At 45.2% G+C, this 144,179-nt stretch overlaps 2 protein-coding genes across 4 annotated transcripts; both read right to left on the bottom strand.

The window, feature by feature from the left end:
- Positions 1-14,152: 14,152 nt before the first annotated feature.
- KCNE1 (potassium voltage-gated channel subfamily E regulatory subunit 1) lies at positions 14,153-20,263 on the bottom strand. The gene is made up of 3 exons (XM_053565273.1): positions 20,204-20,263; positions 19,373-19,664; positions 14,153-15,333 (listed from the first exon to the last, which is right to left on the bottom strand). Exon 3 carries the CDS (start codon positions 15,281-15,283, stop codon positions 14,894-14,896), a length of 390 nt encoding a protein of 129 aa, XP_053421248.1. The 5' UTR covers positions 15,284-15,333; positions 19,373-19,664; positions 20,204-20,263; the 3' UTR covers positions 14,153-14,893.
- A 29,185-nt stretch (positions 20,264-49,448) lies between these two features.
- RCAN1 (regulator of calcineurin 1) lies at positions 49,449-137,999 on the bottom strand. Of its 3 annotated transcripts, none has more exons than XM_053565019.1 (4): positions 137,590-137,999; positions 55,960-56,133; positions 54,024-54,183; positions 49,449-51,210 (listed from the first exon to the last, which is right to left on the bottom strand). In XM_053565019.1, exons 1-4 carry the CDS (start codon positions 137,821-137,823, stop codon positions 51,038-51,040), a joined length of 741 nt encoding a protein of 246 aa, XP_053420994.1. In that variant the 5' UTR covers positions 137,824-137,999; the 3' UTR covers positions 49,449-51,037. The 3 variants fall into 3 exon arrangements, with proteins under 3 accessions (XP_053420994.1, XP_053420995.1, XP_053420996.1); XM_053565020.1 differs by lacking the exon at positions 137,590-137,999 and adding an exon at positions 58,960-59,281; XM_053565021.1 differs by lacking the exon at positions 137,590-137,999 and adding an exon at positions 58,684-58,894.
- Between the last annotated feature and the right edge of the window lie 6,180 nt (positions 138,000-144,179).

Genomic DNA, 144,179 nt, shown 5'->3' with positions numbered 1-144,179 from the left:
TATTTTTATAATCCCAGGTTGTAGAAATCTCCCCAAGTGTGATTCAAAGTCAGAATTCATGAAAAGAATGACTGATAAATCCAACTACAAATGAATTAAAAACGTCTTCATGGCAAAAAGCCAAAAACTATCAAAAAAGGTTAAAAGATGAATGATAAAGTGGGGAAAAGACTTTGCGACACATTTGATAAAAGGCTTTAACATTAAGAAATGGAACAGCAACTCAGCAGAAGATACTCAGAAGACATGAACTAGTCATGGAAAAAGAAGAGTTGATCCTCACTCATAATATAAATGCAAATTAAAATAATAAAGAGATTTTGTCTCACTACTAGTAGATAAGTAATGATCCATCTGTAAAATGGGTCTATTCATAGTGTCTTCTCCACAGATTAATTAATACATCCAAAGGAGTCAGAACAGCATTTGACCCAGTGACAGCTCATAGGTGTCACTTACTATTATTATCATTGTAGTGATAATTGCCATTAGTAATATTTATAACGTACATACTTTCTGACTGGTCATAGTCATTTTCTAGGATTTGGGGGGACTTAGGTGTGAGCATGTTCACAAGACATGCACAGATCTAGTTATTGCTCCATTATTTGTAACAGCAAACAATTGAAAATCACCCAAATGTCTGTCTGATTAGAGACAGCATGCAATAGGGTCCTATGCAGGCCTCAGAAGCCCGAGGTGGTCTATGTTGCTGATGAAAAACAGTCTTCACTATATTGCTAGGAAAAGAGTAAGCATGATGTAGACGGATGGGTGTTGTATGCCACTGTTTGTATATCTATGTACAATATTTCTGAAAGAAGATATAAGAATCCTCCTTTGCCCCTGACCAGTAATAAATAAATAAAGGTTTATTTATTACTATGTGTTTACTAACTACTGAAAAGGTAATTTTTTTTTAAGAGTCAAGAGTTTGCAAGGGGAGCAAGTTGAGATGGTTCATGCCTATAATCCCAGCACTTTGGGAGCAAGGCTGGGAGGATTGGTTGAGGCCAGGAGTTTGAGACCAGCCTGGGCAATATAGCTAGATCCCTGTCTCTGCAAAACATTAAAAAGAAAAATAGCAGGTGTGGTGCTGTGCACCTGTGTAGTCTCAGTGACTCAGGAGGCTGAGGCAGGAGGATCTCTTGAGCTCAGGAGTTGGAGATTGCAGTGAACTATAACCATACCACGGCTTTTCAGCCTGAGTGACAGGGGGAGACTCTGTTCTCCCCACCTCCCTGCCAAAAAAAAAAAGGACTTAGCAATGGACATATTAATTATGTCTACAGGAAATCAGAAGTTTCTGTGAAATCATGTTGAAATTCTTGCTTTCAAACATTGAAATCTGATCAATGTGATCGCCTAGACTTCCATCAATGCACCTGACGGGCATCTTCTTACAGGAACGCTCCCATGTAAGAGAGAAATATATAAAAGAATCCAGAAAGCAAAGGGAACTCCAAGTGCAGATTGCCCTGGCTTGAACCCAAAGGCCCCTTTGAAATTCAGTAATTCAATCTGTCTCTGCTGATGCAGACTGCCTTGCTGCTAACACCACTAGACCCCTCTGGAAGCACGCTGGCCAAGTTCTCTGAGGTCAGACACTGGGAGTGGGGATCAATGGGTTTCTTGCGCCGCAGGGCTTCGTGGATGCTCTGCCTCCCAGTGGCAAGAGGCTGCTATAACAACCAGGCCACCGCCGTGGAGCAGCCTAGACGGACTCCCTGGGTGTCCAACCCAAGAGTTTCCAATAGAGGGCGACAAAGAGGCAGCCTTGTTTATGGATGTGCTTTCCAGCATAGCAACGGTCATATACGTGGATTTTACCCAGGAGCATAGGAAAGCAATTGCATACAAAGCAATTTAAAAAAACAGTGCATAATTCTGAGCCAACTGATATTCTGATATTTATTAATTAGTTTTTTGTTTTTAAAAAAGAAATTCTAAATTCCGATATTTTATACATAACGAAATTCCTGCAAAGAACTGTAAGGTATGCTCAGCCAGGGCCTGCCTAAGAGAGTGAGCTAGTTTAAAAGATTTAAACTTAAGACATGAAACTATAAAAATACATGAAGAAAGTGCAGGGAAAACTCTTGAAGGAATCGGCCTGGGTGAATATTTTTGAGGAGGACTCCCCAGACAATTGAAGCAGTATCAAACATACACTACTGGGACCTGATCAAAATAAAAACCTTCTGCACAGCCAAGAACATAGTAAGTAAAGCAAGCAGACAGCCCTCAGAATAGAAGAAAATATTTGCAGGTTATACCTCCGATAAAGGTCTAATAACCAAAATCCACAGAGAACTCAAACATATTAGCAGAAAAGAACACTGAATGTTTTTAATTGGCTTGTTAAAGATCAAATAACGGTAAGTAGCTGGATTCACCTCTTGGTTTTCTATTCTGTTCCATACATCTACCTCTCTGTTTTTGTGCCAGTACCATGCTGTTTTGATCACTATTGATTTATAGTATAGTCTGGGCTCCAGTAGCGTGATTCCTCCTGCTTTGTTTTTATTTCTGAGTAATGTCTTGGCTATTGGAGGTTTTTTCTGATTCGATATAAAGCAAAGTATTATTTTTTCAAGATCTTTAAAGTATGACAGTGGAGCTTTAATAGGGATTGCATTAAAATTGTATATTGCTTTGGGTAGTATGGACATTTTAACAATGTTGATTCTTCCTAGCCATGAGCATGGTATGTTTTTCCATTTGTTAACATTTTCAGCTATATCTTTTCTTAGAGTTTCATAGTTCTCTTTATAGAGACCTTCCATGTTCTTTGTTAGATAAACTCCTAGATATTTCATCTTCTTTGGCACTACTGTGAATGGAATAGAGTCCTTAGCTGTTTTTTCAGCTTGACTATTGTTGGTATATATAAAGGCTACGGATTTATGAATGTTGATTTTGTAACCTGAGACACTGCTGTATTCCTTGATCACTTCTAAGAGTTTTGTAGTAGAATCCCGGGTGTTTTCCAGATACATTATCATATTATCTGCAATGAGCGAAAGTTTGATCTCTTCTGACCGTATATGGATATCCTTGATCGCCTTTTCTTCCCTAATTGTGATGGCTACTTCCATTACAATGTTAAAGAGCAGTGGAGACAATGGGCAACCTTGTCTGGTTTCCGATCTGAGTAAAAATGATTTCAATTTAACTACATATGATATTGGCTGTGGGTTTGCTGTAGATGGCCTCTGTCAGTTTAAGAAATGTCCCTTCTATACCAATTTTCTTAAGTGTTCTGATCATGAAGGGATGCTGGATATTATCAAAAGCTTTTACTGCATCAATTGAGAGAATCATATGGTCTTTGTTTTTTAATTTGTTTACGTGGTGAATTACATTTATAGATTTACGTATATTGAACCAGCCTTGAGACCCTGGGATAAAACCAACTTGGTCATGATGTATAATTTGTTTGATGTATTGCTGGATTCTGTTTCTTAGGATCTTGTTGAATATTTTTGCATCTATATTCATTAGTGATATTGGTCTATAATTTTCTTTTCTTGTTGGGTCTTTTCCTGGTTTGGGGATCAGGGTGATGTTTGCTTCATAGAACATGTTGAGTAGTCTTCCTTCTTTTTCTATATTTTGGAAAAGGTGAGTAATATAGGTACTAGTTCCTCTTTAAAGGTTTGGTAGAATTCTGATGTGAAGCCATCTGGTCCTGGGCTTTTCTTTTTAGGGAGATTTTGTATGGTTGATGCTATTTCAGAACTTGATATAGGCCTGTTCAGCATTTCCACTTGATTCTGGCTAAGTCTTGGAAGGTGACGTGCTTCCAAGTATTGGTAATTTCCTTCAGATTTTCATATTTCTGAGAATAAAGTTTCTTGTAATATTCATTAAGGATTTTTTGAATTTCTGAGGAGTCTGTTATTATTTCATCTTTGTCATTTCTGATTGATAAAATTAGAGATTTGACCCTTTTTTTCCTGGTTAGGTTAGCCAAAGATTTATCTATGTTATTGACCTTTTCAAAAAACCAACTTTTGGATTTATTAATCTGTTGTATAATTCTTTTGTTTTCAATTTCATTTAATTCTGCTCTAATTTTGGTTATTTCTTTTCTTCTACTGGGTTTGGGGTTGGAATGTTCTTCCTTTTCCAGTTGCTTGAGATGTCCCATTCAGTTGTTAACTTCCTCTCTTTCCATTCTCTTGAGGAAGGCTTGCAGTGCTATAAATTTCCCTCTTAGGACCATCCCTATGGTATCTCAGAGGTTCTGATAATTCGTGTCTTCATTGTCGTTTTGTTCCAAAAATTTGGCAATTTCCTTCTTAATCTCATCTCTGACCCAGCTATCATTCAACATAATGTTATTTAACTTCCATGTTTTTGTATGAGTATGCAGATTCCTATCATTACCGAGTTCAACTTTTATTCTATGGTGGTCCGAGAAGATGCAAGGAATAATTTCTTTTCCTTGAAATTTACTGAGGTTAGACTTGTGACCTAAGATGTGATTGATTTTGGAATATGTTCTGTGGGCTGATGAGAAGTATGTGTATTCATTTTTGTTGGGATGAAATGTTCTATAGATGTCTGCTAAATCCAAATGTTGGATGGTTAGGTTTAAATCTAAAATTTCTTTGCTCAGTTTCTTTTTAGAGGATCTATCCAACACTACCAAAGGAGTGTTAAAATCTCCGACTATTATGGAGCTGGAGGAAATCAAATTGCTCATCTCTGTTAGAGTTTCTCTTATAAATTGAGGTGCATTCTGGTTGGGTGCGTAAATATTAATACTTGAAATCTCATCATATTGAGTGTTACCCTTAACAAATATGAAGTGACCATTCTTATCCTTCCTTACTTTTGTTGGTTTAAAGCCTATTGTGTCGGCAAATAGAATTGCAACACTTGCTTTTTTCTGATTACCATTTGCCTGAAATATGGACGATCATCCTTTCACCCTGAGTCTATATTTATCTTTTAAGGTAAGATGTGACTCTTCTATGCAGCAAATATCTGGCCTGAGTTTTTGTATCCAGTCAGCCAACCTGTGCCTCTTTAGAGGACAGTTTAAACTGCTCACATTAATGGAGAATATAGATAAGTCTGGTAAAATTTTGGGTATCGAGTTTTTTGAAAGTCCAGTGGACATTTTTAATGCTTTGGCACTGTGGAAGTTGGAGTTTGATCAAAAGTTTCTTAGTGAGTTTACTTTTGTTGCAGAGGATTGGGCTGGTCATTATGGAGGATAGGTCTGAGAGCTGTTTTGGTTATGGAAAATTTCTTCAATATGTGAATGTCATTAAAGTATTTAATTTCTCCATCATAAATGAAACTCAGTTTAGCTTGATACAGGATCAAGAGTTGAAAGTTATTTTGTTTTAGGAGATTTAAAGTCGATGGCCACCCTCTTCTGGCTTGAAAAGTTTCAGCAGAGAGATCTGCAGTCATTCTAATATTCTTCCCTTTGTAGGTAATGGTTTTCTTACGTCTGGCTGCTTTTAGAATTTTCTCCTTCATATTAACTTTAGTGAAGTTAATTATGATGTGCCTTGGGGGTGTCTTATTTGGGTTGAGTAGGGCTGGGGTTCTGAAGCTGTCTACTACTGAATTTCAGAATCTCTTGGCATGTCTAGAAAATTATCCTTCGTAATTTCATGGAGAAGGGCCTCTGTGCCTTGTGGAGATACTTCATCACTTTCAGGGATTCTAATGAGGCAGATATTAGCCTTCTTCGAATTATCCCAGAGCTCTCTGAGAGAATGATCCATTTTTGCTCTCCATTTCTCTTCCTCTTTGAGAGTTTGGGAGTGTTCAGAAGCTTTATCTTCAATGTCAGAAATCCTTTCTTCTGCTTGCTCCACTCTGTTACTGAGGGATTCCATTGTATTTTTCAGATTTTGAGGGCTGGAAATTCTTGTTTCAATGTGTCAAAATCTTTGGTGGTTTTGTCTTTAAATTGGTTGAATTCTTGAGACAACTTTTGAATTTCTCCTCGAATTTCTAATTCCAAATTTTCCTCCATTCTATTAATCTTGTTTGCAATCCAAATTGTGAATTTGATTTCTGACATCTCGGCTATCTGTTTATGAATGAGATCTTCAGTTACATCTTCCATATGTTTCCTTGGGGGGGTTGATCTACTCTGGTTATTCATGTTACAGAGTTTTTCTGCTAATTCCGCCCCATGATTATTTTATACCTGGAGCTTTATTATTTTCTCCTGGAGCTTTGCTGAGGACCCATACGGTGCTATGGCCTGAGAACCTGGGGACCTATTTTGTGTGGTGGGGCTAAGTAGCTCTGTCTTGTTTTCAGCTGGTCTCTGTCTGACCCTAGTGAAATAGTTACTCTGGGTTGAAGTCTCAGCTGTGGAGAAATACTAGCAGTTAAGTCATCCCTCCCCCCACAGGCAACAATTGGAAAAGGAAAATCAAACCTTCCTACAACCACATACCCAGGGCATCACTTGGATAGTCCTCGGGTGATTGGCTCAGTTCAAAAAGTCCAAATCAATTGTTTCAGTCGGCACCTGTCTCAGATGTAAGAGTTTAAAAGGTCTCAGGCAACTAGATCACAGGGATCTGCTGACAACTCAAATATGACTTGCTCTGGTGTTCCATGAGGTCAGCAGGACCCACCCAGCAAACAGATTAGTCCGGGAAGATTGATGCACCTCTATCACACCCAGTCACTGATAACCACACAGGCCTGTGACCCAGTTGCCTCCAATGAGCAGATACTCCAGGGGTTTGCACCTGCCTGAATCACAAGGAAATCTATGTCTCCTCAGCCAGGCCACTGCTCTCTGCCTGTATCTGGCAGGGGGAGGTGAGGCTGGGGGTGTTCACTCAGTTCCAGCCCTGCCCCTAATTGATGTTACTGACTGAACAGAACAACTTTGTGGAATTTGTTTCTGTCTCGGCTAAATTCCCCTGCAGAAGAGAAGTTGTTTTGAGTTCACAGAACCTGCACCTCAGGCCCTGTTTTTGCTGCTGCAGGTTTGTATTCGCAGCACGGTTAGCTGTCAGTTCTAGCCTCCTGCTCTCCTTTGTCTAGGCTGATAATCCCCTGAGGGCCGGGTGCATTTTAGTCTCAGTAAAGTGGTCCTCTGTGTCAGCCCCACCCTGGGAGTCAGCCGGCACTGTGCATGCATTTTCTAGTCCCCGTGCTCCACCCGGGCTGGTACCACCTCAAGCAAACCCTTCACTCATGGGGCCTGCATCTCCATCCCAGATCTGCTCTGCTTGTGGTTGCCACCTGAGAAGATGCCCAGCCTCCTCTGGCTGCCCAGAGAGACAGGGGGCGTGACTCCAGAACATCCAGGGGTCAGCCCTATTGTTGCCAAAAATGGCTGCTGCTCTGCGCCTCGGGGCACCGCCACTCCGTCATGGCTCCCTCTCAGCTGACCGTCCCTCTCCTCACTCCCCTGCCGCAGAATCAGCACTGACCAGCAGTTGTCCAGGCCCTGTCCACACTCCTCGAGAAATCACCCAAGAATCTGGACTCCTGGGGGACAGGCCTCCAGACCTCAGAGTGAGAGTGGAGGAGAGTGCTGGGAGCTCAGAACTGCAGGTAGAGAATATATACAGTTTTACACAGTTTTGTGCCTGGCAGGAGAGCACCATGGCACCCTAGTAGGGGAAGAAGGTCCAGTTTTTAGAGGGTCTCTCCTGTGGAGTATAATGGAAGGACTTTTGAACTCTGCTCATTTGTTTATGGGGTACTCCGATCCATTCTCATGGGGAGGGACTCCTGTCTGCTTGGTGATGGATTTTGTACCTTTTGTTTGTATTCTTGCCTCAGCATGGTTGATGTGCGTTCTTCAACCTTCTCTCTTGGTGCAGCTCTAATCCGCCAGGTTACTTGCTAAATTTCTGTCCTTTAACTCTCCTTCTGGATGGGACCCTCTGTGGAAAGCTGGCTTCAGTCAGCCATCTTGTCTCCTCCCCTGCCAAGGATCTACACACTTATTATTAAGAGGAGTTGAAAACTTGTGCCCACATAAAAACTTGCATGTGGGTGTTACTGCAGTTTTATTATAATTGCAGAACTTGCAGGTAACCAAGATATCCTTCACTGGGTAAATAGATAAATAAACTGTTGTCCATTCAGATAATGGAATATTAGTCAGTACTGAAATGAAATGAGCTTTCAAGCTAGGAAAAGGACATGGAGGAAACTGAAACACATATTATTAAGTGAAGGAAGACAATTTGAAAAGGCTGCATACTGTATGATTTCAACTTTATGACATTCTTGGAAAGGCCTGAATTCTAATATTTCCTCAGTTTCCAGTAATTCCTCAATTATTGCCCAAACTTGCTGAGCCTCTGACGACAAGCAGCTGAGATTTTTAATCTCATCCAAGCCAGAGCTTCATTGCTGCCCTGTTCTCTCTCCCTCTGGAATGTGCGAGGCTAGCAGAGGCCCAGGACTGCTTCATTGGACCACCCATTGTTTCCCTTTCTCCCCGTGCCTGAGGAGGTCCCAGTGGTGGCTGTTTAATGGGACATTCCTGTTTGTGGCTGGGGTGCGGGCATCATCCACGCTCAGAGGCAGGTGTGGAAGGAGCAAAAGAAGGAGGGTCAGAGCCAACTGGAGAGTCCTGCAGCCCACATGTGTTTGGTGCAAACAGGAAGAAGCCACTCCTTCTACTGGGTGACCAGAGTCCTGTTCCAGGGTCCAGGGCTCAGCTACAGGAGGGGGCTGCATTTTGCTCCCTGACCACCCCAAAAGGCCCATGCTGAACTCAGTGCATAACCTACTTAGTTGTACCCACCAGTGTACGGCTTTTAGGGTACAAAGCCTAAAGTTAAGGCCCAATGCTATGTGCTGCCTTGACATCTGGTGAAATGGGAGGGCCTTGCATGGCCTGCCAGCTCCCCTCCCAGCCAGGCAACCTTCCCATAATGGGGATCACACATAGTTCCTGCCTATTCCTGAGCAGTGGGCTTCAGTTTCCTGCCAGCCTGTGCAAGCCAGGGATCACCCTTCCCTCTTGTTACTACAAAGCCTGCTGCCCACAGCCTCTGCCTCTCTGCTCTGTTCCTGCAGGTAGCCCCCTCTCCTGGGCTGTGAGCACAGGTGACTAATAAGCTGTCACCTGTGCTCACAGTGGTTGTCACCTGTCCAGCACCATGGGCCATGTGATTGATCATCCCCGTGACCTTGTAACTGGGCAAATAGAGGGTGATACCAAAGCATCGGAGGCCCTCCAGGTCATTGGAGAGTGGAATCCTTTCTCCCAGCACAGCTTGAGTCATCTGTCACAGGTGTGAAACTGAAGGGGACTTAGTTCTGGGTGAGAGATTATTTTTTAAGGGAAGTAAAGGCTGGAGAGGGTGATAAAGTGCTATTCTTGGGATAGGGGAAGGAGGCGAGCAGGTTCCAGCACAAAGGAAGGGATCAGGGCTACTGGCAACTTCCTGAGAATGCTGAGCTATGTATGTTTCCAGGGTCCCCACTCAGGGCAGATGCCTCATGGTGGGTGTACTTCTAATGCAGAAGAAAACTTCCCTTCTTCTCCGCATTCTTCCTCCCATGTCATAGCAGAGCCCATGGGAGGGTCCCGTCTCCCTGAACTTGACCAATGAGGATAAGTCTAGCCTCCCCAAGGGTATCTACAGTTGTTCAGGGCCTCCCCTAGGCCCTGCAGGCCCCTGATTGGCTGCTGGGGTCTCCAGGGTTCCCTGTGCAGGGAGAAACAAAACATCCCCAGAATGACCACCAGGGGGCAGCCGCACCCAGAATTGCTTCCAAAGCACCAGCAGAAGGACAAATGCCAGTATTCGTATAGAAATATCTGGGATACTATTGCCTTACTGACCTCAGGTACTACTCGAGGGGCTCCAAATCTCCTGATATTTTTCTGTTCAATTTGTTTTATGTACCCAACGACTCTGCTTACTTAAGGAGTTTGCCAATCCTTATCAATCCATTCCTAGCTTTGTGTACATTTCTTTTGTCTGCAAGTCCTGGTAGACTTTCCTTATCCTTCCTGCCTCTTTCAGTATTTGTGTCTCCCTTGTGCTTTCAGGGAAGTCACCTACCAATGTGGACTAAATATGGCTTCTTCTCAGGAGAGCTGTGTGCATTATTCTGCACTCACATGGCCTTGCCTGGAGATGCAGGGATCGTGGCATCAATAACAGTTTTCCTGGCCTGTTAGCTGCCCTCTAACTCTTGTATGATGGCTATTGAGCTCTGACAGTGTCCTGAGGGGAACCAAAGGTCAGAGGTAAGGGCAAAGGCAATACAGTAGAACTTCCATAGTTGACCACCTCCCTACATTGCCCATCTTCTTAAGTTGACCTAGTTTTCAGAGACTGGACATGCACCTCATGCACAGGTGGGTAGAGTGGCCTCATTCCTTCTGTTGACCACCTCTGTATGTTGGCCAGTTTGTTTCAGTCCCTTGGTTGGTCAACTTACCAAGGTTCTACTATATTTCATTTCATAGTCTCTTCACTTTCTTTGTTTCTTTTTTGTTTGTTTGTTTATTTGGCCAGGGCTGGGTTTGAACCCACTACCTCTGGTATATGGGGCTGGCACCTTACCCCATTGAGCCACAGGCGCTGCCCCTATAGTCTCTTCACTTTCAATTTGGCTTCTTTTTGGCTCACTCTGCTTTTTAATTTATTTTGTAATGGCCTAGTTCATAGGCTGGGCTATTTTATGTCTTTCTAAGCAGGTATCTGAACATACAATGTATATGATTTTAGGTTCATTTTTGAGAATAAATTGGTATTATTAAATACTATATATAATAAAAAGTATGGAAAAATAAAATCAACAAAATTGGATTCACCACCTGCCCCTGCAGTGCTAAGTCTTTGCTCTTGCGGCTGATGGCAATGACCTTTCCAAAACAGTCTGTCATTACTTCCTTACCTCCCCAAGCATGAGGAGACGCTGGAGGAGGGCGAGGGCTGCAAATCTTCTTTAAGCAGCCAATGACCTTGGGTGTATCCTTGACTCTCACTGAATCTCAGTTTCCCCTGTTATATCTACTTAACTCTCACAGAACTCTCCAAAGCCACCATGCGGGAAATTGCATATGGCACATGCTGGGGCAGTTGAAAGCCATTTACCCGACAGGCTGGGGACTCCAGGGAATGATATTCTCCATGTTGGCTAATTGATTCCGGTCCACAGCAGCCGTTGGCCCTTGGGAGGCTTGGAGGCCTACTTCGTCTGCATATAGGATAGACCCACCTTTCTAGGGCAGACTCAACAATACTTAACTTGTTTCCTTGTACACAGAGGAAAATCAGAGTTGCAATGTCCTGCCCTACAGTGGCAGAGAGCGAGGGGCCTGGAGTCTGCACGGGAGGGTCAGATGAACAGGATGTTCTCATGCATCGAGCAAGCAAGCCTGATGCAGCTTTCCACATGGAGCAGGGACCTCTGGGTCCCTTGGCCCAGGACCTCACCTGGGGAAGTACCTGTTTTTGTCACTTTGGTGGAACAGGGTCCGCTCTCTGACTCGGTTCCTGCTTCCTCTCGGGTGTGGCCTGGGGCTGGCAGAGAGTTATTCTTTCTCTTTAAAAAAGAGATTATTAGTCTGTGGTCTTTGGGCAGGATCCAGCTCAAGGTCATATTCTCTTTGGGTCATACAGTTTTTAAAAATTAAATTATTTGCCAACAGGTAAACATGAAGAGACATCACAGATTCTCTTATATCATCCAGAGGTCCATCACAACTGTGCCCACACTCCCTGCTGGCTGCCGATGTCAGGAGCTGACAGCTGCCTCTTGTTTGCAAGGGGTGGGGAGGGCTCTACAGTTTGCCCCTGTCTCCGTCTAGGGCTTGGATAGCTTGATTTCTATCTGCAGGCATTGGAGGGGCCCACATCTCCCTGCTGAGACCCCTTGTTGATGGCAGAGCTTAATTATCTACATGCAATCTTATTTTTGTCATTCCTAAGCCCCTGGGGCTGCCTCATCAGAGTCCCCCAAGAACTGATCTCCATCTTCTAGAAGTAACATAGTGATATTAAGAGAACACACACCATAGATCATAATAAACACACCATAGATCATGATAAACAGCTTCAATTTAAAAAAAAATCTTATTAATATTGCAAAAAGCCTGTTGTCCTATCTAATGAATGCCTAAAGCATTGCCTGCAAATAATTGAAATTCTATTTTTAAAGAGCTTAGAACAGTACATGGTACATAGCAAACACTGTGTGCATGTGAAACCAAATTTTAAAATGTGGTCACAAGCATCTGAAGATGTATGGTTCAATTTTTCCCTCCTTGTCCTTCAAAATCAAGAAGAAGGGAAGGGGAGAGATTAGAGGTTTGCGTGTGGAGAAGGGCCCTTCAAGGACAGGGAGGAATAAAGCCCCTGGGATCTCCCTCTGCCTTAAAAGGCACAGGAATCTTAGTGGGGGAAAGTGAAGTGCTGATAAAAGCCAGTCTGTGTGCCTGGAATATCCAAGTCTGCGTGCTGTGGCCAGGATCACATTGTGGGTCACATGTGCCCTGGGTCCCTCTCCAAATGTTCCCTTCCTTCAGTCTGTGGCATGTGCTTCTGTCTGGAGCAGGTGTGTCCCCCAGGGAGGTCAGGGGATGCCAGCAGCCATAACTGGCTTCCAGGGGCCCATGGGCCGCCAAGACAGTAGGCAAAATGTGGTGTCTCTCCATTATTCGGGCTTGGGGAGGATCATAGCTTTCACTGGATTTTTAAAGGACTCCAACCCAAAAACCACTCATCTTGATGACTACGTCGTTCAGAGGCTGGACCCTGCTGGGATCTGCCCCACAGATGCCTCCAAGCGTGCACAGAGAAGTCACTGTTCCTTACATGCAGTGAGGCCTGGAACTGCACTAACATGCCTTTGTCCATTTGAGGATGGCTGACGATGCTCATGGGCTGCTTTTATTTACATTAAATGCAGGTTTTAAAAAATTATATTTAATTTGAACATGCCACAGTCTTCAGGACTGTCTAGGCAGCTGAGCTCTCTGGATGTCACAATGCAGAAAGCCCTGACACTGCAGATCACCTCCGGAGAAGCAAGATGACATTGGAGCTGGCTCTCTGTGACCCTCTCCAGGCCTCCACTAATGGAGCATGCCACCAGCAGCTTCTGCAGGGATCACACCAGGAGGCAGAGCAGCTCACTCAGGGTGGGTGGGCAAGAGGTGCCTCATGAGTTTGCTGGGTTTGCCAGAGCAAAGTGGGCCCATACAAGGGGCCATCACAGCAGCTGCTCATTGTTCCCGAGGCCTGAAGTCAGATCAAGCAGGGATGTGCTTCCTGCACAGCCTTCAGGAGAGAAGCCCTCCTGGCATCTTCTCAGCCTCTGGTGGCCTTCCATCTGTGGGTACAATCTCTGCCTCTCTCACCACATCATGTTCTCCCTGTTCGTCTGGGTCCAGGTTTCCTTTTCTTTTCTTTTTTCTTTTTTTTTTTGCCGGGGCTGGGTTTGAACCCGCCCACCTCTGGGATATGGGCCAGTGCCCTACTCTTTTGAGCCACAGGCACTGCTGGAGGTTTCCTTTTCTTTTCTTTTTTTTTTTTTTGTACTGGACACTATTTTATTTTATTTTTTTTTATTGAATCATAGCTGTGTACATTGATATGATCATGGGCATCATTCACTGGCTTCACAGACCGTTTACCAAGTTTCACATATACCCTTGTAAGATGCACCGCTGGTGTAATCCCACCAATCCCCCTCCCTCTACCCACCTCCCCCCGCCCTCCCCTCCCTTTTCCCCTTCCCCCCATTCTTAGGTTGTAACTGGGTTATAGCTTTCATGTGAAAACCCTAACTTAGTCTCATAGTAGGGCTGAGTACATTGGGTACTTTCCTTTTCTAACAGTCCTCTTAGTTAAGTCCCACCACAAAGGCCTCAGTTTAGCTTGAACATCTACAAAGACCCTATTTCCAAATGGGCCACATTCACAGGTACTGGGAGTTTTGACTTCACCTATTTCTTGAGGGGATATAATTCCACCCAGAAAATAGGCCTACTGCCTCAAAGGCCAGGTGTCCCCACTGCCACCCCCACACCTCCCAGGGTCCGGGGCGTGAGGGCACCTCGCCGTGCTTCTGCAGTGACAGAGCACCTGTCCCCTGGGCATACACGCTGAAGGGGGTCTCCTCCCCTCCATCTCAATGTTCCTTCTAGATTGCGAGGTGTGAGCAGGAGGGGTGTGTGTGTGTATGTTTGGGAGAAATGCATGAGGGTGAGTGTACGGGAGGAGAAAGGCAGAGGAGGACAGAGCCACAGCAGTGAGCACAGATGTGACAAGGGGAAGTGGTGTGGGCTTGTGACAAATATGGGCATGTCGCACCTTTGGCTTACGTCTCCAAGGCAAGTGTATTAATAAGAATGTTGATTCTACTGCTTTAACAGCAAACAAAATAACAGTGCCTTGAGGAAGAGTGGAGGACATTCTTTTTTCCTCTAAGTCTGACCTACTGAATAGTCCAGGAGTATAGAAGACCCTGCTCCCTGATGTCACCCAGGCCCAGACTCTTACTTCCAACACTGGGAGGGAGGAAAGGGAAGTAGAGGGAATGTCCTTTTCCATGTTAGGGATTACTTGGAAATTATAGTCATCATTTTCATGTCTACGGGCTCCATCACATGACCTTGCTAGCTGCAAGGGAGTCTGGCAAACGCAGTTCTTATTATCAGAGGCCACATTCTGGAGGATTCTGCTAAATTAGACAGGGACGGACATAGGGGAATAACTGAAAGGTATTTATTTCTAAATCCCATTCCTTCTAAATCCCAGAAGGAATGGGATTTAGAAAAATAGTGTCATTAATCCACTGTTCTCCCTTTACAAAGGCAGAAGCAAGCCAATGGTAAAGAATACAAGAGGCATGTGATTAGAAAAATCAGATGGTCAGGTGGGATTTGTTCAGTTTCCAGCAGCTGTGGGGTTCATGGTGAAGGCTTCTCCTCAGGAAGGTGGGTGCTGGGTTGTTCTACGGCCAGCTGGTTCTCAAAGACGGAACACGATCTGTAGCTCTCCAGCACCCGCGCCTGGAAGTACGCCTTGTCCTTCTCCTGCCAGGTGTCCGACTCGATGTACATGTTGAATGGGTCATGTGAGTGCTCCAGTTTCTTGGAGCGGATGTAGCTCAGCATGATGCCCAGGGTGAAGAAGCCGAAGAAGCCGAGCACCATGAGGACGTAGAGAGCCTCCAGCTTGCTGTCTCTGTGATAGGAAGACCTGCGGGCCAGGCCAGACACATTACTGCCCTGCTGAACCGTCTCCTGCAACAGCTTGCTCAGAAAGGGTGTCACAGTTGTTGCGTTGGACAAGATCATCCTGGGCTTCAAGGTTCCCCTGCTAGACAGGCAACTTCCTAGGAAAATTTCTTAAAAGGAAAATGCAACCAAAAATCAAACAGTACATCTTGGCCAAAATACACACACACACACACACACACACACGTATGCACATAATTTTCTAAAATCTCAAGTGAGGGGATAAGCTGACATGCTCTTCAGTCTGTGACATGCATCATTTTGGGTCTGCACAATGCCCTTTCTTAAAAGATCAATTGATATGCTGATTCTCTTTATTTCCATTCACCACTCCCATTTCCCATGCCCAAGGGACCATCAGAATGATGGTTCCCTTTAATTCTAGAGTGTAGCCATAGCAACTTGGCCCATTAAACTCCTAAGTCAGGGGTGTCCAGTGGTGGCCCACAGGCCATATGCAGATAATTTGAGGCCTGTTTTGCTTATCTGTGGTGTCAGATATCACAAAAAGTATGCATGAACCTTTTTTTCCCCACTCATCAGCTTTCCTTAGTGTTTTTGTATTTAATGTGTAGCCCAGGACAATTCTTATTCTTCTAATATACAGCAGAGAAAAAAGGTAGAGCACCTGTAACTCAAACGGTGCCCACTTATGTTTTAAAATTCAGCCCAGCTCTCTGAGGTGTGGGGCTGGGTGAGAACCACTCACACCAGGCCTCCTGCCAGCTTCATCTTGGGCACAATCTCTCGTGCCCTCACCTCATCCTCCTGCCCCCAGCCTACCTAGCTGGGGCCTGGCACACAGAGATAGGAGCTGCCCATGCACATTTACTGAGGAGCTGCCTACATTTTTTGTTTTGCTTTTAGATGTGGGTTCTCACTATGTTACCCAGGCTGGTCTCAGACGCTTGGCCTTAAGTGATCTTCCTGCTTCAGCCTCCCAGAGGGTTCGGCCTCAACAATCTTAATTTACAATAAAGTAGGCTTCAGAGAGGTGAGATGACTTACCAATGGTCATCTCTCTCCCATCAAAAATACATCTAAAATTAAACCTTTAGCACTTGGCTTCCAATTGTATTAATAAAGAGAGTTTCTAAGACCTTACAGGGAAAATGGACTCTTTATTCAGGCTTGAAGGAACTGAAGGGCAGGCCACTTTTATAGAGTAAAATTGGATCTATGCAAATGGGGATTGACTTCTCACCTAATACGCCATCAGATGTCATCCCTGGCCTGTCCCACAGTTTTGCTGTAGCTTCCACAGTAGAGGAGGGGCTGGGAGAAGCAGAGAGGAAGAACCAGCTCCAAACCCACCAAATCTGATGCTCAGCTCATGCTGACCATTCTGAAACTCAGGCCTGTTGGGCCCAGGAAGAGGGGCATTTCTAGATGTTCCTGCTTCCTGGATTTGAAACATGGGTGCTCCCCCCAATCAAGGTTAGCATATTTTTTTTCTTTTTTCTTAAAAACTTAGACCAGGCTAGATACAGGGGTTCAAGCCTGTAATTGTAGCACTCTCAGAGGCCAAGGCCAGAGGATTACTGGAGGTCAGGAGTTCAAGACCAGCTAGAGAGAGAGACCAACCCTGTCTCAAAAACAAAACAAAACAAAAAATGCTTACCTTGGACTTAGAGCCTCTGGTCTGAGTGATCAGGACACAAGACTCCAGGCAGCTGAGCTGAGCTAAACACTTGTAAATGGAGACCAACTGGGGCTCTAACCCCTTGGTGTTCTGTAAGGGGGTAGTGGACGGCATCGCTGTTCCCAGCACACACCACCCTGTCTGACTTCCCTGCGTGCTCTGGCTGTGACGCCTATCAGCACTGATGACAGCCTAGAAGCTTTCAAAGTAGAAGTGTTCCCGGCACGGGCAATGCTTAAGCAATTACTGATTTCAAATTTCCTCCTAAGAAGGATAGATTCTCAGGGCAAGTAGGGAAGACAGAAACGGCAGAGCTCAGAAATCTGAGTTCCAGCCCAGCTCAGTCCTAGATAAACTGCATGTTCCCCAGAGCCTTAGCTCACTTATCTAGGAAGACTAAAGCAGTGTTTTCACCACATACCTTAAGCTTTTCCTCAAAAGAACATCCAGTCTGAAAGTCAATCAACATTTAGCCTTATTTTTTTTAAGCAGTAAGATTAGGGTAAAAGCAATTATAAGCCTAATTGTGGTGAATATGATCTTATTGAGTCAGGAATACTAGGAGTCAATTTTCCTTGGAAGCAATTGTCTATTGGTCTTATCTTTATTGCAACGCTGTGTCCAAATGCTGGAAACATATTTACCTCCTGGCAGAAAAGAAGCCACCCTGGGGGCCAGACCCTGCCAGTCAGTTACCGTACTTTGTTTCAGTCTTCTCTGCTGTCCCTCTCTGCAGTGACCCTTCACCCCAATGGGTCACTAGGCATCCGATGAAACTGCACAGAGGCAAAGAATCAGGCTGTCCTCACTGCTCAGGAAAGTGTTTTCTGCCACCTCCCACCTGGTGTGGGGTGTGCCTCTTGAGTCTGGGTCTTTTACCAGAAGCTTCCCAGACCTCTCTGTGGGTGACAGAGAATGGAAATATAAACAGTGGATGCTTAGAGAGTCCAGCCAGTGCGCTGATGAAAGGAACCCAAGAAAAAGGTGAGCACTTGGGGACGGAGAGTGGGTGACAGCTGGAATGGCAGGGAGGAATCGTAGCTTCAGCAAGTGGTCTGCATTTTCCTCATCTGAACACTGGGATAATGGAATCTACCCCGAATACACACTGTGGGGTTTTGCATGGCGTGGAATCAGCCCTCCACCTGCCCGGCTCTTGCTGTGCTTTTGCTGATCTGTCGGAACGCCACTCCACATCTGCTTGTATAATTCCACCAGTCCTTCAAAAGCCAGCTCACAGGCCACACTGAGCATGCGCTCCCAGCCAGAGTCCCCTCTGGCTCCTTCTACCTGATCTATACCTCCTAGTGCCTTGCCTGTCTCTCCACAACCCCGGTCATATTCTAACTTGTAATCGTTTGTAGGCTGGTCTGGGCATTTCCTTCCCGAGCTCCTGAAGGGCAGAGCTATTGTCCTGGCCTTTGTCCGTACTCCGGCACCCAGAATTAAATGGGAATGCAAAGTGTTAGACTCAACACCAGCACGATGGGAATGTGAGTGTGGATAACTGATAGAGCATGCTACACTCTGGACGTTGATTGTTAGATAATCAAAGGAAAACCTCCTGCAATGGAATAGGCTTTTTAAGATTAAAAATGGTATTATATATTTATATTATTTGCACATTTTTATTATTACTTATTTTGAATATTAAGGGCTATATTAGTCTTATAATTATGTACGGTATGTATCTGCAACCCACCTTATTCCTGTGACAGACTTCAGTCAGTGATTGCTAACACAGGATGTCCCAAGAACCACCCATAAAGTTGCCATACGTAGGGAAAGAGGTAAATTGTAGCTGGATGCACCTTTATTTACAAAATACTCATTACAAAATTTCACAAAGAGGTGGCCAACATGTCAACTGTTTTGTAAATATTTACAAAATACTTACAAACTCTTCTCTGCTATGTTGACCACCTCTTTGTAAAATTTTGTAACGAATATTTCCTAAATAAAGGTGCATCCAGCTACAATTTCCCACTTTCCCTACGTATGGTGATGTTAGGGGCGACTTTTGGTATAAATAACCGTATGTATAGCTGCAAGGTCCCATTGTCCCCACATACGCTGACCTTACAGGTGACTTGGGACACTCAGTAGCTGAGCGTGATTTCCATCCCTTTTCCCTGCTCCCAGGAACTCTTAGTCTGTTTCGCTTTACTTTTCCATAGTCCCTATCACCTTCTCATATGACGGATGTCTCCGTTATTATGGTCATTGTGTAATGTTTGTCTTTCTCACTAAACTGTAAGCTTTTGGTGGAGCTTTGCCGCCTTGTGCCTCATTGACTGCTACCGCAGGAGCGATCAACCTTTGGCGTCCAGGACAGGCGGGTTGAACGCAGGAGCCACTACCTGTCCCTTCTACCGCCAGAAAGCCCCGCACCAGGCGGAGCGGTCTCACCAGCAGAGATTAAGGTGACAGCAGCACGCCCCTGAGGTCTTCAAAGGGAACCTCACTTCAAAGCGATTCTCTGATATCCTGTGAAAAGCCAGACCTACCTGAAGGTTCTCAAGACCCAGACTTCCTCTGGGTCCCGGGACGCCTCCTCCGCGGATGCTCAGCTCACCTGACGAGTAGTTAGAAACAGGCCACAGAGAGAGAAGGGCTTTGCCTGGTCGCTGGAAACCCGCACAGATCAGAGCCCCTGCTTCACACCTCTCTCATCCCGCGCCAGTTCCAGCAGCGGCGCGGGAGAAGGTTCCACCCTAGCGGAGCTGGAATCCTCTTCATCTAAGCGTGGACTCAAATGAGGGGTCAGTTCACACGGAGCAGCCTGAAAACTCCGGCGAGCTGCGGTTTATGTAATGGACTTGGTCAACTTCCGTCTAACGTTCCCCACTTTCCCATTTCCACAATCAAGATCAGATATCGATCATGTTCTCCAGGGCCCAGGCCCTCCCCGCGGAGAGGTGCCAAGGCCTAAGAACTGGTCCAAAAAAGGGGGGCGGGGGATGGAAGGCAGGGCTCCCCTCGGGGCGGGGTGAAAAGAGGGACCTGGGGTGGGGGGTGGTTTAAATTTCCTTCTGAAAATTGCCTTTAGGTATTGTCCAAATTTTCTACTAGAATGCCTATAACTTAATAATAACGGGAAATGTTTTGGCTGATCTGTGCTGGTGAGATGTTCCCTATGCGTTTATTCTGTCTGTGAAGACGGGCAGAGGAAGGAGGCGAGAGGCTGAGCCGTCCCACCGCGTCTTCCACGGGGGTCGCGGCGCTCCCGGTCTGGAGCGCGCCACCTGCGCGTCCGGAGACGCCGGGCCCAGGAGTCCCCCCCACCCTCCGGGGTCGCCGCCGGGCGAGGGACTCCGAGACAGGAGCCCCTGACTTACCTGGGCCTGGGGCGCAGAGAGAGCCGCGTATGCTGCGGTGTCCACGCCTGCCAAGCGCTGAGGCCACCAACAGCCGAGCCGGGGGCGGGCGGGGCCTTCCGGAGCCCGAGGGCGTCCCGCCCCCTCCGCTCGTCAACCGGGCGACCCCAGCCGTGCCCCGGCTCACCCGGGTCACTTGCATCTTGCGCCCAGGCCAGTGCTGCGGCGCGCAGGGCAGCGCTTGGATCAGGCAAGGTGAGCTGGGGCCAGCAGAAGCTCCGCCTTAGAATGAGGCGACTGCCGCCAGACAGACAGACAGACAGACAGACTGACTTAACCTTCTGTGAGAGTCTGGGGTTGGCAGCGAAGGAGCTGCTGAGGTCCAGGGGAAGTCAGTCCCCAACACTTGGCCCTGCGCCCCCGCGGACAAACATCTCCAGTCACTAGAAAGACATCTCAACCCCCCACCAGATTTCACTTAGCTTCACCCAACAACCCAGTTGGGGCATCAAGCATTTATTGAGCATCTGTTTTCTGGGTGCCGGGTCTTAAGCTAGGGGTGCAGCTTGAGAGGCAGGGTCCCAGGGCACAGTAACCGGTCTCTGGAGGTGCCCAAGCCTTGGCATGAACATTCCAAAGGGGCCTTTCTGTCCTTCCCTGAGGGGCAAACCTTGCCCTGGCCCGGGTGATTTCCCAGAAGGTTTCACAGAAATTGCCACATAAGCCTGGTAGCCAAGAGCGAGAAGGGGCAGTCCCCAAAAGCTAGTCCTGTGAAAGCGCTGGGCGATGATGTCCAGACTAGACACAGTCCAGCGTCGCGGCCCACCAGGTTTCCGTCGGTAAGTCACTTCTCCCGGGGAATCGACCTTGGGGTTCTCTTGGGGACGAAGTCGCTTGGAGGCTCTCTGAAGGGGACCTGGTGTGGCGTGGCATTCTAGGACTCGGTGGACCACAGCCAGGGAACTGGCCTTTTCCCGTGATCGTGCAGTGCGGAGTCTATTCTGTGGAAAAGATCAGAGCTATAGAACAGCCTGATGCATGTCAAACTTCTTTGTAGTTTTACTTACAATAACTAGAACCTGAATGTCTAAACACAGAAAAATGGTTAATTATAGCACTTATGATACAATATTACTCTACATAGCAGAACATTATATGCAGTCCCTAGGATAATATTTACAAATAATTTGTAGCAATATAGTAACATTATATTACAATGTTAAATGAAATATAACAAACAGGAAGCACAGTCCTAAATTATACCGGATGGTAGGCATTATTTCAAAAGTCTGCAGGGAAACATACCACCACATTAACATTGGTAGTGGTGGGCTTCCTTGGGATGTATTTTCTTATTCTATAAAAATAGAATACTTAACTTTCTTTTCTTCCTTTCCTTTCTTTTTTCTTTTCTTTTTCTTTTTTTTGCAGATTTTGGCCAGGGCTGAGTTTGCACCCACCACCTCCAGCATATGGGGCCAGAACCCTACTCCTTTGAGCCACAGGGGCTGCCCTCCTTTCCTTTCTTTTTCTCCCTCACTTCCTCCATCTCTTTCCTCCTTTTTACAACTCTATATACTTTAATATTTAGGGGAAAAAATGCATAAACTTTATCTGGAAATTCCTTGAATTCTCTCTCCTTGTCGTCATGCTGTAATATGCTCAATGTCCTTCCACTCACCTTTTTACAAAGAACTCCACTAGGATGGAAAATGGATAGTGGATTGAAGCAAAATGTTCGTCCCATCACACATTTACGCCTAACGGTTGAAGTAACAATTCCTAGACCAGATAAACACGCAGGGAGTGCCCCGATCAGCATTGGGGAAGAATACTCACTTTCTTTCATCCCAGGGAGGAACAATGCCACCTGTCCCCTGGTTATTGTGAAGGCCGTGTGCTGGCAAGCACTTTCAAAAGGGAAAGGCCTTATGTAGGTGGTGGTATTCTTACTTTTCCATGCGTGATGGAGGATGCTATACTCGTCATCTCCTGTTTGAGAGATAGGACAAGATTACTGATGAGACTATTTTTCCATCCTTGGTGAACTTGAAATGGTTTCCTCTTTCCCTCCTCTCTCCCTCTTTCTTCTCCCGTCACTCTTTCATTCTTACTCCTTCCTATCTAACAGGTGTGGTCGATCGTAGAATAATCATAATAACAGGAGCACAGCCTACAAAGTCCTTGGGTCACTCTGGCTGTCTGTCTCCTCCTCCTCTCCTGGTGTGTCTTTACGAGAGGGGTGGTGAAGGTGGCCCCTGCTCCTCTCGGTCAGTGTATCGTCACCTTCCCTGAGCTCTCACCACAATGCATGTGACATACAAGGCCAGAGCTCCAGCCGCTTCTCATCTTTTCTTAGGAAAATCTCCAATCTTAACTCGAAACTTGGGTGTCCTGCAGTGCCCCTAACACTGCTCACAGGCTGCTGGAGGAGGAACAGCTCTGCCTCTTACCAGGAAGGACCCATCTGTGCTGTAACCCACCTGGGATGCAGGGTCCTGTGGACTGTTCCTTACTCTTCCCTCTGGCTGCCACTCAGTTGGTGTCCAGTTGGCCCTCCATTGGCCTAGGGACATTCTTGCCCTTTGGTCCCCCACTTGCTGTTTTTTGACCACTTTACCTTATGGTTTCTACTATCCTCAAGGACCTTCTCATTGATTGCCTTGGGGCTCTGGATCTTTAGAATGTGTGCCACCCCAAGGCACACAACCTTTATTTGATATTATAGCCCCTTCCCACCTGAAAACCAAAGAGGAGCAGGGCACTGAGGTTCCCAGCCTGCCCCTGTAGTGACAGGGATGCAGAGTGACAGGAGAAAATCCCACCCAGCCACCTGGGCTGTCATCCCCTAGGGACGTCCACTGTGCTCCCTCCTTCCCACACCTGTGTCTTCTTTGAAGCCATTTGGCACTCTCTGCTGTCCCCGTTCTTGAACCAGTATCTCCCTATCTGATTCACTTGGTGGTTACAGGAGGTCTGCCTTCATTTTCTCCCAGGAGTCCTCCCTGCCCAGAAGTGCTACACACATGAGATGTCCTCCCCACATGCTGAGGTCTTGTGGCCCTGGCAGTTTCTAAAGACCTCCCAGAGTATCATTCTCGTTCCAAAATGAAACCACCCACAACCTGCTCTGTGCCCAGCAGGCTGTTCCGGCTCATTCCCCATGGCTTTGTGCCCCTGGCAGCGTTTCCAGACCAGCAGAAGAGGTACTACCATTCTCTGTTCAGACCTTTCTTGGTGGCCCTACCCTCTGTGTCCAACTTCACACACCCCGAGTTTCTCACACGACTCTCCTCCAAAAGGGGCCCAAGACTTGTCAAGCCCCAGCTGCCCAGCAAAGAGCAAAGAACGGGGGCCACTGGCCAGCTCTGAACCTCTAGGCATAAAGGCCTGTTGATTTACCTTAATTTTGAATTTGTTTTTAAGATTACAAAGTGGAGAGCTTTCCTATTATCCAAATTTCTGGTTTGTTACAAAAGTCAAGGGATGTGAAAATGTCATGCCCGCCTTTGGCAGAGGACAGACTCATAGGATCTGATGCTAAACAAAAATGCACACGAGAGCATTTACCACAGAGCCCCCACCCACATTCTCCTCCAACGAGGACACTGAGCTGATCTTCTGCTGACCATCCTGCCTGGTTCATGAGGTATCCGGCTTGTGGCTCTGTTCTAGCACCCACTTTCTGCAAAGCTCCTTAGCTGGCTGTTCCTTCACTCTGCATACTTGAGAACTCATTTCCTTATTGAATTGCTTTGACCTTGTTGATCTGTTGTGTTACAAGTGCTTTTTGGTTGTGTTTGTGTGTGCATGTTCTGTGTCATTTTAGAGCACTGGTTATTATTTTTTTCTGATTCGTGTTGGGAAAAAAATTATGGCTACCCCCAGCCCCCATTGCACACACACACAACTTTCTACCTCCAATTCAAGAGATCTATAGACCCCCTGCCATGCGAGGAGATTTGGGGCTGCCATGTTAGGAACCATTGATACAGGGCAAGGACCATCTTTTTGATTCCGTGGGTTTCTACTATGTACTGTGCCAACCAAATGCCACTGAATGTTGCCCAATGGGAGGACAGCAAGACTGTCCATCAACGTAGTCATTTAAGCTTCCTCTGCCTGGGTCTTAGGGACATCTTCCCTAATTCACAGCACTTTCAAGTCACTCAGGGAAGACAAGATGCTGCTGGGATTCAGGTACCACTGCCCTCGCATCTGACAATTAACCAAAACCTTCCCCTTGTTATGAAAAGAGCACAGATCCAATTAAGAAAGCTTTCCCAAAAGAAATAACAGTGTTCCCACCCCCTCTGCCTCTCTCCACCCCCTTTTTGTCCCAGCATAATGCTGTGCTGATAGGAACATGGATAAATTAATTACCATCTGGAATGTTATTCTCGGGTAGGAAAGAACACTAAATCTACTTGCACAATGTTTGACATTTAAATATAAACATTGCTTTTATGGTGTCTTTTAAACTCAATCAGTCCAGTTTATGCAGACATAGATATAAGCCTTTTAAACACTGTGGATTTAAGAATCACAAAGGTAACAATAAGCTGGGTGTTTTATCCAAAGAACAAGGAGCTGTGGGAATGAGATTAGCATCTCTACAGTCCTTTGCATGTTTCATATTATTTTGGTGTACCTCCAATTCCTGATAACACAGAAGCACTGTTGTGGCTAATGTCCCTGAAATGGAAGGACGTTGGCAACCTAGCATTCAAAACCAGTGTAGGTGGCCTTTCTGGGAATATCTGTGAAGGTTACATTTTAGGAATAGAGTTGTCCACAGCCATTGCCATGGTTTCTGTATTATTTCAACTAGGTCTTTAGGCCTGGAAATCTAGATTTTGGGGGGTTCATGTGGGGCCTCCATGTGAATAAATCAGAGGAGGTGTCTGGCCTCAGTCAAAGAGGAAACATATTCAAATGACATCTTTAGAAAAGAGAATTTCAAAAAAACTGAAGTGTAAAATCTGTACGGTGAAAAGATTTCAATGACAACCTCAGTCTTCAAACTACACCCTTATTCTGAGTGATGTTCTTTAAAATTTCTCTCCATAAATAAATCTACTCTTTTTATGACTGGTCAGTTCAGCTCTGTATTTACTGAGTTCCTATATTGGTAGGGTACAGGGCACAGAATCAAAGCTCCAGATTTGCCCACCTTGCAAGACAGAGCTGAAATGCCAGCAGCCTCCTCTCACCAATGTAACTGCCTCTCCCCCAACACCCACGAAGACTTTCAGACAGAAGTGCTCTCTCCCTGCTGGGACAGCTGTGTAGGCTACAACAGTGCAGTCCTTGGACCCCTATTGCTCTTAGAACTAGTCTCTTTAGTTTCTCAAGTCCTTACCAAAGGACAGCCTGGACTAGCTTCTGCCAGGAGTTTCCAGGCTGCCCTGGCCCATCTGTCCTTGGGTGGCCCATTGTACCACACTTCATTTTCCACCTCACATGTCAATCATGGATGACCACATTGGCTCTCCTCTCATGCTGGAAGCTTCTGATAGACAAGTTCTACCAACCGGTTTGCCTTTCAGTTCTCTACTGTGACCAGCAAGGAGTCCAGCACATAGAAGGGGCTTCACAGATGTTTATCAGTGGGCAACTGATTACCCATCTACCTATGAGTTGGAGGACAGCCCTTCTTGAACCAATCCTGGGCCAGGGCATAGTAGGTGGAGGTGCCTGAGCACAACAGAGCCTCAGTGACCATTTGTTGAGTTGAGTTGACTTCAGTGGAATGTAACAGCATGGACTTTTGGATTAGAGAAGTAAGGAGGAGGAAAACTATGAGTGACAGGATCTAAATTAAAATCTGTTGCCATGACAGATGATCAGACCCTTCTGCCCTGATACTGTTCTTCAGGAAATCACAAAATGCCCAAGGAATCCTAAGTGATGCCTAACTGGGGAAGGGAAGCATCTTTAACAGATGCCATGATTGGTCAGTGTTCTATTTCTATTGGCAGCAAGAGTGACCCAAAGGCTAAAATGAGATGGGGTCTGGGAAGCCCTGCATGGGGTCCAGCCTCTGAAGCTGCCCACCCACTCTCTAAACCTGAGCTGAGGCATGTGAGCTCTTTATTTCTTGTTTTGGCCATTTGCCACTCAAGAAGATAAGAATACTTGCTATATTTGACTCACAGTGACATTGTGATAAAGTCAAATAGCTTCTTTAAATCCCTGTGCAACAAAGCAGTGACATGAAAACAAGAAAGATGGGAAAGAGTGTTCTGGACGAAACAGCTCAATGACTTCATGCTTTGATCCATCTTTCAGCCTGAATACAAAGCCATGATGGAGAGGAATAAAAATAAAAAACTAAAAGGAGATGCCTCTCTCAACTGAAGCAGAAGAGAAACTGCCAGAAGCTTTTGACCCACTGGGCTCTCTGTCTAAAATCAGCAAGGAGTTTGGCCCCTGCTGGACAAACCCAAGAAGGCTGCTCAAGATGGCAGACAGGAACCAAGAACTTGCTTAAAGTCAGAAACTAAGGTGGGGCCCTGAAAAAAAGAAATAGTGTCTCTCCACTCTCTGGAAACCAAGATTTTAGAAGGACCAGGGCCTAGGAAGGTGGGGTTAGAGACCTAACCCCCAACCAACTGAGTCACATGCTCACCCCGTGATGGGACAAATGTCCCCAAGATCACTACAGGGTAGAAAACTCAAACTGCCCTTATAAAACCCGGTCCAGACTGTGATCCCAGAGTCCAGGGGCCAAGAAAAGGCTGGATGGACAAGGTAGGGGCAGATGGGCAGAAAAATGAACAGAAACAAAAACTAAAAAACCCACTAAAAATGAGTCTAAAAATCAAAAGTTTGAAACACATGAAGAAATCTAATATTAAGGACAACCAACAATACTCATTTCATTTTACAAAATTAGCATACCCTAATACCTAACCATGTGACGACAGGTGCCAGAAGGAAAATTATAACCCAGTATCACCCCTGAAAATAGATACAAAAATGCTAGATAAAATATTAGCAAACTGAATACAGTAATTCTAAAATAAATACTATATCTTAACCAAGGTAGACTTATTCAAAGGAATGCCAGGTTGGTTTAACATGGCATAACATAAGAAAATTGATGGACATAATAGCATATTAGTAGCATTAATATTAATACTATGGTGTGATGGTTAATTTTATTTGTCAACTTGACTGGGCCAAGGGGTACCCAGATATTTGGTCAAACATTATTCTGGGTGTTTTGGGGTGAGATGAACATTTAGATTTATAGACGGAGTAAAGTATATTGCCCTCTCCAATCCAGGTGGGCCTCATTTAATCAGTTAAAGCCCTGAGTAGAATAAAAGAATGATCCTCCCCAAGTATGACAGAATTCAGTGTGACAGTTGTGAACTGACATGTAGTCTCTTCCTCGCCCAAACAGTCTAGAGCAGAACTGGAACCTTGACTGTACGGACTTCACACTTGCCAGCCTCCGTCAGAGAGTGAGTCATTGTGTTGTACGAATTCTCCTGCTGGTTCTGTTTCTCTGGAGAACCCTCACTAATACACACAGCGTTGTTACCAAATTTATACTTAAGTGCATATTCAAGGAGAAAAATCACAGAAGCACGTGTCTGTTTAGTTAACACCCAGGTAGTTAGTACCTGTTACATGTGGTGCCATGTTAGGCTGTGGGAGGCAGGAATCAGCAGAACGAAGTCCCTTCTCTCATGAAGCTTGTGTCCAATTTTGTGGGGTGGAGGGGAGAACAACAATTTTAAACAAAAGAAATGCATAACACCCACGGTATGTTAAAAATTTAGAAATGCTGTGGAAAAAATAAAGCAGAGAAGGTAGAAATTGCTGGCTGGGGTTGTGGGGTGGTTGAACTTTTAAATAGGGTGGCAAGGAAGGCTCGTTGATGAAGTGAGACTTGAGTAAAGACCCTAAGGAAGCGGGTGGGAGCCCTCGGGTACCTGGAGATAGCAGAGGGGCAGTAATAGCAGGGCCCTAAGGTGCAGAGGAGTCTGCTTCCAGGAAAACAGGCCAGTGTGGCTGGAAAGAGAGAAATAGGAGGTGGAGAGAAAGAAAGGGAGGTCCCAGAGGGTGACGGGGGAAGCTCTTGTAGGGACTTTTACAAACCTTTGTACCATGTGGGGAAATTGGGTGGTTTTGGACAGAAATTGCTAGTTGTGTCTTTCAATTTCATTGACATTATCTAATTTGTGGTCATAAAGTTGTTCTCAATGGTTTTAAATGATCTTTTTGATGTTCATGGAATCAGTAGTGCTGACTTCTCTTTCATATCTAATCCTGGCGATTGGTGACTTCTCTTCTTTGTTCTTGGTTAACCTGATTAGAAGTGTGTCAATTTTATTAACTCTTTTCAAAGAACCAGCTTTTGGCTTTGTTGATTTTCTGTATTTATTTCCTGTGTTTCATTTATTGATTTCTGCTCTAATTTTTCTTATTTCTCTCTTCCTATTTGCCTTAGGCTTGCATTGCTCTTCTTTCTCTAGCTTTTAAAGTGGAAGAATTAAGTTTAGATCTTTCTTCTTGTTGAACATATGCATTTAATGCTATAAATTTCTGTCGAAGCACTGCTTTTGCTGCAGCTCACAAATTTTGATGAGATGTATTTTTATTTAGTTAAAAATATGTTAACATTTCTCTTGAGAGTTCTTCTTTGACTCATGTGTTATTTAGCTGGAGTGGGAGTTTATAGATCAGCTGGAGGAGGAAGCTAGAATGATCCGTGTAGTGATGGATTGGAGTTGGTGACATCAGTATGAACTCATGTTTAGCTTAATGTAGGTACCTATGTTTACTGGTATAAGTGTTTATAGATAAGTATATATATACAATTTAGTATCGACATGTATATTTCTTGCTCCAAAAAGGGCCTAAGAGAAATGACACCTCGGTGGTAACAAACATGCATAGCACTCAGATCCTGGTTTATAACACTATTCTCCAATTAAAGGAACCAGGGATCCTTGAAGAAGGGGCTGATTCTAGGATTAGGGTAAGATATATATACATATCAGACTAGAGAATCTGATAGTCCCAGAAAGTAAGGAAGTTCTCAAAATAAAACAAAACATTGTTGGAGGTATCACAAACAAACACAGACACCAACTGAAAGTTTCCACTGGCCAAAGCTGGAAAAATGTGAATAAAACAAAGTAGTATTGGATGGTAAACCACAGTATAAAAGAAATATCCATGAGGCCGCATTGATAGGAATAAATGACTGAATAAATTAATAAATGAGAAAGAAGAGACAAACTCCGGCACAGAAGAATTCCAGATAATTTATGTAGATACTCTGCCTTCAAGGAGAAGAAGCAAAACTCTCTACTTCTTGAGTGTGGGCAGTGCATAATGACATCTTTCCATAATGAACAATCTAGCAAAGGGGAGAAAATGAGTAACTTCACAGTGGAGAAACCTGACAAGCATTACTCAGATGACCAAGGCCACCATCAACACTCATAGATTATGGTGACAGTATGTTGCTTGATACTGTGGGATAAAAATAGCACTTCACCTCTGTGGTCCTCCTCCAATAACCCATGACCCTGGTTTTATCATGAGAAGAACACCAGACAAATTCCAATAGTGGAACATGCTACTAACTACCTGGGTGGTCCTCTCAAACTGTCAAGAGCATCAAAATGATGGAAAGTCTCAGAAACTACTGTTGCAGCAGGAATGGCTTGAAAAAATATGGCAAAAATTATCTTTTGTTCCCCCAACTTTTTGGGAACTGAAGCCTGCATCCCTTGGGAGGGGCAGGGAATGTCTCTTCTTTGTGCCTCAGGAGACAGTTCAACAGAATCGTCTGGGAGGAGGTCACAAGGTCTTAGCTGAAAATGGGCAAAGGTCACAAGCTCCTCTTAGCTGAAGATGGGATTAATATGGATGGAGGTCCCAAGACAGTTGTAGAGGCCCCAAGATTGTCTTAGCCAAAGATGAGATTATGGGATCAGAACCCTTAAAAGCTCTGTGCTTCTGCTTAGAAGTGGGAATTTGGATTTTAAGACCATTGTCTGCCATTTTCCTCCTTTGGAAAAAAAAAATAAATTTCCCTTTCTCCTTAAACTACTTGTCCCTCTTTTTCTGATAGAGCTTTGGGGACAGGTGCCAAACTTTTAGTAACACTACCACAGACTAGAGTAGCCTACGGACATGTAACAACTAAATATAACATGGGATTGGGCGGCGCCTGTGGCTCAGTCGGTAGGGCGCCAGCCCCATATACCGAGGGTGGCGGGTTCAAACCCGGCCCCGGCCAAACTGCAAACCAAAAAATAGCCGGGCGTTGTGGCGGGCGCCTGTAGTCCCAGCTGCTCGGGAGGCTGAGGCAGGAGAATCGCTTAAGCCCAGGAGTTGGAGGTTGCTGTGAGCTGTGTGAGGCCACGGCACTCTACCCGAGGGCCGTAAAGTGAGACTCTGTCTCTACCAAAAAAAAAAAAAAAAAAGGAAAAAAAAAACATGGGATTGTGGAACAGAAGCAAGAACATCAGGGAAGGCTAAGAAAACATAAATAAATGATGAGCTTCTGTTACTAAGGTGTCATTATTGATTTCCTTGTAGCAAATGATATCAATAATAGGGGAAACTGGTTGTGAAATATAAGGAAACTCTCTGAACAATCTTCACATTTTTTCCTGAAAATCTAAAACTGTCATAGAAAATAAAATCTATTGAAACTGTTTAAAAAATGAACAAACTACTTACAGCTACACATCAACAAAAGATGAATCTCTTCAATATAAAGCTGAGTAGATAAAGCCAGACGCAGTCTACAAGCTCTGCTTTCTCTCAGACATAATTTTTAAACTAATCACCATGGTGTGAGAGGTGAGGAAAGTGTTTCCTTTGGGCAAGTGGAACAGATGGGGACAGGATGATGTCAGGGGAGGGGATGCTCTTGATTCACTTGGCGGTTTCATTTATGTTGATTAAACTGACACTCATCATTTGTGCACTTTTCTGTACAATTCAATAAAATTCAGCTATGGAAAGAAAACAAGAGCAAGTCAGAACAGTGAGTATCCACATGGGTAAATGCAAAAAACAAGGTTGAATGTTAAGTAATTTACCAAACGTTAATAATATCTCAAATATACCAATTTTTAAAATTTACCCTTTGTAAAACTAATTACTTATTTGCTTATGGACTTATAAAATTTAGTCTAAAGTTAAAAATATGTTTGGGATAAGTATCGAATTCATGACAACAGTGATCTTTGCAAAGAGAGGAAGGAAAATGGAATTGAGGAGAAGGTTCTAACTTCTACCTTCTACCTATGTTTTGTGTCTATTAAAAAATCTGAAGAACGTTGCAAAATGTTGAGTTGTGACAGAGCGGGTTCAGCTACAGGGTAATCATAATATTACTCTTTATTATTTGTTTCTAATTTTGAGATATACATATACAGAGAGAAAGAAACTTCATGCTCTGTAAAAACATGTCGCTGGTCACGTACAGAACACTAGAAACAGCCTGGGAGAATGAACGAGTATGGCCATCAATATTTGACCTCTGTGTTGCTGAGGATGGCCATAGATCCTTTGCAGAATGGAAACTATTCACTGCTTTTTCAGCAAGAGTAGTTCTTACTTGAAGCCTAATGATGTTTGCATTTCACCAGCCCCTTGTTAACCTTGTATCTTTCATGACATGTAATCTCAAAGTCTCCTGCAAGACAAATTACATTTGCTGACAAGAATCTTTAAAACCACTGGGAACAGTCAGATAGTGGAGGTCAATGAGAAATCAACCAGCAGCTCAGCATTCACTCTGTAGCTGCCCTGAGCACCTGCGTGGTCTAGGTATTGTGGGGCTTGAACTAGTCTGGTTATGGGATGGGAGATGGGGGTGGGGAGACAGAGAGAGAGAAACAGATCTGAGAAGCACTTAGGAGTCCCTGAATGGCTCTAGGTAATATGGCAGAGTCCAATAGGCAAGAAGAGGAATAAAAGAAGGCCAGGGTTGACTTGGGCAGCTGTGTAGAGGCTGGCACCATTAACTGAGATTGGGAGCAGGGTGGGAGCATTATGTAGACCAAGGAAGGATGGAGGCTAAATCAATCAAAGTCTGTCTTGTGAAGGTGTGATTGATGGTTGAGATGCCTTTCAACCCAAGTCTAGATGTGGTCAATTGGATGTTGAGTCTGGGGGCTCAAAGAGAAGTCAGGCTGGAAATACGTACTTGGGTGTCATCAGTATACGTCATGGGACTTGGTAGGACCCTGCACCCTGGAGAAAGGGTAGTTAACTAAAACAGAGGTCTGAGCATCAAGTCCTGAGATACCGTTTCACAGAGGAGGAGGGAAATAAACAAATGAAGGCAACCAAATGAGAGCAACAAAAGGTGTCTACTCAGAGCTTGCTGTAGCAAAGGAGTCAATCACTATCACTCATATTTTGGGAGACACTCAAAGGCAGAGGTGTGGGACTTTATAGTGGAAAAAAGTAAGGCTTCAGATATGCCCTGGTTGGAGGCTGTTGGAATGGAGAAATGCGGGAGTAGGCTAACTTGAACCATGTTATTGTTTAGGGAGGCATATTTGCCTTTCCCTGGTTAGTCCTAATTTGGAAATGGGGACAAAAATAAGGGAAGCTGTCAGTTATTAATCAAGTCCTAGATATTTGGGGCCAATTGTCATAAATGTTATTGTTTTGCTTCCTGAACTGTCACCAGAGATGGCAATCTGGCTTCCTATGAGTCTGACTTACAGCAAGTTGGCTTCCCGGACTGTTCATTGTGGACATGGGTTGGTTCTTTGGGGAGGCTACTACAACTGTGAGTCATAGTTTATTTCTATGAGATATGGCCATTGCCCATTTGTATATTTAGTCTCCCAGGAGAGGAAACTGAGAAGGATCAGATGGAGGGAGAGGAGTTGCAGCGTCCTGCTTATTGTAAAGATATGGCTGTTTTCTTTTTCCTGTGAATGAATGCAGTTAACATGCACGTGGTAGAGTGTATCTCCTGGCCATGTAAGAGGGTGACACTTTTTTTTTTCTCATTGTAATCTAGTCGTGAACTAAAATAAAAATCTTAAGTCTCCCCTGATCAGTAGCTGACTAATGGGACTCTGCCTTTTGGTCAAGGGGATCCCCTAAAACTGAATTTCTAACCCTGAGAAAGGAGATTGGACATACCCGATCATGTCCCCCTTCCTTCTTAGAGATGTCCTTTGTGACTCATTAACAGGCCTATGGCTATGCAAGGCCTACCTGGAGGGCCTCAATATACACAGCAGGCTGTCTCCTGCTGGTGCAGCTGACTTTAGTCTACTTAGTGATAATCACTGTATTTCTCATGGTAAAGGTGTATTTTCCTCCTTGACATTAGTAAATCGTGTCATCTGTTGAGTTATACTTTGATATCCTCCTCCTCAATAACTTTTCACCCAGTGGTTTGGCATCCACTGATGATCCTTGCCGGAATCTGTTTCTCCTTTGGGGTTGCAATAAACCTCCTCCTTTCTTCTACATTTATTACAGGAAGATTTCTCTAAAGAAGAGTTCCCTCTTCTCTCTCTTTTTTTTTGTGTGTCTGTGTTTTTTTTTTTTTTTTTTTAGGTATCACTGTAGACTCATGGATGTCCTTATGTTAATAATTCAATGTCAATTAGCATCATCATTATTTCTGATGCTCAAATTGTCTCAGTTTGGCCCGTGGAGCCCCTCAAGCTGCCTCTGGTGCCCTTTGACACGATCCCATTAGTCTCTGAGCACTTTCCTATTTTCTGGTACAGTAAGGTGTTTTAGGCTTAACTTGCACTTTACTTGCTTTAGGCTTGGAATTAGCCATTTCAATGAGGATCCTCAGTTCTCTTTCCTGGGGAATTGCACTTAGACAGCAAGTTCAGGGCATGAAGTAAGCTCATGGCTATTAGGTGTCACACAGCAACTTCTCTACTCTTTCACCGAAAGAGCTATTAGTCACACACACATGCATGTACCTATGAATTCACACTGATAATTTTAATTTAAATTTAACATTACTGAGTTTTTAGTTTAACCTTATTTTGTTTAATAGCTGTATCTATTTTCCCCTTTGAAGAAAATTATGGTTCTTAAAAACACAGTATTTTCTTTTTCCATCCAACAACACGCATATAGCAGTTTCAAAATGTTAATAAATAACTTTACTAACAACAAACCCAATAAGTGCAAAGTTTATTCATAATACTTTTTATTCAGAGCGTGTATCCTACCAAGGACATACAGCCCAAGTACCACCATGTTTGACAGTTTCTTGAAATAATTCTGTCTGCCATGTTGTTGTTTTAGCAATTTGATGTATAGCTGGGCTCACTTCTTTAGGTATGCAATTTTGGTCTGTTTTTTTTCTCATCTTTTAAATTTCATTTTAGTTTTTCCATATGTAAAGCATTTGCATGGTTCAAAAGTCAAACTATTTTTGAAAGTACAGAGAATGTTTGCTTCCAATCCTAACCCTCTATCCCATTCTTGCGTATATGCCTAATCGTTTTATTGGTATTTGGCTTATCTTTCCAGTGTTTCCTGAAAATAAATAAGCAAGTATGTATATGCACACAGACACATAGACAGTGGAACCTTCATAGCTGGCCACCTCCCTACACTGACCACATCCTTAATTCATAGACTGGACACGCACCCTAATGTACATAGCAGTACACTAGGCCTAGTTGCTTATGTTGACCACCTTTGTACGTTGACCAGTTTGTTATAGTCCCTTGGGTGGTCAACTTACAGAGGTTCTACTGTGTATTCTTATTTATCTTTATTTTTCATACAAACAACACTATATATACCATGTATATATCTTGCTTTTTCTCCTAATGATACATCTTACATATCATTCCATAACAGTTAATGGGAGGAAATTCTTGGTTCTTCTTTTTATGGCTATTCAGCACTTCACTGTGTGACTACACCATCATTCATTCAACCCGTCTCCCATGAATAGACACCTGATAAACTATCTTTTGAATTTAGCCAGGGGCCTCAACTTCCTGCCAACTTCTGCTTGAGGCGGATGAGGAAGGTGAAACTTTAGAGTACCTCACTCAAGACTTGGCACTCTTGGCCCAAAACTATAGGGCTTATTCTGGCTGCCGATGCTGTGTCTGGCTCCAGCAAAAGTGGGATGAAGCATGTGTGTGGTGCCCAGTATGAAGCTGCTCTGCTATGCAAGTTGGACTTACCAACAAGCATAAAAAGCTGACCCCTGGAACCATCTCCAGTCTCACGGAAGGGGCATCAGAGACTCCCTCTTATGTCCATACTACAGCAGAGAGAAGGACCTGGCAAGTCAAGGTCATCCACTGTAACTAGTTACTGCCCAGAGGAAAACTGATAGAAATGTCAGGCCTTCTATATTCTTAAACACAGACACAGTCAGCTCCAGGCAAAAGATGAGAGCAAGTCTCCAATAGGACTTGAGGAATACTAGTCATAGCTCCACTAGGAATGGGAAAGGGGTTTCAAGCATGGAAGTAGGGAAAGGGACCCAGTGATCTGGAAGACACTTCCCTCTCTAGGTCTCAACTCTTCTTATTTTCCTGGAGGTATTAAATTTAATTATCTGAGAAACTGGATGAGGTCACTCCTGTGGGTTTCAGGGCCCACAAACAGAGTTGGAGGAGGTGGATGAGAAGGTTTATAGTGTCTGGGTCCAAGAGACAGTGGTGGGTTAGCTATGGGAGTATGAAGGAACCAGCAGAGCCCAAGGGCCTAAGGGTTGGTAAACAAAAGAGAGCTGTAAGTGTGTAGGCCCCATCCCAGTACCTTAGGAACATTCCCAAACCAGAAAAGACACCCTAAACTATGTTCTCACACTCAGTGGGCACCCATCCTACGGCTCGAATGTCTATGACATCTGCAGGTTAAAGATGACATCTACTGATCTCCACTCGAAGTGAATCTCAGCCACACTGTGGACTCCAGAAACAGTGTGCTCCACCAATAACCCTGGACACCTGTGACCCCTGGGGATCACCAGATCCCAAGGTGGGCTTTGAACTTGGTGTTATCACCAACCAGTGGGTGTGGCTCTAGAAGTCCCATACCCTACAGGAGGAACGTGATGTCATGGGAACTGGAGGCAGAGATGAATGTGCCCTTTCTGCATGCTTTTGCTATTGTGCCAGCTGTCTAAAACACCGATCCTTTCTTGGTCTATGTGGGAGAAAGCTTTCCATCTGTCAAGATTCAACACTGACCTCACCTTGCTAATGGAGCCTGTCTTGGGCCCCCCTCAGGTGGAATGGCCCAATCCTTTCTTCGGGTTCTTACTGCATTCATTCCTGCCTGGGTTTCACAGGCATTGAATGTGAAATAGAGATGGCATTGAACCATCTCTATTCCTAGAACTTTGCATTGTGCAAGGCATCTCGCCGGTACTCAATGAGTGTTCAGAGGATAAATAAATAAATGGATGAGTGAATGAATTCAACAAATGAGGAAACTGGCCTGAAGGTGATTTGCCCATTTACCCACTTGCAAATTTCTCATTCTTTGCACCTACCAGGAATAATGACCAAAACTTAGACTGGATCTTTCATTCCAGGAAAGCACCTGTCATTTATAGGGGGGTGGATTGACCTCAGCATTCTTGTTGTCATTCCTAATAATTCCCTCTGTTCCTACCTGGGTGGAGCTAACCTTGAGGTATGGTTAAGAAAGCTTGTCCCCAACCCCTGCAACTTACTCACCTGACTCTACCTGAAGACTTGACCTTTTGGTCTCTCCATTAGTCAACAAGAGTGCACTGATGACCCACTGTTGTTCTCTGCTAGCACAATGCCAAAAGCAAAGACAGGCTCGGGACACTGGCTTGAGCCTTAAATTCAGCCAAGTTTGGTAAAGACACGTGTTCAGAGGTCACAACACCCTTTTTAAGGCACAGCAGTTTCCCTTAAGAAGCATGACTTTAGAATTTCTGAGCTTCCTATAGAAATCTCACCATGACTATTGCTAGAGACAGGAAAATCCCCAAGTGTTTTTATTACTCTCTACACTCTCTCACCCCTTAACACAACACTTCTAACACCAATGTGTGAAGGTTTTTCTCATACACACACACACACCTAACCATGCAATTCACACCAGCTGTGTCTCTTTAAATTCCACTCCACTCCACTCTACTCCATTCCATCCTGACACCATCTACCTGGAGACAGCTTCAGATCCCACAGGCTGAGGGCTCAGTCCCAAAAGACTGTCCCCCACCTCAGACACCAATTGCAAATCTCACATTGTAGCTTGTGCGTCAGCTACAAATTGGAGTTTATGAAGCCCCCTCTTGGGCTCAATTAATTTGTTAGAGCTGTTCACAGAACTCAGGCAAACACTTTACCGATCTTACCTGTTATTATAAAGGGCATTATAAAGGAGAGAGATGAATGGCAAGGTGAAGGAGCTGTCTAGGCCAAGGTCTGAGGGAAGGAGCGTGGCACTCTCATGCCCTCGTCAGGCCTACCACCCACCAGGAAGCTTCTCGGGTTCAGCTATCCAGAAGCTTCCTAAACTCAGTCCTTTGGGGTTTTTATGAAAGCCTCATTATGTAGGCATGATTGGTTAAATCACTGGCCACCAGTGGTCAGCTTAACCTTCAGCCCCACTCCCTTCCCAGAGGTTGGAGAGGGTGGGGCTGAAAACCCTGACACTCCCATCATGCTCTGATCCATCTTCAGGATGGTCAGCCCCCATCCTGAATATACCTGAAAATACTGGTGGACCCAGCCCCAGTCACCTCCTTAGCATAAAAAACATGCCCTTGTTATTCTGGAGATTCCATAAGTTTTAAATAAGTTGCATGCGAGGATATGGGAATAAAGACCAAATACATATTTTACAACATTACAAGTACCACCAGGCGTAAGTTTCTCATGTTCCAAAGACTTCTTCTTTAGAAAACCACTTGTTTTCCTTTCTATGGAAAGTAGGTTCTTAGAAAAAGTAGGCTGTTTGAGGGTCCAGAATTTCAACATATGCCACCCAACAGCCTTTCCTGCCCCTGCATTTTTGGAGGAACTCCTCACCTTGTGGATTTGTAGCCCTCCAAAGCAGTGAGCAAGCACACTCCAGGAGGTGTACGTGATTACTGCTGTCCCCTAGTGGCCCTTCCCTGTGCCAGTCACACGATGTAAAAACAGAGAGAAATTTATACCTAAACATCTAGAGTGAAAAGTCCTGCCTTTGTCACGGAAGCCACTGTGGCAGATGCTCAGCCCTGGGCCCTTCGGTTGACTGGCACAGGGCCATCATGGAAGGGAGAAGCTGCTCTGTGTCATGGACCTGAATGTGTGTTTGAGGGGCTCGGGAGGTAGAGCGTGAGGAGGAAGAGGAGTGAGAGTGAGATGGTGGAATGTTCTGCAAGCTGAGACCCTTCCTCTTAAGTCAAAACAAATGGTCAATAAATACAGGAAAAAATACCGGACATCACTAGCTATCAGGTTACGCAAATCCAAACCACAATGAGGTATGATATCACACTCACTAGGCTAGTCAGTATAAAACAGTCAGATAACAACAAGTGACGGTGAGGATGTGGAGAAACTGGAACCACATGCACTGCTGGTGAGAATGCAAATAATCTAGCAGCTCCTTCAACATGGTATGATAGAGGGTTATACCATAGCACTCCTAGGTATATAACCCAAGGGAAATGAAAATATATGTCTGCACAGACACTTGTACACAGGTATGTACAGCATGTTATTAATAACAGTCCCAAAGTGGAAATAACCCAAATGCCCGTCACCTAATCAATGGGTAAACAAAATGTGATCTATCTGTATAATGGAATATTATTCAACAATAAAAAGGAATAAAGTATCGATACCTGCCAAGTGAAAGAAGCCAGTCACAAAAGACACCCATGATTCCATTCACCTTGAAGTCCAGAATAGGGAGATCTAGAGAGACAGAGGTAGATCAGCAGTGGGTTAGGACTGGGCTGGTTGGGTGGGCAGAGGTCGGGAGATAGGGGAGGTGACAGCTGAAGCATTTGGAGTTTCTTTTAGGAGTGATGAAATGTTCTAAAACTGACTATGGTGATGGTTTCACATATCTGTGAATAAATCAAAAATCATTGAATCGTACACATGAAACGAGTGAACTATATATACATGAATCATATCTCAATAAAACCATTAAAGACAAAACAAAAAAGCAAGGCTACAGGTTGTTTTTTTTTTTTGTTTTTTGTTTTGTGAAAACCAATGATGGAGCAACAGTCTGTGAGCTGGGAGGGCTGGGCCAGAAGGGAGGCAGAGGCAGATGTCAGCAGACATGGCGCCAGGCTTGGTACATCCTCCAAGCTATGGAATTGGGGCTGAATTAAGAAAGTGGCTGAGAAGAGAGAATGACCAGCATCAGAGAGTGAAGTGAGGGACACAGAGGACCCTTTCACAGTCCTAGCTGCAGTCACGGCCTATGGATGGAGTACCGTCACTGAGACCATGAAACATGCAGAGGACACATGCTCAGCTGGACACACAACTCTGGAGTTCCTGAGAGAGGGCGGGGTGGAAGTGTCCAAAATGGAAAAGGCCTGAGACCAATAAGCTCATCAGGACTTCTGTCCCCCAAGAAGTAAAGCACGTCCCTAATGGCAATAAGTAACCACACATCTGCACGTGTGGCTCAAATAGCTTTCTTGGGGAATTTAATAATGATTTAGGGCTGGGGTACTCAGAATTTCCCTAGCACAGGAGAGGACCTAGGGAGAAGAGGTGACACTTTGAGCAGGTGTTCGGCTTACTAAATGCCTTCACCTTAATTTAAAACCACCACTGTCATAGACAGTGTTTGTGGTGAGAGGGTCCCTGTGATTTAGCAAGCCAGGCATGCTTCAGAGAAAGTTCAAAGACATCGACTCGGGCTTTAACAATGGCCTTGAACATAGGGCTGTGCAAAATGACGCCATTACCTGGAACTGTATGCCATCTTTCTTTGGCGCAGCTTCTTAACACATTCCCTTAGGTCCAGGTAGCTCATCTGTTTAGCTCATACTCCTGGTATTTCTGGAAGCAGATCTATGAGGTGACTCTTGAAAGATTTCACAATAAAGCATTATGACAGAGGTGTGTTTTTCAAAAAAAATAGAAATTATGCAAAATTTGAGGAAACAGTCACTGGTTAGCTTTATAAAAACGTTCATCTATAAAGTGAACAGAAATGATATAAAGTGAAATAATAACCTTGGGGGCTTTCTTCACCCTTTTTATTCATATGGCTACTCAAGCATTTTTCTCACACATAGAGAGAATTGGGTGATTTTTTGACTTTAACACTATAGTTTGAAGTGCTGTGCTTCACTAATTAGCTGGAGAAAGATTTAAATTAATATTTTAATTATCTACTAGGATAACAAATCATCCCCAAACTCACTGCTGTGTGGATTGACTGGCTTTAGCTGACAGTTCCTTTGACCCATGAGGTCAGCAGGGGCTATTAGCTGCAGGAGCGTGATTTTGCTAGAACATTCCAAGATGTCTTTTTCACTCACATGGTCAGTCTCTTGGTGCCCCTCCCTGCAGCTTTCTCTCCATGGAAGAGTCTCATCCCCTAGGGCCCCTATGGGACCTGGTCCCCAGAAGGAAGTTGGACTTCTGCAGCACAGGGCACAGGGAAAGATACTGCCTGGCCTTCTCAGGCCAGAAGGGTCACAGTGTCACTTCTACTATGTTCTGTGTGCTAAATCGAGTCTCAGAGTTAACCCAGACTCAGTGCAGGAGTGAACACCCCAGGTCCTCACTGCTGTCAGGTGTGGCTTCCTGGGAGGAATCTTTGAACACTGCTGGTGGCCCCACAGTGACACCGTCAGTGACAGAGAGTCTGTGTGGTGTGATGGGTAGAGCAGCAGCTCTGGAGTCAGACACAGGCTGACATTTTATCTCATCGCTTCCTCTCTGTGCGACCTTGAGCAAGTTACTGTGCATCCTGGGCCTCAGTTTCCCCAAATGTACAGCATGGGAAAGAATGCCTGTCTTACAGAGTTTGTTGTGTCAATTAAAGGGGACAGAAGGGAAGTGGAGGATTTGGCTGAGTGGCCGGCACAGTAAACGGAAGCCATACGTTGGTGATAGGTGGTTTGTAGGTGTCTTTGCTGGCACAAGCCCCACTCAGAAAAGACCTAAGAAGGAACCTCAAGGAGACAGAAGATCTTTTTTTAATTTATCTGAATTTCCATACACCCTATCCAATTCATACAGCATTTTGAAAATGAGGCTGCTTAATTATGTTTTATAGAAGCCAGTGGCTCTCCAAGGTGTGAGACCACAAAAGGACTGTCAGGCCTCCCTGAGCGGTGAGGGACATCCTTATCACAGAAGCAAAGGAAATCACTGGCATCCTCGAGGGCAGGTAGCCTGCTAGGTGCCTTCGCCCTCTGCCTCCACGCTGGGCCACAGCTCTGCTGGAGGAAGCCGAGGCTAAGGACATGGCCTCCGGGGCACCGAGGTCAGCCCCTGGGGAGCCGTGTGCCTGGGTGCTGGGAAAGCATTCTAGTATCAAGTAGCATCAACACCACCCGTATGTGGTGGCCCTGGATTTATTTCTCCAGCGCAGGTCTCTCTTGGAACTTCAGACATGCATACCCACCTGCCTACGTTACCTCCCCTGGGGTGTCTAGGAGCTGTCACTGACGGAGCGCCCCAAGCCAAACCGCTGTAGGACAGGGGGCTACTGCCTTGGCCCCTGTGAGCTGCCTTCTGTCATCGTGCCCTTGTGCCACCTCCTACCCTGGACTGTGGCTGGCCCTTGGACTTGCTGTGAGCGAGCAGAGCTTGTAAAGGAAGTTGCTCCCACAGTTCGATTATGAACCACTGGGACGTGAACCTGACTCGTGTCTCCCCAGGGATTCTCATGCAGAGGGCTGCCTGACAAGGAACTCACTGTCCCCTCCAGCTGATGCTCTGCTTTACTCGAGCCTTCAGCACAGCCTTGCGAGAGGCCCAGGGTCAAGATCTAGATGGCAGTCTCATGAGGGACTCCCAGGTGAACTGGGCCCCAAATCCTAGTCCACGGAAACTGTGAATAGCAAGTGCGTCTCCTTTAAGCCCTTGCATTTTGGGGTAGTTAGTTACACAGTGACAGGAGACTAACACGCCCTCTGCACCTCTCCCTCCTCCAGTCTCCTGCATTTTGGTAAATGACGTCATCATTCATCCAGGTGTTTAAGCCAAAAATCCAGCAGTCATTCTCCTTCCTTTTTTTTTTTTTTTTGCAGAACCAGCGCCACCCTTCCCCCAATCCCCATATGCACCAGCAGCCAGGCCATTCCCCTCTTCCCAAATAACTTGAGTCTGATTCTTGCCATCTCCATCCCTTCCATGCTCGCCCTGATGACGTCACCTCTTGCCTCCACTTCACTCCCTCAGCTTCTGATTGTTCATTCTGCTCCCAAGGCAACACCCCTGCGGCCCTGCATGGCGTTTTGGTGTCCCCTTTCCTGGGCTGTGAGTACATAAAATATAGCTGTGCGTCTCAGCTGTCTGCTGTTGGGTATTGTGTGTTCAGCTTTCCCCAGAATCCTGGGGCAGGAATCCCTTCCTCTGCAACTGGATGAATAGGGTTTATCAAAACTGACGACAGAAGGAAGGTTGGAGCCATGAGAGGAAGAGGCCGCGAGTCAAGGAGTGCCGGCATCCTCTAGGAGCTGAGAAAGGCAGGGAGACAGACTCCCCTAGAGCCTGAGAGGGGACGCGCCTGCTGACACCACGACTTTTAGACTCCTGACCTCCAGAACCACAAGAGAATAGATTCATGTTGTTTCCAAACACAGTTTGTGATAATTTATTACAGCAGCAATGAGAAACAAATATATCTTGTTTACTTTCTTTGTGGAATCTACCACTACCTGAAATTATTTATTTAGACATTTTCTGTCTAGTTCTACTAAACTCTGTGGGACTGGGCTCTGTGTGGGCTCATTCCAGCACCTTAGCTCCTGGATGCTCAGTCATTTTTTTAATGAGTATTAAGTGAAATATTTCAATATTTCAACAGTCTGTGTGTGGGGGGACTGTGTGTCTACTTTTCCCCTAGTTCAAATAGTCATGGGAAACCTGGTTTTAAAATCACAGTAACTTTATTTTGAATATTTTATAATAGAGTATCCTACCCTTTAAAAGAACCCCAAAGCCAAAACAAAACAACAAAATTCACCCCAAATAATAGCTGCCTCTTTTTTTCAAAGTTGCGTAGAAAGAGATTACTAAAATATATTCATAAGTAAATTCATTAAAATGGAGTAAAAACATCCACGTTTAAATCAACATGGCCTAAAACATGAAATCCAGGGATTATTTGAAGGGGGCTCAGGGCCACTCAGGCCAAGGGCTCCCAGGGACACACATCTGTCCCAGATTTGCCGGCCCCGTGAGGCGAGCGTGGCCCTGATGCCAGGCCACATTTCCCCTTTGAGATTTCACTGCTGTGTTAGTTTTCTATTGATGTGGAGAAAATTGCCTGAAAGTTTTATACATATAAATGTATCAACTTAAAGTTTCCATGGGTCAGAAGTACAGGTATAGGCTGGCCCAGAACTCTCCTTCCAGATCCTAAAGGAACTCACGCTCTCACTGCCTTCCAGCCTTGCTCAAGACTCTTTCCAGGCGAGCTTGTCCCTGCCATCCTCCTTACCCCCTCAGCATTGCCAGGGCTACCTCCTACCCCGTGCCCTGCCTCCTTTCTCTCCTCAGCCCGATGCGCCCAGGAAGGGGTGCTGCTGCCCTAGACTGGTGGACAGCCACCCGCAGTGACACTCAGCTGTCTTTATCTCTGGCTCTCTCCCAGCTGTCAGGACCCTGCCGCTGCTGAGATCTGCCCTCTCTCTCCCGCCCTGGTTCTCTGCAGGGCAGTCATGCCCTGCCTAGGTGGGTGGCAGAGGCCTGGAAGGTGGGCATCCTGACCCGTGCTGCTCCCTCTTTTCCTCCCTTTCTCGTCCCTGGCAGGCCCCCTTAAGCACCTGTGGGCTGACACCTTCAGTGTAGGTTCTTCCCCCTAGTGGTCTTAGAGACTCGGCTGAACTGTTTTTGATTATGGGTCTACTCTCTTCCTCTTGAGCACAGCTCCCCAGACAGGCTCCAGCCATACCATCCTACTCTGCCCTGCCTGGTGGTTGCTGTGGTTTGAATGTATCTCCCCAATGCTCAATTCAACAATGCAACAGTGCTGAACTGTCACCCTTGGAGCATACTAGTAGCACATACTACGGTACTGTTGATGATATGTGTTACACATGGGTACTAAGGATGTGTGTTAAGGTTAGGAGGGCTCCACCCTCATGAGGAGATCAACACTGGTTATAAAGGCTTGAGGCTGTGTGTGTGTGTGTGTGTGTGTGTGTGTTTGTGTGTGTGTGTGTGTGTGTGTCTCTCTCCTCCCTCCCCACACATGTGATGGCTTCCACCACGTGGTCAGAAGGCTGGGGTCCCTTGATCTTGGACTTCCCAGTCTCCAGAACCATGAGCCCCCCAAATTTCAATTCATTGTAAATTACCCAGTCTGTAGTATTCTGTTATAGCAGCACAAACAGCGAGTCGGTGGCATAGCAGGCCCCTCTCAAGGTGACAGGCAGCTCACGGGACCTGCGGGGCACCTGACACCCTGCAAAGCAGCAGTCTGAGGTCTGACCTGTGGGGTCAGCACTATCCCATGCTGCCTGCAGGCCCTTGCCCGGCACATGCCTGTCCTCCCTTCCACACCACGCATCCCTGAGACTTGAGCTTCTGGGAGAAGCCGTGAGTGGGTTCAAACACACTTGTTCTGAGTGTAGCGCAAAGCACAACCCTCAAGGTGCCCTTGCCACATGGCCTGAGTCTGGGACTCTCCTGCCTACCACTGTGGAGCTGCCTGTGTGGCTGTGCACGGATCCCATTCTCAGCTCACCCAGACCCTTGCTCCAAAGGACTCAGGTAAGCCGCTGCTGCCACCCGAGCACTGGTCAGTAGGAGTGGGAATGTCCCCAGAGTCTGTACCTTTGAAGAGATCTGGGAGTCACTGTTACTTCTGCCTCCCTGAGAACTGTCACCCTTGGAGCATCCTAGTAGGACATCCAGTCAAGATTCAAATGCCTTTTTCCCTGGGGAGGAAGATTTATTTCCAGAAAGTACTGTGAAATTCTGATAATTAGTGATTTCCATTACTGGCCCAGTGGCCTACCTACTGCCCAGCCCATGTAGCGTGACCTGGCCAGGCTAGGCACAGGGCCCATCTCACACTCTGGCTGCCTACAATATTGTTCTATGATGCAATTTCCTTCTTGAGAAGAAATTCAGTAGATTTTTAGTGCACAAGGTCCAAAGCAAAGGCCCAAATATCACTGTCCAGGCTTCTTTCAGTATTTTATATACAGTGTTCCTCAGTATCCCCAGGGATTGGTTCCAGGACCCCCTGAGTGACCAAAATATACAGATACTTATTATACTATGTAGAAAATGGCATAGTATTTGCATACAATCTATGTACATCATTCAATCATAGGTGATGATTATTTCATTTTTAGAATACTTATAATACCTAATATAACGTAAATGCTATATGAACACTTGTCGTATTGTTTATAAATTTCTTTATTGTTGTATTATTTTCCATTTTATTTGTTTATTTTTGAATATTTTTAATCCATGTTTAGTTGAATCCACAGATGCTGTAAGTATGATCCAAGTTGGATTTTTACATTTAACAAATTGCCATAGACATATCATTGTCTTTCAGAAAATATTAATTGAAATGTTCACACTCTAATCTGAGAGGCTGCTTTATTTTGCTGCATAATATTGTTTTAAGAAAGTTATCAAAGCATTGTGCACTTAAAATATGTTTTTGAAAGAATGCGATGATCATTAAGACTTTCCCCCAACTTTTGCCCATTGTCCAAGATTTAATTTTTTCCTCTTATCCTGATTTTTAAATCAAATCAACTTTATTGAGGCATACTTTAAATATAACACAATGCTCCGGTTGTAAGCAGGACAACTACTTACTGTGTAAATAGGTACAGTGAGTGTCCTTACTGTGACTATTGCTGTGTTACTGAGTCAGAATACCAGATGTTTCCATCACCCTGAAACATTCTTTCCTGACCCTTCCCAGTCACACCCTCTAGCTAGCCAAGCACCCTGTATGGAGAAGAAAGTTTTTGAAACAGGTTTTGTTTCTCATTGATTACTCCCCCCAGCACAAAGATCTGTCTGTCTCTGTCTCTCTCGTTACTGTTCTGCCAGCAGCCTGACAATCTGTGGGTTGGAAGCGCTGCGCTCCGCTGGCTCTCCTGACTAGGGCAATGGGACAGCCCTTATTATTTCCCTAACCTTTCTCATGTGTGCTCACTCCTCTGCCTCCAAGATCCCATCCATCCACCCATCCGTCCATCCAGTCACTCAGATGGCATTACGAGTCACCAGGGACCAGAATCCCTTCCACACAACTTGTGTTTTAACAAGACAGACAAATAACAATTATGCTAGAAATACAATACTTATCATAGGAGAGAACAGGGCCTGATGGAGCCCCAGCAGGAGGAGCGTGGGGCAGCCAAGGTACTGAGGGTGACCCCAAGGACGGATATTAAAGAGCCAGGTCCTTATCACAGTGATGCTTACTGAGTGCAGGGGCTGGGCACAGAGGCAGCTGTTAGTGACCCAGACAGAGGTGGGCAGGACAGACGTGGGCCTGCTCTCATAGGGTGCCCGTGGTTGTAGGGGCAGCCGGGCTGGCCTAGGGCAGTGAGATGATTTTCTAGGCAGAGAGAACATTCAAAGTGGTACAGAGGAGAGAACGTGATCAGTTAGAAACACTGCAAATTCACCTGGCCAGCGTCTGTGTATGAATGTCACCTAGGAGGGGCCTGGCTTGGGAGAGGAGGGGCCATCACTTTCGCCTGGCACTCAGTGGCCGTGCAGCCTGGCCACCAAGTCTCTCACCAGAACCTGCAAGGAGAGGAAAGGGCGGATGCGGGCGGCGCGTCTCCATCACTTACGAGCCGTCTCCTCTGCCTCCTTCCATCTCCTTTCAGCCATGACTGAAAAAACAGCAGGGAAGAAAATGAGGACTGTGAGGAGAGCGTCTACACACCTGACCGCCATGTAACTTGTGTGCATCACAGAGTGAGAATTTCAGACTTGCGTTCAAGATTGCCAGGGGGGGCGGCATACTTAAAAAAAAAAACCCTCTAGGGAAGAAAGAATGTTTGTTATTCCTAGTCTACCTACTTCCCAAATACATTCGACTTAAACTATTTACGCAGCTTGTATTTGAACTGCTGACCTTTTGATGAGGTCCCTGGCTTTGCACCTATTACGCTGAGGCAAACATCCCCCAGGCTTCCGCAGGCACTGTGGGGATGACACATGGCAGCCGCCCAGTCACTTTCGGTCACAACATGCCTGTACAGCACATTTAATCTTCTGCAATTTCATATCTGAGAAAATCTATCTACTTTGTAGTGATTTCTGTACATTTCACCTAAAATTAAAGCTCTCTGAAAACCCAAACCTCCTGTGGGCACTAATTCACACAATAGTCTAGAAATGTAAAAGCCTAACTGCCTGCTGACTTCAATGTTTCTAACCTGAGTTAAATATCTGCACAAATTGCCCCATGGGTTTATGGCCCTTCACCATGATTCAGCATGCACTCTGAGGGGCTGGTTTTCCTTGCTTGGATGGCCCCAAGCCACTTAGCATCAGATCAGTAACATAATTCTGTCTAAACCTATGTGAGAAATACTTTCAATCGATGGTGAAGTGTGTTCTGCATGATCGCAGGTGTTTGGGGTTTGTCCTTCTGCATTTGACTGAGCCCCTCTTGGATAGAGCGATGCGGAGTCCTGGGCACATTCATGGTTTCTTCCTGCTTTTTGGATCTATTAATGTGGGAACCCATAACTTTGTGCACTACTCGTTTTAGAATTTCAGCTAAGGCTGCCACAAAACCATTCAAAAGACATCTCTGCCCTAAGCGACGACGTCCACTGACCTGTATTTTCGACTCTAAGGTTTGTTGGCTTCAACAGCAGTGGGATCCCTGACACTGCCCCTGCCCCCCGGTTACGTGAAGAAACCCACTGGGAATCTGAGCTGACTGACAACTTCTAGGATTATGAACTAGGATCTAGGATCTTGGCCTAGCACACTGCTCAGTCCTGTGGACTCGGGGTTATTTAAAAGGATGATATTGGGTCAGGTGTGGTGGCTCATGCCTATAATCCCAGCACTCTGAGAGGCTGAGGTAGGAGGATTAGTTGAGTTCAGAAGTTCAAGATCACCCTGAGCAAGAGTGAGACCCCGTGTCTCTACTAAAAATAGAAAAACAAGCTTGGTATGGTGGTGGGAACCTATAATCCCAGCTACTGGGAGGCTGAGGCAGGAGTATGGCTTGAGCACAGGAATTTGAGGTTGCTGCAAAGTAGGTTGATGCCACTGCATTACAGCCTGGTTGACAGAGTGAGATTGTCTCAAAAGACCTCTCAAAAAGCCCGCCCCCAAAAACCTCACACAAAATGATGATAAATGACAGTCTGTCCCCACCCCCACCCCCTGCCGCCAATATCTATTTGGAAATACTTCCCTTCTATCCCTAGGTGGTCAATGCGTGAATCTGCTCAATAATCAGATGTGACCAACGTGAGTGAAGGGTGGGGCTTGCTTAAACCTCCAACACTAATGACTTTAAAATGTGTAAATGGTTTTGGAAAATGACAGGATGGTGCTTCTCATAAATGGGGGAAAGAGGAGCACGTGAGCTAAATGCCAAAATGTTCATCTTGATCAAGATTGTCATTTGCTAGATGTTAGCAAATAACTCCTGAGTTATTTAGGCTTTTGCGGGTGAGCGCAGGAAGGTCACCACAATTTCAAAGAGTTCCAGGGAAAAGGCTGCCAGAAATTTAAGCAGAAGGCTTATGGACCAATCTTCTGAACATATAACTGGCCTTTATAACTTAGTAGCTTCTGTGGACATCTTTCCTAATGGAAAAGAAAACATCTCAAGTTATCCAAAACATTATTTGACGGAGGTGCTGGTGAATAAGGCTTTCATCATAATATCATCTACCTGTACAAGGTAAATACTCAAACTTCTGATTTTCGTTGTATCCATTTCCCCCTTTTCTAAGTGAGGTATTGTTAGTGTGGTGACCTTCCTGCTGTGAACCACAGCACAGAATTAGGAGCTTCTGAGCTCAGACTGACAAAGAAATAGGTTTTCCTGAGCCGGAAGACTTCAAAAGGGTCGCATATTAATCCCGGGAATAAAATGACGAACAAATAACTTTTCCGTAAATAGCATATTGTGCCGATTTATTATAGAATGCAATTAAAAAAAATATTTTGAGGTTAGCCTCTCCAGTTTAAAAGCACTTAACTAGAAACACTTGAACAGCAATGTAATGGTCTCTTCCTTACTGGCTCCCTCTTACCAAGTACTGTAAACAGGATTTTGAGAACATTCAATCAATTTCTTGATATGAACAATCAAAGAATTTAATGCAAACATATTTGCTTCGCAAAGAAAACCATCTTTCAAATTTCCAAAGCATGCACTGTTACTTGGCATTAGGCATTTCAAAATGACAAACTGTGTTATGGTATTGTAAGGCCGAAATATAATACCTATTTACCAGAAGACATACACATTACAACTAGAAAAAAATTACAAATGTTAACCTAGTATAACAATTCCATCAGGAATTAACGGGGAAAGGCACTGCATCCCTCTCATGTCACCACGGATCTACTAGCCACTTTACATGCTTTGAACTCCCGTCCTGTTAAACATGTGAACGGCATTTTCTACAACATAGGATTCACAGGTATGTTAACACATCTTACACTATTCCTCCACTGCCATATTTTCCACCCAAGTGTACAGTAGGTATGAATATATGCTATTGGCTTTATTTACAAGTGTATCTTGATGTCTTAGTGGGGCAAAAAATTAACTATCTCAACCAACAGTTCCTAAAAAGGGTTTGGCTGTGATTCGTGTATATAAACCACCACGTAAAAGAAATAATGGAAACCAATGTCCAGCCCCAAATATCTAAACTAAAATTTCTCACTCACTACAAGTTGGCAGTGAAACTGCTATTCTCTGAATTACATAAGCTAAACTCTACAGAGGAACTTCGGGGCAATTTCTTTTGCAAAAGCACAAGTTACATGTTGCTCTGTGTAGGATGCGGAGTGAATGGACTCCAGGTGGACTCCCACGTGTGAGTGCTGTTGCAGAGTTTAGAATCCAGATGGAAAAGTGATACGTTTTCCAAATGCTTTCCTAGCTTCCCAGAAGATGTAAAACAACAATGGCGTTAACTTTATATACGAACAAAGGTTAGTCTTGAAAATCAGTAATATACATGCACAAACATTAGAACATGAGGGAAGAAATGAAACGCTACAAGGTCCACATCGCATTGTCGCTGTTTCCACGACCTTTCTGCACGAGGCCGCTTTGCGTGGTGCCTCTTCCCACCGGCAGAGAGTCGAGCCTGTAGGCTGGTTAGAAACAGAAAGCTCTCCCCGGACCCACAGATCAACCTGCCCTTGGCAAAAACAGAACCTACCGGAAAAGAACAAGTACAAAACACTATCGTTATCTGTTTTCTCAAGACGGTCCCAGGTGTCCTTGTGCGATCACCGCAAACTCAGTGACTGGCCCAAGACATTCCCGGGTGCCGTGAACATTGACTGATGTGCAGCATTAGAACAAGGAAACAAAGCCTTGATTCTCTTCTGAGCAACGTGAACTGGGATTTCTGCCTCACGATCACGGCTGCCACCTCCAAAGTCGTGACCGGCCACTTCCACAGTAAAAGATTCCTCCCCGTGAGTATGATTTGGAAGGCTCCCTTGTCGGCGCGCCAGCTCAGCTCAGGTGGATAGGCGTGTACTCCGGCCTCCTGGTCTGGATGATTTTTGGCTTGGGTCTCTTCATCCTCTCCATGTCCTCTTCCTCCTCCTTCTCTTCGTCGCTCTCACACACATGGACCACCACACTGGGTGTGGTGTCGGTCGCTGCGTGCAATTCATACTTTTCCCCTAGGGACAGGAAAGAGTTACAGGATAACTCGGACAAGTCCTTGGGAGTCGGAAGCAAGCACATACGGGAGCAGGGGGTGCTCTCCCTGGCCAGGCTCCCAGGCACATGCAGTGGGGCTGAGAGACACAGCCGGACACATTCTGGATTTCTATTTCAGAAAAAGATACTCACTAGGACCTCTGTAAGGTGACCACCCAAGGAACTGTAGCAAAGTGACCACCGTAAGGAGCTAGGTCTACTCTACTGATACACACATGTGTTACATGTCCAGTCTGTGAAAATTAGGTCAATTTTAGGATGTGTCAGTGAAGGGAGGTGGTCAACTCTGGAGGTTCTATTGTATTTCCACTGCATGTGACTTGGCCTCCAGTGAAATATGCGAGTCCTGGCATAGGAAAGGTATAGGAGAAAAGTTCTCTTGTAGTTAACACTTATCATGCCTACCAAGCATCCTAAACTCCCAGAGGACTCCCCAGTCAGCGTGTCCCCAACTGTGGTGTCAGAAACATCAGTTCAGAAAAAGATGTTGAAGGAATAAACGTATTTGGAAATAGATGCCTTGAAGCTCCCACCGTGGGTCACGGTGCACAGCAGGGAACACGAGCTGTCAGGAGGCCCTGACCCACACTCGGGTGGCCTCACTGCATCAGGTGAGCATCAGCCATTTCTTATAACCACCACTAGTCTCCTCAGAACCAGGACTGCCCTGCTGTCCCGTGCAAGCCTGGTTCTACCAGGTTGAGCCAAGGTCAGGCCACTCTGGTCCAGCAGGGCTGGGATAGGCTTTTTGCAGCTGGAAACCTGGAGATGCTGAACGAAGGAGCTGGACATCCCTTGGATGCCATTTTGGCCACACGAAGAGCCTGTATCTTTGTACTGGTGGGAGGCAGCGTGGCAGTGGCTCGAGTTCAATGCCTACCACCTGGGGCTCACAGGCACTTTATGCTGCCATCCTGTGCACCTCGGTCTCCTGCTGTGTAAAACTGGAGGGCAGAGGCAGAGGCATCCACCTCCTGGAGCCCACGGCAGCAGTAAGTGCACACAGGGACGTGGTCCTGGGCTCACCACACCCAGAACTGTGTTGAAGAATGGAGGCCTATCGGGAATGCTCCTGGAATCTGAAACAGGGCTGCTGGGGAGGTTTGCTTAGCTTGCTCCACCCCAGGCCATGGGCAAGGTTTCCTCCAGGGCTTGGTACACAAGATTTCTTTGCAGTTCTGAGTGGGCGAGGAGGCCCCTCACCCACCACTGTATGACCTCAAGTGGTAGATTTCCAACTGGGAAGAGCAGTTCAAGTGCCTGGTCATCTACCATAAACCCCAAAGGGACTTTTACTGACAAAGAGGGTGCTGGCCTTTTCGTCAACCCACACCCAAGGGACTGGAATGTTAGTGTAATCGCATTTGAAAAGGTGAGAACACCTCAGCTCTCTCAGAGAGGGAATTCAAGTTTAGGAGGTCAGACAGACGCTGGACACCTTTAAAAGCCTCATTACAAATCCTTACTTACCTGCCAGTCTGCTCAAACCTAGAAAGCTCAGGGTGTAGGAGCATATTTGTCAAATCTCTGCAATCCCATTGTTTGCAAAGCACAGCCGAAATATGAACTATTACTCAAGCTCATTGTTAAGTGAACTGAGGGCGAATTGATTTTATGATGTCTAATTTCTAAAAAGACTTCTCTGACAAGTCTTCTGGAAAGGGTGTCATAGATTCTGGAGTGTTAAGAATTTTTCAGCATCTCTTGGCTCTGGAAGGGTCTGACACCCCTCCCCAGGTGGAGATCATCCCTGCCCTGCTAAGCTCTGCACCTCCCAATGGCCATTTCCACCTTGACCTTCACGCCATGATTAGCAGCAAGTAATGTGAGTCTCACTTTATATCACAGAGGGAATTTCCACTTGGGCAATGCTTGCAGAAATGCATCTTTTCGGTATGAAACTGCTGATGGTCCGAGAACATAAAACCCTCAGCCCAAAAGAACATCAGATTGCCAAGGAAGGAGAGGCGAGGCTCTGACGGGCTCAGAGTTTATGTGACTTGCTCCACTGACAGGGCGGGGGGGGGGGGTCATATTCCCAAGCCCCAGGGCAGACCCTCACTCCTGCCTCTTCACCCAAACCCTAGCAGGGAGGACAGAAACCACCATTTTACTGACTATGGGCCAGGTGCTGTTTGAAGTGCCTTTTACTCCATGATGAAAGTCTGTGTGGGGTGAGGCAAAGAGCCTGGAGCACCTGCCCCTGCCCCTCAGTGCGGATGCACATGTCCCTTCGGAGGACAGAAATCTCTGGTTTCTTTGGCCAGCTCATTAGGGGAGCACTTGTGGGGCCACCAGGTGGGGCACGCATGAGTGAGACTCCTTTTGACTACAATCTCCTTCCCTTGCCCATTACAATGGCAAAATCACCTTGACTAAGAGTGAAATTTCCAAAGGGGGTTCTATTTTTCCCTTTCCAGAGTCTAATCGCTCCTCCCCATTGTGAGTAACTGGACCTGGGGCCAGACTGAGTACAGCCACCCATGCGGGCTGTACTCAGGGGTTGCACAGAGGGCTTCCCGGGACACCCACACGGGGGCCCACAGAGCAGGGTCCCGGTGACCAGCTGTAGTCTGTGATGCTGCAAGGAGTCCTGAGAAGCAGGTGGGCAGCGGGCTCCCAGTATGAGCCACGGGATGCAAAAGAATGAATGCAGGGATGCAGAAGTTCACAAAACACAACTGCTAAAAGGGGCCTGGGGGATGCAGCTGCCCTGCACAGGTGAGTGCCCCTGCCTCTCTCACCTCCCTCCCTACCCGAGAGCACGGCTTACCTGGCCCCAGCTTGGAGATAGCATATAAGAGATCATAGTTTATGACTGGAGTAGCATCTTCCACTTGTTTCCAGCCAACTGGCGGGGAGGCGGGAGGAGAGATCAGAAACTGCTTGTCTGGGTTTGGCGGAGCCAGGTGCGAGCTTCCTATGTGTAACGTCTGAGGAGAGAGGCAGACAGAGGTCACCGGCTGAGAGAACTCACTAGCAAGACAACAGCACCAAATGGCAGCTGACGGGACAGGGAGCCATGTGCAGGCAGCAGAACAGGTGTGTTCAAGATGACCAGCAGCGCTGTCATCGGGGCGGGGAGGGCAGAGAGACGTCCGAATTCTGGTTACAGTGCAGACCTATGACATCCCTCCCAGGGCTGTGGGACTCACAGGCACAATGACCTCTAGGAATTATGCTCGACCCAAACTGCCAGAAAAGCAACAGAGGTGAGTTTAATATAAATAGGAAAAAATAGAGTGGCTGTTATTGAGGTCCAAAGGGATCTTAGAATCAGTTGCCCCCAGCTCCTCACACCACAAAGGTAATGGCTGAGGGTCTGAGGGCCACACCCCGAGAAGGGGTGGCTCCCAGGTCTCCACACCCAGCAGCTCACCAGCACTCCCCATCTCCCGGCTCCCCAGGAGACGCCAAATGTGAGGATGAAAAAACAATCTCCCTTCCAAGACGCTGAAAGAAATAAGTGACCTATGACCCTAGTTTGATCTTAAACATTTTATCGGTGATGTCCACAAGGGCTATCCACAAAGCTCTGGCATTAGAAGCTCACTGGTTTAGGTTTTCTTTGTGCTTCAATACTACACTCCACCCCCCCCCAATTTTCACAATGAATATCCATTATTTTAATGACCAGAAAAGGTCCTGTGAGTACTAAGTAATTATTTTGATAAAACCTCATCCAGTGCAGAAAGGAGCATACTCTCAGAGGAAGCTCAGGGGCCCTCCTACCCTGGCAAGCAGAAGGCACTCAGACCCTGAGTTCCTTTTTTATTTTTTTGAGACAGAGTCTTGCTTTGTTGTTGCCCTTGGTAGAATGGTGTGGCATCGTAGCTCACAGCAACCTCAAACTCTTGGGCTCAGGTGATCCTCTGGCCTCAGTTTTTCATTTTTAGTAGAGACAGTGTCTCACTTTTGCTTAGGCTGGTCTCGAACCTGTGAGCTCGAGTGATCCACCTGCCTCAGCCTCCCAGAGTACTAGGATTATAGGCATGAGTTCCCCAACTCGGCCTTGAGCTCCTTTTCCCTCCCCTGACAATCTGTCAACCTCCGTTAGGATGTCAGATGGAACTTTGGGAGCCACCTGGAAGGTGAGACACCTGTCCTGAGGTCTCCAGAGGAGGGAGGAAGGGTAGTGGGCAGGAGAAAAGGCACAGCCCCTCACGGCCCCCTCTTCCGGCCATGGGGCCAGGACTTCTGCTAACGGGAGGGTTTCTTAGCGTCTGCTACCAGCATGTGAACTCAGGTTCCTTTCAGTCCCGTGCTGAGCTGCACGGGCATCTTCAGACCCTGATGCTCTGCTGAATGCCCTGGGAATCTGCACGAGCCGGAACCCCTCTGGTCTGCTCCGTCTGGAGTGGGTTTTAGCCCCAAACCTAGAGCCAATTCGTGGAAACCTGCTGCACAAATCTTAGGGTGTGAGGAGCCCCCACTGCTGTGCCCTACTGGCTCCCTGAATGAGCAGAGAGGGCACTTCTGGTCCCATCATTATCAATGCCAGAGGCTCAGGGGCCGTTTCTGAGGCTGCTTTCAAACACACTCCGGTGCCTTAACCAACTTGAGATGTGGAAAATTCAGAATATGAATTTTGTCTTTTTCCAGATGAATTCGTGGGGTTTCCAATCAACGTGCAACATTATGTATAAGCTGCTTTAAAACAGGGTGGGAGGGAGAAGGGAGCAGCGTGCTTAGCAATGAACCTGACCCACCTGAGCAAAATATAACTTCATTTCCTTTCCCAGAAACTCAGTCTTATGCAGCTGGAGTCTGGCGTCTGCGGCAGATAAGGGGTTGCTGAAGTTTATTCTGACTCTTTTGAAGCTCTTAAAATACTGAAAGGTGATGTCCTTGTCATATGTCCTAAAGAGGGCCTCAAATTTGGCCTGAAAACAATAGAAATAAAAGAGGTTAAAATTTACCTGCATACGACCCTTAGCTAGATGACATTTCTTACTGAGGAAGTGAATTGTCCATCATTTCAAGGACTCCTCACTTTTTTCTTAGAGAAAAGCCTTTCCTCTTTTAGGGGACAAAGTCCTTTTTAGTCTTAATATAGGCGATTTTACAAAAAGGTAAGAAGGGATGATTAACTAAATTTATTTAATCAGCAGAACAATCACCAGTGCTTAAACACCTCTTAGGGCAACAGAAACATTCTATTTAAAGTAGAAGAACATTTTCCAGGGAAGTGCAATTCTTATGTCCTGTGACCTTTCCTGGTTGAGCCAACTCCAGTCCTGCCACACAGCTCAGGGTGATGCTACGTATGTACACCAAATATTTCTTTAGAGCTTAAAAGCACCGCAGCTAATTTGAAAAATATTTTTATGAAATTGAAAATAATGAAATTAATAAAAAGTCTTGCATTTCTAAAAAGAAGTCGTTTTTAAAAACTTCCTAGTATTTTTTTTTTTTTTTTTTTGTAGAGACAGAGTCTCACTGTACCGCCCTCGGGTAGAGTGCCGTGGCGTCACACGGCTCACAGCAACCTCTAACTCTTGGGCTTACGCGATTCTCTTGCCTCAGCCTCCCGAGCAGCTGGGACTACAGGCGCCCGCCACAACGCCCGGCTATTTTTTGGTTGCAGTTTGGCCGGGGCTGGGTTTGAACCCGCCACCCTCGGCATATGGGGCCGGCGCCCTACTCACTGAGCCACAGGCGCCGCCCCCTAGTATTTTTTTTTTAATCTCAGTCTGTTATTTTTTAACTCTCTAAAATAATACTGGTTTAAAAATTAATGTGTTGCAAATGGCCCCTTTTCTGCATGCTGGCTTTAATACACATGCACAGCTCACTCTAGTGTTACAAGGGCTTCTGATAATGAGGAAAGTTCTTGGAATGCAAAGCCCAAGTTGGGCGATTACAAGTTCAGGTTCTGGAAAAAAAAGCTCATCAGCTTCCTGGGAGAGGCTCTGAGCAGCCCCTGGGCTGGCTCCCGGGGTGAGTGGGGGAGCAGGAGGTCACAGCAATTCTCAGGATTCCTTCCAGAGAGGGAACCAGCTGGGCAAAGCACGGAGGAAGATTGCATGGGCTTTTATTCCGAGTGTTTTTACTAGTCTGAGGGCAGGTGCAGGAGCCCATGTGAAAAGCAAAAGGGCTGGCCGAGAAGGGGGTGACTCAGAGCCTGTCCCTGAGCAGCTGGCCCTGTGCATGGAAGAGCAGGCACCACCCACCGAGAACCTTGGAAAACCCTTGGAAAAAGCAGCACGTCTGCAGTGGAAGTGAGGATTGCCTTCTGGAATGTGCACGGCTAGAAAGCTCAGGAAAGCAGGGCAATGATGCCTGCCCCTCCCAGGGCTGTGGACAGGACACACAGTAGCCTGTCCCCACCTGCTGGTCATTAAGGCGTAGTTGGAACAACCCACGAGCCTGCTCTCTTTGCACTCCCTGGCTTTTCTTCACTTTATGAAAATTTCTGTGACTTTCCCAGGAGGGGCTCCGCAGAGGCTGGCCTGAAGGAGCGCAGAGCAGACGCCTGGCAGCCTCCTGCTTTGTCAGCTGCCTCTCTAGAGCATGGGCAAGTTTCTGGCAGAAGCGTGTCTTTGTGAATTTGGAATTTCACATGAGCTCAATAGGCATTGTGACCAACTGTGTAGTTCTGAGTTATGATTCAGAATTTGGGAGAGATGACTCGGATGAGTATTTTTAGAATACAGGTCAGAGCTCAGAATCAGCGTAAAAGACAACTCACATTGTCTTTGAAATCTAGATTACTGTTACGCTCTTCTCTTATAAAATGATCTTATTTGCTCGAATAACCAATATCTAGTTATTACAGTTGTCAGATAATGTGTCTGCATAATTACAAAAATAATGATTTCACTCAGAGAAGGCTAGTATTGAATACAACGACATCACAGTACTCTAAACACAGAGGATGTGCTGTCCAGGCCAGTTCCATAACTACGGTCCCAGCCTACAAGGGTCACACACAACGTGGAGTTAAACTTGATTTAAAAAAAGAAAAAAAACCTTCACGTCTTGATATGGCTTTGGGTATCAAACAAATAACACAAACACCACCACCCACATAGAATGTACAGGATCCATTTATATACAGTATTATTAAAGATCAATTAGGTAGCTGGGTAGCTACAGATGAAAATCTTACATTTTAATCAAATAAAGGAGAAAAGTATAGTGATTCACTAATTTTATCAATCACACTCAATGCCAGCTGCCTCCCAAGAGGCACACTAATCCCACACCTAATTTAAATTAGATGATCCCACATCTCATTTTGCTTTGGCTGGATTTTCTCTGACTGGAGAAATCTGAAAACTTAAGACAGGCCCTTATGGGTCTACAGACATATAAGCATTTCTACAATCTTTATTTCCTAAGATGAAATCAAATTATTCTGAAGTCAACCTGTAAAAGCAAAGTATTTCCTTCCCGGTTGGAAGACGCCTCCCTCTGAAAAGTTTACTTACAACAGGCGCAGAATGAAAACCCACAAGGCCAAAACACTGTCTTCCTAGCCACTTGGTCCAGCATGTTTTCAAATGTTGAGATCTTTAAAAATTTCTTCACAGTTGATTCCTCGGGCAACAGCTTTTACTTCTCAAGGCTCAAAATAGTTTGGATTTATTTCAAAACCCCCAAACCCACTAGAGAGCCACAGGGCCCTAAGGATTTCACTTAACAGTCCTCATTATCAGAATGCTTTGAAAATTCTCAAAAAAATCATGTCATAGTAGAAGCCTTACCCTGGTTTCACTTTCGCTGAAGATATCACTGTTTGTCACACAGGCAATCAGGGAGCTAAAACTGTAGTTAAAGTTTCTAAAATGCATCTTGCTTTCTTACAGTGAAGGCACTAGAGACCCAGGCAGTCAAGTCCCAAGTGTGATGATTCCTTTCCAAGAGGCTGTAGGTTCTTTCTGGAGCCAGCACTTATAAAGCACCAAGGGCCAGCCCCCTGGGGGGAAAAAAAAAAAAGCCCCGCTTCAGAGCATCCTGTTTGGACAGCAAATTCCTGAGTCAAGTCCTGCATGCTTGCAGGCAGACAGGGACAAAGTGTAAGTTTCTACTGGAAAGAGGTGACGTCAACACCTTAGTCATTTTCCCTATGCTAATTAACTTTGCTTCGGGAGAATGGAAAAAACAGCTGAGGTTTGCTTCCCAGTCGCTTTATCAACCCCTCTGGCAGCATAGTTTCCACTGGTAGTAATTCCATTCAGCCACTCAGACAACACGCTCCTCGGCTGAATGGGACAACCCTTCTTAAGATGGAAAATGTTACAGAAGGAAAAGGAGGAAGGTTTACAGCCGTAAACAGCAACTAACCTCTAGAGAAGTTTTAAGGCTTTGGGAGACCTGGACACCTGCATTGCTTGATCCTTGTAATTTCCTGCAAACTTCAATCAAAGTTTCAATATTGGGGCCTGAGAGAAAACATTTTGAATTCTGCTTTGGTCAGTAAACTCTTTTTAAAGAGAGAAACTGAGATTCTTTTTGAAATGTGTCTTTTTGTTTCTTTCCCAATTGAATTTTATTGGAAGCATGTCTCAGTGCCCACTTGTATTCCACAGCAGGAGGGTGAGAATCCTGAAAGTTTCATTTGAAAACTTTGCTATTGTAATTTGAGAACTAGGAATAGGCAACTCTTCAATCATTTTCTAAGGGCTACTGGATTCAGGCAGAGATACAAAAGCACTTTAGAGAATCTAGCCTTAGAAATTCAGAAAAGAAACATTAAGAGTCCTGCTTGTCAACTCCTAGACCAAATGCTTAAAAAAAATTAGGAAAGGAAGAAGAGATGGGAAGAACGTCCGCTCTAATTGAATGGTAAGATGCAGATAAGATGCCTGGTCTGAAGAATGGAGGCTGAGACAGGAGACTAACTCCAGCGCTTTCAAACTGTTGCAACTCTTGAAAATTCTAAGCTCTTGACCAGTTCAGATCCCTACGGCAGCTGTGTCCTGGGTTCTTCCCACTCTCTCCGATTTCATTATTACCTAAAAGCACTCAAGTTATTTAAGTTATTTGAGTATTCTCTAGGGGCACTCAGGGACAGCTTTTAAGCTTCCAAAAGTTAAACGGAACTGACATTCAAAAATTAACTTCAACGAATCATTCCAGCCGGCCAATAATTAAGAAGAATATATGTAACAGGAAAAAGCAAAGCTGAACATTTATCTTTCTAAAAAAGGAAAAGCAATGTCTTCTTGGGTGAGTGAGTGTTGCTTAATTTCAAAGAACGCACCGTGCCTGGCTGCCCACTGTAGAGTTATGTAAGAAACCAGTTATAGTGTTTGTTTTGTCAAACTCCCCATAACTCCTACCCCCCAAATACATCAATGCCTATATGCTAAGGGAGCTTAGAACACTGTCAACAGGACCGTATGCATCTAATGGCGAGGGGGAGTGGTTGTTTTACATGGTGCTCTGAGATGGAGTCTGTACTTGTGGGCACTGTGTTTTCTGTGCAGGGAGTCTGCAGTGTGTCCTGGGGCACATGGAGATTGTGAAGGTGGTGGAGACCCAGGCAGGGGACCCAGCACTGCATTTCAATCCTGCACACAGAGCTGAGAATTTCGCTAAAGCTCCCTTCCTCCTTTCTATATTGTTGCCTCCTTTTCACTTTCTCCTGGTGTCCACCTGGGGAAATTGCATCAAAGGTGAGCAGAGGAGGCAACGGAAGCTAATTTTTTTCTTTTTTAAAATCATGACACAAAACATCAGTTCAGGTTTGTGGGCAAGTCTGTTCATCTGAGACAACAGCGTGGGCTTACCCAAATTTGCAATTTTTTTTTAAATTTATTTATTTTTATTGTTAAATCATAGCTGTATACATTAGTGCAATCAAGGGGTACAATGTGCGGGTTTCATACACAATCTGAAATATACTCATCAAACTGTTCAACGTAGCCTTCATGGCATTTTCTTAGTTACTGTATGTAGGCATTTGTATTCTGCATTTAGTAAGTTTCGCCTGTACCCATTCTAAGATGCACCGTAGGTGTGGCCCCGATTTCATATACGTGGGAAAAAAATGAACAGTGAAGGTATTTGAGGAGTGTTCAACTGTCTTTGCACGTAGAAATGACAGATTATTTTTATCAGGCTGCCCTTAAAGCCCAACAAAACCTATGATTCTATACCTGTCTCTAAATTGATCAGCTCATCTGAACCGAATTTAGTGAACCCGAGCACTTCCATTTTTATATGAGGAATGGGAGCAGGTCAAAATGGTGGCTACCATGTTTTAGGGAGGCTGAGATGGTGGCTTCCTGGCAGAAAATCACTGGGTTGCCAAATGCGCCAGAGGCCTGGGCTAGAAGGGAGGGCACTTAGGATCCGGCACCTCAGGTATCTTCAGCTACAAAGCAAGAGGTGTGGAGCAGACTCTTGTTTTCAAAATGTGTCATGCTGAGTAGTAGGGATCCTTAACACAGATCCTCACTGGTGCCCAGACACTCCAGCTACCCCTGGACACCCGCCCCTGTAAAGATTGCTTTACCAGAGGTAAGATTGCTTTATGCTCATCTCAGTCCCCTCATCTGCTGAGCTGGTGATTCTTAAAAGTGTCTATTCCTTGACTGCATGTCCATTATACATGAACTTGGTTTTTTGAAGGTTCTATACAAAAGAATTTCTGTTGTAAATAGTGACCTTCCCTAGTGAGAATAAAATCTGATTCAAAGCAAACCTTTAAAACGTTGACTTTCCAAAAAAAAAAAAAATGTTGACTTTCCTACTTGTATGAGGTTGGACAATGAAGTTCTTGAACTCATCCTAGAAAAAGTGCTACCTACCTCATTGCTGAAGATCACTTGTAATCACCTTTGAAATACTCCTCTTGGGAAGCTCTGCACCAAGGCCAGCACCTAGTCCACCCTTCCAGGCAATTTTGGAACTCTTTTTTGAGAATGTCCATCAGAACAATTCAGTTCTCAAATCATCCTAGAAAAAGTGCTTGGCAGGATGTTCCCGACGTTGGTGCTCAGTGCCTAGCTTCTCCAGGGGAGGACTTCAAAAGTGACCGCAGTGATCTTCAGCAACAAGGTAGGTAGCGCTTGTTCTAGGATGAGTTCAAGAACTTAATTGTTCAACCTTGTATATTCCTTGCATTTTGGAGACAAGTACATTTATTCTTGCTTTTTGTTTGCTACTCAGATGTAAGTGATTTGAAAAAAAGCAGCGCCTGCAGCAGGGTCCCATTAGAACGCTTGAAAAGCACACTAAAAACCACACTCAACACAGTAAAACTGAAACCAGAAGTTAAAAAAGAAATGACACATTTCAGTCAACTCCAAGCTTTAGATGTTTCGTGTTTCTTCCATTTCCATACCATAAAAAACATAAATGAATCTCTAACTTGCATTTGCCTCCTCGGGCTCTAAGCAGTTTCAGCATGTTTTCATTAAGAAGTTTCTATTTTCGGTGGGGGGAAAATTAAGGTTTATGATGAATTCAATCATTCCCATTACAGCATTCCTAAGGCACAGTCAGGATGATCTCAGCACGTCCATTATAAACCCCAAGGAGTTGACAACTGCACCAAGAATGTGCCACCTGTGAAACTTTCTACAAAGAGAACTGACCAAAGAGGGAAGCTGGCTTTTGACTTAGATGTGCTAGGAGCAAAGAATGAGTCAAGGTGCAAAAGACGTCCTCGACAACACGCTCCAGAGAGCTCATGGTGTTAGTGCATTTATCTTGAAGGCTGATGAAACTTACATTTTATTTGTTTTTCCTTAAGATAGTGAAATAGTTTTATTGCTACTTAATATTTGTAGCCCTTCCCTATATAACATGGAGTATTGTTCTCCTAAACCTAAATTACAACACAAAAAATTAAAAAAAACCCAAAACCAAAACCACAAGGGTTTGCTTTCTTCCGCACTTTTGCTACTTCCAGTCTCAAAGGTGTTAGAAACTGTTCTTGTCCTCAACTTGTAAATTGGATTAATGTCAAACCCAGAGTTGTGGTGAGGACTGAACAGAGGGCAGCGAAGGGCCTGGAACACAGCAGGGGGCTGAGTGTCAGCTGCCTTTCTATTTCCTATTTCACTGATAATGATACTGAGGTTCAGAGTGGCCCTCTGTTTAAAAGAGCCAGAACTCATCCTGGTCTTTTGTTTGCAGGGTCCATCCTTTTTCCATAGGGCTGCGTCTGCCTAGCCCCAGCGCTCTCTGACACTATAGCTTATTTCCCGTCTCTCTGGATGGTCCAGGGCATCTTGGAATTCCTGCTCCTCCCTCTGTGCCCTGTGGGTCGATGGAAAGTTGTGTCAGTTCCCTGTAGTACCTTTCACTCTGCACCATCTCAGGTGGCCTCCAGCAATGGCAGTGCCTTTCTAAGTAAACTCACTGGGGCGGATTTCTTAGTGCTCCAATTGTGTGCAATTCCCACCCACAAAACTCCCTGAAACACGGACTAGCTGGATCACATTCCTCTCCTCCCACAACAACTTCAGTGATAAGCAGTCCCTCTCTAGTTTAGACGGCCTGCAAGGAACACCTTCCTCCCATCAAGTTCAAGGTTGTCATATTTTCTGCCAGTGCTGCTCTCACCATTCCCTTCCCCTCCTCTTCTCTCTTGTCCCCTCCTGTTCTGGAGTCTCTGCTCTCGTCCTCCTCCCTCCCTACTTCTTTTCCTTCCTTTTTTTTTGAAGATTAAGCTCAGGTATGTTGTTTTCCAGAAGGCCAACCAGGGCCATCCTATTAAAGAAAAAACTATTCAGTGATGCCCGTTAAGCAAGTAAGGCAGACTTTCTCCAGGTCCACCATGACAGGTATAGGGACACCACAACAGGGTCCTGCAGTGGGGGAGAGATTGGAGGCCTAACTTTGAAAGCAGGAGGCAAGTGGAGATTTATATCCAAGGAGCAGGGTGGGGGTCAGTGGGGGGAAATTACTAAAAGGAAACATCAGTGGGGGAGCTGGGGACACTGGCTAAAATACCTAACAGGTTCTTGCTGAAAACAGGCCAGGGCGACTGCCTTGGGGGATGGTGGAGGATGATATTGAGGGTGATCAGATCTGGAGGGTGCAGAGTTCTTGCTAAGCTGACTTGGGAGGACTCTTTTCCTAAAGCTGGACTCAATAAGGAAGTGCACACACGGGCCTAGGAGAAGGTTCAGAAGCCTGACTAAAGATTGGGCAAGCAAAGAATCTTTGTCGCCCCAAACGTACTCAGATGCCCTCATCCAAGATTTGCTCCGCAGGCCCCAAACTCCCTCTGTTTGTGGAATCATGCTTATTTCATTGTATGGTGATTGCCTGTGTGCCTGACACCTGATTCTAAACAGTCACCTTCTTGAAAGCTTAACCCATATCTCACACCACTCAATATTCTCAATGCCAGCTACAGAATCGTTTCTCCAAAATGCTTGTTGAAGGAACTGATTTTTTTTCTCCCCATGTCATTCATTGGTTTTACTTGATCACATGTACAACCAAAAACAAGGTTGATTTCTTTTCCTTCCTTCCTTCCTTCTTTTCCCCTCCCCTCCCCTCCCCTCGCCTCTCCTCCACTCCCCTCCCCTCCCCTCCCCTCTCCTGTCCTTTCCTTCTCTTTTTCTTGACAGTCTCACTTTGTCGCCCTGGGTAGAATACCATGGCGTCACAACTCACAGCAACCTCCCACTCCTGGGCTTAGGCGATTCTCTTGCCTCAGCCCAAGTAGCTGGGACTACAGGTGCCCCCCACAACATCTGGCTATTTTTTTGTTGCAGTTTGGCCAGGGCCCGGTTCGAATCTACCACCCTTGGTATATGGGGCCAGCACCCTATTTCTTTCTTTTCTTTCTTCCTTTCTTCCCCTCCCTCCCTCCCTCCCTCCCTCCCTCCCTCCCTCCTTCCTTCCTTCCTTCCTTCCTTCCTTCCTTCCTTCCTTCCTTCTTTTTTGAGACAGAGTCTCATTCTTCATCCTGGAGTTGAGTGCCTGGAGTTATCACAGTTCACAGCAACTTCAAACTCCTGGGCTCAGGCCATCCTCTTGCCTTAGCCTCCCAAGTAGCTGGGACTACAGGCTGCTGCCACAACCCCTGGCTAGTTTCTATTTTTAGTAGAGATAGGGTCTCACTTTTGCTCAGGCTGGTCTGGAAATCCTGAGCTCAAGCGATCCTTTTGCCTTGGACTCCCAGAGTACTAGGATTATAGGTGTGAGCCACTGCACTGGGCCTGATTTTTTTGTTTCTTTCTTTTTTTTTTTTTTGACACAGGGTCCTTCACAAATTTGAGGACAGCTATTATGTCATGTTATGCCATGCACATATTCGTTCGTTAGTTCATTAGATCAGACATATTTAGTTACTAGTCTCTATATGTCAAGTATGATTGTAGATACTATGGAAAAGAATAGACAAATGAAGTGTAAACCTAACCTGTGGGAAGATTATGATTTTGGGTAGTTTGCCTGGATCTACCCTTCTCCATTGTAAATTCCACCCCTCCCACCTCATTAGTCTCATTTATTTATTTGGTAGTAGAGACAGATTCTTGCTATGTTGCTTAGCTTGCCTCGAATTCCTGGGCTCAAGAGATCCTTACACCTCAGCCTCTTGAGTTGCTGGGATTACAGATGTATGTGCCACCAGCCTGGCAAATCATCAGTCTTATTTAAACAAATATTTTTAAAAAGAACTTGCTAATAAGTTTGCATAATCAAAATAAAACAAAATGCAACGGGATCCATGGTGAAATCTCATCTTGTACCTGTCTGCTCCATTCTCACTCTGCCTAAGGGTTAACCACATTAAAAAAAAAAATTATTTTTATTATTTTGGGATTTCCCTATGCAAATAAAAACATATGATTATATTTTGTTATTTCCTCTATTTTAAATAAATAAACAGTAACTATATTAAAGAAACAAACATGCAGACAAATCTTCAGTGACTCCTCTGCTCCTGAGGTTGAAGACGAGCCTTCTGGTTAGCACTCATTCACTCATCCATCTGTCCACTCATTCATTTGCCCAAACACTGTCCTGGGCATTAGGGAGTCAAAGATGAACAAGACAGACAAAACTCCCTGTGCTCTTAGAGCTGACTTTCTAGGTAGGGAGAAAAGATAATAAACGAGAGAAATGGGAACATCACATGGTGTGTTCACACAGTGATGTGTGTGGGAATAAGGCTGCGTGGGGTGACAGGAAAAGCTGGGAGGGGATGTGGGAAGCAGGCCTGGCTGGGAAGGGCTCCCTGAAAAGGTGGCATGTGAGTGCCTGAGGACCTGGGGGAGGTGGGGAGTGCTGGGGAATAGCAGGTGTGAGGCATGAGAATCCCAGAACACCCCATGCCCAGCAAGGAGGCTGGAGCTGGCCAACAGAGGAGGAACATGGACAATGTGGCTGGGAATAAGAGAGAGCTTTAGCCACCGGAAGGACCTGGCTTGCCTTCTACTGAGGTGGGGGCCATCAGAGCATTTTGAGTGGGGAAGCAGTATGGGCTGTCATGACATGACTTCCATATAGTACAGCCACTCTGGCACCTGCGTCCAGAATATGGCAGGGGGAAGCTAGAGCGAGAAGGGCAGAGAGACCTTCTTCTCTGGCCACGTGTCCACGGCTCCTCTCGGGACACCCTCTGTTGTACCCACTTTCTCTCTAGTTCCCTCAGCTGCCTCCTCCCTTTTCTGACTCTTCCTGCCTGTTTATTTTAAGTAGAGAACTCTAGGCATTATTTAAAGTGCATCACAAAGGCCACTCCTGCAGAACTAAAAAGTCCCCTGTCCTGACCAAATGCTCCCACTTGGCCCCTTCCTACAGGGAAAGCTGCTGCAGGAGGACAGTGCGGCTCCCTGTGCAGCTTCCTGGAGATGGAGACAGACACTTACAGGGTCAACACACAACACTCAGAGAACTGCACCAGGGACGGCCCACCTAACACAGGTCAAGAGCCAGAACTGACCAGGGCACCAACGGGCCAGGGCAGTTACTGACTGAGGGGCACCCTCTGTTTTTGCTTTGAGCAAAGGCCAGGCCATTCCTTTTTGTCACAGGAGGTGGCGTGGTGTTACTCATGGGCCTCACGGGAAGCGTCAGGTCAGGGGCCACATTTTGCTTTTTGGGTGCCAGCTACATGCCCAGCTGTACTATGTCCTTGGTGTGTGTGGGCTGGCAGGATGCCCATTCACTGGACTGCACCCTCACCCGGAGACTCTGAGGCCCCATGACAGGGGATGCCCCTGAGGCCTGTGCTCTCCTGGGCCCACTGCAGTGCTCTCCAACACAGGCCTTTGACATGAGGGAAGAAAAATTCAACTGGACGTAGGTTCACTTTATCTTTTGTAAATGCTCATTTTTAGGGCATGTTTTATAAGGTCTACAGCACAGCGTAGAACTTGTGTAGAATCTACAAATAAAATGATTTACTGGCAGTGAGATTCACAACCAAAAACATTTGGAGACTGCTGGTTTGAGCAGTAGTGTGATTTAAGTTTGCGATTTTCTTTAGGCTTCTTCATAATAAGGTTGGGTAAGAAAAAGAACAGAAAGAATATTTTTCTTTTTTATATCTTGAAAGAAAGTTCTGTTTTTATTCACTTTTAGGGTAGTCAGGGCATGGGCTCAGGAATTTATCGCTGTTAGTATTGCTTTCTTATGGGTAAAATCTGCTTGGCCACAGGGAAGGATCACCATTTCAAAAAAAATGTAAAGTGAAGCGCTTTTTTTCTGAAGGTTTTTAAGGTTTTAACTAGAGTACCCTAGGGATAAAAAGGAGGTGCTGGTTCTCCAAGTAAAAAAAAAAAAGGATAATTAAGAATTCTAAATGTGAAATAAAAAAATCATCTTGGAAAAACTCTTAAGTTTAATACCTGCAAGCATTAATCTTCCATAGGAAAACAAAAGCAATTGATATTAAAAATAAAGTTCTGCCTGGCATATTTCTAATACTTTGAAAAAAAACAGAAAATCCTGAAATATCATTTGATGCTTTGAATGAATTTGTTGAAGAGAGTTTACAAATAATTTGTGTTTCTGGTATAACAGAATTTTCAAGTCGTGAAAGAAAAAAATATGGACTATTTATGCCAGTGCCCTAAATGATGGATGCAATGGTGTCTTAAATTTATATTGTTAAAGTAAAACTGCTAGACACTTATTTTGACAGATTGGCAATCATGGTCTGTTAGAGCTGATGGTGGAAATAAAGAAAAACTGCAATCATCAAACACACACACACACACACACACACACACACAAAAGGAAAAAGAAAGAAAAGGAAAACCACCAATCTATTGGGGGAAAGTCAGGAGAAAGCGTGGGTACAAATTTATATCTTAAGACAGAGGTCCCAGTTCACACCAGATTTCATCTTGTTTGTTAAATTCCATGTGTGCTCAGAATCCCATTAACTTGTTTCCTTATTACATCAATCTTTCCTTAGTACACAAAGTTAACCACCCTTCTATAACTTCTTGGAAAAGCAATGCTTGCAATGTTTTAGATGAAAAAAACAGCCATAGGCAAATCAAAACTATACTTAATGACTTGGAGGGCAGCAGAGGAGGATTAAGGGAGGTAACATTTATTTAGAGATTACTGGGGCCAAAGCCACCCTAATTAATCACTCCTTATTTGCTCTCTTTCTTCTGTTCTTCTCCAGATCCGCCTTGTTTTAATTACTGATTTTAACTTCTGCTTTGATGCCGCTCTCAGCCGGGGCACAATTATTTACCACGGTAATAGAAACCTGGGCAAGGACTCTCACCTGGGGGTTGGGTGAGCCGTGGCCTGATCCGACACTATGGAGCACCAGTGACTGGTTACCACTCACAGCAGGAATATAGGGTGGTTCAGTCCCAACAAGTCAGTACGTTACGTTCAAAGCGTGAGTTGTTTCACGTCCATTGCATTATTTTACAGTTTTCTCAGAAGAGCTGGACATGACTTCCCTTGGCCCAGAGGTGCGGACCTCATCCTGGGAGGTCCTCCCAGGGAGCCCAGCAGCACTGGGACCAGGTGCACACCACACTCACACCTGGACAGGGGCTGGCTGAACTTGAGCAGAAGATCAAACGGTGAGCCGGCCTGGGAGCAAAGGGAGCAAACAGGCCAGGTCGAAACCTGTGACTCTTCAACACCAGATGGAAGACGCAGTTCTGGGGGACCTTGCTAAGCAGAGTCTATGTCCACACTTGGCTTTAACAATCAGGAGGCAGATCAAGTGCTGGGAGAAAAGTGCGTTATGTGTTCTTATCTACTATTTCCATTACCATCCACACACCTGTGTCCTAAGTGCCAACGGGGCCATGTCGTGGGCCGTCTTTTCACACTGATGTCTCATTCTTTGCTGGTGATTCAAAAGTCTGACATTAAGCTGCATGAGGAAGCGTGTCCTGTCCTCTTTGGGAGGGTAATGCAACAACCCAAATCATACTCACCAGACAGCAGGCCGTCAACGCAGAATGAACAAGACAACTTGGACGTCATCACTCATCATCAAAAAGGAGAACAATTGCGCCAATTTTGTTCATCAGGAAAATGTGGGTGTTTGCCTCCAGTGACTAAGTCTTGGGCACATGTCTTAACACAGACTATCTCATACATAAGAGCTGCCTGTCCCCTTTCCATCAGGCCCAGCATGACCCAGTTAGTTTACTCATGGTGAAGGGGGAGATCTCTAACGTTTAAAAAAATTGTCAATATCGGGCGGCGCCTGTGGCTCAAGGAGTAGGGTGCCGGTCCCATATGCCCGAGGTGGCGGGTTCAAACCCAGCCCCGGCCAAAAACCACAAAAAAAAAAAAAAAAGACTTGTCAATATGTAAAAATTAAGAGGTTTCACATAGAAATAGAATTTCTGGATTTTTCTGGGGGGGGATTTTTCTGGATTTTTCTGCCCAATGTGGCAACACTGGGCCCCGATTTCTGACTTGTGCTCTGTAAATACCAGTGGCCCCTTCACTCTCGTGGTCTTGTACCTGCCTTTCCAGCAGTTACAGCAGCTGACCAGTTAATCCCAAGGGCATCTCCAGTTTTGGCCACCAGCTTAATTCAGTAATTCATCAACAATAGAGGAGTCACCCACTAGTGCCAGGCACTGTGTGACTGCTGTCATTATGGGCATGCTCTACCCACAGGTAAGTGACATCAAATCATATATTTAGAGAGCGTGGCTCTTGTTCTTGCACCAAAGTTCTTTATGTATCTGAGGCTGGACAATTAAGTTCATGAATCATCCTAGAAAAGGTGCTACATCCCTCACTGCTGAATATCACTCTATGGTCACCTTGAAGTACTCCCTTGGGAAGCTATGCACTGGTACCAGCTCCTAATCCACGTTTCAAAACGCTTTTTCTAGAATGTCTTTGTGAACTTAATTGCCAGATCTTGTACAAAGATAGCCCTGATGCCCATTTCAGAAAGAGTTCCAAAACTGCTTGGAAGGGTGGATGAGGCGCTGACCTTGGTGCACAGCTTCCCAAGGCGAGTACCTCGCAGGTGGCAGGTGACAGGTGGCATTTTGTCTAGGTCGAAACCTCAAACTTAATGTCTGACCGTACACACACACCACACACACACACATACACACACACACACAATTCTGCCTGGCCCCTTCATAGGTAAAACACAGTCCCACGGGTGCCCCGGGCACTGCCAGATGCTCTCGCCTCCTCCTGATAAACTGTAAATGCCAGGGAATGCTGGAGACATAGTTACAGGGGTGACCTAGATTCTGCTCTAATGTATATAAACCACAGTTGGTTTCCTTGGCAATTATTAGTAAGAAGTGACTGGGCCATACCAGGGTGGCAGACAGCATGTCCAAACGGTGGACCATAATTCACTCGCAGATTTCTACAGAATTCACTTATGCTTAAAGAAGGCAGAAAGATTTTGTCATCACCAGCAATAGAAGACGGGGAAAGATGATCTGCGGGAAACGAGCCTGAGATTCAGATGTTTTCAGGTGGAGGTTTCTAGACAGATTTTTTTAAAAGATCATTTTGAAAAGATAGCATTTTCAACTGCTCTTGTGAAAACCTAGGATACATCTTGTTTCTTATGTTGAGAATAACAGGAAGATTGTGCTTGACGTAGTCCTTCTAAGAAGCCCTCTCCGTTAGTTGGAGCCACCCCAGCTTCTTTCAACTCGAGGGAGGTCACCATGGCACTGCTATCCTCTGTTGGGGTGAAATTATATGGCATATTCAGTGACCAAGTAAGTCAACCCCCAAACAACCAACCCACCTAGCCACCCTGCCACCTGCCTGTCATTGGCTGCCCCCAGACTCTGAGAGGAGCTTCTTGTGCAGGAAGGGAGGGGAGGAGAGGGGGGAATGAGGACTCTGTGGAGGGAGAGTGGGGCTATGATGTGGTCCCAGTGGAAGCCTTGCTGAACTTGGGATGACTCTCATTGGTGTAGAAAGGCTGAGACCTGATACCACTACAGTGGCCAGTTCTGGGGTAGGGGGGCTATCCTCACTGAGGTCCTGCTCAGCTGAGACAATCACCAACGGGGCTGACTGCCAAGGGTAGCTGGGGGACCTGGGGTGTGTCACTGTGACCAGTGCACCGGACAGCTAACCAACCAAACACAAGATCCAAGTTCAAGGAATTAGAAGGCTCCAAAGACTTGTACCCTCAGTTAATCATCTGGAATCCCTCAGAAATATGACGCTCTTTAACCTGGACACCATGAAAATACTCTCAATTCCATCCAAATCATTAGCTCATCTTTCCATGTAAGGAGCTTCAAAAGAAACCTGGGTAGAGTAAGTAGTAAACTCAACAGTTTAAACTCCCAGTGTAGATCACGCCAACTGAAACCATGAATATTGACTCAATAATTTCATTGCCAGAAATTTATTCTCAGGAAACTCTCATGCCACTGGGCAGATTTAGATGCAAATATGTTCTTGCAAGGCAAACAAAATACCATGCAAATAATATATTTTTATGCAAACAAAATATCATGATCAATGTCCAGATAATAAATATGCTACATCTATTTGATAGTCTATACAGCCACTCACAGTACGGAGGTGACAGCTGCTTAATGACATAAAAAGACATTCAAGACTTGCTGTTAAGGAAAATAAAGCAGGTTACAAAGAAATGTTTACTGCTGTGACTCTTTTTTGGTGAAAAGAAAGAATGTGTGTGCTAGTACACGTATTAAAGAAGACTGCAATGTTGGGTGGTGCCTGTGGCTCAAAGGAGTTGGGTGCTGGCCCCATATGCCAGAGGTGGTGGGTTCAAACCCAACCCCGGCCAAAAACTGCAAAAAAAAGAAGATTGCAATGTTTTCCTTCTTTTTTGTGCTTATTTGGATTTGTTAGAATTTCCACAATGAATCCTCATTACTTTTATAATAATAATAAAGCTTTCCTCTTTCCCCTCCCCCATAGGTAACCTTGGTTAGCAGACATATGTAAAGTTAAAGGTTAGTTGGAGAGAAAACCTACTTCCCTTTTTTGGTTTGGTATCATGGCTTTTAATTTGTACTGTATTATGCACAATCCTCAACTGTTGTTTTTAACCCTATTAATATCTTAGAGTGCCAGGGCTTGAAAGAATCCCATTTTTTACCTAAATACCCCTAAAAACAGGGATTTCACCAGAAAATATTGATTTTGCTTTCCTTTGGTGGCGTCTACTGCCAACTCTCTTTGCAGAAACACCTGACTGATTTTTAGTTGTGTTGGCCGAGCCATTCTCACCGAGGTCAGGGCTGCCGGGGAGGCAGAACAGTCGTGTGGCTCTGTCCCCAGCACTGCACTGGTACTTGCAAAGCACACAAAGCACATTCCGCAGGCTGCAGAGCACAGAGCACAGCCAGGGAGGATCTGACTATCCTGGAAAACGTCTCATCTGGGAGCTGATAGGACCCACAGCATGTGCCTTCTTGGAGCAAAACTACAGAATTCTTTCTTTTCATTGCTATGTCCCTTAGTCTACTCATTCCTCCTCTGTGTTATTTTCTCCCTTCTTCTTTCTGCCATAGAACCACATCCCGGCCTTTTCCTTTCTCCCTGCAGGGCCCCTTCCTCTGAATCTCCCTTCTATCAGGACTGGAATATTACCTGATAAAGGTTTTCCCATTACTGCATTAATGATGATAAATGTTTAACCCATAAAGCCTTCCAGAGATTTGTTTTTAATCATCAAGTTCTGCAGATCAAAGTCTCCACCCCAAAGGAACGTATAGCTAAGGGGAAAATTCCAGCAGCAAGTCAGTGACAGGGGAAAATTCCCTGCCCAGGTAGACTTGCCTGGGGCTGCACGCTCCCTACCTGGAGATGAAACACACTATTTGACAGATTCTTGTCTGGGTTGTTTGGGTGTTAAAAGCAGACTTCTAAGTCTAAAGGACAATCACTAATTCCTCCATTCGTTCAACCACCATTTATTAGGGATCTGCTATGGGTCTTCTCAAATGGAATGACTGGGTCAGATTACTCCTCGTATATTCTCACGACACCTGTAACCTCCAGTTCTTAGCATTTACAGCATTTTGATTGGCACCTGTAACCTCCAGTTCTTAGCATTACAGCATTTTGATTGGCACCTGTAACCTCTAGTTCTTAGCATTTACAGCATTTTGGTTGGTTTCAACACGTGCAGCTAAGTACCTGACTCTTGGCTGGAGACACGAAGACATGGGAGGCATGGCAGCCCGGGGTTACTCTTTCAAAAAGCTCTCATTCAGCTAGAGGTGGCTCACATTTGTAATCCTAGCAGTCTGGGAGGCCAAGGTGGGAGGAAGGCTGAAGCAGGAGGATCACTTGAGGCCAGGAGTTTGAGACCAGCTGGAGCAAAGCAAGACCACGTCTTCCTTTTATTATAGGATATATACACTTTATTCATTTTGAACAAATTTCTCGGATGGTCTGCATTTATGCACAGCATTGGCTAAGCACCAGTATTTGTTAACTGATGTCCTGGATTTCCTGGGAAATCCTAGCTTTGCATATTTTATTTTTAAAATAAAAACAATTCATGCAACACATTTTTTATGTGTTGGTGAGAACACTGAAATAAATACATCTGCTAGACAAAAATCTTCTGTTAGACTATACATCCAAATGTGGCCTTAGAGAAGCACGTATCCTTACATGGGCATGAGATGGGGAGAATGCTGTGGGTGGTGTGGTGAGATGTTGCAGGCAGCAAGGATAAAAATCAGCTGGGTGTGGTGGTGGCGGGCACTGCAGTCCCATCTGATGGGGAGGCTGAGGCAGGAGAATTGCTTAAGTGCAGGAGTGAGAGGGTTGAGGTTGCTGTGAGGTAGGCTGAGGCCATGGCACTGTAGCTGGGGCAACAGAATGAGACTCTGTCTCAAAAAAAAAGAAAAAAAATTCACATTCAAATCAATCAAGAAACACTCACTAAGCCACTAGCAAATGCTCAATACTCTATTAGGGACTCCAAAAGCCGAAGACACAGGTCCTGCCCCTGCAGGGACAAATGTTCAAGCTTGGGAGATGTGACTGCAGCTCCAGTGATGAGATGACATGCATGATCTTTCTTGTGTGTTGCAGACACTAAGAATCTAGGATATTGTAAGTAGAGGGTAGTGATCAGATAAAAGACTAGTCTAGTATGTAACAATCCCATCTCAACCTCCAATTAATCTAGTTGCAACAAATCCTGCAGATATAGAACTCAAGAATAGGATTAGATTTTAAATGAGTAGGAAAAGAATTTCTCCCTGCATTTTCTCATTACTACATGAAAAAAAGGTAACAAGAATGTTAACAGTTTCTTCACCTACTATCATACTAATCAAATAAAGGGCTGCTTTTATTACAGAACATATATGTTGGCGCGACTTGACGCAGAAGGAATAATACCTACTCAGTCCATCTACATTGAATTGAGGGACCAGCAAGCCCTCTTCATGGAGAGACAAGGGTGCAGCCCCCTCCAACGATCCTCACTGGCTTTTATTCATATCTCAGGCATGAGAAAATACAGCACAGTGGAAAGCTTCAAAGAAAGAGTAAAGTTTAAAAAACAAGGATTTTTATCTCTAACTGCATGACTGAATTCCTAACATTCTGTTTATTGCACTTCTTTCTTGACTTTTTCTTATCACTCTTAATATATGACTTAGGGTTGGGACAGTGTGCTGTGTCTAGCAAATATTGCTTTTAGTATTCAGGGCCAGCAGCAATGCTTGGTTTTTTCCCAGATTGCTTTGTCCCTAGCACTTTTAACCCTATGCTCTACAAATTTGAACAAATTTCTCTGATGGTCTGCATCGATGCACAGCATCAGCTAAGTGCTAGTATCTATTAACTGATGTTCTAGATTTCTTAGGAAATCCTACCTTTGCATATTTTATTTTAAAATAAAAACAATTCATGCAATACATTTTTTATATTTTGGTAAGAACACTAAAATAAATAAATACATTAGACAAATCTTCTGTTAGACTACACACCCAAAGATGGGCTTAGAGAATAATGTTCCCATAAATGGTATGAGAGGGGGAAGATGCTGTGGGTGGTGTGGTGGAATGTTGCAGGCAGCAATGATAAAACAATTAAATGGATTAACAAGCTGTGGTATATGTATACCATGGAATACTATTCAGCTATTTAAAAAAATGGAGACTTTACGTCCTTCGTATTAACCTGGATGGAAGTGGAAGACATTATTCTTAGTAAAGCATCACAAGAAGGGAGAAGCATGAATCCTATGTACTCAATTTTGATATGAGGACAATTAATGACAATTAAGGTTATGGGGGGGAGGAAAAACAGAGAGAGGGAAGGAGGGAGGGGGGCGGGGCCTTGGTGTGTGCCACACTTTCTGAGGGCAAGACATGATTGCAAGAGGGACTAACAAATGCAATCAGTGTAACCTGGCTTATTGTACCCTCAATGAATCCCCAACAATTAAAAAAAAACAATGATGGCAGATTGAATTCTCTGAAGACGGCTGCAACACTGTCTGCTACCCAACCTGCCCTTGTAGAGCCTGACCATTCCCCTGTCAGGAGGTGGAATATATGTCCTCTGTCCTTGAACGTGGAGAGCTTTATGAGGGCCTCATCTAATACTATATGGTAGGAAAGATAGCATGTGACTTCCCAGGCCAGGTCATAAAAAGCCATGTACTTTTGTCTTGCTCTCTCTTCTAGGACCCAGTCTCCATGCTGTCAGGAAGCCCAACAGCACATGGAGAGGAATGGAGGCTCCTGGTCTAAAGCCCAGGCTGTGCTCCCAAGAGGCAGCCAGCACAACATGCCAGCCGTGTGAATGTGACACTTTGGGAGTGGATCCTCCACTCCCAGATAAGCAAACCAGTGATATAACAGAGGAGAGAAGAACATCTCCGCATAAGTGGCAGATTCCTGAGCAAAACAGATGACTGCTTCCATTTCAAGCCACCAAGTTTCGGGTGGCTTTTTGCAACAGTAATAACTAGAACAGCTTTTCAGAGACAGGCAGAGGTGGCAAGGGCTGTAACTAACTAAACTTGGAAGGCAAGGTCAATTCCTTGTTATATAACATCTTTTGTCTCTAGGAGGAATTTTTGTCCTGATACCTATTTGGTCTGATAAGAGCATAACCAGCCCCAGTTCTCTTTCGGTTCATCTTTTTAAGATCCAGTTTCCTTACTGAGACTCCCCAGGAGCTGAAAAATGACCACTTGTATTTTCACATTGAGCCCAGTACTGGGTACCCAGCGATGGCTCCTTGACTGACTGTTGGCTGAGTGACTGAGTGAATTAATGATCAAGTTCTCTGTGAACTCCAAAATATAGAGTGGGCTCAGTGCCTGTAGCTCAGTGGCTAGACATCAGCCACATATAACAGGAGGTGGCAGGGTTGAACCCAGCCTGGGCCTGCCAAACAATGACAACTACAACCAAAAAAATAGCCAGGCATTGTGATGCGCACCTATTTAGTCCCAGCTACTTGGGAGGCTGAGGCAAAGGAATCGTTTAAGCCCAAGAGTCAGAAGTTGCTGTGAGCTGTGATGGCACAGCACTCTACCGAGGGAGACATAGTAAGACTCTGTCTCAAAAAAAAAAAAAAAAAGTATTGAGTGAAAAAGAAGAATTCAGAAAAGAAAGATAATTGGCACCATCCCACTGAACTCACTTAAAAATGGGTAAGATAGTAAGTTTTATACTATGTGTATTTTACCACAATTTATAAAATTGGAAAAAAAAATCCCACTTTTTTAAAGATTAGAAGGAAAACTAAAAACACCTTTTAAAGATTAGAAGCAAGGTGATTTTTGGATTTACATTACTGAGCATTTCTTTCAACAAGCATTTGCTGGGCCTCTTCCTTATCTGAGGAACCCGCTGGTCGCCAGAGAGATAAAGTCAGTGCGACTCAGCCTGGCTGCCAGGAAGCACCCACTTCAGATCAGAGAAAAGGATCTACAAGTGAGATGAGCCTGGGAGTCTCAGTGAACAGCAGACAACACACACACACACACACACACACACACACACACACACACACACACACACACACACGGCAGTGACAGCACCCTCTGGGCAGGAAAGCCTCTAAAAGCGGTATGACGCGAACTGCGTGATCTGCGCTGGAGGGCCAGGGAGCAGTTAGTTAGACGGAACTGGCGGGGGGACTCCACATCTGCAAACTCACCATGCCATTTACTCCCCACCATCAGCGGAGGGAGAGCCACTGGGACCACCTCTCCGGCCTGGGTTGGACGGGCCTTTTCAGTGGGATGTGTTCCCTCGGGGAAGCCAAACCGACAGGTGAGAGCAAAGCCAAGCCACAAAAGCAGGCCCACTCCCTGCCCCATTTCAATGTCGCTTCCAGTTGCTTCCTGCTCTTGATGGTAGATTGCAGCATGGCACAGTGGGGCAGCTTGACCAGTCAGTGACACACATCACCCACACTTCCCATCTGAACACCACCAGCGTGACTTTTTTTTGAGACAGAGTTTCACTATGTCACCCTCAGAGTGTTGTAGCATCACAGCTCACAGCAACCTCAAACTCTTAGGCTTAAGCGATTCCTTGCCTCAGCCTCCCGAGTGGCTGGGACTACAGCACCCGGCTATTATTTTGTTGCTGTTGTCATTGCTGTTTAGCAGTCCCAGACTGGGTTCAAACCTGCCACCCTCCATGCATGTGGCCTGCGCTGTAACCACTGTGGTACAGACGCCGAGCCCCAGTGTGACCTTTAGTAGCAAAAGGTTTTGCTGGTGGGGTGCATGAGTGTTGGTCCCCACACAGACTAATTTGAGCTATGACCAAGAAAGTCATTTCAGAAATGAGGAAGTATGTCCTGGGTTCCTTGTGGTTTCTGTTGAAGATGGCTGCAGTGTGAGGCAGGAGAGAGCAGAGCGCGCTGAAAAGACAGAGGCCCCCAGGTGTGCTGCTGTGGGAGGAGGACCAGACACCCACATCCCCTGGGCTCTGGCGCTCTGGGAGCCTGGGATTTCTCTCGATGTTTCTCAACAGTTACACTCATGACATTTTGGAGGAAATGATTTATCTTTGTGCGGCCCTGTCCCTTAAATTCAGACTGTCCAGCACCCCTGCTTGTTGGTTTCTCCTCCCCCAAATGCCAGCACCTCTCTCCTAGTCCTTGGCAACTCCAGCATCTCCCAGGGATTTTCAAATGCCCCTGGGAGAAGTCGCAATAGCACTCTTGGAGAGTAATAGCTTTGGAATCTGAAATTAAGCAGGTTGTTCTTAGAATAACCCACTCATTAGGGCAGCGCTTGTGGCTCAAAGAGGTAGGGCGCCAGCCCCATATGCCAGAGGTGGCGGGTTCAAACCCAGCCCTGGCCAAAAACTACAGAATAACCCACTCATTAAACACACTTACTTAATTTCTTGTTCAACCAGAAAGAACGGCTCCTTTCACATGGAGCCCCCTCATTTGGTCCTAAGGAGATATAGACATTGTCCACATCTCAACTGTTGGGTTAAAAAACACACACAGAAATGTTGAAAGGCTCAGTCAATCTTAAAATGAAAATTCCTCAGAGATACACCATGATTTTTGACCATCTGAAGGATGCCAAAAGAAAACAATTTGCTGAAATGAAAGGGACAAAAACTAATATTTCGATAATTTAAAAAATGGCTAGAAAACACATCTGGGAAAATTTTACTTTTTTCTATTAAAAAATCCCCAGCTAGTAATATTCTCTTCCCACCAACATTTCTTTTGGGCAGGCTGAGAACTTATTATGCTCTGGCTCTGAGAGAAAATGGCATTAAAATGTTGACTTTAAGGCTGGGTGCAGTGGCTGATGCCTGTAATCTTAGTGGGAACCTGAGACAGGTGGATTTTCTGAGATTAGGAGTTCGAGGCCAGGCTGAGCAAGGGCTACGCCCTGTCTCTATAAAAAGTAGTGGGGAGCGGGGGGTAGCGAGCATCTGCAGTCCCAGCTATTACAGAGGCTAAGGCAAGAGGATCACTTGAGCCCAAGAGTTTGCAGTTGCTATGAGCTATGACACCATGGCACTCTATCAAGGGTGACATAGTGAAACTGTCTCAAAAAAAAAAAATTTACTTTATAGAGTTGGTTAGCAGTTTCTTCTTTATCATTTGGTTTCTTTTTTTTTTTTAATGCAGAAGCTATTTTCTTTATTTCAAACTCATAGGCTCTAATTTAAAATTATTTACTGGTACAGTTAAATGATTTGACAAATTCCAAGAAATAGGATGCGTAATTCATTTATTTAGAAGCTGAGGCAAAGAAGATAGCAGAACCGTGAACAAGAAAAAAAAAAAATCATTGTTTACCTTAAAAGCAAAACTATCTTTGTAGCCTGAAGATAAACAATGGAAGTTCAAACACTAATAAACACACAATTATAACTCTCCAGCTCCGAAAGTAGAAGTCAGAAGGTACAAACAACATGTACTGTACCAGGAACTGAAGAATAGGAGGAAGCTGGGTTAGAATAGCAACGGGTTTTTCCCTGAGATGTATATATATTTTACAAGAAATGTTCAATTCCATCGTAGATGTGGAAATACAGTGTGTTTTTCCCATTTAATGGGGAAACAGGAAAAGATATAAGTAGCTTGACCCATTAGCATGTCCTATCTGGAAAGTTTTCAAAAGCGGAGAAAATGATTTAGTCATGAGGGCATGACTTATTAAAAATGGCTTTCTGGATAACAGCCACATATGTACATGAATAAATATTTCCCCAGCCTTATTTTGGGGTCTACACTCTTGAAAGGTCTACAGTGAGCAAGATGGTGAATTTTGTGAGTGGTATTTTCTTTGGAATACAAAGGGCCACAAACTCCCACTGGGCTACAGACACCACCACCAGAGTCAAGTTGTTGTCATCAGCCAAGGGTTGGGGCCCCCATCACCCAGATGCCCCAGAGGACTCTCTCACATGCCTGAGAGAAAGGGGCGTTTTCAGTGGAGCCAAGAGGAGGCCTGTCGCTCGGGCTGCTGTTCTCTCCGCAGAATGTCTACCTCTCACTTTCCCTTGCTCCCTGCCATGTACACGAATACACCCTGGGAGATGCTTAACGTGGAGAAAGTAGTCCTAACAGAAAAAGTAAAAAACAACATTATGAAGAAGCCAGGAGAATGAGATTAATTAAGAACCTTGCCCACTGCTATGGATTGAATTCCGTCCTTACTCAGAAGCCGTAACTCCCAGTGTGATGGCGCTATGGTTTGAATATGTCCCCCAAAAGTCTGTGTACTAGAAACTTGCCACTGTAACAGCATCAAGAGATAGGGCCTTTAGGAGGTGGTTAGACAGAGCTCTCATGAAGGGATTAATGCATCAAGGCAGGAGCTGGGTAGTTATAGAGGGTCATTGATAAAAAGGATGAGTTCTACCTGACTTCCTCTCTCTGTCTTGGAAGCTCACTTCTGTCTCTGCCTTCCAGCATGGCATGACCCAGGCCAAATGCTCTTGGGCTTCTCAGCTCTTGGAACCATAAGCCAAATAAATGTCTTCTCTTTATAAATTACCCAGCCTGTGATATTCTGTTACAGCAACAGAGAACAAACAAAGACAGCTGATATATGGTGGTGGGGTCTTTGGGAGGTGATTGGGGTGAGGTGAAATCATGATGGCAGGGTCCTCATGATGGAATTATTTGGCCCCTTATAAGAAGAGGCTGAAAGATTTGTTCTCTTTTTTTTTTTTACACCGTATGAGGATACAGCAAGAAGGTGACAGTCTGCAAGCCAGGCAGAGAGCCCTCACCAAGAACCAGCAGACTGGCACCCTGATCTCAGCCTTCCAGGCCTCCACAGCAGGGAGGAATGAATTTCAATTGTTTAAACACCCACTCTGTGGTATGTTGTCCTGAGCAGATGGACATACTCATCGCCACTCAGCTTCGGAACCAGGATTTTTTTTTTTTTTATTTGTTTATTGTTAAATCATAGCTGTGTACATTTGTGCAATCAAGGGGTACAATGTGCTGGTTTCATATACAATCTGAAATATTCTCATCAAACTGTTCAACGCAGCCTTCATGGCATTTTCTTAGTTATTGTATGTAGACATTTATATTCTGCATTTAGTAGGTTTCGCCTGTATCCATTCTAAGATGCACCGTAGGTGTGGCCCCACCCATTACCCTCCCTTCCCCCTAACCTTCCCCCTCCCTTCGACTTCCTTGGCCCTTTCCCCATATTCTTGTGCTATAGTTGAGTTATAGCCTTCATATGAAAGCTATAAATTAGCTTCATAGTAGGGATGAGTACATTGGATACTTTTTCTTCCATTCTTGAAATACTGTGCTAAGAAGAATATGTTCCAGCTCCATCCATGTAAACATGAAAGAGGTAAAGTCTCCATCTTTCTTTAAGGCTGCATAATATTCCACGGTATACATGTACCACAATTTGCTAGTCCATCCGTGGGTCAGTAGGCACTTGGGCTTCTTCCATGACTTAGCAATTGTGAGTTGGGCTGCAGTAAACATTCTGGTACAGATGTCTTTGTTATATTGTGATTTTTGGTCTTCTGGGTATAAACCTAGTAAAGGAATTATAGGATCAAATGGCAGGTCTATTTTTAGATCTCTAATTATTCTCCAAACATCCTTCCAAAAGGAACATATTAGTGTGCATTCCCACCAGCAGTGTAGAAGTGTGCCCTTTTCTCCGCATCCACGCCAACATCTCTGGTTTTGGGATTTTGTTATGTGGGCTACTCTTCCTGGGGTTAGGTGACATCTCAAAGTAGTTTTGATTTGCATTTTTCTGATGATTAAGGATGATGAGCTTTTTTTCATGTGTCTGTAGATTGTGCATCTGTCTTCTTTAGAGAAGTTTCTTTTCAAGTTCTTTGCCCACCCTGAGATGGGATCACTTGTTCTTTTCTTGCTAATAAATTTGAGTTCTCTGTGGATTCTGGTTATTAAACCTTTATCGGAGGTATACCCTGCAAATATTTTCTCCCATTCTCAGGGCTGTCTGCTTGGTTTACTTCCTATGTTCTTGGCTGTACAGAAGAACAGGTCTTAGTAGTGTATTAGGTCCCAGTAGTGTATTTTTTTTTTGTGGTTTTTGGCCAGGGCTGGGTTTGAACCCACCACCTCCAGCATATGGGACCGGCGCCCTACTCCTTGAGCCACAGGCGCCACCCCAGTAGTGTATTTTTGATACTGCTTCAATTGCCTGGGGAGTCTTCCTCATAAAATATTCACCCAGGCCGATTCCTTCAAGAGTTTTCTCTGCACTTTCTTCAAGTATTTTTATAGTTTCATGTCTTAAGTTTAAATCTTTTATCCAGTGAAAGTCTATCTTAGTTAATGGTGAAAAGTGTGGGTCCAGTTTCACTCTTTTACAGATCACCAGCCAGTTCACCCAGCACCATTTGTTAAATAAGGAATCTTTCCCCCACTGAATGTTTTTAATTGACTTGTCAAAGACCAAATAATGGTAAGTAGCTGGATTCATCTCTTGGTTCTCTATTCTGTTCCAGACATCTACTTCTCTGTTTTTGTGCCAGTACCATGCTGTTTTGATCACTATCGATTTATAGTACAGTCTCAGGTCTGGTAGCGTGATTCCTCATGCTTTGTTTTTATTTCTGAGTAATGTTTTGGCTATTGGAGGTTTTTTCTGATTCGATATAAAACAAATATTATTTTTTCAAGATATTTAAAATACGACAATGGAGCTTTGATAGGAATTGCATTAAAATTATATATTGCTTTGGGTAGTATGGACATTTTAACAATGTTGATTCTTCCCAGCCATGAGCATGGTATGTTTTTCCATTGTTAACATCTTCAGCTATTTCTTTTCTTAAAGTTTCATAGTTCTCTTTATAGAGGTCTTTCACGTCTTTTGTTAGATAAACTCCCAGATATTTCATCTTCTTTGGCACTACTGTGAAAGGAATAGAGTCCTTGACTGTTTTTTCGGCTTGGCTATTGTTGGTATATATAAGGGCTACAGATTTATGGGTGTTGATTTTGTAGCTTGAGACATTGCTGTATTCCTTGATCACTTCTAAGAGTTTTGTAGTAGAATCCCTAGTGTTTTCCAGATATACGATCATGTCATCTGTGAAGAGTGAAAGTTTGATCTCTTCTGACCCTATGTGGTACCCTTGATCACCTTTTCTTCCCTAATTGTAAAGTCTATGGATCCTGAGCCCATATTCTTAACAACTACATTTTACCACTTTTTGAGAAGCACTGAAATAAGACATTCGATGTATATTCATTACAATGGACTTTTTGTTTTCAAAGCTACATATGAAATTGGCTTTGCATGGGTACGTATGTGCTGGGTGATTAAGAATTTTGTAATTAATACATCAATATTCAAATCAGTTCTCCTAATAAAATGTCATGTTTGATTTCTGTGACAGGTCTTCATGTCCTCTTAAACTGGGTAAGCTGAATTTTCAGCTTTAAACAGAGAAATCTGGGAGAGTGAAGTTTTCAAAAGGGTAACAACCAAAAACATTAAGGCAATACATACTTAGGATTTAAATTCTCTGCAATATTCAAAGTTTTGAAATATAATACTTTTTAAAACAGCTTCATTGCATATACTATTATATTACTTATAAAATCTTTGTCCTTGGGTATGTTATGATAAAATTGATAAATTGCTTAATATATTTAAAAATATAGGTTTTTTGTTTTGTTTTTGAGACAGAATCTCCTTTTCTTGCCCCAGTAGAGTGCCATGGCATCATAACTTATAGCAACCTGAAATGCTTGGGCTCAAGCAATTCTTTTGCCTCAGCCTCAAGTAGCTGAGACTACAGGTGCCCACCACAATGCCCGGCTATTTTTAGAGACAGGGTCTGGCTCTTGCTCAGGTGGTCCTGAACTTATGAGCTCAAGCAATCCCCTCCATTGGCCTCCCAGAGCCACCATGCCTGGCCCAGAAATATATATATATAATATATATATATGATATAATATATGATAATTGAGAAGCTGTTATTACCCCCTGCTTCCATCAGCAAATCTACTAATGATCAGTGCAAAATATGCTGGTGGAAGAATGCTAAATCATGTCTGAGTGACATCTAAATAAAGCTGTATTTCTACTAAGCTTATACCTTAAAATCAAGCAAAGGACCATACTAGAAAAGAAAGGACAAAAAAGAAAATGCATACCATTCCTCTTTGTACTTATTTTGTGTGTGTGTGTGTGTGTTTTTTTTTGAGACACAGCCTTAAGATGTCACACTGGGTAGAGTGCCGTGGCATCACAACTCACAGCAACTTCCAATTCCTGGGTTCAAGCGATTCTCCTGCCTCTGCCTCCCCAAGTAGCTGGGACCTCAGGCGCCTACCACAATGCCCGGCTATTTTTTGGTTGCAGCCGTCATTGTTGTTTGGCAGGCTGGGCTGGATTCGAACCCGCCAGCTCAGGTGTACGTGGCTGGCACTTTAGCCACTTGAGCCACAAGCGCGAGCCTGTGTGCTTGTTTTTAAATTTCTTACAGGTCTGATGGTTTTGGTAAATTGCACTGCCAACAAACTGACTTGTGGTGGTCAAACCCCCAGGAAAGGGACCGTGTGATTTTGTTTGCTGGATGATGGCCAAATGACCCCCCATCTGAGGTCCCTTTCATTTACTGCTGTTGCTCATGCTCTGTTGTTTCATCCTTTGTGATGTGAGAACCGTGCCTCTGACCAGTGACTAAGGTGCTGTGCCGTGTGCACCGTGTCCGGGTGCTGGTGTGTTCTGACTCACGTTCTCGGCGGCCCTGGAAGGCACTGGGTGAAAGAAGGGAGTCAGACAGCCACCAGCCACTCCTGTGGCAGCCCCCGTTCAGAGACATAACATGTGCCATGTGGGCACTTTCAGAGGCTCAACCTATGACTTCACATAATTATTATTTTTCCACCTTACATAGCTATATTTGTTTGCTATCCTATTGGTGGTTTAAGTGATGCTCTAATCTGCTTTTGAGGTTGAAATGCATATACCTCATGATTCAGTCAGTATTAGTGGTGAGTACCTAGGATCCCTCAAATGACAAATTATGGGGGGAAACATAGAAAATTGATACTCCTTTGCAGTCAGGGTGGGGCTGGTGACCTTCCAGTGCAGGTTAAAACTGGACTGCATGACACCTGCCTTCTTTCCATTCTAGGTAAAGCAAAACAAGGTTTAACTCCAGCGGTGGCACCTCCTCCAGCAGCTTCCCCTGAGGTGATGGCCTTAAGGTAGGGACAATGATGTGGACATGGTGGAGGTCAGGAGCCTCACTGGCTGATGTTCTGAGGTACTTCTGAGTGTAGGTAGGTGGGAAGTGGTTTGCCAATGTTATCAGTTCATTCATTGTTCATTCATTCAATGACTCCTACAGGCACTGACCCTGCCCACTGCTCCCTGAGGAGTCTATGTTTCCACAGAGCAGATTTGACCCAGCCAGATTGACTCCAGGAGCTACTGAACACAGACCCAGATGTAATTCTGAGGCCCTCCCAGCCCTTCCCCAGATGTTCCTGCTGGAGGGGGCAGCTCTAGGCCAGCACGTGGACGGGAAGGTGGGGCAGAAGAGCGTGGAAAAAGCTCAGCACACTAAGGCCCCCCAGCTACGCTCAGACATCTGTATTGGTGTGTGCAGAGCTTCACCGAGTATCTGATGGAATCCACATCCCGCATCACCCAGTACCAGGCTGTCACTCATCACATATGCAAAACCACACTACTTGTGATGTTGATGAAGTAAGACAAGTCACTCTATGACAGTGATTAAACTAGCCTTTTCCAATGCCACATTCTTGGCGATCACTTGGAATGGAATGCTTTCTTTTTCTTTTTTTAAACAGAAGACCTAAGAAAAACAGTAGAAAGGCGTTCAAAGTCACCCATTACATTAAGGGAACACATGGAGAGTGTATGTATGGCAGTAGAAACCATTTTTAATCTTACATCCTGAACACTGTTCCTTTTCAAATGGTGTGTATGAAGGTTCTGGCAGCTGGCTTCTAACTGGAAAAGTCACAGAAATTTACCGTTGCAGAAAATATCTATCATCATTTCTTCCTTGGAAAAAATAATGACAAACCCTGAATCATATTTCCTAGGATTTTAAAATAATGATGTTGCTTTGAAAATTCCATGGTATTGAAATAGCCAATTAAAGATCTAACCTATTTCCACTGGGGCCGTCAGGGAAAGCACCAGGAGGCAGAGAGCAGCTACGTCACTCAGGCTGAATGTCTCTAGCTAGTCCAAACCCCACATTCTAACACTTGGTGTTTTTGAAATACAGCTGCTGATGTTTCCATGCTGAGACGCTCCCTTGGTGAATATTCTTTCTTGATTCTTTAAGTTCATTTTTTTTTGAGACAGAGTCTCACTTTGTCACCCTTGGTAGAGTGCCGTGGCATCTTAGCTCATAGCAACCTCCAACTCTTGGGTTCAAGTGATTCTCTTGCCTCAGCCTCCCAGGTAGCTGGGACTACAGGTGCCCGCCACAACGCCTGGCTATTTTTTAGAGACGGGGGTCCCACTCTGGCTCAGGCTGGTCTTGAACTTTGTGAGCTCAGCAATCCACCCACCTCGGCCTCCCAAGTGCTGGAATTACCGGTGTAAGCCACCATGCCTGGCCCCTTTAAATTCATTCTTAAAGAATTCTTAAACCTCCTAAACCTTTGTTCATAGAATTCTAGCATTTTCCTTTTTGCCCACTTATGCTGAAATCCTGATTTATTCCTCTGAACTTCCAGAACCACTTCCCTACATGTTGGAGAATGAAGGCAGGTGGGCAGTGTTAAAAAAAAAAGTCTTTGAAGATTTAAGAGTGGGGCTCATGGGTCCCAGGTGAAGACTTAGATGACCAATAGTTCTAGAAATTTTTCTAAAGGAAGAAATTACCAGGAAGAAATGACAAGGCTTATGCAGACTTTGGGACAGCTGGCCTTGTGGCTCAGAGGATGAAGTGAGGCTGAAGACACCAGGTGGGAAGGTAAGAAGGGTGAAGACTCAGGCTCTGTCCCTTCCTGTTCCTCTCCATCCTGGGGGGTCCTCAGTCCTGCTGGGGGTAGGGAGTGAAAGGTAAGGAGGCAAACAGGGCAAACCCGGTTTACAGGATTTCTTCTGGAGACAACGTTTACCAGGTTGCCAAGGGCAGCAGAATCAACTGGATTTCACTGAGGTTCAGTAGGACTGCAGCTACTCACGTGCAGGCTCCACTCTTGATTGCATTAGCCATCAGATATGCTCATTAAAAAAATTCTGCACACACAAACCCATAGCACATTGCAGGTATTGAATGCCTACGCACGTACCTATCAATCATAAAAGATAGTGAAGAGGCCGACTTGATCCTATTTTCACTGACTTAAATTACCAATAAAGCCATAAACTTATTTCCCATCATGTGCAATGTTAGTGCTTGACTGTAGTGTTGGCATTTTTCCTCTAGAGATGTAGTTTTATGGACTTCACATGACTCAAAAGCTTTTCATCCACCCCTGTTTGCACAAGTTTTCCTTTTCTTTTTCACGGGATGATAAAAGACTGGAATGCAACTGCCTTATTCTGGCTTTCAGACTAACTTTCTAAAACGCAGCATAATGCAGGGAGAAGCAATTCTCTTCTACACCATAAATGGCTCAGGTTTAGAAGCAGCCATACCAGGGGTATGAGAAAAAAATACCAGAAACAAAAGAAACAGACAGATGCCACTTTTTTGTAGCAGCAACTTTGCCAAAGCCAACTGCTCCTGAAACGGGACCCACCAGCCACAGCGGGCTTTCAGATGATGACCCCCTCCCTGGTGGGGCTCGGAGTGGGGGAGGAACCACTGGAGCCAACAGGAGGATGAGCCATGACCGACAGTGCTCTGTCGGTGCTTTTCAATTGTAGCTCAAAAGTTATAACTAAAAAAAAAAAAAAAGACTCCAGGTGTCTGGATCATTATGCCACATGATTTACAGCACATAAAATCATGGAAAGTCACGCCACTTCCTGATAGCACAGAGCTCATGCTGGCCACCGAAACCCTTCTTCTGACTAATTCATTCCATGCTGTAGTTTTCCATAGCTGACTCACAACCAGATCCTACTTTTTTCATTTCCTGAAATGGTTCTGATGAAGCTTATTCCACATAAAAAGTGCAATGATATATAAAAGCCAGAAACCTGGGTACAATTTAAAAATCTGAACTCTAAATCCCAGATCAACTTTTGGCTGCACATTCCTAAGAGGAACCAACGTCTCTGGGTTCTAAAGGTACATCTTGTATCCCAGGAGACGAGCTGCAGCCCCGGGCAGGTCTCAGGATCAAGATCTCCTGAATTCAGTTCTAGGCTCGGATCTACTCCTAGCAAAACAAACAAGCTATAAAGCAAAGGTCTGATTTCCAGACCAACGAGAGGTCTGAAATCAAGAAGAAACATGATCAGGATGCAAAGGCTTTAAGAAGCAGTAGCAAGGCCTGTTCCCTGAGACAGCACATCATGGTACCTTATTCGAAGGGACATTTCAGTATTGAATCAGCAATTGTTTTACATTATTACCAAAAGGAACATGAAGTACTCCATGTTGCCTCAATTTGCTAGTGTTTTAAGGAAGATAAAGGCTTTAAAATGACTTACGATTAAAAAAAAAAATCTCTTAGAAATAAGGCACAACTCAATTGTTTAGTTGGAAGGCATGAGAAGAGTTAAACAAGCTAACTCTTCACTAATTATTCCTCATACTCATCTTCTTCCTTCAAGACTTAGAATGACTTTTATTTTTCCAGTTAGCACCCTGAAAAGTGTTTCTATGTAGAAATGTGAACACAGTTTGAATTATGTAATCACTTTCACCTAAAGCTGATTGGAGTCCCTCAGTATTTCTAACTTCCTACTAGCGAATATTTTTTAAAAATGTGTCTTTCAAACGGGGGTATATATTGGGTGGTATAGGTTTGCTCGTGGTGCTGAAACCCTGCTGCTGCCAAAGGAGGCAGGAGTGATGGCCGCTCAGACCACCAGGGGAAAGGCTGACAGGAAACTTGATGAGCTAGATCAGGTCGGCCCCACCTAAACCCAGAGATGGCATGCACTTCATGTCACAAAAAGAGAGACGATGGTCACGATGTGTGGCCAGAGTCAGTACAGGACATTTCACCTGCAGTAGTCTTGTCCAGGCAAAAACAATACAAACTTAAAACTCTGATTTTTGAGACAGCTCTCGGACCTAGGAGTTTCCATAGATAGAGAGAATACACAGGTGTGCAGAAAATGCTAACAGGATGCAATCCCTGTTTCTGGGCTGTGGGAGAGTCCATCAGAAAATGGAACTGTTTCTTCAAATGGAAATGACTAAGGACGGAGAGCCCAGGCATTAAGAGATGGATGAGACAGATCAAACAAATGCAATGAAGGCATCTTACTTAGAGTCTAATTCAAACAAGCCAATTATAAAAAGATATTCATGAGCCAATGGGGTGGGCTGGAAATCTGAACACAGAATGGATATTTGATGACGTCAGAGGATGATTTTTTTTTTTTTTTGAGACAGAGTCTCACTTTGTCACCCTTGGTAGAATGATGTGGCGTCTTAGCTTACAGCAACCTCAAACTCATGGGTTCAAGCAATCCTCTTGCCTCAGCCTCCCCAGTAGGTTATCCACCACAAAGCCTGGCTATTTTAAAGATGCTGTCTAACTCTTTTCAGGCTGGTCTTGAACTCCTGAGCTCAGGTGATCCACCCGCCTCAGTTTCCCAGAGTGCTAGGATTACAGGTATGAGCCACTGCACCTGGCCAAGAGGATGCTTTTATTATTTATTTTATTTTTGTTACAAAAACGTGTCCTTTTCTCTTAGAGAAGCATACATATGAAATGGCATGATGTCTGGAGAGGAGGGCGTGTGTGAGGGCAGGAACGGGGGTTCCGCGTGTTGTAATTGTTGTGTGGGGTGTGGAATATGTGGAGTTCATTAGAATATCCTCTGTGTCTTTGTATGCACTTGAAAATTTCCATAATAAAAAGTTAGTTTTGAGAAAAGACAAAAAAAATAAATAAAAGGAGTAAAGACCTGATAAAGGGTTTAAAATAAGGCCAGTAGACACACTCATTCTAAATAGACACAGTGTAAGATGGCTTTCAGGATAGAAGGGATAATTCACACAGGCTGAAATGTTTTTAGCAACTTCTTCCAGAGAGTGAGGTCTCGGATGAAAAATCTCATATTCCAACAACATTATAAGGCTACAACAGAACTCCCTTGGAAATAGTTTATGTTTGCAATCATTGTAATGCGGTCTCCATAGTGAAAATATTTAGAACAATTTTCAAAAGGCCAGGAATATAGGAGTAAAGACTCCGTGCACCTTTCAGGTGGAGACTGGATACTATGGAAGTTTGTGTTTCTTAAGATGTAACAGAGGCGCGCTGAGCTCAGCTGTGCCAAGTTGATCAGTGACCTGCAGGGTGGGGACCTGTGCCCCTGGGGCCACATGTGGCCTTGTTGGATTCTTGAGTGTGGCCTTTTGACTGAATCAAGATTTTATAGAACAAATCCTTTTATTAAAAAGGGGTTGGCAGAGAAAGATAAAGCTTGTCTTGCCTCTGTTGGTGCTTAAAAAAATAACAATCTTGAAATCAGATGGCACAGGTTCCCCAGCCTTGCACTGGGGCCATGCAGGGAAGGGCGCTCTTATTGCATATGGTTGAAAATGTTTGGACACATTCATGGTACTTTAAAATCTGTGGTAAAGGCAATGTCCACGAGACCAGATACGCCACTCAGACACCTCACACATACGTGGCTCGTTCCACCAATCTCAGAACCTCTGATTCTTCCCACAATAACCCAGCAAAGTGTGGAGGAGGCAGCTGCGTGTTTGTATTTCTGTGGAAGGCTGATGCCAATCAGCCATGTGATTGCTCATGCCAGGGCAGGAGTCCAAGGTGAAGGCCAGAACCAGAGTCCAGCCCAACACGCTGAGATCCCAGCAGGCAGCTCTGACCACTAAGTCCTTCTGCCAAGCCTGGGGAAGAGGCGCAGCTGAATGACGTAGAAGATGTGTTTGCTAGTACCAGATGGTGGCTTTTTAAAATTTGAGGTCATTTTAAAAAATAGTAAACATGAAAACAACTTTCGCAATGAACATATTTGAAAGATGAGAAAGGGGGTGTCCATTTTTCACAAAAGAAGATGACGCTGGTAGATTTAGCAGCGACCAGCGGTAGTGACGGCAGTGAAAATGAGCAATCGCAGCTACCCCACGTGGGCAGCCTACCGTCCGCCCGGTACTCGGGTAAGCACTGGACATACAGCCTCCTGTGGGATCCTCAGGCCACTCCACGGGGCAGACACTATTGCTTCTTTATACATGAAGAATTGGTGCTTAATTCTCTTGGATGGCTGACTCAGAATCTGAATTTGAAGTGAAGCTACAGTGAAATTGTACCCAGCCTAACACAAATTCCTAAAATAGTGAAGAATAATCCATCAACCCTGTGACAAGTTATGTTGACAAGTTCAAGCTGCCAAAGAGGTGTCTGCGAACCTATGCATTACTGATGGAAAAGGAATAATGCTTTCAATGCTGCTGACAACTCACAAGACACATGGCTTCTCTGGAAAGGACATTTTAAAAGGTGAGAGAATCCCCAGGGAGAAAGTGGCTTTAGACTTGCCACTGAACCTCTTTGCAGATGGGGCACCATGTCACCAGGTGCAGGAGCCCGGGTAACAAACAAACAGAGAACCATGCATGAGAAACACAAGGATGGAAAAAGCCGCCCCAGGCTCGGACCTGTTTAAGCTGACACTGTCCACCAGCCTCCCCCAGAAGCAAAGCCCCATGCGTGAGACTTGGGATGACTGAGGAGCCAGAGTCATCCAGAACAGGCGTTACTAAGAATTAGCAAGAACAAAGCTTCCATCTCTATTTGAGAAGGCGGAGTTGGGCTGCCCATTTTAAACCCTGATCCCCAAATGGTTAAATATTATGCTGTATTTCTAACGATCTAAATGTTATATACACCTCAGCTCTGGAGAGACCCAGCTATCTGAAATGACTTAATGCGTTTATCGCCTAGGGATTTTGAATTGTGGAGGTTTTGTTCTGGTGTTCCGAGCACCCATGGCATCTTTGAAAGGACACTGCCCTAGGAGTCTGAAGTCCTGGTCTCTAACCCTGGTCTTGGCACTGAAACGTTGTGTTGCGTAGGTGGACCGTTTCATCTCCCTATATCTCAGTCTTGGCTGTTGCAAAATCAATGGTGAAGGTTCCTTTAGCTCCAGTAGAATCCAGGGAATGAAAAGGATGTGACCAGAGCCAACATAATCGTGGAGCATATGATTCAGCTTATGTAAGTGAGCAGTGTGGGAAGGCAAGGCAGCGGTATTAACACTCAAGTGTATTAATATCTCTGCCAATAGAGCACTATGAAAACATTCCATCTGAACACTATAAATAGGCTTCCAATTAATCACAATTTTAAAACAGCATAAATTGCTGTCGTTGAGCTACATAAATTCCCACTAGGGTTACTGAAAATTGTGAGAATGCAAAGATGGGTGGACGCAGTCTACTTATTCCAGGAATAGTCGGAACTTTTGGAATAAGGCCAGGATTAGGGAAAACATAAAACTTGCTTGACAAATTAAGTAGTGTCAGGAAGTTTAATACAATCCGTGACTGAGTCACAGTACAGGATTCTTTCTGTAAGAAGAGCATTGTTCTGGGCAATGGCTTATATGCTCAAGAATGAGTCCAAACAAGCACAACTTAATGTAAGGGCTCCGCCACGATCCAATTACCAGAGCATTTCTTTACCTTCCAGAGGCAACGAAGAAGATAACTCATTTATAAGGCACACAAATGCCCCGCTGGTAGTGGTTTAACAAGCGTAACAATTTAAATGCCATGCTCTGAAATATCTCTTTGTTCTGGTGGATTGAGTCAGGCAAAATATCCGTAATTGGGTCCTGCAGTGGGTCCTGGTGTTCTTCTGAACAGAGATGACATTTTCCACATTAGTGGAAATTTCCACTGATAATTATTAGAAGTTACATTAAACCTAAACTTTGCAGTTTAAAACTTCCTTTGCATATATTAACTCACGCACTTTCCATAAATCCTTGAGAGGATATAAGGAAGGCATTCCTATCCTTATCTTAGCAGAAAGGAAGCTGGGTGAGTGCAGATTACTTGTCCAAAGTCATGTATCTCATAACTGACATTAACATTCACATTCATGTCCTTTGACTGTTACGCAGGATGGCTGCACTTAAATATTCCTTCTTGAAAACGTTTGGGTTGGTCCCCCAAAATGCTCAGTCCAGGTCTACTGACATGCCCTCGCAGCCCCAGGTCCTCGAGGTGAGCTCCTGAGAAGGAGTTCAGACCACTAAAAAAATCTTTTCCCCTCAATTTTATCTTTTAATCAAAGAAGTCTAGGCATGGTCTGAGTTAACACAAACCAGGAATCTGCCTAAGGCTAGTAATGGAGGTTGCAAGAGTTAAGATAAGACTCTAACAAGCCTGGTGTAGTGTGAAGGTGTAACAGGGTGTGATATGCCCACTGGGGGTGAAGCTAGAAGGTTCTGCAAGAAGGCTGATTTTAAAGCTTCTGCGAACTGCTCCACAGATACCAACTTAGATGTCTGTTAAGAATATAAATGCAGGGCAGCACCTGTGGCTCAGTGGGTAGGGTGCCGGCCCCATATACTGAGAGTGGCAGGTTCAAACCTGGCCCCAGACAAGCTGCAACAAAAAAATAGCGGGGCTTTCTGGTGGGCGCCTGTAGTCCCAGCTACTCAGAAGGCTGAGGCAAGAGAATTGCCTAAGCCCAGGAGTTGGAGGTTGCTGTGAGCTATGTGATGCCACAGCACAGGATCTTCCTTTATAATTTCCCCATCTTTCACACTTAGAAAAAGAAGTAGCAGACGCCACTACTTCAAGCAAACAATGAATGTCCATGTGATATTTGTTCCAAGCTTGCTGATTTTTGCGGGATATTCACTTCCTGGAAAGCATCTCTTTACAAAAAAGGATCGTTGTAAAGTTCTAAATGATGACCCATAGGATTTTATAATGGAAACTGTTTTGTAACTCTTTAATAATTTTAATACTTAATATAGTCGTTTAGAATCTGCAGCATAAAACTTGGTTGAAATGACAATAACAAAAAAAACCATCCTTAAAAATTAGAAATACCAGCATGATTTCACAAAGACATCAGAGGCATCTGTTCAGAAAGCACAGTAGAACTTGGGGAAAGCTAAATGGGGGGCCAGTGAGCAAAGAAATGAAACCCAGCAGTGTCCACAAAGCCACTCTCACTACACACACTACTTGCAAACTGATGTTATATTGAAATCAGGATCAGAGTAAATACACAGGATAGAAGTCCCCAATCTAGGCAATTTGCTTCAGCACTAGAAAACTTTCTGGGGGCAAGTGATTGCTTACAAATTTTATTTTTAGTACAAAGAAAAATGATCTCCAATGTGTATTTCTGAGCCATGGTTGGACTATTTTTTTTTTTTTTTTTTGTAGAGACAGAGTCTCACTGTACTGCCCTCGGGTAGAGTGCCGTGGCATCAGACGGCTCACAGCAACCTCTAACTCTTGGGCTTACGTGATTCTCTTGCCTCAGCCTCCCGAGCAGCTGGGACTACAGGCGCCCGCCACAATGCCCGGCTATTTTTTTTTTGTTGCAGTTTGGCCGGGGCTGGGTTTGAACCCGCCACCCTCGGCACATGGGGCAGGTGCCCTACTCACTGAGCCACAGGCGCCGCCCGGTTGAACTATTTTTGATGCCAGAAAATAGCGTGGCTGCATATCCTATTTATTTTAAATACAGTTCTAGTGTTCTCTATATAAACAAAAGTACATTTGAAATAGTTGTATCTTCATCCAAGAGTTAAAAATACTGCAGCCAGGCTGGGTGGAATACTTGAAAACAGAACTGCGAGAACCAGCATTTTCTGGAAAGCGGTTGTCTCTCTCTGGATTATTTTACATCACAGTTAGTTACCTCGGTCATCAGTTTATGAAAAGAAGATAAACATGAATCCATACACAGAGCTGATGCCAACAAAACCTGAACTCCAGAATATTCCGCCCACACTGGCCCCACGTTAGGGGCCACACCAGCCTGACTGCTGGGAACAGCTGAGGCACCCTGGCCTGGTTCCCACCTACCACATTTTCCATAGGCGTGTGGGATCCAGGGATTTGGCCTGTAACAAGGCTTGAGCTCCTATCCCAATTCAGGGACTCACCAGAAAATTCCAGGTCATTGATCACTGCAGTGCGCCACTGCCACGCTTGGGGAAGCTTCCGTGAATGTGAGCGCATTGAGCAAACTGGGGCACTCCCACCTCTGCCTCATACTTTCTGTGAGGTGACGCAGAACCACCGCTTTGAGAAAATCTGACTGAATGCTCTGCGAAGCCATGGAAAATAGTCACCTCGCTCTACTTCAGGGGCAGTCTTTTAAGGCCACATTCTGGCTAAAAAAACCTATGAAGATTTTTGGAGCACCACTTTATACTGCAGTGAATCTTGGTACATTTTCATCATTCTGGAAACTCAAACACCCTCGATTCCGTGATTTCCCCTGAAGATTCTGCTCCCCGCAGTAATCACTAATCCTTCACCTACTATGTGCCAGGCATTCCCAGCAAGCATACTCCCTAGGGGAGCCAGACATGCAGTGGCATGTGAAGAAAGCCCGGTGACACGTGCCAGGAGGAGGGGCCCAGGGAGGACACAGGGAGCCTGTGTGTGACATGGGAGAAGGGGAAGAGCGGGTGGGCAGTGCTACCTTGATCCCTCCTCTCAAGGTGGTCTTAACTCACCTAAAATGTCCAGGACACTTGCAGAAGGATGCCTCCAGAAGGACGCTTCCACCTCCAGTCAGACAAATGCAGGAGTTAAGCCCTGCACTGCCATGGGGAGCCTCGGGGCTCTGGGCCATCAGGATCAAATCCCAGCCTCACTTTGCCCTCACCACCTTGGGCAAGTTATTGAATCTCCATGTGCTTTAGTTTCCTCATCCGTGATAATGATACCCTGGGACCCAACTTCCACAGCTGTCATGACGACTCCATGAGGTTAAGTGTAAAGGGCCACAGTGTAGGGCAGAATATTTTATTGACAATAAAGATCCTATTCTTGATACATCCATGTCAACCTACGGCCACCAGCATGTCCCAGGCATATCTTATTTAGTAAGTTGCCTGTTATTGTTCCTTATTTCCCCTTTTGTTTGACACATAGGAAGGGGAATCCTCCATAAATAAACTTTTTTTTTTTTTGAGACAGAGTCTCACCCTGGGTAGAGAGTCATGATATCATACCTCATAGCGAAGTCAAACTCCTGGGCTCAAGGGATCCTCTTGCCTCAGCCTCCCAAGTTGCTGGGACTACAGGCATCCAACACAACGCCCCACTAGTTTTTTCTATTTTTAGTAGAGATAGGGTCTTGCTCTTGCTCAGGCTGGTCTGGAACTCCTGAGTTCAAGCAATCCACATGCTGGGGCCTCCCAGGGTGCTAGGAGTACAGGCATGAGCTATGTGCCTGGCCCTTAAACACACTTTTTATATTATACTGAAAGCAGGCTCAGTGTCATCCACGTTATGGCCATCACATATTGATTATGTGTCCACTGTTTAGGGAGCAAAATAATGTTGGGAGATAAAGGCCTTGCCTTTAAAGAACTAACATCTAATGCACAAAGGCAATTCATTCACGTCAGCTACCAGAAACATGAAGGCTCACTGTACCAGGGGTCCTCAAACTTTTTAAACAGGGGGCCAATTCACTGTCCCTCAGACTGTTGGAGGCCCGGACTACAGTTAAAAAAAAAAAACAAACTATGAACAAATTCCTATGCACACTGCACATATCTTATTTTGAAGTAAAAAAAATAAAACGGGAACAAATACAATCACACCGCCTCATGTGGCCCGTGGGCCATAGTTTGAGGACCCCTGCGATGTGTAGACTCTAGTGTAAACTTCAACTTGGGGACAATACTGATGTAATATTTTTGAGTTAAAATTCAAGTTTTGCTGTGTTGACACTGGTAAGTGGCTCAACCTTTCTGGAAAACCATTTGGCAATCGGCAGTGATATTTATAAAGGGTCCCCAGTCTTGGAGGATCCTTTATGAATATCATTTGGGGAAATTAATTCCTATGTTCAAAAAGATAAATTGCATACAGATGTTTAAGTCAGCACTGTTTATGACAGAGAAACATGAAGCAAATGGGGAGCTCGTTCTCCACAAGGACAAAGAGCTAGAGTTCACTGAGTGCTGAGAGATGGTGCATCAATGCCAAGGCAAGAGAGTGAAAGGCTTCTAGAACCTGCTAGAACTGGGAGGAGCTCGGAGTGGCTAAGGCACAGAGGGAGGGGTAGGAGGATGAGCGGGCAGGAAATGAAGAAGAAACAAAGCCAGGAGGTGAGCAGGAACCTGGCATAGTCCTGTGAGAACTGTGAGAATTTTGAGACTGCTGGAAGGGACAGGCCGAGGCTGTGACTGGGGAGACCACCCTGAGCATCCCCTAGAGCTTGACTTGAAAGGCACACAGAGGAGAAGGGAGGAGCTGGAGGGTGAATGACAGCCAGGGAGGGAAGGAGGGCCGGGCCGGGGAATCAATAAGACCAGAATATAAACACGGTGGAGAGTGACAGCCATGTAAAATGTGGGCTGTGTTCCCTGGAAAAGACTTAAAGTAAATCTGACCTGATGCAAACTGAATATGACGTCCACGGATTTTCCTTTTTTTCTGAAAAGTTTATGAAAGCCTCATAATTATAAATACTCATATTTCTATTTTAAAATTCCAGGCTTGACCTGTACTTGTCATGCAGGGTGACGCTACCCAAAGCTTGATCTGCAGGCGTGCCAGGAGGGAAAACTAGAAACGGAGAATAAATAAGCCTTTAGAAGTTTAAAAGCAGTTTATCAGAAACACCGTCCATTTGTTGGAGCTCGTAAGTAACAGCTGAGATTTACACTTTGTAGGTCTTTTTGTCCTACTTCATTGATCTAGTAATTCATTTTTATTATAGTACATTTATCAGCTGGCAAGAGGTTGGAAATTAAAACAAAAATCAGGACATCCTTGCATATAGGCTCTCGGGGACTGGGTGGTCTGCAGAGAGCAGCCCACAGCCGCTCTCGCTTGGTGGCAATGCTGCTTACCCCGTCCTGTACCCTCAAATGACTATTATTCCAGGGGAAAGAACACCCTCAGATGGGGACCAATGGTCACTGGTGCACTGGCCGGGACGGTGAGGGCCCAGTAGCTGCAGATGGTCACAGGTCACATCACACAGTGACACAGCCAGAACTGGGGGATGGCAGGCCTTACCCATCACTCCCAGGGGTGTGTGTGTATCATAACACAGAATGTACTGTCCAACAGGTTAGAGAAACAGCTTGCACGAGAAAGGGTGCTCTAAACAGCTCTTCCTCATCAACTTTTTTTTTTTTTTTGGAGACAGAGTCTCACTCTCTCACACAGGCTAAAGTGTGGAGTGTCATAGCTCACTGCAAACTCAAACTTCTCAGCCTCCCAAGTAGCTGGGGCTACATCTGCGTGCCTCCCACCAGGCCCATCTAATTTCTCTATTTTTAGTAGAAACAGGGTCTTGTTCTTGCTCAGGTTGGTCTTGAACTCCTGAGCTCAAGGATCCTCCCGCCTTGTCCTCCCAGAGTGCTGGCATTACGGGGGTGAGCCATCGCACCCAGCCTCTCACCACCACCATTTTAAAAAGGCAGTATTAGATGAATTCCTTCCTCTACGTACTCTGCAAAATTTGTGACTTATGTTTAATAAATGATAGCTGCAAAGAACTATGATATGCCTTTGATTTAAGGAGCATCATGGTGTCTGTTCTGCTGTGACACCTGACTGAAGTTCCACGAGGGCAGGGCTCACCTCAGGTCTCTGCTCACTGGTGTGTGTCTGTGTGCACAGTACTGAGTGGGCTGACAGAGTGAGTGACGTCACTGCACGCCTGGAGGGCACGGACAGTTTCCCACCCATCTCCTGTGCAGCCAGGGCCACTCACTGCTCTCATACGGGAGCACTTTCCAACCCCCATTGGACCTATCATCTCTCCAGAATGTACGTTTGGACTGTATTAAATGATGACACAGCGGTAAGGGGATATTTATGGCTTGAGGGAAGGGGACACTATTTCAGAGTCATGTAAAGATGAAGTGGGCTGTCTGGGGACAGAGGAAGCTGCCCTTTCCAGAGAGTAGACAAAGACCAGGCAACTACATGGCAAGCTGCCCTGTACCAACTAGTGCCAACCAATGTAACCACGTGTCTAAATGGCCTGCAGCTTGAAAGTAATGAATTGTAAATCAAATATCTTCCATCTTTCTGTCTTGAAAAAAAAAAAAATATATATATATATAAATATATATAGTCACATTGAACTAGAAGGCCAAGTTCAAATTCAGGATTCTCAAATCCCGCGGAGTCCCACCCTCATGAATGACTGGGGCAGAACAGGCTGCATTCTGACATGCTTTCCACTACCTCCGAGAGGGCCCTGGCCATTTCCAGCTCAGTTTTATTTCATCTTTTTTTCCTTCAGTGTTCCTCCATTCTGTTAGATCTTCCCTCTAAACAGTATTATGGGTCTTATAGGCTACCGTGGGTGGAGTTGAGAACCAATATAGCATCATCTCTGCGGGAAAATGTCTTCCAAGCACTAAATGGTGGGTGCGCAGAGAGATTTTTTTTTTTGGATTAAAACTCACTGGGGGAGTTGGAGGAATTGCTATGTAGGCATTGCCATAAATCCTGAAAGACTGGGCCTTAAATAAGAGCCTTATTTCCTTCATTTTAAAATAATTTAATAATACTCTAATGTGTGAATGTTACCTTTATTCTATAGTGATTTGTTCCATGTTACCATATCCTAGATTAGAAACCTACTTATGACTATTATTCCAGGGGAAAAGACACCTTGAGCTCCGACGGCAAGGCAGGGGCCTGTTCCTCCCTCCACCTTGAGAACAGTCACATCACACAGTGACACAGCCAGAACTGAGGGACGGCAGGCCCTGGTCCTGGTCCCCGCCCCAGAGTCAGCACTTGAAGCCTGAGTGGGGGAAACTGCTGTGGCAGAACTCTCAGGACGGAGCACGTGAGGGCTGGAGGTGGAGGTGGAGGGATAACTGGAGAGATAAGGGGAGAGGAAGGTACAAGCAACTGCCAGCAACGGAGTGGGGTGTTCACACGCATCTTCAAATTTTTCTCATCTTGGCTACGAGGTGTACATCATCCCTATTTTATAGATGAGGAAATAATCTCAGATAACCTTGTCCAAGGCCATCAATTAATCTCTTTCTGGAATCAGTCTTTGAATGAGAAAACCACAGGCTCAGGGCCAGGTCCACTCCAGGGCCCTCAGGTAGGGCTTGGTCAAGGTGAAGGGGCTGCAGGAAGGTGGGAGGGGGCTGCAGGGCACACACCCATGGCTTCTGGTGGAAGCTGGTGGCACTGCCCAACCGCAGACTGGAGCTGAGGGTGTGTTGGCGGGAGGGAACCTATGCCCCTGCCTGCTGGGGCAGCTGAAAGATCTTAAGTCCCTGGATAAACTGAGTTTTCAGTAAATGTGGTGCCTGCAGAGAATTGTTTTCTTAACCAGTAAATCTATAAAATTCTAGACAGCAAAAAAGACCCTTTCCTTTCTAAAGATGGAGAATTAAAAACAATTTGTTATAGGTAAAATATAATCTAGAGAAAATAAGAGAAAATGAATCAAGTAAGGGAATAGTAACTAAAAAAGAGAAAGAAAGCTTTTTGACAAGAATTCTCCAAAACACTAGACTGATTTGCTTCTGCATATAACTACCAATAAGTGTGACGGGTGTAAGAGGACTGGTAAATATGGAAAAAACATCCTAAGCAGAGGATGTACATGTCTTAGGCAGCAGGAGTTAGGACTGCAAGGCAACGTGGCTGATGTCCTGAATTGTGGCCCATCAGTAAATCAGACGGAGCGCGCTGTCCACATCCTGCTGCAGAGACCAGCACTTTGCATGTCACACGCTCCGGTACCTTCATCTGTAACATCTTTTTCTGATGAAACATCTCTGTCTTTTTATGGTAGATTTTTCTTTTTTGAACACTTGGAACCAAAATACAACACATGACCAACCTACTAACACTATTATAAGCCAAAAATAGAATGTGATCATAACCCACATCTAATTTTCTCGTGTACTTAGTGAACTTGCCTCAAATACAATTTAAAAGAGCTGCAAATTGCTTTTAGCACAGTGCTAGAACAGGCTTCTTTTTATGGAGGCTTACATGACTTTGTATTATTTTAACAAAATCCTTTCTTCAATCACAGACTCAAGCAAGTTACAAACTTTAACACAGACTTGGGAAAATTCGTCATGATGATAAAGAGTAAAAAGATCTCTTGGAAGTTGCTTTATAAATGAATGAGATATGATTAAACATGTGAAAACATTTAGTTTTCTGACATCGTTGCAAGATTATCCTGAAAGAAAACGAGAATAAGTCACCACTTGGAAATTGATTATATCAGCAGTTCTCAACCTGTGGGTCTCGACCCCTTTGTAACAATGAAAATACATCGTGGCATTAGGAAGGTTGAGAACAACTGGATTATATTCGGTAGTTATTAAAACTACAGCGATCTCTTAAAAATTAGTATTATGTTCAACCATGAAAGTACTTTTAATTGAAGAAGTCAAGTTTCCGTAATAGTTCCAATAAATTCATTTTAAAATAGCACTACGCAGAGAATGCAGATAGAAATTTTTAATGACTTTAAAATCATTAGGACAATTTGCCTAATTTGGTAAATTACAACCAACTGCTTTTACTAGCTTGCCTATGAAAGGTCTAATTTAATCATCACTAATTTAATTGGTGACCATGAAAAGGCAGAGAATAATCATTTTATTGCAAGAAGAGCCCTCTTTTATCATGAGGGAAACAGAGTGTCCAGCTGTTCCTGGGATAGTAGAATGGAAAATCTGGAGAATTCTACTCCACTTTCTTTCACGGGCACACAGAATGTTAGTAGGACCAGAATACAAACAGTCAACTCCCTTCTGACCCAGGGATTTCACGACAGCTAAAGGTAAAAAAGGCATAGGATGAAAAGTCCCCTGAGGCGGCTCCTTCTGCCCCAGTGAGGAGCGAGAATGTCTGAGGTCTGGATTCGCTCACAGGCCTTTTGGGTTCAGAGCCCCGCTGCTTCTCTGGTGCCAGGGGAGGGGCAGGTACAGCTATGACCCCGTGTGCCCTCCTTCTGACTCAGTTTCATCAACTTCAAAATAACGGGACAGTCCCCTGGGCCAGTGGAGATGGCACAGGAGATGCAGGAGAGCTAATTGTGGGCTCCGGGATGGATCCTCACTTTGGGACAGCTCCACTTTGCTCTGTTTTTTTTTTTTTTGAGACAGAGTCTCACTCTGTCGCCCTGGCTAGAGTGTTGTGGTGTCATAGCTCACAGCAACCTCAAACTCTTGGGCTCAGGTAGTGATCCTCGTGTCTCAGCCTCCTGAGTAGCTGGGACTATATGCATCTGCCACTGTGCCTGGCTAGTTTTAGAGACAGGGTCTTGTTCTTGATCAGGCTGGTCTTGAACTCCTGAGATCAAGCAAACCACCAGCATTGGGCTCTCAGAGTGCTGGGATTACAGGCGTGAGCCAATACCCCAGCCCCAACATGACTTGCTTTTAAGCAGTTGTTTTGAGTGTAAAAACGGAGTATCCATTTGCTTCTGACACCAAGCACATTCCCTTGCGGTGCCCGCGGGGCCAGAGGCTGGACCTACTCAGAGGGATGGCAGTCCTAACCCGCCGCTCTGCCCAGCACCGAAGAGCTGCGGTCACAGCTGGAACAGCGTAAAGCAAACTGCCGCCTCTCGGGCCTGACAGTCAACTTAGGAACACAGCACGGGCAATGGCTGCAGCACCAAATGTAAACATCAACCACCTGAATGTAAAAGGTGGGTGTTGCAGGCAGAATTCACCAGGCAGACGACAGTCATGAAGGAATGAGAGGAAAGGGAAGGTGGAAACTACAGGTGCTAGGTGAGGGCGTCTGCTACAGTCCGTCCACTTACCCCAAGTGAGTTTTCAGACAGCATCCTTGCGTCACTCCCTCCCAAATCCGGTCCTGAGGTTTCTCACAGCGTGTGGCCCTAGTGAGCTACCTGGCCCTTCATGTCCCAGGCCACCCTCGCAGGCACAGTGAGGCACTCACCTGCGAGTCCGGCATGTCCTGCTTCCGCCCCTCCGTCCTCCCCCCACCGAGTGTCCAGTTCACCCACTCTGTGCCTGAGAGGCTCCCCTCCCCAAGGAGCCCAGTATCTTAGAAGGAGACCAAACCTAGTGCTTGAAGAAACTCTGCCTGGGGCTGGAGAAGAACCCGTAAAGTAACAGTGGTCTGAAAAGGCACTTAACGGGGCGGGCGGCACCTGTGGCTCAAAGGAGCAGGGAACTGGCCCCATATACCAGAGGTGGAGGGTCAAAACTACAAAAAAAAAAAAAAAAAAAGGCATTTAACATAGAAAAATCCTCTACCTGAACACAGAAGAGGAGATGAGACAGCAGGGTGCTGAGGGACCCCAGGGTGTCACAGACATCACTTCATTTACTCCTCAGGCCAACTCAGAGGTAGGCATTATTTTACCAATGAGGAAACAAACTCAAAGACCTTAAGTAGAATCACCCAGCCGATCAGCACTAGGGCTGGGTTCTCTGTGTCACACTGAATAGTCCCTCTGAGTGAGTGAGTGTCCTGTGGAATTCTCTAACAGCTGCACCCTAGGTGTGACGGCTGGGGAGGGAACGCCCAGTGCAGGAGAGTGGAGGAAGGTTTTGGCTCAAGTCCAACAGCTCAACACTATAGCTTACCTTTGATCCCTAAGGCACCACCCAGTGATAAAATTCCACAATTGTCCCCCAAGTTCTCCCTTTTTTCTCCCAGGACAAGGACAGGGCTTTGCACTGCCTTTGTCAGACATGTGCCATGACGACACCCTGGAGCTCTGCAGACTCACACCTGCGCCACCTCACCACGGGGCCACGTCCTCTGCCTGAGCTGTTCTTCCAGCAACAGAGCTGGGGCCCGTCCATGAGCAGGGCTCTGGACAGCTTCCAGAGGAGCGATGACAAGGGAAAAAAGGACCCCTGGGACGCGGTCCAGTGCAGACACAAGTCCGCCTACGAGGTGAGCGGCTGTTCATCGCGTCCGGGCTCTCCGCTGTTCTACCTTACATCGGTCTGTGATTGTCTTCTTTGCTCACAAACTCTTAAGAGCACACAGGGGAATGATAAATACCAAAACCAAAACAAATCAGCCAGCCAGCAGTCTCTATAAGAAATCGATTACAGCGAGGTGAGGATAAGGCAGTGGGACTGGAGAGGACGTCTTGGTAAACACACATGAGTGTTTTAAAGCTTAAACTGGGTGGAGTTTACAGAGAATCTAATTATTGCTTTAATTATAGCAGGGAATCTATGTAGTCAAATGAATTCCATAATACCAATGGGAACCAAAGATAACTGGTGGATTACACTTTCCCCTTTGATTCAATTACATAACTTGGCTTTCAAACAACTTGCTAACTCATTCATTCATCAAACACTTACTGATAACATACAACATGGCAACCACGGTGCCAGAAGATGCTAAGATAGTGTCTTCACTCCAGAAGACCGGAGGTTATTTGGGAAGAGAGTCAGCCTCCACTGAGAAAAGGCCATCTGAAGGTCAGCAGGGGTCTGGGAAATCTCAGGAAGTGCCAACAGCAATTTTCATCCTACAGTGCCCCACGTTCTGGGAGCCCCAAGTGGCTCAGCACCACCACATCAATGAGTAATCTTGGAGAGCAGCAGGAACTGGGACAAAGATGCAACAGGAACAAAACAAAAATCCTTGTTTGCAAAGTGAGGATTTTGACATGTGTCTTCCAGACAACAAGTACTGAAGAGGTTTTAAAAGCAGGGTAGTGAGCCGATGACAAAGCTTTTAGGAAGATCGGTCTGGAAGCAGTCTAGAGGCCGCCAGAAGTACCAGGGGGAAACAGCGCCAGGTGGGAGCTGCCACACACCCAGGCAGGAGGTGCTGGGAGAGACCGAATCGAGGCAGTCATCATGAGCCAGGGATGTGGAAACAATGACCCAGGTTCCGATGTGAAATTTGCCAAGTTTCTGGCTGAATCCATGGGGGTGCTGGTGAGGGAGAAGGTGTCAACAATGCCTTCTGTTTCTGGAATGAACAAGGGAGTGGATGAGAGAGGACAAAACAGGCGCAGGAAATTCAGGAACAGAGATAACGGCTGATTTTGGACACAGCCTGAAATGCCCGTGGCATGTCTGAGGGGAAGGTCTGCTAGGAAGTTGGACAGCCAGGTCGGAAACTCCGCAGAGAGGTACAAATGTGTCAGCCAACCCACTACTAGAAGGGCCCAGAGAATAAGATGAGAAAGCTAGAGGGCCAAGGTCAGAGTCCAGAGGACAACCAGCATGAAGGTCACAATTAAAAACACAAAAGAGCAAGATGTGTGTTAGAGAATGAGGGGTTCACATTTTCCTTGGCCCTGTACCTCTCTGCTTACTTCGTGATTCTTCCCCCACTGCCACCAAATATGTAATCTGACTAACAAGTGAGGATATCATCATGGCCTCCATGTTCAATGAGCACCAAGGAGAGACACAGTCTGAGAAATAAATTCCCACCTATTTGATCCATAACTACATTGAGTATTAAATTGAGAAGCTTCAGGAAGAAGGATGGAAGAAAAATGCCAGACTCATCCTGCAGGAGGAAGCTAGGAACTGTAGGTCAGTGGGTGTCCTGCAGCCAGCAGCCAGCAGCCAGGCCCTGGGAAATGGGAGGCAGATCAGACTCCGGGTTCTTACCCTCTCTGCACTGAGCCTGTCTTCTACGTGCAGGTTTCCAGGGAGGGGGCGGTCGCAGGGCAGCAAGGCCCAGCGGGCAGACCAGTTCTAGTGCAGGGTCAAGTCTGGGTGTCTGCTCTTGTCTTGGGCCCTGGGGAGGTTGGCCTGCCCTGAGAGACAAAGAAGGCTTTGTAGGTAGTCCCACACATAACCTCTGCTAAGGGTTTGGGAAGAAATCTCCTGAACCTTGTGGGTTCTCTGAGATGTCCATCCTGGCCAGGGTGATGTTATAGAGTTACCAGAAGTGGTCTGGAAGGCTGTAGATACAGTGTCTTAGAAATCCATCCCTCCTGGCTGCCCTGCTGGGCTATGGTTGCACCAATGTCCTGGGAAGAGCAGAGGTGTTCCCATCCTAGCTCTGACACTGATAAGTCATGTGACCCTAGGCCGGGCCAGTTAGCCTTTAGGCCCTGGTTCTTCACATGAATAATAACAAATAACACAAACAGACAAAAAAACAAGCCAATAAAGGAGGGATTCATCTTTAGTGATTCTCAATGTGGGTCCCATACAGGTTTTTAGGCTGACTGCTCAGGACCCACTAGGAGTTTGTCAGAAACAAAGACACAGGGTCCAGATTATTCTACCCCAGGCCTGTGATGGGACCTGGGTATGCAGATTCTTAATAAGCTCTACAGGTGATTCTGATGAAAGGCTGGATTTAGGAACCACTGGATCAAATGATTACTAAACTCTCTTCCAGTCCTCACAACGCATGATTCGATGCAGGTAACTGACAAAAGCTCATGATGTCCCAGAGCCCAGCAGAGCAGTTGTATTACTCAGATATTACTTATGCCTCATGATGAATAACTCTCTTGCTTTATAGAAAAAAGAATGAAATGAATTAGTCAGGGCTCCTAAAATAGACCCCTGTCTAAATTTTCTATAACTGATACAGAGTGTCAGTCAGATCTCTGTTCCCGGAACAGGGATGTGGCAGGTTGGGGGGGGGTCCAGAGCCATGAGCTGGGTTACTGGTTTGCAGTTGTGACTTGGAGCAGAAGGATTTTTGGTTGTGTTTTTTCTTTTCAATTGTCTTTCCACTCTGGAAAACAAATAGCCACCACCAACCTGTCTCCCAGAGGTGCTGAGAGAAGTTCGCACAAGTTTACTATCAATCTGACTCTCTCCCGCCAACACCAGGTGTCAGGGGACGGAGGGGAGGGTGTCGCACTGTATTACAAACCAAAATTTTGATGGTTCAAACTAAAAGAGAAGCTGACAAGGACACCCAAGAAGCGAGAAGGAGGCCCTGTTTGTTTTGCTTTCCTAGCAAAAGGGGAGTCCAGCTTTTCCATATCAAGAGCCATCTTATCTGTCGAGTGTGCTGGAAACCAAGGCTGCCTGGTCAGCGGCTATAACTTCCGTTAGCTAAAGCTGCTGGCACTCGGTCCTGATAGCAGCAGGGTCCATGCTAATGGAAAGAATGACAGTGTGTCCCTCCACTTTCCCGAGGCCCCGGCTGATATGGAAACCGGCTGGCACAGGCGGAGATGGAAAGTATGAACCCAGCTTGCCTAGGGTTGAATGAGTGGAGAATAATCAGATCGGGGCTCATGTTAAAATATCAGTGCAGCTCACTTGACGGGACTATGATCCAGTCACGTCCGCGGGCTGCAGGACTGAGAGGCTGCAACCCGAAGCAGCTGAGGGGATGAAGCTTGCAGAAACAGGCCGGGTGGGCTCTGTGGGGCTGGAGCTGGGAGGACAGGAGGGAGTGGTCACTGCCAGCACAAACAACGAAGACGCGGCCATGTCATGCCAGCATCCTCTTCCTGTGGCTCCTCACCTTGGTACATGGCTCCCCACAATCTTAGAGATATGGGGTCTTCACCCCACTCTGGAGAAGAGGGAATCCTGCCCCAGAGAGAGGTTGCACAGAGTGAGCTCAGGACCCGAACCCGGACCTCTGTGAATCTGCCCCTGGGCCTTGCAGACTTCCCACCAGAGGGCTGTCCCTCAGGCACAGTCCATATGCCGGTGTGTGCTGTCAGTCCAGGGAGAGGGCAGCCAGGCAGGCAACGCAGAGAACGCTTGTGCCCCGGGCGGGTAAGTAGTAGGAAGAGGAGAGGTTTAGGCCAAAACTGCAAAAATGTCCTGTAGATAATCACAAGGAAGAGAATCCAGGAAAAACACAAGTCCTGAGCAGTGAGTTGATAGTTCTAGACACAGACCCAGTGTTGCCCCAGAGACGCCTTGTTTCCGCTCCATGGGAAAGAACCACTGCAATGCCTTCTAGGCTGGGAAGATTAAGTAACAAAATGTTTAGTGTCCCAGATAACTACCCCTGGCATGGAAGTTTCAAAACACTATTCATGAAAAACTCTTCGGGGTGGAGAGGGAAGCGGAGGGAGTGTCATGAACGCAGACAGAGACGCAGCCTGAGGCGGTGAGCCTGCAGAGCAGTGCTTTTCCATTTAGGTTGCAGAATTGGGGACCAGCCTCATCAGTGACCTCCTAGCTCTAAATTTGTTATCCAGATGACAGCAGGGCCAATGTCTGACAAGGCAGACCCGTCACTGACCCCTGCAGGTGGTTTCTCAGCTCACTGTCATAGGCAAGGTGTATTCTGGGTCTGAGGTCGGGAATGGTGTAGGTTCCTCCCTGGGGTCTATGTCTGTCAGCAAAGGCAGTCTTCCCACCGTAGTTGCAGACACCACAGACTCACTTGAGCCACCGAATTCCATTTATCAGTTTAATCCGTATTCATAGAGCAGGCGCTGCCCCAGGGGTGGGGTACCTAGTGGCAAACAAGATGAACCTTCATGAAGCTGACATTCTAGCAAAGACAGACAGGTGATTAGATACCCAAATGTCAGAAAGTGACCATTGCGCTGAAGGTAGCGGCAAGGACAGGCGGGAAGGATGGAGGGACGCTGGCTGCCTTAGCCAGGGGCTCAGGAAGATCCAGGAGCAAGGAAAAAGTATCTGGGAAAAGAACATTCCAGAAATTCCAGCCTTGAGGGAGGAGCCAGATGTGGCCCACTGGGGCAGCCAGATGTGGCCCACTGGGGCAGCAGTGACAAGGCCAGGGTGACTCTAGCTGTGATGACAGAAGAGAGACCAGAAAGAGCTGAGACAGGACAGGCAGGTGGGTCCGGTTCATGGACAACTTCACAGTCCCAGGGAAGCACTCTGGAGCCTGCCCTACATGTGCGGGGTTGCTGCTGGAGGATTCTCAGCAAGACAGGAGTCAGAACTCCAGGATGACAAGGAGGCAAGAATGGTAACCCAGGCAGCGAAGGATGCTGGCTTAGATGGGGCAAGAACTCAGAGGACCCTGCTGCTGGACTGGCTGTGGAACCAGGAGCTGGGTGATGGCTAATGCAGGCTGGGGACGCTCTGAGGAGTGTCAAAGGGAGAACTCCTGCTGATTGATTTAGGAACAACAGTGTTTGCTAATAAATCCCTGCAGATACTCTTAGCATACCTTAGAGAGCTCCGATTACTCTAACAGTGCTGTGGGCTAGACTGTGTCCGTGTCCTCGGCCCACACCCCATCATGTGCTGAAGGTCTAACCACCCACATTGCAGAATGTGACTGTACAGTGTTTGGAGACAGGACATTAGACAGGTAATTAAGTTAAAATGAGGTAATTAGGGCAGGGTCTCAATCCGATCTTGCTGGTTACTTTAAAAGGAGAAAATTTGGACATACAAAGGGATGCCTGACAAGTGCATGCACAGATGCAAGACCATCCGAGGACACAGTGGAAAGGTGGCCATCTGCCCGCCAAGGAGAGAGGCCTCAGGGGACCCAAACCTGTTGACACCTTGACTTTGGTCCTCCAGACCTGTGATGCAATGAATTTCTGCTGTTTAAGCCACTCAGTCAGTGCTATTTTGTTACGGTAGCCCACGTGGATAATAGCCTCTATTTTGCTTTGATTCTCTACAGGTTGATAAACTTAATGACAATTTATAGAGATCCTGCTAACAGGTCAGCCACTTTAGAGACCTGAAGGTTAACCATTAAAAACAAACTATGCCCCCCTACTATACATCTGCACACACACACATGCACACACAGGTGTGCACACACACACACACACAGAAATGCAAAGGTCTTTTTTTCTTTTCTTCTTGAGACAGTCTTTGTCACCCTTGTTAGAGTGCTGTGGCGTCACAGCTAACAGGCCCTCCTCCCTGTCTCCCTCCTGGGCTCAAGGGATCCTCTTGCCTCAGCCTGAGTAGCTGGGACTATAGGTGCCTGCCATAACGCCTGGCTATTTTTAGAGATGAGGTCTTGCTCTGGCTCAGGCTGGTCTTGAACCCGTGAGCTCAGGCAATCCACCAGCCTCAGCTTCCCAGTGTGCTGGGATTACAGGTGTGAGCCACCGTACTTGCCCTAAATACAAAGTTCTTGTTGATTATAATGAGAAAGTCTAACCACAAGCTCCTGCTTCCTTCCTTTTCTTCTGCTGAAGGACAACTTTTCTTCTGGTGAAGGGCACGGTTGCTCCCACCCATTTCTGAGGACAGGGAAGGCCAAAAGCAGCTTGGAAGTGTCACCTGGAGGCCCCTGCCTGCTACTGTCATCATGCAGCAATTTGTTGACTTTAATCTTTTGCTCATATTCTAGAGGCAGAAAAATCTCACACCTTATTTCAAGTAATCTCTATTAATATCCCTCTCCGGCCCTCGGAGGATATTAAGAATCCAGAGGGAAACCAGAAACTCAGTTGTGTGAGAAATGTCTCATTCAGAATGAGTTCACCAACTTCAAAGCAAAATGATGATAAAAAGTCAGCTTTCCAAACACCAGAATATTTCCCTTTTTGAATGTTTCTACCGAATCTAAGAAAACAGACATTATCATGGTTAAAAAAAATTGTACCTTGCAAAAATAAAACTTCATAATTATAGTTCACTCTTGTGAATAACTCCTCAAATACACCCTTCTTGCAAAAGGTTTTCTCCTACCAACTACTCTTTTTCTGTCGCTGACTACAGTGGAAAATCACATTCCACTATGAAATATAATCCTGTTGACGTTAACACCTATTAAGGTTTTCATCATATTGCTAGATGAGATGGTGTAATTAGGGACAGCCAGGGGAAAATTACAAAAGATGCAGAGGACATCAGTCCAAAGGAGACAAGTACTAAGAAGGTAATATGTTCCTTTTGACATTGGATGATGTGCTTATAAATTAAAAAGAGCTCACAGACCAGGCTTCATCAAACCAATGCAGAAGCATGTGCCTGCTTGCCTGGTGACAGAGTCTTTTTGAAAGTAAACCTGTACCCCATACATTTTCCTTTCTAAGTCTGATCTTCATGAAAGGATTCATAAGAGCATCCTGAATCCAAGTAAAAAAAATTAAGTGTATACTAATCACTAGTTCTTAACAGTTTCATGTAAATGTGCGGTATTAGAAATTAAAAACAAGACTTATCCAAGGTCATGTTTTGATTATGTGGTTAATGTAGTAGTCCCCAACGTTTTTGATACCAGGGACTGGTTTCATGGAAGACAATCTTTCCATGGACCAGGCAGTGGGGAGGGAGATGATTTTGGAATGATTCAAGTGTAGTACATTTATTGTGCACTTTATTTCTATTATTATTACATTGTAATATATGATGGAATGATTATACAACTCACCATACTGCAGAATCAGCGGGGGCCCTGAGCTTATTTTCCATTTATTTCCATAGACAGTCCTGGTGCTAGCATCACCCCCCCAGCTCCACCTCAGATCATCAGGCGTTAGATCCCTCACATGTGTAGTTTACAGTAAGGCTCACGCTTCTGCGAGAATGTAAGACCACTACTGATTTGATGGGAGGTGGAGATCCAGGCAATGATGCGAGTGATGTGAAGATGCTGGAAACAGAGATGAAGCTTTGTTCACTCTCCCACCACTCACCTCCTGCTTGTGGCCAGTTCCTAATAGGCCATAGACCAGTACTGGTCCAAGGCCCAGAGACTGGGAACTGCATATTTAATGAATGCTACTTCCAGGTGCTGAGGGACAGTATTTTAATATTTTACACAATATTTTAACCTTTCAAACTGTGCACTTCATTATAAAAATCATTCATAAATTATTCTTGTTTAAAAAAAATTTCCTCTTTTTCTAGGAGAATTAGTAACAGAATTTCAAAATAATTGAATAATTTCTAAAGATTATCTATTATCAACCTCACCCCTTTGAACTCACCTGAGTGATTATAACATTAACAGCTCCACGAGGTCTTTGGAGGACCTACTGATACACAGAAAGGCACATTTATAAGCATTCTCAGAACAATGCATTAGCCACAGAAGCAGCATACACAAAGATATTAGTTCTACTTTTTAATTAATATTAAACCTTAATAAAATAAGTCAAAGATGCATATTACAATCTCTCGAAGAACCACTAAAAGAAGAGTCATGTCAAACAGACAAGTGACGAGAGGGGGACCATGAAATGATTCTAAAAATACATAGTTAATTCTAAAGAAGGCCAAGAAAGGAAAAAGGTATACAGAACAAGTGGAACAGGTAGAAAAACAGTAAGGTGACGAAAAGAAGAATGGGAAAATATGCTATGTAAATACTATTCAGAAGACAGCTGGTATAGCTATCTTGTATCATGCAAACAGATGCTTGAAGAAACATTACCAGCAATAAAGAGGGACTTTAATATAAAAAAGGGTCAGTTCTCCAGGAAGATACAATAATTCTAAATTTGTATGTATCTAATACTATAGCCTCAAATCTATAAAGCGAAAATAGCAGAACAAAAAGGAAAAATGAGCAAATCCAAATTGTGATGGGAAATGTTAACACATTTCTCTCAGCAACTCACAGAAGATCACAGATGATATGAACAATGTAAGTAACAAATGTAACCCAATTGACTATATGTTGTTACTAAGTGATTACATCCAACTATTGCAGAATGCACTGTTTTTTTCAACTGCACATGAAACACTTTTCAAAAATGACTTACTATTAAGGCTTAAAGCAAGTCTGAAAAAATGTTAAAGGACTGAGAGAGAATGCTTTCTGATCACATGGTATAATTAAGCTGGGAATCAACAACATAAGAGACAACTACAAAGTGCCCAAGTGTTTGTGAACTAAGCAGTGTACTTCTAAATAATCTACAGATCAAAGAAGAAGTTACAATGGAAATCATAAAGTATCCTGAAGTAGAATAAAAAGGACATGACATATTAAAACCTATTAGATGCAGCAAAAGCCACATTTAGAGGGAAATTTATAGCCTTCTTGTGAATATACTAGAAAAGACTAAGAATTAACGATTTACACATGTTGATCTCAGAAAACAAAGTAAGTAAACAGAATAGCAAATCAAATTCAAAGAAAGTAGAGGGGGAAAATATCAGAAAACATTAAAGTATAAAATAAAAAGTAAAAAAAAAAAAATTAAGTCAAGACAGGTGTGGTGGCTCTCACCTGTAATCCTAGCACTCTGGGAGGCTAAGGTGAGAGGTCTCAGGAGTTTAGTTAGAGACCAGCCTGAGCAAGAGTGAGACCCCCCATCTCCACTAAAAATAGAAAAAATTAACGGGGTGTTGTGGTAGGTGTCTGTAGTCCAGTTGCTTGGGAGGCTGAGATAGGAGGATCACTAGAACCTAGGAGTTTGAGGTTGCTATGAGCTAGATTGACACCATAGTACTCTAGCCTGGGAATGATGTGAGACTCTGTTTCAAAAAAAAAAAAAAAAGAAATTAATCAAATGTCAAGTCTTTAAAAATATTAATAAATTTAATTAACCTCCAACAGGACTGATGAAGAAAAAGAAAAGAGGACAGATTGTCACTATCAGAATTGAAAAAGGAGACATAACTATAGGTCCTACAGATACTAAAAAGCTTACAACAATGTTATAGTATTTTAAATAAAATGGACAAGTTTTGTAGAAAAATAAAACTTATAGGGTGGCGCCTGTGGCTCAAGGAGTAGGGCGCCGGTTCCATATGCCGGAGGTGGCGGGTTCAAACTCAGCCCTGGCCAAAAAAAAACACACACACAAAAAAAAAAGAGAGAAAAAGAAAACTTATAAAATAAAACTTTTGTAGAAAAATAAAACTTATAAAAATCAAAGAAGAGGAAATCAGTTAGTTCTATATCTATCTTAAAAACTGACTCTCTAATTAAAAACACTCTCAAAAGAAAACTCTAGAACCCAGATATTTTCATCAGTGAAATGTTAAGAAATGATATCAATCTTACATAAACTCTTCAACAGAAGAAATAAAAAAAAGAACTCTTTGCAATTGTTTTGTGACTTTAGCATAATTTTGATCATAAAACTTGAGAAGACTATTAATAAGTAAAATTATCAGCTCATCTCTCATAAGCATAAATACAAAATTACAAAATGAAAATAATAGTAAAAGAAAGCCAGAGTTGTAAAAAAGAATATTGCAGCACAAACAAGAAAATGTAAACATTACATGTATGTCAAAAGACATGTAAAATGTTACAGTAAGCATGATTATAATACTCCCAAACTGCCATGAACAGCAGAATGATAAATACTCTGCAATATATTCACACTGCAGAATAAAAACAATACTGAAAAAATACTAACTACTATTTCAAGTGTGCTGCTTAATTTTATGAGTCAACTGGGCTGGGCCATGGTGCCTAGATACTTGGTCAAGCATTATTCTGGCTGTTTCTGTGAGGGTGTTTTGGGATGAGACTAACATTGAAATCAGTGAACTTTGAGTAAAGCATATCACCCTCCATAATGTGAGTTACCCTCATCCAATCAGTAATAGGCCTAAATAGAAAAAAAAGCCTGATATCCCCCAAGCAAGAAGAAATCTGTAGCAAAGTGCTTCACACCTGAGTGGCAACATCAGCTCCTCCCAAGGTTTCTGGCCTGTGAGCCCACCCTGCAAATTGTGGACTTGCATAAGCCATTTCCTTAAAATAAACCTTTCTCTAGAGACATATACATCCTATTGGGTCTATTTCTCTGGAGAATCCTGTTGTCAACAAGCTTGTTGGGCAGGCAACAACACATAAATTTCATGAACATAATGTTGAATGAAATAAACCAGACACAATAAGTAGGAACATGTTTCCATTTATACAAAGTTTCAGACAAGCAAAACTCATCCATGGGGAGAGAGATCAGCCCAGCACAGATGTGAGGGTTAATTTTATGCATTAACTTGACTGGCCACTAGGTGCCCAGATTAAGCATAATTTCTGGGTGTGTCTGTGAGGGTCTTTCTGGGTGAGATCAGCATTTGAATCAGAGGACAGTCAGTAAAGCAGATGGCCCTCCCCAGCATGAGTGGACATCTCCTAATCCTCTGAGCAGAAGACAGAGGCAGGGAGAACGTGCCCCCTTTTTCTGCCTCCCTGAGGTCGACATCTCCTCTCACATTCTCCTGCTTTGGACTGGAATTTACATCATTGGCTCCCTGGTTCTAAACTGGCTTCCTGGGTCACCAGTTTGCAGGTGGCAGATCATGGAACTTCTCAGACTCCATAATCGCCTGAGCCAAGTCCTCATACTCACTCTTTCTACATATCTGTACCTGTGTATCTCCATATCTAAGTCTCTCCTGTTGGTTCTATTTCTTTGGAGGACCCTAATTAAGACAGAGACTAGAAAACACTTTTCAATACTCAGCCATTTCCTCTCTGTTCCCCACTTCTGTTCACACTGTGTGAACACACCATGCTTTTTTCTGCCAGAGGCCTCTGCACCTGCTATTCCCTCTGCCTGGAGCTTACCTGGCTCTTCACATCCTTCAGGGACCCATCAGGTGCCCCTGTTATTGTTTACCAGGCTCCCCATTCGCTTTATTCACAGCAGTAGTCACAATCTATCCCCATGTATCTAGACAATTGTCTGTCTCTCTCATGAAAATGCAGATTCCATGAGGGCAAAGACATTGCTTTGTTTTCCCCTGGGGTCTAGGTACACTGCCAGAATAATTCAAATATTTGTCCAATGAACAAAGGTATGAATAAATGAACATCTAAGGAGCATAGCTTGTGGGATACTGACTTCAGTACTCTGATCTGGAAGGGAATAAGAACCAGACATCTTCAGGAAAAACACATTCTGAATTGTATCTCTTTAAGTGTTTTCTCTGCATATCCTGACATCCATTTTTCACATGAATAAACTGTCCACCCCCCACCAGCCCAGGACCTGCCCAGCACCAGTGCCCTTCCCGCATCTGACATTCCAGGGTGCTGTGCTCCTCCCACTGTGGCCAGCGGCTACCGTCCCTGAGTGCAGGGCCTCAGGACAAAGGTGACAGGAGGGCATCTTGCCTACGTGAGAAGCTTAGAATCTCATGGACCAGGAAACCATATTGTTGTTGAACAATATAAACATAAAGCCTATCTGGTGGATTACAGCTGTTTATTGTCATGATCAGAAGGACTTGATTTTGACCGTCTAGAAACTTCTGAGACACAGCAATATTCCATGTCTTGAGCTGGGAGGTCATGATAAGGGTTTATGGGATACAAACCCATATGAACTGTGCCCAGAGATGCCTCTGTGGTGTTCTGAAGAAGAAACCCACCAGGACACGTGAAGGCTACCCTCCTCATGAAAGGCACGGATCAGACAGAGCCCGAATGCAGTCCTCACTTCCTAACGCAGCTATGCTAAATATGTTAAATATGCATCCCAGGCCCCAGGGATACAGCAGTGAACCAGATGAAACCCTCTCGCGTGCGGCCCACGTTCTGGCAGGAAGAGATGGATAGTACTAAGTAAAATGCACAGGGTGGCTGTGGGGACAAGGGACACAGAGCAGAGTACAGTGGGCCAGGGGGTGGGGCACACCCGAAATAGCATGGCTGGGGACAGTCGAGACCTGAAGGAGGAGCAGAGTCACGGCTTTCTGGGTGAAACTGTTCTGGGGGAGGCAAGAGCAGGCCTGAAGCCTGACATGGGCGCACAATGTGTTCAGGAGCACCACAGAGGCGAGGGATGGTGAGGGGCTGGCCAGCTGCCCTGGGACACTGCCACCTCACCTGGACACAGGGAACCCTAAAGGCTCAGGATAAAGTGGAGGGAAATTAAAGCTGAGCTTTATGTACAACTATTTTAAGACTAAAGAGAGGTTAAATCTTTTAAACTGCCACTGAATTCCAATTCAAAACACAATTTATCTACCAGTGGTTCTCAACCTTCCCAACGCTGCGAGCTTTTACTGTGGGTTGCGACCCACAGATTGAGAACCACTGAGATGAAAGACTCTGAGATCACACTGGTGGGTCCTTTGCTTGCTGGGTTAATGCCCAAATGCCCATTATTTTACTTGGGTCTACAGAACTTAGACACTGTCTTAGGGGACCCACCCTCCCTTCCCTGCCCCAATTACAGTGTAAGTGGTGACAGCAAACTGTGACATGATCGGGATTTGGCTCTGGAAAGTGCCATCAAGATGTGTTAACCAGCCTGCCTGACTGTGGCGAGCATTTCACGGTGTACACATACAGCGAGTCACCTTGAACTACGTGCACCTTAAGTATCTACAGTCCACAGACCAGTTATAGCGTAATAAAGCTGGGGGTGGGGGGGGGGGCATGCTATCAAGTGTGATAAAGCAGATGCCCCCTCTTGGCACCCTGCCAGAATTTCAGATCTGCCTTGATCAAGCTTTCCTCCCTTTGGCTTTATTTTTATTTCTATTTTTATTTTTTTTGCAGTTTTTGGCCAGGGCCGGGTTTGAACCTGCCACCTCCAGTATATGGGACCGGCTCCCTACTCCTTTGAGCCACAGATGCCGCCCTCTCCCTTTGGCTTTAGAATAAAAATTGGTGAGGAGACAGAAAAGCTGAGAAAACAATGCAAATTCACCCAAATATCTGAATTTCCATTCTGGAGAGAAGTTCTGCTCGGAGCAGGGATAGTTCCCAACCCCACAGGTAGCGCCTCTGGGTGTCAGGACTGCCCTGGGCCCAGGCAGCCTCCCACATGCTGCAGGGCTCTCCCTGGTTCCTGAGATGGAACCCAACCACATGCCCAGGCCCTCCTGGCACTGTCCTCTGATTGACTGAGTTAAAAAAAGAATTGATAAAGTCCAAGGATCAGTATAGGCTGCTGCTGTTCTGAATATCAACAATAGTCAGGAGGTGATTAGGACTCAGGCGGCGCCGAGAGAAGTCCCATTTCCTAGCACTAGGAGTAGAAGGCAAGTGATGTGACAGGGCCGTCTGCACCTCACACCCCACACGAATCCCTGACCTCCCTCATCACCCACACCCCTTTCCTGCAGCCATCTGGATACTGCCGCTATCGCCCCCACCCCCACTCCATGTCTACAAGAAGAGAATAATTTCTGAACAAATTCACATTGATTTAGGTTCTATTCAAAAGTGAACATAACCCAATCACGTATTTCTTGTGTTTCCTGATTTTGAGAAAAAACACTTCTTAAAGTGCACAGTGGGGTTCTTTCAAGTGTGCTTGGGACAGGGGACAGAGGACGGGCACTTGAGCGGGGACAGAGGACGGGCACTCCTCAATACAGAGGAGCCCCGGGGCACAGTGGCCACACGCCCGTGCTGAGTGGTACTGGAAATCACATGTGCTCCCCTTTACTCTGGAATCAGCTCCACATCCCCTCATGTACATACAGTAAAACTTGGCCCGAGCTTACTTAGGCTAGCATCCCCCAGATGTTCTCAATCTTGCTGGAATTAGGAAGAAGCTCATCATGAGATGCCTGATCACAGAGGGATGCACAATTGTGAAGTGCCAATATTTTTCAGTCAAAGATGCAATTCCATGTGTTTCAGTCTGTACTAAGTGGCCCTCACCCGCCCACCATGGTACAGAATGCCTATAACTTCCAGAACAGGCACAACTATTCTCTTCATGTGCAAAGCTCAATCTCGACCAACTCTCTCAATAAATGGTCACAAATGATCAAAGAATTGAATCTTCATGAGAAAGATCTCGCTATATGACATGGGCTGAGGTGCCACCCTGAACCCCACCTTCCTCCTGGGAAGATTATTGAGGGGACGCCGAAAGAGGCCAGCCCACCCGCTATCTTCCGCAGTCACCAAGAACTCGGGGAGAGGAGCTCTCACCGTGAGCCCACCTGCCTGCCTTGGCACAGAAGGGCCCAGGCAGGCTGACTCAGACTCCTGCAGCAGGGCCAGCCCAGGCTGGGGAGCCGGACCACACTGTGCTGGGAGACTGGGCTGAGCTCTGGCTCTGAGCCAACTGCTGCATGGGGGAGGGTGTGGATCCTCTTCAGAATTAGAAATAAACAAATGGAAATACGTCTGCAAAAGTGAACCAGGTGCAGTAAAGTCCCTGTCCTTAAGAAGAAGGTGTTCCTTCTAGAGGTGTAGTCTACACCTGAGTGTCCACTGCTCCCTCCAGGCAGACCTAGAATTTGATAATATGCATAAGAAAAAATGTGGCTAGTTCACACTTGTTTTTTTTCTGAGGCTGGAGGGGTTGGAGATGGCTAAAATTGCATTCTCTTACTCAGAATCATAGGCAAGCAATTATTTTCAGAGTTGCTGCAAAACAGAAAGGGGACAAAGATATCACATGGTGATCAACTGTATTAGAGGAATTTTGGTCCTGACCCTTGAATGGAAAAGTGGACCTTCGTAAAATAAACTGATAGCGGAGCAGGCAAAGGACACGAACGGTCAATTCACAAGAGGAAACAGAACCAGTTTCGGCACAGAACAGAACAGAACGGAACAGGCAGACGGGGAGCTCTGCCAGCCTGCAGTCAGAGACACAGTTGAGATGAGAACGTTTCACAAAGGTGGGTGGAGAGGTACTCTTAGGGGAGCGTGGAGTCACCTGAAGCCAGTTTACTGTGATTAAGGGGAATAAGAGGACGAACATGGGGTGGGGCACAGTCCTGGGTGGTCAGAGATGACAATGACCCAGGGACAGCCGAGTGTACAGGGACGTGTTTGCAGGTGCTGTGCCTGAATCCTGTGCAGGACGGGCCTGTGCACACATGCTCCAGGCCCCAGAATGAAGCAACCACAAGGGCACACCTCACGGGACTGGCCGAGTGGCAGCAGGAGCCTGGGTTCAAACCCTGCCCGCTCCCTCGACCTTAACCTCCTGTGCGACCCTGAGCAGTCTCTTCACCTCCAGATGTCTCAGTTACTCCAGCTACAACATGGGGACAGTAACAGCATCTCCTTCACAGGGCTTGTGGGAGGACGAAACACATTCATGTCTCTACACAAGAACCAGTGCCTGGGGCGGAACGAACGCTGCGGAAGCACCGCCTGGAGCACACACCGGGAAGCCCCTGCACTACTGACTGGCACACGGCAGGTGCGGGCTACGCGGCTGGGGAGTTCATCACAGCTTTTTCCCTTCTGCGGTGTGTTGGGAGGCAGGAAAAGAGAGTCATCAGTGAGGGAGGAAAATTACCTAGTTTTTAAGCTCTTAAGAAAGTAGGCTTTTCCCTGATCATAGGTGTGGGGGGAATGAAGCAACCCCTGTAGAGAGAATAGAATCTGAGTAATTTTGTGTTCTGATCAAGCTGAGTTTGATCTTTGAGCAAATTACTGACTCTCTGCTAAGAGTGTACACAGCCCAGCGAGTCATCACGAATTTCCGCGTCTGGGGAGTGAGTCCCAGGGCTGAGCTCTGTAGGTGGTTCTGTTGTGTAAGTCAGAGCAGAAGCCTGTTTGGAGAAAGGGACACCCTGGGATTGCTTAGGTTTCCCAGGAGCAGGGCCTGTGTGCCACCTGAGTGGCCGACTGCACTGGCAAGCAGATTCAGACACACACACTGCCGTCACAGCCACTGGAAGGGCATTGCCCCTAATGCCCCTGAGGTGCTGTCTGGACAGCTCCACAGAGGCCACCAGGGCTGGGCAGGTCCCCAGGAACTGGGGACCCTATTTTGTCTGATAAACCAGATACCACTCCAAAGAGCTGGGACAGGCATGTGGCCCAGCCCTGGAGGGGGACACAGCCCATCTGCACACACACAGGCGATGCTCTCCAAGTATGCCTGTGTTGAGGACTCTCCCTGACGAGCCGAGGGGACCCAGCCTGGAGGCACATGCCCTCAGAGCAGGGGAGCAGGCGCTCTGATTTGACATCCCTGGAGGGTGTGGGGTTGCACCAGGCCCCCTCTGAGCACTTCAATTATCTATGGACTCATGCTATTGCGACTGGAGCCCTGTGAGATGGCTGTTGTGACACCCCACCCATTCTACAAGTGGACAAGCTGAGGCACCCAAAGTCATGCTGCCAGTGCACAGCAGCACTGGGGTGACGCCGGGATGTCTGGCACTCTGCGCCTCTGAGCCCCAACAAATGACCTCAGGAGAGGGTAGGCCACAGGCCTTCCTGCCCAGAGCGTAGTGAAGGCTCTTCACAGGGCAGTTCCCTCCCGCTCCCTCCAAGTGACTGGCAGAAAGGGAAGCTGAGGAGAGCCACAGGGTCCCCGTGGTGACTCAGAAACCCCCTGGAAAGGAGAGAAAGGACTGGCTGGAGCAGGAAGAACGCTAAGTGGTTGTGAGCAGAGCTGTGTCCATTCCTGAGAAACCCAATTCCCCACCCGGCTTACACCGAGGGTCTTCTACAAGGCTTTTCTTTCTCCTCTTTCTGAATCTCTCTGACTCCCTGACTCCCGGGAAGCTGAGTGCTCTGCTCGTAAGGCTGGGAGCAGTCCCAAGGCCAGCAGCAAGCCCCTGCCATGGTTCTGGAAGCACAGATGTGGAAACCCTTTTGTTAAAAGGGCTAGAAAATACATTCAGACCAAAATGGCCCAGGAGTAACATTTCCTAACGATGCTGGACCACAGACACAGTGCTGAAGGGTGCTCTTGGCCCTGCCAAACAGCCGGAGACTTCACCCCCTGCCTTTATCTCCCAAGAACCTTGGCACAGTCAAGTGAAGTACGTTGGGTAGGAAGTCAGTAGCTGCAGGCCTGCACGGCGGCCCACTCAGCGGAGAAGTCAGTAAGGCTCAGGTGAGGCACGGTGCTGTTCTCCCGGTCTGTGCACACTGGGACCATGTTCATTAGTTACAGGGACAAACGAGCCATGGGGGGCTCAGTCAGTGTAAGGATAACTCAAGACTGAGCACAGGAAGGAAGCCTGGGCTCCTAGTTCAGTTTGGTCCTGAACTTGCTGTGTGATGCGGGCCCCATCTCACCCTCTCTGGGCACACAGAGGGGCCCTTTTGGGCTTCCGTAATATGAATGAGGAACCCGTACTGCCCAGCCACACGTGGTTATTTCAATGGAAATTAATTATACTTAAAATTAAAAATCCAGTTTCTCAGTCCCCTAGCCACGTTTTAAGTGCTCGACAGCATGTGATGTAAATTAAAAGTACTTAGAATGGAGAAAGATTAAAAGCTGTTCCTCAGTCGCATCTGCCACATTTGGAATGCTGAGCGGCACATGAGGCAGTGGTTACTGTGCAGAACTGCGCAGACTCAGGACACTTCCAGCCACACAGAGTCGCACTGGGCAGCATTAGGAGTGGACAGATGGAGACAGGGCTCATGGAAGATTCCTGAAGCCACTTCTTTAAAGAACTGTGTGCCAGGTTCGAGCCTCAGCGAAAGTAACAAAAGAGAGCAGATGTGTCTGTCAGGTCAGTCATCAGTAACAGGGACGCATTCATCAAAAGTGCCCGCAGGTGGGGCAGGCATGGCGGCTCACCCCCACAATCCTAGCTATTTAGGAGGTCAGAGTAGGGGGAATGCTTGAGGCCAGGAGTTTGATTGAGATCAGCCTGGGCAACGTGGCAAGACCTCATCTCTACAAAAATTTAAAAAATTAGCAGGAGTAGTAGACTGGCTGGTTTAATTGTGTCCTGTTTTAATAACGGAACACCAGGCAGTCATCGAAGGACATACACTGGGTCTATGAGGAAGAGAGCCATAACATTTCAAAAAGGCAAGTGGCAGAATAATAATACAGTGGAAGTTCTGTGAGTTGACCACCCAAGGAACTGTAACCAACTCGTCAGCTTACGGAGGTGGTCAACATAAGGAACTAGGCCTGCTGTACTGACATGTACACACAGTGCATGTCTGGACTATGAAAGGTGGGTTAACCTAACCAAGGAGGCGCTCGACATAGGCAGGTGATCAACTGTGGAGGTTCTAGTGTATTTACCATTATTAATATTGGTTTAAAAAAACTGCTGTTCAATATAACACTACCTAATACTATGTAATATTGTAAACACACCAGGTCACTTCAAAGTACTCCCCTTGGCCATTTGGTGACCATAGTACTATTCAGCAATGAGGTTTGTAGCACATTTTTAAGGAGGAGTTTGAGAACTTAATTGTTTGACCTTGTGAAACCAAACAAGGAAAAGGCTGAGAGAAGATGGGGACTATTAGTAAATGCTTTTATGGTTATTTTTATGATCAACTATTATGTGTATAACTGATTACTCCTCAAATCATAGAGCAGTCTAGACACAGGTAACAATCTAGCTGGCACTCAGCAGATGGTGTTAGCTATGAGTTGTGTTCTTCAGATATTTCTCCCTAACGCCATTGAACAGCCTCACAACCTGCACAGAATAGACCTAATGCGACCGCTGGGTGGTTCTTGCTCTAGTAAGCCTGGAATGACTGTGTCCTCTGGCCAGAAGGTGGATAAAGAGGGGTTGTCCTGAACCTAGGCACAAAGAGCTAACCCCAGGAACTACGGGACCAGATCACACTCCACGCCAAAGCCCCTCTCTCCAATCTTCAGTTCCCCCAGAACTCCCTAGGACACAGCTCACAGCACTGTCCCTGGGGACAAGCTGCGGGGTGGCATGCTGCTGTGGGGCTAAGAATCCAGTTTTTCAAGATTGGTTTATTTAATTAAAAGCACAGCAGGGTACTGCGTACTAAGCAGGCAGTATGCATTTCATTAAGAAAGGTCATCCTCTTCCCTAGTACAATCTAGTGAAAACTGGGCAGCACCCAGAGATAAGAATGGTCACAAGTTGATTTTGCCCTTTTAAGGAGAGAGATGGAAAAGAATGACTGAACAGCCACCTTCTATCAGGGTGCGAGGGCTGGCTGATGTGGTAGGTGGAGATTTAGCAGATGGCAGTCTGCTAAGTATTTCTGAAAAGATCTGTTCGTCCCCTAAACAGGATTCTAAGAATGAGAGAGAGAAGCAAGGGAGGAAGGGGAGAGGAAGAGCAGGAGAGAAAGGAAGAGAGGAGGAGGGAGGGGAGACCTCACGACCGAGCTTTAGCATTTCATTTTCAATTAATTACAAGATCTTTTTAAATTGTGGTAAGAAGCCTAGGATTTCTTGTCATCAATAGTAATGAATAAGTTCATGGGGTTTTCATATTCATTATGTTTTTTTGAGATTTATTTTCCAAAAGGTAATTAGATTCTTAAGTTGTTTCCAACTTTATGGCAAAGCTCATTTCAAGTTAAAACATCCTTTTAATAAACAGTCCCAACACGTTATTGTAAAATTACAGCTCTTTCTAAGCATGTACAAGTGACAGTAAGTCATGCTGGTCTGCTGGCAAACTAAGTACCTTCCTGCAGTATTTTGAATCTTCAGCAACATCCAAGTCTGCTAACTTCATATACATGTGTACACGTGTGCACACATGTCTGTGCACACACACATGCCAGGGCAATAATTTTAAAGCTACAAACCCTACTGGGCTGAAATAACATATCCAATTTCTGAAAGTGCCTATGTTACTCCTGGCAAAACAACGGCCCCCGACCTTTTTGACACCAAGGATTGGTTTCATGGATGACAATTTTTCTGAGGATGGGGTGGTAGTTGGTTTTGATAAGAGTCTGCGAGCAATTGATTTCTCCTGGTCTCTGTGCAGTCAAAGCTCTCTGCTACTGATAATCTGTATTTGCAGCTGCTTCCCAGCACTAGCATCACCACCTCAGCTCCACCTCAGATCATCAGGCCTTAGATTCTCACAAGGAGCACAACCTAGATCATGTGCAGTTTTTGCAGCAGGGTTCCCACTCCTATGAGAACCTAATGCTGCCACTGATCTGGCAGGAGGCGGAGCTCAGGTGGTGCCAGCCCTGGGAGCAGCTATAAATGCAGATGAAGCTTTGCTTGCCTGCTGCTCACCTTCTGCTCTGCAGTTCACTAACAGGCCACAGACTCCTACCAGTCTATGGCCTGTACATTGCGGATCATGGGGGTAAAATAAGGCCTTCCACTTTTATGTTTATGGTGGTGTTTTACTTATACTGCTCTGCAAATATTTATTGAGTGCCTACTGTGTGGTAGGCACTGTCCTAACACAGGATAAAAGGCAGTTAATAATACAGACACTGTAATTTTGAATTTGAATAATAATTTTAATAAAATCACTAACTCATAGTAAATACTCACTATGAGCTTGGTAATTTATTTATTTGTTTATTTATTTATTTGTAATTTGTCTTTTCTTCCTCCCCAGACTCCATGAGGTAGGTTCTTTTGCCATCCCACTTTACAACCTAGGAGACCTAAGTGCACAGAAGTTAAGTTACTTGCCCAAGATTACACAGCTAGTTGCTGGTGGAGTTGGGCTTTGAAGCCAGGCAACATGGCTTTTGGGCCCACTCTTCTCACTGCTCTTATCACATCAACAGGTACAACCCTAAACTAAGGTGGGTATTTGTCCATAAAGAAGGTTGGGCACATGTTCAGTGCCCTGAGATAAGAATGTTCTGCACACCTTCACATGTGTTTGCACTCTTGGCTGAACCATGAAAATTAGTAAGATGAATGACCAGCAGCCAGGAAACTTGCAAGTTAGGCAATCCTGCCAACGCAATCCCTGGTGCTAGTCGTAAAGAAAACAGAGGGGGAAAAGAAAATAAATGAACAGGAAGCACATGAACAAATAAACAAAAATTAAATGGTGACCCAACATAAAACTTCTAACAATATACTCATTGATATTACAAAGAGATCCCTGCTAAAGACTAAATAAATACCTTCTGAGTATCTCCTGTCTTCAGATACCATCACAAACATTACTGTGCTATACTTAATTCTCACAGCATCCCGGTAAGGTAAAGGCACCATCTACACCTCCTCTGTAGATAAAAAGATGAAGCTGCGCAGAATCACGGGCACAGCTATCAAGATGGCCAGCTGGGTCAGCTTTGCCCCAAGGCACTGATGCAGCACATAACGCTCTGTGCTGTCCTCTGCATAACTACCACCACCACCAAATGCAGGAAGCCACCCCGCAACGTACGAGCCATCCACCCCCACCCTCCTCACCCTGGATCTAGTTTGAAAACTACATCATCTTGGATTGAGCTATTCTAGAAAGAAATACCAGTACAAATCACTTTGCAAACAAATGCAGTGTTTCTGGGCTATTCCTGAACTGTAATCCAGCTAACTGTTTCCTTCAATGAACGCTCTGTTTGCCGGGGCTGCAAAGGCTTTTTTTTTGCAGTTTTTGGTGAGTTTGAACCCTCCACCTCCGGCATATGGGGCTGCAGCCCTACTCCTTTGAGGCACAGGCACCGCCCCAAAGGCCTTTTTTTTTTTACCCACTGTTGAACCAGCCCATCTGAGATCCACAGGTTAGGAAGTTCAAGAGAAACTGAATCAATTTCCCAGAATCCTGGCCCCAGCCCACAGCACTGTCACTACCTGACTTTAGCGGTGGTAATTCTGGAATCATCTGAGGGCAGGGCCTCCTGTGGGACAGCAATGAGTCCCACCATACAGGCCGGGTGACCTATCTTCCAGCACAAGCTTTTCCTTTTCAAAGTAATCTGCTTAGCAACATAATATCTGAAGGCTACTCAGAATTCCCGTTATTTCTGAAATAAAGTGTTTTCATCCGAGTTCTCTATTTGTATTTCCTTATGCTGCTATTTTGAGTCATCTTCCCTATAAGCTACAACCAACTTCAGTATGTGGCAGAAAACTTTACACACCTTGTACCGAGGCATGGTTGGAGCAGAAGGTCTTTGCTTTAAAAAGTCTCCCCTACAGGTGAACGTGGCTGCCCTATTTTGCATTCTAGCCAGCAGAAGGGGAAGGGTCCACTCAGGAAGCGGCTTTCTCACTTGCATGCGTGTCTGCTGGGGGTGGGGGTGCCGCTCCACCTTTGAGTTCCAATTACACACTTCTCATGTAAGAGCTTGTTTGTAGCACAGAGCTCGTCTTCTCCTTCCCCAGACAGCGCCAGCAGTCCTGTACGCCTGGCTGAGAGGGCTCGGTGGCAGATCACACATGAAGTTACTACCCCCTGGTGGCCACTGCTGGTTTGAATGGCGTCAGTCTAACTCTCAGCGCGCGCACAGCTCTGCCCCGGTCCCCTCCTCAAGCAGCAGGAGCTCTTGGGCAGCCACCTGACACCAGCCTGGGGATAGCCTTCCCATGGGCTGCCTTCCATGCTAGATGTCCTTATTTGTTGGCTCCGGGTTCTTTTGGATGAGGTTGGGACAGGGGAGGTTATCATTTGACACACAATAAGTGATGTAAAAACCAGTGGGCTGTGAGGAAGGAGACCTGTGTTCAAGTTCCAGTTCTGCCAATGCCTAGTGAGTGCTCCTGAGATCACCACATTCCCCTCTCAGCCTGAATCCCTCATTAGTGGGATGAAAAGCGAGGCCTCGGTGGTCCCTTCCTGCCCAGGGACTTCGAGAACCTGGAGTCGGAGGTCTAATTACCATAGGATTCTGTAGTGCTTATTATTTCTGTAAATGATAAGTCTCTTTCATCTATGAAATGTGGAAAAAACAATATGTATCTTAGAAGGCTGTAAGGATTAAATGAGATGATGTAAAATATTTGACACGGATGGTAAGTGCTAAATGAACAGGGTGGCTGGGTGCAGTGGTTCACGCCTATAATCCCAGCACTTTGGGAGGTGGAGGCAGGAGGATTGCTTGTGGCCAGGAGTCTGAGACCAACCTGGGTAACATACTGAGATCCCAAATCTAAAAACAAAACAAAAAGATGTAGTCCTGGCTACTCAGGAGGCTGAGGCAGACAGATCACTTGAGTCCAGGAGTTTGAGATTGCAGTGAGCTATGATTGCACCACTGCACTCCAGCCTGGGCCACAGAGAAAGACCTTATCACAAAAATTAATTAATTAATTAATTAATTGTATAATTACGAATTATATAATTTATCACTCAAACTTTAGAGTGGATGGAGTGCCACTAATAATTTTCCTGGGACAACAGGCATGAGCCAGTATGGACAAACTGGGACCTGTTGGCCACCAAATCAGTAATAGCCATCATGAGATTTGGAAGTCTTCAATCAACAGCAGACTTAAAAAAGTAAACATTTCTCTTAAGTATTCTGATGCTGTGAGGTTATCTTTGGCAAACCGTTAAATGGTGCTTGGGTGGAATTGGCACTGGGGTCATTTGAACCCTTTCTGATCCAGTGGTCATTTAAGATCAGAGACCAGTAAAAGGCACAAGGTTCAAATGATAAAAATTTGCCTACTCCAGCCATAGACCACTAGACAGGCCTCCCATTGACCAGTGCAGGACAGACAGAGGACGAGTGGCATGCCAGAGAGGCTGGGTGGGAGGGAACTGGAATCACACTAGAAAAATATTCTTCTTGAGCAAACTCCTACTTGGCTGATTTAACCAGTGTGGAACAAGGAACAGATGGGGGGTGTCCCACTGTGTCTTCCCCACTAGCTTGAAGAAGGGACAGATGGTGTCTGTCTTTTGCCAAAGGACTGTCCAGGGCTGTGCCTTCCTCAGTGAGGAGAGTGACTGCCAGTCTGGGGTCTACAACTGGTCTTGAAATCAGCAGTGCTCAGAACACCGCTGGTATCTAATAAATGCTTGTTGAATAAATGAACAAATGAAGTGAATGAATGAGAGAGGTGAGGGAGCTAGGATTCAAATCCAGGTTTGCCTGGCTCCAGTGTCCAGCTACTGCCTTCTACCTCCACATCAGGGCTGCTGCTGTATCTCACACCATGGGCAGTCCCAACATCCATTAAATATAAATATACAACTGAAAGAATAATGAAGAGTTGTAACTTGGGTGAATCTCAGTTTCCAGTGGATAAAAATACTTCCTCCACTAAGCTGTCCTAGGATTTAAATGAGATGTGAAAGGTATATGAAAAATTCATGTGTATTAATCCTGCACTATAAGCTGACTGGTAGCAAGGCTTTGGAGTTGGCTAACACTGGTTTTGAGTCTTGGGACCAACGCTTACTGGCTGTGTGGCCTGGGATGGGTTATTTGGCCTCAGATTCCCCTTCCACAGAATGGGGATGATAAGAGTACCTATTTCATAGAGTTCTTGTAAAGATAAAATGATAACATTTTACACAAACAGGGTACTTGTAATACAAAATAAGGCCCTTTGTATTAATGAATGGAAACTATTTTATTACCTTTAAAATAAATCACAAAGATTAACTAAAAATACAAAGGTGATTACTGTGGACTGAATGTTTTCATATGCTGGACCAAATTCATATGCTGAAGTCTGAACCAACCCCACACCTGTGTGGCTTTATTAGAGATGGGGGTCTCTAAGGGAGTAATTAGGTTAAATGAGGCTATAAGGGTGGGGCCCTAATCAAATAGGATTGGTTTCCTCATAAGAAGAGACACCTGAGAGTTTGCTGCTCTTTCCACACAGAGGGGAAACCATTAGGGGACACAGCCAGAACACGGCAATCTGCAACCCAGGAAAGGAGACTCACCAGGACCTGATACTCTGATCTCAGACTGCCAGCCTCCAGGACTGTGAGGAAATACATTTCTGTTGCTTAAGAACAGAATTTTGTCCTGTTTTGTACGGCAGCCTGAGCTGACTAATACAGTGATAAAGTAAGATAAGCTTATTATGTTGTGGGGAAAAAAATCCAAAATTAGTTTTCTGAATTAAATAACATTTTTGTCTTTTGATTTTGAATTCAGGCCAACCCCAAATACCTCTCTCTGTAGTGTTAATTATGATTGCACACGGGATTTCATATACTGCACCTATTAAAATTAGTAACACAAGGAAAAGTACTAGACTTTTCTAAGGGACAAAAGGTTTAGCATCATCTAAGCTCTTCCTTCAGAAATGTGATGGGTTAACAGCTTTTGATACTTCAGAAACTTAATAACTTAGCTATAATTCTATCAATGGGGTGTTTTATGTTAAATCATGGAGGCAAAAACTGTATTCTTCTATGGAATTGAAGCTAAAAATAAAAAAGTGATCAGATTAGAAAATAATATTAATAAACATTACTAAACATTTAACTGCTCCACAGAAGTCAAAGTTTACAAAGAAAAAAATGTGCTAATAAATATCTAACTGTGGTAGTAGCCTGTCAGCTGGGCCCTGGGGATCCACACCCACTGGTATTCATGCCCCTGTGCAATTCTGTCTCCTTGAGTGTGATGTGCACTTACTGACTTGTTTCTAACGAACAGATAAAGCAACGTGATGGACGACCACTTGGGAATTAGGTCACAAAAAGACTGTGGATCCCATTTTGTCTTGCTTGCTCTGGAGGAAGCCAGCTGCCACACTGAATGCCACCCTATAGAGAGGCCCATGTGGCAAGGAGGTGAGGGAGGCCTCCAGCCACCAGCCACCAACCACCAAAGATCCAAGGCTCTTAGTCCAGCAATCCACAAGAAATCCAGTCCTGCCCCTGCCACATGAGTGAGCCTAGACACAGATATACCCCCTTCAGTCCAGCCTTCAGATGAGACTGCAGCCGAGGCTCTACGGCAGCCTTGGGAGAGAATTCTAGGTACAGGCACAAGGCCCAGATCCCTGACCCACAGAAACTGTGAGGTAATGAACATGCATTGTTTTAAGGCCCTATGTTGGTTTAGTTTGTTGAGCAGCAGTAGGTAACTAATACTCTAACCTACGCTGTGTATCTTCTGTGACACAGTCATTTTGAAAGGGATTTTATGTATATCATTAAGATATAAGTGCTATTAACAGCTCCATTCCATAGGCAGGGAAACAAAGGCACAGGCCAGGTAAACAGCTGCCCAGTAACACTGCAGAAGGGGCAAAGTTTGCTCAAGACCCCTACCCTTAACCACCACCCTGCACTGCCTCTTCACGTGCAGACTTTATTGGGGAAAATGAACATATTAAACCCAATTAAGTCTTTAGAGGTGGAAATAAATAAATAAAAACATCCTACTCCAACTAAATATAGCAAAAGATTTCTACAATGACTGAAATTTACACAGCATAAAGTTAATCCTTTCCCCAATTTCAAAGTTTGAAAGTATTCTCCCCATGTTATTGCTGAAATCGTTTCTGTCTTTCCCAAGAAGGGCAGAAGGGGCATTTGTACTTCCCACTGCCATGGTACGACTCTGTAACGCTCAGAGAACACATCAGTTATCGAGGCTCTCACTGACTTGTCCCCATGTTTTGATGGTGATTAGTACTTACAGAGAAAAAAATTCTCTCTCACAACTGAACTGTATTTCAAATGACTGGCACACCCTCACAGCTCTTGAAATGAGTCCTAATGATTCCACATAGAAACTGTGCACCAAGGGGGCTGTCCGCCCCCCACATTGATGTATGCATATTACCAGTATGGTTAATCAGGAGAGATGCATTTGCAGACCTGGGTAAATGGGTCCCTCAGTGATAGGTCTAAAAGTGTAGATTATATATATATATTTTTTTTTTCAAAAGGAAAGAAACAAAGAAACGAAGAATGCACCCTGAAATATAAATACTGGAACCCACAGCCTTTGCTTTAGCTGTTTTGCTCTAGCACCAAGCCTACTTTTTTTCTCGTTCCCTTATGTAATTGTCCTGAGACTTGAAAAGTCAGTAGTTGCAGGCAGTAACATTTAAAACTACTTTAAAAAAAATGCTTTGAGCAATGTATGGTGGTGGCAGATTGAGCAGAAAAGGGAATCAAACACTTGTTAGGGAGTGAAGGGAGTGGTAAGGAGGTATTAAAAGAACCTATGGGTGGGAAAAACATTTGCTTTATTTAAGAGCCAGAAATTCTAAAATTAGAGAACTAGCAGATAACTTCTAAAATAAACTGAACATATGTAACATGTAGAATCTTTTAACACACAACATTCTGAACATTCCCAAATAAATTAAACCATCCCATGCTGGGGAGAAGATTACTTGAAGGAAAATTTTATTCATAATTTGAGTCTGAGAAACCATGTGCCTCACCCTCACACTAGGGTGAAAATTGAAAATGGCCTAAAACTGCCTGGATTTTCCAGCGTAACGGAACCCAACTGTTACTCTCCTGCTAGGATGTCACATTTTACAATATGCTAAGGCAGCCTGACTTAGAATTGGAGCAGGCAGAAATGTGTCCAAGCATATACAACCTTAGGGGTGGAAATAATGTACGTTCAGCTATGCCCCCTCAGGCCTTGAAAACACTTCCATCGTCAAATTACTATTGAATGATGGCTTGTCAGGACTAAGTCCAGGATCCGTCCTTGGGGGGCGGGGAGTGAGCAGCACCCACAAAGGCAAAGGGAGGCAGCCGATGTTAAAGCAAAGTGTTCTGACCTCACGTGTCCTGTGGCAGCCAACAGGCCTCCTCCCTTCACACTACAAAGTCAACACCACTGCGGGAGAAGGACCTCCAGACCAAGAGCCCGACTCCCATTTCAAACTCCAAGAAATCAAGGCACAGAATGGTAGGTTAGCTGGCTAGAAGTGGGACCTAATTACCAATTTTTCAGTTATCTTTCAGGATATAAGGAAGCCTCTGGTCAGGACAAACCCATTCAAACTAGGATGATGGGTCTTAGCCTCGACTATGAATTAGAATCACCAGGGGAGTTTTCCTAGAGATCCCATCCCCTGACATTGGGGTTGGTGTGCTGTGGCCTGGCCATGGGAAATTTTCAAAGATCCCTTTGAAAGATTCTAATGTGCAGCTAAGGTTGGAAGCACTGCTCAGGGGTCTCCACTGGTACAAAGAAGGATGTCACTTGCACTCTTTTTGTGCTGATCAGAATATTTTGTTATTACAGTCATGAAAGCATCCATCACAAATCTTAAGTGTTTCTTTTAAAGAAAAGTGAGTTTATTCACTGGAAAATCATAAAATTTTCTATGATTTTTCCGACACAGCCTTCGTGCAAAGCTCCATCAATCAAATATACATCCGTGTTTCAGACAACTGAAAAAAAGGTATTCATGTCCATTACGACATTGAACTGTGTTTACTGCTTAGAAACTAAAAGAATACTATTGAGAACTCTCAAACTCCTGGTTAGCTTGGTGATGACTAAATAAACTCATATTCTAGGGAACCAACTAACCCTTGCCAGCAAGCCAAAGTACATGTAATTACTGGTTCAAAGCACTGCTTTGCTTTTCTAAGTAGAAAAGAAAAAGGGCTCACAAAAAGAATACCAAAATGGAAAATGTTAAGCAAATGTGCAAACAGAAAATAATCTTATTTTAATAAAAGTTTTCATTCATAACAGCATGAATCTCTTTAATATTATTTTAAATTAATGACAATACAGTTTATTTTTTAGATAAACATTTAATTAAGATATACATTATAAATTATTTACAATATTGATGCTGATCCAGCTAACAAAAACAAATCTTACACTTGATCTTAGCCAAACGGCTGAGAACTGACAAAAATAAATCTTACATATCAGACCAAGCTGTTACAATTATAAAACAGCTTCCAATGTCAATTCTCAAAAGAATTAGTGGTTCAGGTAAACTTGTTTCTTTCCTGTAAGATTAAAGTTATGGAATCATGTGAACATGTTTGACCCCGTCTTCTCACACTGTCACCTCCAGGGTGTCCCTCCAAAAGGCAGGCTAAGAGAGGGGATGGCCATACCACAGGGACTTTTGTCAGCATTGCAACTAATGATCTGTCTCAAGGCTGGATACCATCAACCTAAAGTAGACCCACATTTTCATTACACCACCTACAGGTGACATACCAAAATTGATAATAAGGCCACATCTTCCCACCCAGAGGAATGGCTTTAGCTGAACGAGAACTTATCTACTAGCTGGAAGGATTATCAACCACCTGCCATGACTTTAGGTCTCAGGTTGCCTATTGCACAGATCTATTTGCCTTTGGGGACTGGGACTTTCTTAGCCCAGTTGGTTTTGAGGTCTTCACCTATTGCTATACATTTGATGGGACCTGAGGAATGGGCAACGGGTGCACAATCCCAGCCCCACCCTCATTCTGAAGCTCCTGATCCTCCACATGGAAAGGGGAGTCTGTCCCTTCCTCCATATCCAAAATCACCATCTAGTCCCACCACTTCCCCTGGATGATGGCAATGACCTCCCAACCTGTGTTCCAGCCTTCCTCCTGGCTTCCTTCTAATTTATCCCCCCTTCCCTCTGCATGCCATTCTCCCACCCCTGGCCCTCATGGGAACATTCCCTGGCTGTTTTTCCCACTTAACATTACTCTCTCTCCCCCCACTGCTGACATCTCAATCAACACTGCCAGACCAACCCTTTGTCCCCTTTAAATACACCAGGTCCACCCCTGCATTGGAATTCTTGCATCTGCTTGCCCTCCGGATACCAGGCACATAAACATCTCCCCAAGAGCTTCTGCTTTTCAGCCCAGGCCACTTCACCTTAAGTGGTTCCCCACTGACTCCTCCTCATCCACACTGTCCACTGATCCCTTCTCTGGGCCCTGGAAGCTGACTCTACCTATGGACTCTACGGCTTGGGCTCCCTTGCCTTCTCCTGCTGAGCTCTGCCAGTGAGATCAGAGGCCCAGGTATTTCTTCCCTGCCTGCTTCTTGGGTTAGAATCTCAACCCTACACCTCAGGTCTATAGCTCCTGCTAGGCAGCTCCTCCTGTAGGGTCTGCACCATGTGACTTTCTCTCCCAGCTCCAGCTTTGGGCTAGTGCTGCAGGCCTGGATATCCTCTATTAGTTCCCTTAGGCCTGCCCCAATTCACTAGCCCTTCAGCAAAACCTCTTAAAAACCCTGCAGTGTGTCTACCTGTTGGGACCTGGCCGGACCCCCTCAGCTCCCTCCTCACCACTCTCTATCACATCATCCTGTTTAATTCTCTCCATTGCACTTACCACGACCTGAAATGACCTTGTTCACTTGCTTTTTACTATTTTTTGTCTCCTCTTAAACTGCCATAACCTAACCTCCTTAGAAGCAGTGAATTTGTTATGCTTACCACTCTCCTCTGGGCCTAAAAAAGTGCCTGGAACAGAGTAAGCATCCAGCCAATAGCACAGAATGAACAAATGGACCAGCACTAGCCCATTTTCTCTGCTCAAAATATCTATCATCTTATCCTACAGCCTTCCAAGTCTTACTTTTTCCTACAGTCTATCACTTTCTGATGTATTTGACATTTGTTTATTGTTTGTTTCTCCCAACAAAAACATCAGCTTTGAAAGCAGGAATACTATTTTATCAACTCAAGTAACTTCAGAACCTAGAACAGGGCCAGGCTCTAGCAGAGTCTCAATAAACATTTGTTAAAATAAATAGCTAGCAGGCTCAGTGCCCGTAGCTCAGTGAGTAGGGCGACGGCCACATACACCAAAGCTGGTGGGTTTGAGCCCGGCCTAGGCCTGCTAAACAACGATGACAACTGAAACCAAAAACTATCCGGGTGTTGTGGCAGGCACCTGCAGTCCCAGCTACTTGGGAGGCTGAGGCAAGAGTTGGAGGTTGCTGTGAGCTGTGACACCATGGCTCTACCAAGGGTGACATAGTGAGACTCTGTCTCAAAAAAAAAAAAGAAAAAAATACATAGCAAAGTGGGCCCCATTTTCATAGGACACAATTTTTGGATTGTCCCCAACACTGGAAAAGTTCTAAAACTATGAACTGCTAGATAACCAAACTAATGAGTGTTGTCTCACATGACTTGACCTTGCTCCAGTAGAAAGATAGACTAAGACCCTCAGAAAAAGGCTTGAAATGCCAGCTACCCTCACCCCACGTGGAAAAGACAAGGCTTTCATCAAGATCAGTAAGACCTGAGTTCCTAACGATTCTTGCTCTAGAAAGCATGCCTGGAAGCTTACCTAAACATGCAGTCATTCTAATTCCTTTCTGAAAGTAAATGGCTATATAAATTATAAATTAAATGAGACCTAAGCACACCACTCTCTGTTTCACGATGTTGTTCTATTGGCAGCAGCCCTCAGCTATAGTTCTTTGACAGTGTAAGTAAGTAGACTCAGAGCTAAGCACTGAAAGCACTGCTTTTTTTTTGGACAGCTGCTCCCCTAAGGGGTCATCTCTCAAAAACAGGTTTCATTTTGCAACGCCTACATTGTCCAAATTTTATTCTGCACAATAATTACAGATTTCAAATAATTCCTCCTCCCCACCACCATCATTGATTACTCATACCTGCCCCCTCACCGTCCAAAGTGGTGCGATGTGGGGTGAAAAAAATACCAACTGAGCGTCCCCAATGGGTATGTCACACCTTCAAGGGAGCAAGATTCTGTATTAAATATATTACAGGCCTACAAAATAGTCCGCTTCCCCCTAACACCATTCCACCAAAACTGGCCAACCGCAGGGTAATGAGCAACCACAGATCCTCACCCAAACATTGGCTTTTCTTCCAATAGTGCAGATTGAGAATGCAGAAACGTCGTCCTATTTATGAACAGTGACTCACGTCGCCGCTCAATGTCTGCTTCCTCCTCCCTATGAATGAGGTGACCTCCCTCCTCTAGCGAGTAATTGAAGGGCGATGGCAAAAGCCCAGGGGGACGGTCCGAGCTCCCCATAAGCTTCCGGTGCTAATTCACCCCCCCAGAAGGTCTACTGCCGCGTCGACCCCCACCTGAGCGACACGCGGGACCAGGGGCGTCGCTGGGAGGCGGTTATGAGCCCTGGTCCAAGGCGAGCCACCACTCGTGAGCTGTGCGCACCCTGGAGGTGCTCGGGGACACCCGACCCTCCAGTGGCCGCCGCCTTCCACCCCTGCTGGGAGGGAGGGCTGCACAGCCCGGAGGCCCGGCGGCATCGCGGCGTCCCCAGGGGTCGCCTGCCTTCCCTCTCTGCCCCGCCCAGCCCGCGGCCCGGACCTAGGGGCTGTGACAGGCGCCGCCACCTCCGAGCAACAAGTGTCCGCCCTCCGCCCCGACGGCCCACCCGGCCCGGCCCGGCCCTCACCCGGCACAGGCCGTCCACGAACACGCGCGGGTCCAGGTGGCAGGCGATGGTGGCGCTGGGCAGGTCCTGTAGGTCCACCTCCTCCATCTCGCAGTCTATGAAGCTCCAGTCGCCGCCGCCCTCGTCCGCCCCCGAGAGGGGCGTGAAGGGCCGCAGCGTCACCCCGGGCCGCGTCCGCGCCTCGGCTGGCTCCGCCGCCGCCCCGACCCGGAGCCCGGCCACGCCGTCCTCCATCCCCGCTCTCGCGCCCGCGCGTCCCGGTGCGCCCCTACTGGCTCCGCCGGGCTCGCGCACCAGAGCCTGCCGCTCCCCAGTCAGCGCCGCGGCCACCGGCTCAGCGGTTAACCCCCTGGGGATCGCGCGGCTGCCGGCAGCTGGCGCTCTCCACGGCTCCCAGCGACGAGGCCTTCTAGAGCTGGCCCCGCCCGCCTCCGCTTCGCGAGGGAGGGGCAGAAACCCAGCTCTGCGCCCGGCCAGCGCAGCCCCAAGGGCTGACCACCCGCGGACTTAGTGGTGGTCCCTTTAAGGCCGGCCCGCGTTGGGTTATCTTACCCCGCCCTTCCAGGAGAAAAGACCAATAAAGGAACGGGATCTGCTTCACGTGATCCTCCTTCTGCCGCCCCAAAACCTAAACCTCAAGGAGGCCATGTTGGTTAAGGGCAAAGTCCTCTTGAGCCAGTTCCGCTTTTCTGACAGCTGGTGCCAGTTGAAGGGCGCCAGGCAGTGTCGTGAGCCCTTGGCCCTAGGGATGATAGCTGGAGAGGCAGTGCTTTTTTGGTTCCCATGCAGTGACATTTTGAGGCACATGGGCCAACTCTGGGGGTTTTAAGTGACATCTGGTCCTGGCTATGGTTCTGTGGCTATTACAAGTGGTGAGATGCTTACCGTATGTTATCAGATATAATCGCAAATAAGGACAGAACCAGTCCATGATAAAAATATCTTACTTTCATATTTTATCTTACTAGTAATTATACCATTGCCTAAAATTCATACAATAAGAAGTAATTTTTCAGGTACAATTATATATTATGTACAATATGAGATGACAAAACAAGTAAGACATTGGTCCTTTCAGAAATTTATAGAGGAAGAACAGAGGACTTTGAATGAGCAGATATCTCACCTGCAAAATAGAATTATTTTATTGTGAAGGAGAGTATGATACAATGAAAACTTAAGATCTGAATTTCACCTTTGCTCTTAATTACTTAGACAAATAACCTGAATCACGGTTTTCTTGTCTATTACTAAAACCACAAGGTTGTATCTGGTAAGAATCCAGTAAATACTTATTAAATGATATGTCTGTTTATGTGGTAGGTTCTTTGGAGGTTGTGAAATTAGACTTGTATTTTCTCCTAAAATAGACTTACCCTCTAGTTTGGAGGAGCAGCTAAGTATAACAAAAATGATAAGCACCAAATAGCTGATATTTATTTAGCACTTTCCACGTGCAAGGTTCTATGGTTTTATTATGACAATGTTAGGGCAGTTTGTGCCTTCAAGGAGCTTAAATCCAAGAGGCGTAGTAATACCCATCGGAGATGACTCATAAAATAGAATGTGATGTGAAAATGTGGAGACATTGGAACCACAGTACATTGCTGGTGAGATTTTATTTTTTTTAATTTTTATTTTTTTTGTAGAGACAGAGTCTCACTGTACCGCCCTTGGGTAGAGTGCCGTGGCGTCACACGGCTCACAGCAACCTCTAACTCTTGGGCTTACGCGATTCTCTTGCCTCAGCCTCCCGAGCAGCTGGGACTACAGGCGCCCGCCACAACACCCAGCTATTTTTTTGTTGCGGTTTGGCCGGGGACTGGGTTTGAACCCGCCACGCTCGGCATATGGGGCCAGCGTCCTACTCACTGAGCCACAGGCGCCGCCCGCTGGTGAGATTTTAAAATGCTGCACACATTTTGGAAAATAATTTGGCAGCTCCTCAAAAAGTTCAGTGTAAAGTTACCATATGACCCCCCAAAATTCCTCTTCAAGAGAAATGAAAACATATGTCCACACAAAATTTGGTACAGATTAGCATCATTATTCATAATAGCAAAGAAGTGAAAACAGCTCAAATGTTCATCAACTAGTGAATGGATAAACCATATATATATATCCATATAGTGGAATAGTATTCAGCCATAAAACGGATGGAGTGCTGATACATGCCACAATGTGGATGAACCTTGAAAACATGTAAGTGAAAGAAAGCAGCCACAAAAGGCCACAATAATATTCCGTTTATACAAAATGTCCAGAATAGGCAAATCTACAGCGAGAGAAAGTAGACTCATGGTTGCTAGCTCCTGTGAGAGGAGGGACCAGGAAGTGACTGCCACAGGGTGCAGGGTTCCTTTTCAGGGTGAAGAAAATGTTCAAAAATTAATTGTGATGATGTTGGCAGAACTTTCTGAATATACTAAAAATCCCTGAATTGTGTGTGTTTTTTAATAAAGGCCAAGAGACATTGGATGAAATGCAACAGTGTGGATGACGCTGCAAAGTTGAAAGCTGTCTGTAAACGCAGCCAGCCATTCTGAAAGGAGTAACAAAGGGATGAGGCACCAGTTTTGGAAAAACAATGCCCAGCCAACCCGTTGCTGGGTGGGTCTGTGTTGTTCTCATCCTTAGGACAGTCCGCTCTTTCATTGCCGGCTTACTGTAAGCCGCTTACAGCATGCAAAGTAGGCCTGATGAACTAGTCATTCCAGGGAAAGGAAAAACAGAAACCCGAAATGCAGGCAGCGCAAGCCTCCCAGCTGTCTCTCTCCACGATAATAAGAGGAGGCAAAGGTACAGCCGTAGGCAAGTGATGAAGACAAAGTTAGCTGTAATTGACTTTGGAATGGAGCTGGTCATGACTCAGACACAAACCAAGTCAAACATTCCCTCTAAGTCTGCAGATTCCCACCTCTTTCCTCTCCGTCTCCCGTCCTCTAGGCTGCGAAGCAGATGACGTTTCTCATTTCACTGAACCAGATCTATTTTCCTTGTAGCTCTTAGTTAATAGATGTACACATAAACTAACTCACATCGTCCTCACCAAAAGGTGTTATTACTGCAGATTCTTAGAACTGAGGCTCATAAAGACCGAACGACCTTCACACAAGAAAACAGGCAGCAGATGGCAAAGCAGGACCCAACTGGGCTCTCCTTCCAGCACTACTTCTGCCCCATGAGGCTACAGGAAACAGAGACACGGGAAGGAAACAAAAAAACATGATGGCAAAAAGTGGCAGTGAGGGAAAATAAGGCAGAGGAAAAGGAGAAGAGAGGAAAAGAAGCAGAGAGAGGTAAGGAGATTGAGAGCAGAAGGTAATTGGTGCTTGAGGTTCAAAGTGAAGAGCAGAGATGATGGTCCTGAGGCTGGAGTGTGGCCTTTCCAGCGCAGACATGCAGGGCACACTCTGAGACACCCAGGGCCAACACTGGGCATGATGTTTGGGTGATATCTCAAAATATCAGAGCAAAATGACAAGAAGCTTTCCGAAAATGTAATTATTATCATGTCATGCATAATAGGGTGTCTGGGACTCCTGCCCTATTGCAGGTAACATATTTAGTAATACAAAGCCGCATTCCTCTTTCCAGTTAGAAAACAAAATTGGCTAGTAACTGCTTCTTCACCATGCCTTCTAATTTAAGAAAGGTGGATGGCCCTGCCTTGCTGCTCTCACTCACACTATCACCACCTTCCACAGCTTCCCTCAGGGAGGAAAAAAAGAGAATCTGTGAACTGTCAACAGTGCAGGCAGAAACTAAACAAAACATACGCCTTGAATAGAATCGCAGACATTTCTATGGGTGAAATCAACTAAACTTGGGGGTAATCATTTAAGAGGCTGCACCACCATAAAACATGTACACATTCCTCACGCGTTCTCTGGGAAGTGTTAACGATGTCTGTTTTACCAGCTGTGGAAACAGAACCTAAGATCTATTCCTGCTTCCTCCCTTGGCATTTGTCTAACTAGAGAGCCCACCATCCTCATTGGCTCAGAGGATCTGGTTTGATCCAAATCTTCAGATTCCTGAAAGGGAAAAGCATCAAAATAAGTAAAGAACAGCAGTTCTTTAAGAAAAAAAAAAAAATAGAGTGGGCCACAAACTTTAGTTAATATTGCCCACCACCTCTCATTCATTTCCTTTCCTTATAACTTCCATGGCAATTACCAATTATAAAAGCAGAAGAGGTTCTCAGAAAGCCACATGTGGTTATTTTCACTCTTAGCACCTGTCTCTTACATCTCTCGCAGCCCAGTTATGCAAACATGCCTGCAGATTAACTAACTAGCCTATTCATTTGCCAGGTGGGAAAGTTGTCCTTAAGGATACTTTCAATTACTTCCTATTTTATTCTGGAAATTGAAGGGGGCTGTGTGCAGTAGACACTTGCTGAATGCTTATTAAACAAACCAAGGACATTTCCACCCATTAAATTATAGACATTTAAAACTGTTATTTAAGGTAGACGGCGAATTACCAACTTTCTGGGGTTTGCTTTTACAAAGAATGAATAGTTCCAAAGACTGCTCAAATGAATAAACACCCTAAATAATTCAATCAAAAATTTCTGTTTTGTTACCATCTATAAAATGAATAAAAAAATCATGCTACGCTGTTGCTTTGGTTTGTTTTATTTTAGAGAACAGAAACTTTTTTCATTACTCAAGGTTCAGTCTTCAAACAAACTCTTAGAAATTCCTGCTATTTTTGATGGTTGTCTGACGCTTTCTAATTCAGAAAGCCAGTTATAAATTTAGTTTGGGGGAAAATATTGGAATTTGGTTACTTTGCCTTTCCAAGTTTGGAAAGGAAGTTCACCGAGTTTGACATTCCTCTAAGTTCTCTTTTAAGTGTGTTGATACTGATGTGACTTCTGTATGAGTTAGGATTCTTCTGGCTGCAAGTAACCAAAACCTCTGAAGGCAGTTTAAACAAAAAATAATTTAAATTAAGGATATAGGGCAGCTCATGGTAGCCAAAGGCAGGCTGACCTCAGGAAGAGACTCAGAGCTGGACCACACAACGCTGTCCAGAAGCCAGGCTGTCTTTTTGAACCACCTTGAGACCATCACAAGTCAGGCTGTCATTTTGAACAATCTCGAGACCATCAGAAGCCAGGCTGTCATTTTGAACCATCTCGAGACCGTCAGAAGCCAGGCTGTCTTTTTGAACCATCTTGAGGCCATCCGAAGTAGAGCCTGGGTGCAGGAGTCTATAGGTGTCCACTCCTGGAAATCAGCTGCCCATGCACTTTCAGTGAGCTTTGTTATTTCAAATGTCCAAATTCCAGTTTGATCCTTCATTATCTCATGGCCTGGGGGAAGTCACTTGATGTCTCTGAGGTTCTGCGTAGGAGAAGGTGCTATAAATGGCTTCCTTCCCAAGATGTTGCAGGGGCTTGTAGCCCCTGCAAGGTCCAGACTATGCCTCCTGCAGAGGAAGGGGCCCAGAATGGAAGGATTCAAATTATTTTGGTGCTGGGTCTTCCCTTCTGAGGCTCCCTTCTCTCCTACAACACAATCTTTTAACGCAAAATAACAAGTGAATAACAGGCATCTTCCTTCCAGCCAGCTTCTTGGGCAAAGGCTGGGTGCAGGGCCGTTAGCTATTCTGCTTGTTATAAGTTCTTCTTTGGATTGAGAGATGGATGACACATTAATGACTTGTCCTGCTCTATCACTGGCCTATTGACTGTCCTTGGAAGCCACCTGTGGGTGCTGGATTAGCCTGTCTTGAGATCCAGCTGACGTCATTGTCATATTCTAGCAGGAGAGATTTCCTGTAGCGGGTTGGGATGAGACATCCTTAGACATCCTTCTCCCTGTGTCCTTCCTCAGGGACTGTTTTTGACTTCTGTCATGGGTCCCTTCTTGGATTCTACACTAGAGCCTAGGAGCCACATCTTATTTGCTAATAAAGTCTAACAGATGACTTAGTGCTTGCTACTCACCAGGAGGAGGGCTGAAGTAACAACATTAAGCCGGCTTTATCTAGGCCTGACCTCATCCTGACTTTGACTTGGGAGATTCCTACTCTTATTGGGATGGTATGTGCAGGGCATTGTCTGGACGCTGGAGCCTAACAGAACACAAAACAGACAAAAATCTCTGCCATCATGGAGTGTACTTTTCAATGCTGGTCATGCAAGGGAGGGGAGAGATGGACAATACATAAAATAAGTAAATATAACATGTAGATATTGATGTATGTTGATAAGTCCTAAGGAACAAAAAATAAACCAAAGAAGAGGGATTGGAAATTCAGGTGGGAGAGGTATTTGGGCTAGGGCAACCAGGGAAGACCATGAGGAAAGGAGAGAGTGCCATGCCTACTTTGGGGAAGAGCATTCTGGGCAGAGGAGCACATGCAAAGGACCTGGGGCAACTGCTGCTGGCCTGTTGAAGGACTAGGGCACAGCTGTGATGGGCTGGGGCAAGTGGCCAAGGTAGTGAGTAGTGTTGAGGTCAGAGGTGCCATAGGGTCAGATCATTTAGGGCTTCATAGGGCACAGTAAGAACTTTGGGTTTCACCCTCCTTGGAACAGGGAGTCAGGGGAACATTTGAAGAGAACGTGACTA

This window comes from Nycticebus coucang, chromosome 16 (assembly GCF_027406575.1).
Source record: "Nycticebus coucang isolate mNycCou1 chromosome 16, mNycCou1.pri, whole genome shotgun sequence".
NCBI lineage: Eukaryota > Metazoa > Chordata > Mammalia > Primates > Lorisidae > Nycticebus > Nycticebus coucang.
This window is presented reverse-complemented; position numbering and strand designations above follow the sequence as displayed.

What these genes read in the sequence shown, in the direction of transcription:
- KCNE1 (XM_053565273.1), bottom strand. Translation starts at nt 15,283, where the DNA reads ATGATCTTGTCCAACGCAACAACTGTGACACCCTTTCTGAGCAAGCTG.
- RCAN1 (XM_053565019.1), bottom strand. Translation starts at nt 137,823, where the DNA reads ATGGAGGACGGCGTGGCCGGGCTCCGGGTCGGGGCGGCGGCGGAGCCA. An exon ending in TGAAGTTATATTTTGCTCAG is followed by an intron (nt 54,184 to 55,959) that starts GTGGGTCAGGTT and finishes CTCTCTCCTCAG; the next exon opens with ACGTTACACATAGGAAGCTC. An exon ending in TATCTCCAAGCTGGGGCCAG is followed by an intron (nt 51,211 to 54,023) that starts GTAAGCCGTGCT and finishes TCCTGTCCCTAG; the next exon opens with GGGAAAAGTATGAATTGCAC.